At 42.3% G+C, this 139,550-nt stretch overlaps 1 protein-coding gene across 4 annotated transcripts; it reads right to left on the reverse strand.

Annotated features, from left to right (window-relative positions):
• Positions 1–9,609: 9,609 nt before the first annotated feature.
• LOC116950482 (ceramide transfer protein-like) lies at positions 9,610–120,399 on the reverse strand. Of its 4 annotated transcripts, XM_032968321.2 has the most exons (18): positions 120,024–120,399; positions 86,204–86,320; positions 83,176–83,292; positions 82,523–82,630; positions 66,592–66,699; positions 64,211–64,343; positions 59,746–59,838; positions 53,638–53,795; positions 52,076–52,168; positions 39,615–39,701; positions 33,715–33,807; positions 25,418–25,513; positions 23,775–23,907; positions 20,253–20,323; positions 19,149–19,277; positions 18,077–18,206; positions 15,776–15,909; positions 9,610–14,546 (listed from the first exon to the last, which is right to left on the reverse strand). In XM_032968321.2, the coding sequence occupies exons 1-17, from the start codon at positions 120,306–120,308 to the stop codon at positions 15,782–15,784; spliced, it is 2,079 nt and encodes a 692-aa protein (XP_032824212.2). In that variant the 5' UTR covers positions 120,309–120,399; the 3' UTR covers positions 9,610–14,546; positions 15,776–15,781. The 4 variants fall into 4 exon arrangements, with proteins under 4 accessions (XP_032824212.2, XP_032824298.2, XP_032824375.1 ...); XM_032968407.2 differs by lacking the exon at positions 82,523–82,630 and having other exon boundaries at positions 120,024–120,397; XM_032968484.2 differs by lacking the exons at positions 82,523–82,630; positions 83,176–83,292 and having other exon boundaries at positions 120,024–120,394.
• Positions 120,400–139,550: the final 19,151 nt, after the last annotated feature.

A 139,550-nucleotide genomic window follows, 5' to 3' on the forward strand; every position in this document is an offset into this window, starting at 1 on the left:
GGCTTCTATTGTTTCCCTTCTAACGTGGCGACTTTACCGAAAGGACCAAGAATATGAATCCCCGCAGTCACGAAAGCTTTAAATAAAAAAATAATATAGGTGTTGCGATATTCAAAATGGGATTCACAGATATAACTGCTTAATCAAAAATTAATTTAGGTGTTACGATATTTAAAATGGGATTCACAGATATAACTGCTTAATCAAAAATTAATATAGGTGTTACGATATTCAAAATGGGCTTCACAGATATAACTGCTTAATCAAAAATTAATATAGGTGTTACGATATTCAAAATGGGATTCACAGATATAACTGCTTAATCAAAAATTAATATAGGTGTTACGATATTCAAAATGGGATTCACAGATATAACTGCTTAATAAAAAATTAATATAGGTGTTACGATATTCAAAATGTGATTCACAGATATAACTGCTTAATAAAAAATTAATATAGGTGTTACGATATTCAAAATGGGATTCACAGATATAACTGCTTAACCAAACATTAATATAGGTGTTACGATATTCAAAATGGGATTTACAGATATAACTGCTAAATCAAAAATTAATATAGGTGTTACGATATTCAAAATGGGATTCACAGATATAACTGCTTAACCAAAAATTAATATAGGTGTTACGATATTCAAAATGGGATTCACAGATATAACTGCTTAACCAAAAATTAATATAGGTGTCACGATATTCAAAATGGGATTCACAGATATAACTGCTAAATCAAAAATTAATATAGGTGTTACGATATTCAAAATGGGATTCACAGATATAACTGCTTAACCAAAAATTAATATAGGTGTTACGATATTCAAAATGGGATTCACAGATATAACTGCTTAATCAAAAATTAATATAGGTGTTACGATATTCAAAATGGGATTCACAGATATAACTGCTAAATCAAAAATTAATATAGGTGTTACGATATTCAAAATGGGATTGACAGATATAACTGCTTAATCAAAAATTAATATAGGTGTTACGATATTCAAAATGGGATTGACAGATATAACTGCTTAATCAAAAATTAATATAGGTGTTACGATATTCAAAATGGGATTCACAGATATAACTGCTTAATTAAAAATTAATATAGGTGTTACGATATTCAAAATGGTATTGACAGATATAACTGCTTAATAAAAAATTAATATAGGTGTTACGATATTAAAAATGGGATTCACAGATATAACTGCTTAATAAAAAAATAATATAGGTGTTACGATATTCAAAATGTGATTCACAGATATAACTGCTTAACCTGTGCTATTGATGGTTTGGCGTTTGTATCGTTGTATCGTTCTTGTATTGTTCGGCTTTTGGTGGCCTTCGGTCAAGCACTGATGAGACAAAAGCTGTCACTGGTGTAGCCCAATCAGTTTCAAGGACAATGCTTACATTATGAAGCGTGTTTGTTTGCATATTTACCACAAGTATGTGTGGTTGATGCAGCCTTCATGCCTTGTAAGAGGTGTCAATCTTGGTTCTTTCACGCTTCACGGAACGTATGGATTCCTGCAGTCACGAAAGCTTCAAATTCAAGATTGAGGTGTCAATTTGGAGTTTGAACATCTGAAAGCACATGCATTACTGGCAGAAAGGGTAAAGCCTTTTAATTTCATATCATCTTGATTCTGGCAAAAAAAGGGTCCGATAGTCGATTGCACAGTCGGCAGCTAACCTCCAAGATCTGATAATAAAGTATTAAAGCTTTCGTGACTGCATAAAATTACTCGTTGGTTTTCTCCAAGATCTGCTTTCACAGTCTTCCTCTGGCTTCACGTCAGTTGCTGCCCTCATGGTGCTGCCATCAGCATTGCCGATCTGGGTAACCTGTCCTCCTCCATCCATGTTGCTCATCAGAGTTACAATCTTTATTATTTAGACTTGAGGAATCCGATGAGCTCTACGAAGCTTTTTTTTTTCACAGACGTCACTTGCGCCTCCATCAACACAATCTACTCTTCGGATATATTTTTGTATCAACTGAGACGGGATAACGAGGATGGACTGAGTTGACCCTTAACTGTCATTTATAAATGTTTTGAGAGTTGAGCACCCAAACTATAGCAACTCGCGGTTGATGTCGGTCTTATACGGTCAGATCCAATCTAATAATTTGGGAATGGGTGCAGAGTCCTCTGCATTCGACATCATTCTTGGATGAGCGTGGCTGGTGGGATCTTTGATACATGCATGTGTAATGCACTTGCCGGATCGTCATGTGATTATCGTGGATTGGGTCTCCATGCCCACATCTCGCTTACTTCATGAACCATGCCGGTAAAATTTCCACACGTGATAATGCAGCTTTTTTTTATATGAAAGTTACGCGATTCTTTGGCTGTACTTGTAGTATGCGTACTGAACTTCTTTCGCACCGTACGTATCCAGCCATGCTGATCGGAGGAGCGGGGGAAGGACAACAAACGAACCACGAAAAGGAGTTCTAAAGAGATCAGTTTTCAATCTACATTTAAAAGCGCATAGCCCCATCAGCTCTGGCACATTCCACCATGTGGCCTGGCACATTGCAGAATGTGGTCAGCAACTAGAATTGATAACCTCTTATGGATATAACATTGTAAAGTTGCGTCATAAATGTTTAACACATAGGCTTTTACGACTAATATTATCCATAATAGAAGTTTTTGGGTTAGATCGCGTAGATAAAATGTCTTTAAATCTCCCACCAACCGACATAGGCAATCAAGTAAGGTTTGTCACGTAAACAAATCATGCCAATGCATTACTAGTTCAGCACACCGTCAACTTGTCACGAGTTCATCACACCGGTGTGCTGAACTCGTAACGAATTGGCATGTTTTATTGACGTGACAAACCTTACTAATTAATTGGCTGTGTCGGGTAGTGTTGGGTTGAACGACACATTAATATTTACGCAATCTAACGCACAAACCTCTATTGTAGGTCATAACGCCAACGAAACAGGACAAAGTTACCGCTGGAAATCAGGGAGGCAGTCACTCTGGATGTCTGGACACCCTCAACATATTTTTATATGGCTGAGAGAAACGCACGTGATTTTACACCCCTGGTCAGCACACACACATTAATCTCTCTCTCACACACACACATTCACCTATGAAGGCCGGCACGGCACACGAAGTTGTTACACATCGCACCAGGTACTCATTTGAGGCTGAGTCGACCTAGGGGAGGCCCAGGACACTGGTGACGGCCATGAAAGGGGAATCGAACTCGGGTCGCCGGGTTAGTAGCGCAGCGTGGAAACCACTACACTACAGCTCCCCCCACACACACACCACACACACACCACACACACACATTCACAGTCAGTAAACACATTCACCACACACATTCACATTCACCACACACATTCACCACACACACACACCACACACACACCACACACACCACACATTCACAGTCAGTAAACACACACATTCACCATCCACATTCACCACACACACACATTCACAGTCAGTAAACACACACATTCACCACACACATTCAAATTCACCACACACATTCACCACACACACCACACATTCACAGTCAGTAAACACACATTCACCACACACATTCACCACACACACCACACATTCACAGTCAGTAAACACACACATTCACCACACACATTCACCACACACACATTCACCACACACATTCACAGTCCAGTAAACACATTCACCACACATTCACATTCACCACACACATTCACCACACACATTCACAGTCAGTAAACCCACACATTCACCACACACGTTCACCACACACACACATTCACCACACACATTCACAGTCAGTAAACACACATTCACCACACACATTCACCACACACACACACCACACATTCACAGTTAGTAAACACACATTCACCACACATTCACATTCACCACACACATTCACCACACACATTCACAGTCAGTAAACACACACATTCACCACACACATTCACCACACACATTCACAGTCAGTAAACACACACATTCACCACACACATTCACCACATTCACAGTCAGTAAACACACATTCACCACACACATTCACCACACACACACACACACCACACATTCACAGTCAGTAAACACACACATTCACCACACACATTCACCACACACATTCACAGTCAGTAAACACACACATTCACCACACACATTCACCACACACACACATTCACATTCACCACACACATTCACCACACACATTCACAGTCAGTAAACACACACATTCACCACACACATTCACCACACACACACCACACATTCACATTCACCACACACATTCACCACACACATTCACAGTCAGTAAACACACATTCACCACACACACATTCACCACACACATTCACAGTCAGTAAACACACATTCACCACACACATTCACATTCACCACACACATTCACCACACACACACCACACATTCACAGTCAGTAAACACACACATTCACCATCCACATTCACATTCACCACACACATTCACCACACACACCACACACACACACCACACACACACCACACACACCACACATTCACAGTCAGTAAACACACACATTCACCATCCACATTCACCACACACACACATTCACAGTCAGTAAACACACACATTCACCACACACATTCAAATTCACCACACACATTCACCACACACACCACACATTCACAGTCAGTAAACACACATTCACCACACACATTCACCACACACACCACACATTCACAGTCAGTAAACACACACATTCACCACACACATTCACCACACACACATTCACCACACACATTCACAGTCAGTAAACACACATTCACCACACATTCACCACACACATTCACCACACACATTCACAGTCAGTAAACCCACACATTCACCACACACATTCACCACACACACACATTCACCACACACATTCACAGTCAGTAAACACACATTCACCACACACATTCACCACACACACACACCACACATTCACAGTCAGTAAACACACATTCACCACACATTCACATTCACCACACACATTCACCACACACATTCACAGTCAGTAAACACACACATTCACCACACACATTCACCACACACATTCACAGTCAGTAAACACACACATTCACCACATTCACAGTCAGTAAACACACATTCACCACACACATTCACCACACACACACACACCACACATTCACAGTCAGTAAACACACACATTCACCACACACATTCACCACACACACACATTCACATTCACCACACACATTCACCACACACATTCACAGTCAGTAAACACACACATTCACCACACACATTCACCACACACACACCACACATTCACATTCACCACACACATTCACCACACACATTCACAGTCAGTAAACACACATTCACCACACACATTCACCACACACATTCACAGTCAGTAAACACACATTCACCACACACATTCACCACACACACACATTCACCACACACATTCACAGTCAGTAAACACACATTCACCACACACACTCACCACACACACATTCACCACACACATTCACAGATAGAAGCCGCTCTGCACAGGTGGATATATAATTTGCATCTGCACGGTGCACGATGTCCTGGTCACACGCAGCGCGCGCCATTTGGGGCCGTTCATAAATGACGTCACGCACCTGGGGGGGGGGGGTCAGACATTTGTGACGATGTGTGACGAGGGGGGGGGTGTTGAGAAATGTGACGTCACATCAAAATGCGCAACTTTAAATAAATATAGACAACACGTTCTACTTAACTAAATATACTTTTTAATAAATGTTTTCTCCTACAACATCAGAGTGCATCGCCACATTAAATACGCACTACAATGACAATTGTTTAAAGCGACTTGAAGCATGTTTTATCTCTTTTTGGGGGGGGGGGGCAGAGCTTTGTGACGTCATATTTGAGGAGGGGGGGGTCTGACTTTTGTGACGCCGTGTGACGAGGTCAAAAATCGTCCACAATCGCGTGACGTCATTTATGGACGGCCCCGGTGCGAGATGCCCTCTCTGTGGGTGTGCGAGACGTGGCCAGATTTTTTTTGTCAGAATGTAAATAATCGAAACACAAATTAAGCAGGGGCACGTTAAGCACATCTACTTTGTTTTAATCAAAGCTACGTATTTATTAACAGCGAAGGTCACGAACTACTGCTCTAGACAGTGTGATAGCGTCCCCTGGTGGGACCTCTGCACGACTCACTCCCCTATACCGTACCCTTTTGGAAGCCCCAAAGTCACCACACGTGTGTTGCTGTATTCCCTCTCGTGGCCTCTGACTATTTCCCGAGGTTTGTAGTGAGTTCAGCTTCACACATGGGGACCAGTTAAAGAACATGAACAGAGCCTCCATCTCCTCGTCTCGACCTGTTAAACACGTGAATGGGGGATCGCACAAGCAGCGTGATTAACCAAAAACTACCTCGCTTAATTCGTCAATGCAATGCTTTTAAAGAAAACACAACAGGTGGCGTTTTGGGCCAAAGGCCCTTCCTATCGCATTATTTAACTACCTCGCCACGGTGGCGAGATGGTGAACTACCTTGCCGGTCGTGGGTGCGATCTCGACCCCGACGATGCCTGTATATTTGGAGTTTGCGGTGTCTCTCCCCGTGGCTGTGTGGATTTCTTTCGGGGTCCTCCAGTTTTCCCCTCCACATTTAGAAACACGCTTTTAGAGTATTTGGCTGATATAAGTTTCCACACGACAGGACACTTCGTTGAGCTATCATTTGTGGCCATGTCGTTTCTGAAAAATAGCCATATTTTACTCAATGGGCCTTACCTGGTAAAATAAAATAAAGTTTTACTTTAAAACTATAAAAGAAGGGCCATTATCCAAAACGCACCTATATATAAATGTTTCATTTTAAAGCCACAGTGTTATTGACGAAAGTGTTGAGTTTGTTGGGTGAGTTTTTTCCCCACTGTCCATTCAACATCTCTTCCGATGTCTCCATTTGTGTACCGGCCCCAAGATTCTATGTTTAGACGATCAACTCTACATCCCGAGTGGGCGGTACTGCAGATGTGCCACTTAGTGAAAATTTAGCGAAAACCAGTCAACGACAGTGTGTGTGTGTTGCTCCACCTCCTGGTATAGATTTGCAGTGTGAAACGCAGCCCAGTGCAATATGTTTGTGTGTATATACACACACGCTCGTTAAGCGATACACACCTGTACATATATACACACACGTGTCTCGCTTAACGAGCGTTCTATGAGAATCCGCTATAACGAGCACCGTATCTCGCTCGTTAAGCGAGACCTGCATGTAAAGTAATACTCCGATTTACGTCTCCTACTTTTACGTCGTTTCGCATATACGTCGTCCCTTTTTTAAATGCCACTACCCGATTTGCGTCGTCTTATCCCACACTTACGTCGCTGAGAGCACCAGTTCTTTCCTCGCTGACACCACCCTTCGCCACCAGCTACCCTGGGAATTGTTTTGATTTACGTCGTTTAGATATTCGTTGCACATGTCGGGAACGCACAATTCAGTATCACATTCCCGACGTAAACCGGGATATTACTTTAACAGCTGCAGCCTGTGTGTCTCGATTAATCCACCTCCTGGTACATATTTGTAGTGTGAAATATAGCCAGTGAGATGTTTGTATGGATAATACGAGTTCATAAAGCCTGTCTTTGCCAGGCAAAAGTTTTCAATAAATAAAATAATTAACCAGATATGATTGTTTTACTATTTGTATCTACGATCAGACACTAACAACTACTCCAAATATATTTTTTATTTTTCCGGAAAAAAAATAACAAAAATTATTGACGACTTGATTCAACTTGTTATACTTAAAGACGTACCCATCGGAAACTGCTCAATTTAAAGATTCCGTTCTTTTTATTATTATTATAAACAACAAAATTAATGAACGTAATACTCTACGAGGGGAAGCTCCTATCTTTTACAGTTTTCGAATTATTCAGATTTGAACATCATAAAATGCGTATTTTATCGTTCAAAACCACTTGAACCCGAAATATCAAAAAAAAAATCAAAGATAGAACACTGGTTCTCGCTTTAATTTAATTTTCTGTTTAACGTTCTGTCCCAATCCGAGGAGTGGCTCAAAGCCACCCCTCGACGTGGCTGACATTGAAGGACCTACCTCAACGCCTTGGTGGTAATGGCACCATTGCCCAGGCAGCCCTGTGTTTAACATCTCCCTGGGTGATCCATTGGATGAACTGCTGCTGATGACATCTATACCTCCGGGTGGTCGTGTCACTTATTACTCCATGCGACCCTTCAGGACGACCGGATGTCTTGCTGCTAATGTAGGGACCAATGGCCAAGCAACCCACGTGGTCAGCCTCATGATTAACTGTCCAGGTGGTGCCTCGCTGGCATCACCCACGTCACAGGGAATGCAATGTGGCCAGGTAGAAAGGACAGCCCCAATGAGCACTGCGTGATGCACGCTCACTGCAGTTTGCGTCGCAAGCTGCCAATCGGGGAAAACCGTTTTAAATTGTCACGGAATGCAACTTGCCTCCACCAACTGCTGCATTGCACTGAAACCACCATTCAGGACACCAATAGGAAACTCAAGAGGATGTCAGTCACGTGATCAGAGGGCAATAACGATAACTGTAATTCCAATACTTTGTCCACCCATCTTGAAATGCTCATAAAACACTAATGCCGTGTCGGACGCACTCAAACTTACATTTTCATCTGTGCCAAGATGGTCATCATGGTGAAATTAGTTCCATGTGTATCACACCATGACTTATTCCATAAATAAGCCATATTCCCTAAAGTGCAACATCCTCAAATAAATACACCTAATTTCTTATTAAGATAATTGCGATTTTTTTTTTTACTGCGAAGTTGCCGATTTTGTGCAACTGCCCAGACGTGAGGTTCTTTGCCTCCAGAGATTGGGACAATTTAACAACTTTCAGCAAAAACTCAATCATCTGGAACAGCAACCACTCAGAATCAGAATCTTTATCCGATGAGCTATGAAGCTCTTTTTCACGGATGTCCAGTAGGGGCGGGTCAGCGAGTATACAAGGAGTTATTTATACTCGTTTGCAATAACGCAGTCATTGATGCTTGCTACCAAATGAATCAGTTGCACTTGTGCACCGGGACAAGTACAGAGTTCTCACGCGATATCCACGGTTCCTTTAATCCGTGACACACCGCGATAATAACTATTACAATTCGCAAAATAAAAAAAAATCTCAAATTTTCTTCTCAAATTGGCAAAAAATATTCAATTTTAGGAGTCTTGCCTTTTTTGGCTGTCGAGGACAATATCATAAACATATGCACAGGACGTGGCTGCATTCATGTTTAAAATTAGATGTTATAATCATGGTCTTGGAAAGAGTCCAATTTGTTAAGATGATTATACCGTGAAATGTATTCATTTAATGTTGCTTTTAAAAAACGTAATTTTTATGAAATACACAAATTATGACAGCCATATATGATTAAAAGGCAGAAGTATTACAAAAATACAGCACTGAGCCTTTATCACAGCTCACAAATGGACATGAAAAGGATGTCGGACAACTTGCACATGTTGGTATAGCTCACAATTGCTCAGAATGTTTCAACCGGACACAACGCAAACGTTTGAACGGAGAGTTTATTTGAAAATTCTTAGTTATGCAGTATTTAGAATTACGATCGGACCGAAAATCAAAGCAAATGTCTTGGAATCAAAAACAAAATTTTACCAAAAAACAATGTTATCTAAATAAAATAACAAGGCACACAATTAAAAACCTCTTAACAAATGTTTAATTTTGATTTAAAGCTTTCGTGACTGCAGGGATTCATATTCTTAGTTCTTTCGGCAAAGTCACGTAGAAGGGAAACAATAAAATAATTGTTTAATTCTTAAGAAAATTTATATAAACCAAATGTTCATTGTTATCGTAAACAACGAGGCCCAAAGCACCAACAGCTTATTTAAATTCCAAAGGGTGTTAAACAAAACTTTCCAATGTAGGTTTAAGTAAAATCTCTCATTTGAAAATATTTATCGTCATTTATAGATCCCACACCCCCCTCCTTAAAAGCCAGATACATCTCGCAGGAAAGTCACGACCTTAACACAAATTGGAGAAACAATCCGGTCACCAACTCACCCCCAACAAGTGTATTTACATTACTTAGTGCAAGTTGGCATGAGATGTTATTTCTTTCGGCTATGCAGAATGCGTGTATGCGTGACCAGGAAAGCCTGCCACTTAATTAAAGATACTTCTAAAAGCTTCATGTCGATTGGTTGACACCAGCCTAATACGAACCAATTTCAAATTCAATCCACAGGATAAAAAAAATGTTACGTGCGAGATGAAATTCCCATTGCGATCGTCATTTCATCTGGCTACTTTGAGCTTCGTGGAGTTAGTTCTACAGCTGTGCTCTCACCAACAGTACCGTACGCATTTCACTAGTTACTGCAACCTCCGACATTTAGCCCCTTCACAAATCGAAATGGTAAACAGTGCAGACACACTTCCAGTTGTAGTCAGTGTCGCCAGTTTTTACACTGACGTAATTTGAGCGGAGGCACTTGCCTGATGCGACAGGTGGCATGAATATAACAGCAGAGTAAAGGCAGACCACAAGAACTGCATTTTATTCATCACCAAGTATCTTGCTATAAGCCCACCAACTGTGTACACATTGAAAATAAAACAAACCTACAAACGATAGATAATTGCAAACACACATAACATCAAATAACATATTTCATCCCACAGGTAAAAACTAAAACGTACTCAACTCACACATTAACACAAGTAACTTAGGCTTTCAATCATTAACACAATCTACAGGACATTCTACAGGCCACAATACAGCAGAATAAATTTCAAAGATAAATGTTGTATGGGATTTGGAATTCGCGTCTTCTTTATCCATAGATTACGCATCTAATATGCCTCTGCAGATTAAAAAGCAGCAGTGGATTATGACAATTCAAACCCCCAAGAGGTGGCGCTCTGCACAATTTAATGCCGTACTTGCGTGCTTAGAGCAAGGTAGCGTTAACTAGCACAGGTTCGGGTTAAAGGAATATACACCACATGTATGGCGTTCTGTAACAACTGGTACGGTAGTAGTATTAGTAGGGAGACCTAGGGTTGCTTATTCTGATAATTTCAAAGTGGCACTGCAGCACTGACACTCACAACAGACAGCAAATGTGCATTGAAATAAGGGGACTTAAGCTACTTATTAAGAAAGCTATTACAACATTAAACGCAATTTTAAAAGTAATCAACGGTGCGCCTTAAAGTATTACAGATGACGTTCTAAAGTATCTTAAACTTACGACTTTAAAGTTAATCTCTCTATATACTGTACTTCTTCAAATGACAAGTGACTTGCAGCAATTCCAATAATTCTACACAACGCAAACTCCATTTACAGTGCGCACCAGCAAGACACCAACTATACATGTGGGTATAAAAAGCTTCTTATCAGAAAAAGTTGTAAATAAAAGACGAACAAAGAATTTACAGGTACATCTTACACGTATCAGATTCTGTAATAAAATGCCCAATTGTAGCATAATACGTCTTGCAATTTTACATATTATATTTCTTACCAAATGCAATCGTAAAGTCCACACGTTTTACATTTTAAACCTTCATGTACGCGTGTGAAACACTGTACTATGTATGATTAAAAGCAGCGTGGTTGGTGAATACTGAATTTCCGAAAGCTCATATTCAAGTCCTTAATGCCAAATTGTGATTGATCAAGTGTGAAGGGTCGTTTAATATAGGCAAAATCGTCTCCCTCCGCAAATAACGGAACATCACTCATCTCAATTGACAGCCTTGATGACAATGAGGAAATTCGAAATTCCACATTCCCATGGCGGAGGCCATCCTGTTCATACAAAGAACACTTAACTTCCCAGAGAGGTACTCATTTTACTAACGAGGGCTGAAGCCACCCATTGAGTGTAAGTGCACCAGAGGTGGTACAAGCACTCATGGGTAATTTGGTATTCAGGTAATAGACTTGTATGAGATATTGTGCCGTGTATAAACGCAAGTTATCATACGTATAAATGTCTTTACAATTAACAAAAAGCAGGGAGAAAATGTTATATTGGTTTCTTCCAGCTCATATGGTGTAGCAGATTTATACAATCAATGGGAGTTGTTCAATATGGTCAATCATTTGAGGCTGCAAAGGATATTGTAAAAAAAATGAAGTGTTGTGGAAATCTTGTCTACAACTACAAATGTTCCACAAACACTTTACGCATCGTTATTCTTGTCTCATGGCTCTTTACCACCTGAAGCAAGCTGGTACGCATCTCACACACTGCTTGTCGTCATCATCACGATCCATGGGCAGATAGCCCGTACGTAGATGTCCACTGCCCATATCGTCATTGGTCATACAGCCATTGAAGGTACACACACGTCCATCTTCCTTTAAAACGGTATAAATCATATATGGGTGCAATCTTTTTTTTTAAAACTTTTCTACACCAATACTATGCGGGTTTAATTACTACAGTGTTAACTGATGGTGTTTGGGCTAAAAGCTGCTGTTCCTGATATGAAAATAAAACATTGAGTTACAAAAATAAAATGTTTTTAATTGAACTACGCAAAAAGGATGTTATTAGTCAGCTTTACATAACGGTACATTGGTGCAATCTATATAACAACATTAATCTCATATAGATGTACAATGAATGTAGCTCGCTGTAGGGCACATTGTAACAACAGCACAATGCTGCACAACACTCGGCTTACTTAACTTGTGTTCGCTTACATCACCAAACACCCGTAATCACATCTGTGATACATTAAGTATTTCCCACTCTTGCGATTAATGGTTGTAGTGCCACGGAAGTGGTAAACATAACGGAACTTTTAAACTTGTTATTTTCATGTCCTCCTAGGGAAAGCAGCTTTACGTTATCCTAACCCAGCGTTTTGACTGGTATATTGAGATTCGCAATATCCCAGTTCCACCTTTATGCAGAACATTTTGATCTTTTCAACTCAATCTACCTTTTTTCCCTCTAACACACACAAAAAAACCCCAAGAATTACGATTGTTTGTTATTTTATTACAGGGCTAAAGGCAGTCTCCAAGACTTTGCTCTCTACCACTTAGCAAGCCAGCTCCAAGCTAAGGCTGAGAATGTCCCCCGGGGGAGTCGAGGACACCAGGCCACATCCAACGACAGTTTGTGTACAACATGAGTCTCAATTCTCACTGACCAACATATAGGGAGGGCTATAATCATGCAGTATACAGATAAAGGTTCAACAACAAAATTTCACCCAGATATACACATCTCATTATGATATCCATGGTGCTATTCGCATAATATACACCAGGTGCCCGATATGGAATATGTTATTAATTTTCCCCAACAGGTGGAATTAATGCAAAGTGCTTCCTGGCTATTTCATGATGAAATTAGGAAGGATACAGTACGATTTTTTTGTTTTCATATATATTGCGTTTATATATTTTTTTAAATCAGATATATCATTCAACACAAGTGTCATGAAATGCACTGCGTGTGTGAATCATGCCTAGCCATAGGGAGTCGTGACGATGTGCGAGGATGATTGGACTCAAGCCCATCAGGACTCGCAAGAGTTTCTCACTCGAGCCAAGTCACACTGCTGGTTAAGGCAAAAGTAGAAACTGTACAAGGTATGCGAGTTTCAGTAGGAAAAAAAAAACCTTGGCATTTACTATTAAATTTTAAAATGTAATGTTGGACAATGTTATTAAATTGCATCTTTTATACGAGCACTTAAAATATACATTTTAGGCGGGACATGTTTGATTCACAACGCTAAACTGTGCACCGCTAACGTGCAAGAGTCTTGTTTGAATGTGTACGTTGTACTGTGAGCTCTATGTTCAGTCCAAGCTGTTTTCAAGCGCTGTGGATTTGCGTTATCAAATTTCCAATCCGGTGGAAAGCAGCAATATCACCTACTAAAGTTCACCTTACATATACAACCACGTGCCTCAAAGCCTCAAAGCCAACAAAACATGAGCAATTTGGCAACAGCATAGCTTGGTAGCTCATCTACTTAATGCAAAACACAAACCTACATGGATGGCCTATAGCTATAGAAAATGACAAAGACATTTGTAAAAAATAAGATATAAAATCAATGGAATAGTCAATAACCTATTGGTAAGACACCGAGTTTGAACCTTTATAAAATCCCAAAACCTAAAAAAATCCATTAGTTTCCAATGCAATAAAAAAAATATTCTCTGTGAGGTTTGCTGTATCAGCTTCCAAACCGATCACTGGTAAGCACATGGAACAGAAAAGCAATGAGGGGAGATTAACAGGTGTAAGTTGTACTATACAGCACTGTCAGTGTTGTGCAAAAAGTGACAAGGATATGCATGGCTGATGTGACCGGCTGGATGAGATATCCTCAAGAAAGCATGTCCTGCCGTTGAAGGCTTGTACAGACTTCAGCGAGTAAAACACGAACTTCAAGCTCCATATGCAGTGAGGTCATCAGCAGGCCTTCATTAGACCTGCGATCAAAAGTGGAAATAGTCAGCAATTATACTACATTGGGCATGCGACTATTCAGGGATTGATGCTCTTAGTCATAATGCATGCATTGAAACCTGCATTCCAGAACCGTCCATGTTATTTTTAGGCTAAGGAGCAAACAAAACTGTACATTGACTATTAAATGAAAAACAATCTAAATAAAATGGTAAAAATTAGACTATTAATATTTGGCTCTTAATCAAAATGCGATCCTCAATCGTGATAACACAAGGGCTGGGGCCTGGGGCAGGGGAATGTGGTGAATCCTTGCATGCTTCTCCTGATAGCTTAAAACAATAATTCTAATCATAGGCGAAATCAGTGGCAAATTGTGTTATTTTACCAAGTGGGAGCCCACTGAGATTAACTCGAATGATACGACCAGATGAACCCACGTAAATAAGTCTATTGGAAGGGAGGGTTAGTTTGAAACAAAAATACAGTCGTAGAATAATGATTAAGAGAGAAAATAAGTGATCAGGAGCAAAACATGTAGAAAATTAGGTGTTGATTTCATATTCTTTGGGTCTTTCGGTATTACATTTGTATATTTCAAGTAAGGAAAATTTAAAAAAGCGTGCTTTGGTCTGTGACACACCAATGCCTGCTATTGCAAATGATGTGACTGGGTCTTTTAATGTCCACTGTTTGGTAGACAGAATTGTGCAAAAGTAATGGGGGAATGTGAACATGGAATTGTAAATATGAACTCGAAACAATTATAGTGTGCTATTCGAAAGCCAGGAAGAAAATAAACAGATTTATTATGGTGATACCCATACACACCAGCATGATAACGGACAAATGCACACAAGTCACCAGGAGAAACATTGTTTTATTCCACACAAGTACAGCAAGTCCTCACTTAACGTGTTTTCACACAACACGGTTTTGCTATAACACGGTCCTTCTATAAGAGAACACCTTTCGCACAATGCCGAGTGCACTCGTTATAATGCGGTTTTTGAGCGGCCGACGACAAAGTACTTTGAGCGGCACGGCTGAACGGTATGGGATTTCTGGGAATACGCGAGGAATGACACAGCACGAGGCAGCGTACCCTTTTCAACTCCGCATAACGTGGAACTTTTCATAAATGCAACTGTCATGTAAAACGAGGAATTACTGTACAACTATTTACCAGCTTTGAGAATGCAGGGTACCCCCATGCGACGTGCATCAGCCTCATGGATAAGTGCATACTGACCCGCATCTAGAACATGATGCCCTTGTTGGACGTCCTCTCCTTGACATAGGTAGTGAATCTCTTGAGAAATTTGGGGTATTCCCGCTTGGCCACGGCCCTCAGGGCAGCAGCCGGGGCCCAGCCTCCAGGGTTCACTGCCGGTCACGCACACGAGCAAGCAAGCAGCCAGACATAAACAAAATATGTTACGTACAAATATTTCTTGGCATAAAATGTTTCAATGTTATTGCTCCAGTTTTTTTTCTTATATTGCCGTTTTATCATCAGAATTGTGCATTTTAAATTATGAAACGTATATGCATTCTTTCTGAACTTGATGAGTTGCACCTTGCACTTGTATTGTGGGTAGAGGTAACTACAAGTTTAAAATAACTGACATATGTCATGATTAGTTCATTTTGGTGAAATGAGTGGGGGGAAATGGATGGAAGTGATAAAATGACCAGCAATGGGAGGCCTACAATGGCCAGCTGAGCTAAATGAATCTGTCATGAATGATTGGCATCAAACTTTGAATTCTCCAATGGCCATGCTGCTGCATTTTTATTAATTATAAAACTATTGATATGTCATTCCCCTGTTGGGTCATTGGGTTGTTTGACCAGAATGCACCACACTGGTCTTTGTGCGTTGGTGAAGGAGGGAGCCCAGGACTGGTGCAGATATAATTTGCCAACGCTGTTTGCTGTGACCAGAGTGTAGTGCAATCACTGTGCCACCGCTGCACCCGTGAAACAGTAAACTTCGAAGCAATACTACACGTAAGGGAACTATTGTAAAGGGTGTAAGTCAAGAGTGTTTCTCACTCGCCCGCTGCGATCACAAATATACATTTTTACAACAAATCCACGTTTTAGGTCGCAATACTATGTGGCAGATTTTCAGTAGCCAAACAATCGGTTACATGACAGACTATACAATCAAGACTAGGTGCAATTGTATAATAACACACAGAAAGGTTTAAGTCCCCCTCCCCCGCCCACCACACCCACAAATACACAATTCTAATTTGGGTTTAAACAGCGGGAAGCTGTGTACTAAGGTAATGATTGTATGTGAGGAATGTGAAGATTGCAATGGTGTTGAAAGCAGAGGGATTTTAAACCCTGGACCGTATGGGCAATCGAATCGTACGACAAACACCCAGGCTCAATCCATGCCTCAAAATAAATCATTGACATTGCTGTTGCGAGCACCTGCCTTATGCCGATGAATAGCACGAATAGCATGCATGGTTGGTTCTACGGCCCGTTCCATAACCAACTATTAACGCGACGCTTTCTGTCCAGAAAACCTCCGCAACCTAGCAAAGGCCGCAGCAACCGTTGGTTGGACACCATGTAAAAAAAAACGCCTTATTTAATGCTACATTGGAAATGACTTAAAATTAATCGTTTGTAAACAACAATGTGTCCCATGTTGCTAATATATACCATGTATTAACTGTTCCTTGTCTGCTGTTGGGGACAGACAGTCAGGAGGAACAGGGCGAGGCAGCTGAGCAAGGCCTAAAGATGCATCTCTAGGGCTCTTGTGCCTGTGGTCAATGAGCTCCCAGTGCCCACCAAATGAGGCGCGCAGAGCGCTCAGACGTGACCGGAGGTCCGCAGCATCAGCAGCACAGTCTTTCTTCATGGACACAGGAAAGCCTCAAAATAGTTCAACTTGTTGACGTATTTGTTTGTGTAGCTGTAATTATGAGTCGATTAGTGGATTCGTAGCGAGCTGGTGAAACAGACATTTATTATTTGCATCGCGTTGGAAGTTATGGATTCACATGACCCTCGCAGTCACTAGCCTTGGTTTCATTCATTTCGATCAAATAAATTAATCAATCACAGTCATAATTTAATTGTGGCCCTTGATGGTGACAATAGAATCCATGTTAAAAATGGTAAATCGACAGTTTAGGGTGCCATGATGACGAGATGTTAACTACCCCGCCTGGTATTCAGGAGATCGTCAGTTCAATCCCGACCCTGACACCTGTATATTTAGAGTTTGCATGTTCTCCCCGTGGTCACGTGGATATTTCTCTGGGTCCTCCGATTTTTCCCTCCGCATTTATAATAAACGTGCATTTAGTATTTGGCTATAAAATTCCACACCATAAGCCACTTTTTGTTGAGCGATCATTTGTGGCCAGGTCCGCTTCTGAAAAAAAGCTATATGGCTCAATGGACCCTTACCTGGTAATATAGAAATGGTTTAGTTGATAGATTGCAGACTTATCAGTGGTGGAGTGCACGGTCAGCTGATTTTTGGGCTGCCCTGTCAGGTGACGTGAGTGGAAGGCCCTACCGTTGGCCACGTAGGTGATCTTGCAGAGGATGTTGTCTCGCATGATGTCCTGTCCATTTTCCGGTGGACTCACGAACGTCTGGCAGATCATGGCTATGTTGATCTTTACCCGCACGCACTTTCCAGTCACCTGCATGTGGACAGACATGGCAGAAGCCCATCTCGAATATGTGCTGGTGTATATTTTTACGAAGTACAATTTTAGATACTTGTTTTAAATCATGGCCAGGAAAAAATGCGATGCCAATGACTATCTCAATCCACAAGGAATAGAGCAAATCTCAATGATAAAGCCTTAAATATATTCAATTTAATAACACTGCGATTGAAGAAGTTGCTTAAACTACATACAGCATTCGCGTAACATTTATTACTTTAACACTTCTGGGAACCTTATCTAAATTGATGATTACATACCACATGTATGCCTTTTTCCACTGAATGGCATACAAGATCAATGATTGCCTGCAGCAGTCTAGTTAGTGTCCGCCTCATGCCAAGCCATGTATTTAAGTGGTGGTCTCTAAAAGAAAACCCAAAACGTTGTCGTATCAAGTCACGTTAGGGTACGAGTGGAGGAAAACAAAACAAAGCCATGCAGCTTTCCACAGCATTGGTTAAGTGGCTCACTTTATGTCCATCAACCAATGCATAAAGTGCCATGGGCATTGGTCAAATCAATGAGCACAACTTTTTCATGTATTTGTGGTAACCAATCCGAGACCTTAAAACCTGCTGCAACCCAAGGTTCAGAGTCCAGTTTCCTCAGCTGTCTCAGTTTCGGGCTTTAATAACAGAATTATCTCACTCAGGGCTTACAGGATTCTAGGTTTGTCCTTTGCTGTCACTGCTGACATACTGCTTTACTTGCGTAGAGTTTTCCTATATTTGAAGACTTGTGCATAATATATTCATATGATTCTGACGAAGTTTTACGTAAACTCTCGTATCTTATTCGTTGATTAAACTAAGCACGTGGTTTCAGAAAAATTACAGTTGCCTCGATAATTTTGCCTTCATGCAACAAAAGTCTTTCCCTAGGCTCCCGACAAACGTGTAACCCAAAACGTACGGGCACGTCTGCGTGATCAACGGAGAGGTTGCAGACGATCCACGTGTCAGGGTAGTTTTCCTTGGCAGTGGAGACGTTTTTCAGACAGGACAGGTACAGTGCATCTCGCTGCGTGGACGGCCATATCCGCTGCACAGGAAAGACCGATCGATGCATGACACACGCAAGGTCAGCACAAATAAACGCACGCACAAGTGATCGAACTTTCACGTAAACCATAGACATGTCACGTGGAGACAAAAGCACGTGCACGGCACATGGGGACATAGCCCCTGCATCAATCAGCTGATAAAACCACCAAGGACACGCGTGTAGCAATTCCCGTCGGCTGATTGTCCACTTTGCGGATTAATAATCCCTTTAATAAGGGAGATTTTAAAAAGATATATGTATACAGGTTTCCCTCACTTCAAGCGGGTTCGGTTTGTGCGATTTCGCGTGTAACCTTATTTCCACCCTAAATTTGATGCGCTTTGAATTCACTCATGAGGCTACGCGGTTGGACATGGGACAACATTGTGTATGTACTGCATGCGCTACTCGGCAGACAGCTGTCCCGCGCAGTTTCGCTTATTTTTTTGTAACGCAAGTACCCCCCATGAAAGAGGGAAACCTGTATATACCTACAGCTATACAAATCAAAATGCCCCACTCATTGGAGAGCTTAAAATAGAATGCACCGGCTCGTTTTCATATGGAGTGTATCCAACGAATATATTCTGGGAGTCTTCTCTGCCGTCCGTCATATTTGACAAACATGTTCACTGCGCAAACCTTTTTATGCCAAAAGGCAAATTGTGTCCGTCCTACTTTTAAGATACAAATCAGTATATATATACTTATAGGTAACGTAGTTTAGAAACGAAGTAAAAATTGTCTGCAAGCACTGAAACTGAATGCATTCATTCAATTAAACTGCATTCCCCAAGAAGGTAATAATGGTCATCATTTACATGTTTTGGGATGTCATAACAATGTTACAAACGTCTTATCTTGTAAGGAAGGTTTTTTTTTTTTTACCATGCTGCGATGCCCAATATAGCTGTGTGCTGCACATATCTAGAGGCACATAAGCAGAGTGATTTGTATTGTTAATTTTCTTACCTTGTGTGTTTGATATATTATAACGGTGTTGTCTGCCAGTGTTTCCACCACTCTGAAGGATTCAAGGGTTGCTGCAAAAACAAACACAAAAAACATTTATGTACACTGCTATTTTTGTTTGTTTACATTTCTGGGCAACTTGTACCGTGAACACCGTCGTCGTTTTAATCCGATTTTGACTCCGCAATATTGACCATTGCCTTTATAATCTCCATGATGAATAGGAACATATCACCTCCAAACCACTGCGGAATATACGTGGAACTATTCACAAGCCAGGCCAAGTGAATTGTGGGCTGTCTCACACTTATGTACTAAAATGTTGGCGCAAATGTTTGATAGACGTTATAGACGATTAAATATGTTCATGTTGACTAACCTACAATTTACATTTTCAAGGATATTTTAAAAAATACAAATGAATTGATTTACAAACGTACCTTTTAAGAATAAATATACTTTCAAAGTAGAGGGAGTAGACAATAATGATGGCAATCATGCTTCATTTATCCAGGAAAGTCTTAATATGTGTCAATGTTAATTCTCTGGAGTGTTTTTAGCAATAATGAGCATTTGCATACGGTAAGAAACGAACACACCTGCAAAAGTGCGCACATATGCAGACATAATCAAAAATCCATACGGATGGGTAACAAATACATGTTACGTGCTACTATCTCCAAGCAACTCTGCAAACAAAACATCTGCGTTACATATGCTACATTTAATGTTGCAGTGTCTTAACTTTTCTTAAAACTCATTTTTTTTGTCGTGCCATAAACATTTCCCGCAGTGCAATTTAAATGTTTCCAATGCCTCTCAAATGCAAAGTTGCGTACCTACAGAGAACACGACCAGGGTGTTCTCTGTAGGTGGAGCTAAATAGCTGATGCTTCCGAGGCAAGTACATGTGGAACTGGTCCAAGAGCTCATCCCTGTTTCCTCCACCTGCACTGAGACTCAATGCTCATAAACAGCTGAGCGCATTGAACCTCCGAGATATTTAATTAATGATTACTCTGCTCATTCTGAATACACTAAAACCTTCCCACAGTGGGGGTTGCGTTCTTGAAAAAAGCCACAATCGGCAAATTCGCGATGCACAACCTCAAAAGCAAATGGGAAAACAAGCGTTTGTTACCCTACATCAACCCAAGCGTTAAGCGGACAGTATTGTCACTGTAAAATGATTGTTTATTTCAAGTGTCAAATTACCGTAAATATATAGAATGAAAAAAAATGGTACTGTACAAAGATATGCATGTATCCGTATAGAGTACTGTACACTTCAGAATAAAATATCGTGTGTGGCTGAACCTCACTGCCTCACTGGAGGTTGGAAACGTGTGACCTGGGACCCGCGATGGGCCGCTTGGGAGATAAGATGGAGAAACGATGGAGCGTGTGTTCCTGTATGTATGTTGAACCTCTTTCGCACTGTACGTAGCTAACCGTGCTAATCGGAGGTTCTTCGGCGGTATCATCGCGAGTTGTAGGACAGTTACGGTGCATTCAGAAATCTTGCGGTCAACTGTGAATAGTCGAGCTACAGGGGCGTGATCGGCCAAATGTACCTCGGTAAATTTGGTGCAAATGGTCAAATCCACGATGGGAAAACCCGCAATGGGCAACGTTTGGGTGTATTTGGTAAATTTGCGATAGAACTTTTCCAACCAATTAGTGCATTCCTAATTATAGAGTTGGCATCAAATAATGCATTTGGGGTTTGGTAAATTCTTAAGAGTCCTCAGAACGCCTGACAATAGAGTTTTGACTGGTAAATGGCAAACGTGCATTTTTGTCACTCATTGTTCAAAATTGTGGTCTACTAAGACGTCATTAAGACCTTGGATAGGGGACAGAGTCAAAGACCTAGGGCATCACCATGGGTTGTTTGTAGACTTAATATTACGTAGATCACAGACGAAGCATTCAACCTCCCTCTACGTTCAGGAGTCAGCTGCAGGCACCGCACTTATTGAGACTCGAAGGGGAGGAACCATGGAACCTGTGCGCTCTGCACCCCCGAGTTCAACGATTTGTCCGTTTCACAATGTACGTGTGTTACTATGTTTTTTTTTATATACTCATCATCACCATCATCATTATCATCATACAGGATAGCTAGAACTATAGCTTGTCAGGTGTAAGTAATGAGAACTGAACATGCGTCGCTGAAAAAGTACGTTCACGGGAAGAGGTTGAAGATGTGACTCCTGCACTTTTGTACGCAGTGGTTAAGTTCCTGGAGAATACCGTTTTGGGCAAAACCATGTTCGACAAATAATATACCTTATGGGGAATATAGGGTTGCCATTCCTGGCTCTGAAATAATCACCCCCTCTTTGTTTAACTTAAAATTCTACTGAATTTTGCGCCTTGTTATCATGCAAAAAACACACACATAACATACATGGTAAATAAAATAAAATTGGGATGTCAAAAAAGTTTAACTGAACATTTTTATTTTACTTACGATAAATGGGATGATGATGATGATGAAAGTGAAGATGGTGTTGGTGGGTGTGTTGGAGAGGGCTTAGGTGCTCGCTAACAGCACTTGCCCCAACAGTCTGTTAAGGCTATAGGGGGGATCTTTGTCTTTGGGGGCTTACGAGTGCAGTGCGACAGCATGAGAGTGTTGGGGAAATAAGATGGCAACGAGATATTTATTTTCTTTGGTTCTTTCGGTAAAGTCACGTAAAATGAGAATAAAATAATAAATTGCTAAAATAAAATAACACAATAATATTCTCACGACGTTTCGACCACAACACAAGCAGCCTTCATCAGGTGAAGGGACGAGACTGTCTGGTAGGACAGCTGATGAAGGCCGCTTGTGTTGTGGCCGAAACGTCGTGAGAATATTATTGTGTTATTTTATTTTATCAATTTATTATTTTATTTTCATTTTACGTGACTTTACCGAAAGAACCAAAGAAGATGAATCCTTGCAGTCACGAAAGCTTTAAATCGAGAGATATTTATTCGCAGCATCTACTGTACTCTACTGTACAAGCGGACCGTACACTACTTGTCGACGCGGAGATGAGAATCCTAGCAGAGTCAAACCGCGTGTAGCCAAAACATCACCCCCGTGTAAAACATACATCAAAAAGTAAACCGTGTACAGCTGAAACGCATGTTCGATAAAACAGCATTGGGCAAGGTATGAATTTAATTCCATTACCTGACAATGGATGGAAGAACTAGCCATCCTCTATCCATCTAGCCCAGACTGCCAAGGACAGATCTTGTAATTCAGCAGCTAATCTGTATTGCAAGTTGTGTTCGGTAACAGCCTATGCATGTTTTCCATTCGAAAAAAAGCTACGTAAAGTTACATGTGATGAGAAAGATGCGCTTTATCCACATCACCAAATGTTATAAGAACTGAGACTACACTACTTTACCTGAGAGAGCCCAAGCAGCCTAAGTCAAAGTTACATCATTCCCCTCGAAACCAACACTACTGAGAGATTGCTGCTTCCCTCCGCCATCCCGCCAGGTGCATCCACTCACTCTCCCAGTCATTCTTGACGCCGACGTCCCAGAAGTAGTGGCACAGCTCATGGCCGGTGACGCCCTTGACGGTGTGCGTGGCTTTCAGAGGGTCCAGCACGACGCCATTGTCCTCCACCTCCCGCCGGTAAACCTGCAGGCACCGACCACACGCGCGTGCGCACGCACCGACCACACAGCTAACCATGTAAATACAAGGCCCCGCATGCACGAATAACTGTAGGTCATTTGAAATAGTTCAACGCGGGAGGACTCCTCTTATGCATGGTCCGATGACCCCATTATCCGCAGGTAGGGTCCACGAAAACTCCAACTACTCCTGGCTCTCTTAGTTCCAATTATCCGCCATTATCCACGACTCTACTCAAGAGTAAGCACGGAACGGATCTGAATTAACGCAATACAATCTTACGGTATCGTGGAGATGTTCAATATTTCAAAGGAAAATCAGTAATGGCTTCTTTGAGTGGCAAGTATATCATCCTCTGAAATCAATTAGTTATCATGGCATGATGCTGAAAATAGAAGGCACAGGCGTGCTCACACTTGTGTCGAAAAACACTGTTCAAAGAATTTCAGAACGTTTTAACACAGGGATGACCATTGAAATATATGATAATCAAACAGTCAACATTTCATCATGATGTTTCTTATTAAATCATTCCTCACCATCTATTTGATTTTGAGAAAAAATAGCTAGATAAATAATTCCTCGTTAATCGGCATTAAACTAACTTAAAAATGAGCTTTTCTTAAAACGTTTGCTGTTAAATTACCATACCGGCAAAAATGACAAGGGCAATGAATACAGAAATTATGATACAAAGCCACTAACACTGAAAAATCACCTGAGCAATGTTTCAATTAATATTGAGCCAAACGGGCACGTGAGAAATTAATTAATGTGTCCAAGATGACAACTAAGTAGGTAAAGATTGTTCATCCTGCAGTGATTGAATGCATTGTCAGGATTTAGCATTGTGATTTAATACAGGAGGCAATTCTGCCTTGGTTGGTTTGAAGAATCTATGATATGTGCAACTCACCTGTCTACCAAATTCAACCTCTCAAAACAAGCGACGTTGGCTGGAGTAGACGCATCAACTGGCCTAACACAAGCATGCTAACATTATGATTGCAGGTATCCAAACTTTGTTAAACAATGTTCACAGTTGTCACAATATTTCACTTGCATTCTCCAATAACTTTGGGGTGCCTCGGTGGCGAGATGTTAATAACTACCTCGCCTGGATTGCAGGAGTTCGCGGGTTCGATCCCGACCCTGACACCTGTATATTTGGAGTTTGCATGTTCGCCTTGTGGTCACGTGTATTTTTCTCCGAGTCCTCCGGTTTTCCCCTCCACATTTAAAAATATGCGTTTAGAGTATTTGGCTGCTATAAATGCCCACAATTAAATACCTCATGACCAAGTACACATGGGCAACTGTGTCAGTGTCCTGATTTTATTTATATTTCCAACCAAATAGGCACCACCAAATTTCCCTTTCTGAATGTCAGATATCCCTCATGTACAATGCTGTATATCAGTAGGGGAAAACTCGTGATATGAATATCGGAGATTACATGAAGCTGATCTCATTCAGCACAAAAGTCTGACTTTAAAACTGTTCAATACCGTACCTTCATATCGCCCTCCTCCACGATGAGCTGCCAGTTGGCGTCACCTCCAACATCTTGAAGGGAGTACTCCATGTGCTTCTGAATCAGTTCCTCCAACTGCCGCATATAAAGAGCAGGGAAGAGATGGAGCACTACGCTCAGAAACAGCTGTACAGCTCAAAAGCATATCACATTTTCGAGCAAAAGGCAAGGTCGAGAAAATGATAGGCAAAACAGGTGATCACGGCAGATGTGCAGCACAGCGTGCTTTTGTTGAATTATAAAGGCGAGAAGGATTCATTCGATGCAACATGCTTGCCGAATTGCGTACTGAATGAACAAACATCTTGGCACGATGTCACGTTGTTAATAACAATGATAAACAGACAATGGGACATGAACATCAAACCTCCAATTTTAGCTCCACACACTGCAGGGACAGCTACTGCTCATGAGCACCTATTAATGCTGGCAAGGGCACATAAGGGTGTTGTGAAGTCAGGACTATGCCCGTCTAACTTGGTCAACCCAGTGCTAATTTGGCCAATTCCATTCATTAGTGTGGCAAGTGGGAGGAAATCAGCATACCTGGAGAAAACATATGTAGGAAAGTATAACACTCAAAGTGCTGCAGAGGTGGGTTAAAGAATCCAATGCTATAACAGTCATTGCCTGGCCACCTTACAGCTCAAGCCTATAACACCTGGTGCTCCCAACCAAGTAGTAACCGGGATCGAAGCTGTCCAACTACCGAGACCTGACGAGATTGGGTGCATTCAGGGTGTGTCCTGGTCGGAGATAGAAGATGAGTTTCAATATCGTTGGTCTCATGAAGCCAGTGTCACCGATCTCTGGTCATAAGAACTCAACTTTTATTTTACCAGCTAAAGCCCACTGCCATGATATAGCTCTTTTTCAACAAGTTAAACAACTAATGGAACACAATGAGAGACCTTTAACACAGATACAACTTACATTATGCAGTTAATCACAAGCTTGCTTTTAAAACCACACACACACACCGTTGTGCGTGGCGTAGATCAGAATCAGAATCTTTATTTAGACTGGAGGAGGAATCCAGAGCTATAGGGCTCTGTCACCGATGTCCAGTAGGGGCAGGTCAGAAAGTTACAACAACAAGCAATACAAAAACACGATAGAAGTGCAAAGTATCGGAAAGGTAAGCAAATCATTTTAAAAAAGGTCAACTATTTTTATTTTACCAGATAGCTTTTTTTTTCAGAAGCGACCTGGCCACAAATAATCGCTCAATTAAGTGGCTTATTGTGTGGAAAGTTATAGCAGCCGAATCATCTAAACACATGCTGCTTTCTGAAAAGAGCAACCAAAATGACCAACATAGTTCACAATCACTGAAGAAGAACAAGGTATGCATTTCTGCAACACCTATCGGCATGCCACATGGCATCACAAGGGGAATGCATTCCCCACGGCGATCTCTGTATCAAATGATAAAGTTTTCATGAATACTCTTTGGCTTTTTCGGTAAAGTCACGCAGGTAAATAAATAAATAAAAAGAAAACTTAAGTCACGTAGGTAAACAAAATAATGAAAACTAAATTTACCTACGTAATAATAGGGTTTTTCCCCTTTTTTCTGGCAACAAAACTGAAACCTTTTTACAAAGATTCATGTCTGCATTAACCACAATACCTGCAGTCAAAATGCAAACAAAAAACATACTATGATAACATATGCATTGTCCTTGAAACTGATTGGTCCACACCAAAGGACGGCTTTCTTTTGAGCCTCGACCCAATTGGTGCTCGACCAGATGACGCCAAAAGGCTACGTGACTTTACCGAAAAAACCAAAGAGTATGAATCCTTGTAGTCACGAAAGCTTCAAATCTAGAATTTTCATGAATATTCAAGAACAAAGACAAAACTCAACGATACATTCAGTTTTTCCCATTGAATTACGCCGACAGAAATTTAAATTAAACAGTATATTTTCATCAATTTACAGGTAATAATTATACTAATGCTAAAATAGCAAGGTAATAAACAACAAATGTCAGGTTACTCCCTAATTTACAATTAATAAATATTGCCTTCTAAGACAATAGCTCTGATGCTTATTTTTATATATATAAAGGATGAAGCCATTGTAATGCCACATTTGGGGGCCACATTTTTGTGATCATCCCTATTTGGCTGAGGGCCTTGGACTATGAGCATTGCAATAATATTACGCAAAAGGACACCCAGGAGCCAAACAAGGGACTGTCAAAAACACAGGCAGGGAAGGCGATCAGAAAAAAACTGTTTAAAACTGCACTGGCTTGATACCACAGGGGAATGGCCAAGGTACCGGGCCACACCAGACATGCTGCTTTAGATAATAATCTTCTCACGTATGGCGAAACCCAAAAATGTGTTCTCGTCCCAGCTTACCACGAAGGGAAATTTTGTCGTATGTGACAAGAGTGCCTGTCATAGCTACAGCTTGGTTACTGACAACTACACAAAACACACTGAAAATAAACTGCGAATGTCTCGCACATTTACTGTGATCCAGTCGTAAAATAGAAATTTTTAAAATGCATTGCTTAAAAACTTCCAATTTTATTTCAAGTGGGTGGCTCAGGGTTTAGGGTGCTGAGCCTTCACTGCTGAAATCTTGGGTTTGAATCCAGAAAACCTTTCATGATTAAACCAGGTTCTCAACGGTATGTTGAACTTCTTTTGCACAGTACGTAGACAACCGTGATAATCGGATGTGCGGGGAAAGGATAAGTGCAAAGTACCAGTGCCTTCCTCATATCGGAAGGAGTTGATAGCCTCAGCCTCTCGCCCTGGTCAACAACGTAAACAATAGTTAAATTCACTTTTCACTTAGTTTGACTACATTGTATTTCTGAGCATTCCCTCTGCAGCAAGGTGTGTAGGAAGGTTTGATTTGTGACATGTGCTTTTTTTAAGACATGGGGTGAGCACGCGCTACTCTGTGAGAGTTGTGAATGGATCTTTTCGCAGTGGAATGATCCCAAAAATACAACTTGAATCAAATCTTAAAGGCAAAAAAACCTTGAGCTTGCTCTGATATCTGTATAACAATTGCTTTTTCTTTGGTTCTTTCGGTAAAGTCACGTAGAATGAGAATAAAATAATAAATTGATAAAATAAAATAACAATAATAATAAGATGAATCATTGCAGTCACGAAAGCTTTAAATCGAAACAATTGCTTTGTTCTCTAGCTAACGTTAGAGCCACAGTTTTTTCGTAATCAAACTGAGAATAACAAAACCAACATATAGATGCTATTTCCTTATGTCATCAAGTAAAGCATGTGAACAGATGGACATTGGAATCAAAACAAAACAAGGTTTCTCGCCAATTCTATTACAGATACCCATCTAGAGTTACCCGTTCAAAGTTTTGAAATTACAGCACCCATTCAAAAGTCACAATGCCACACCTATCATGCTTTTGAAGGCCATAAAAAAATGTATGACTCAGCAACCGAATTAAAAACAATAATATTTACGTGAATATCACATTTGAAATCAAACCGCATGTCATGGTTAACGCCACTCCGACTTGTCATTATCCCAAGGAATACCCCCTAAAATGTTGAAATGCTTGTTTTTGTTTTTGCACACTGCTTAAGAAGTGCGCGACGGAGACATGATGTAGTTGCTCGCGGTTATACCACACTCACTCCACCTTGGCGCTGTTCACGTCAAATCCTAAGGCTGTAAACAACCGCTGGCTGCAAAGCGAAGTTTTGTTTGGTATTCACACAAATTTTTTTTTCCACAAACAGAAAGGTTGTGATGTTCAAATTACATCATAATTCAAACAATGCTCAAGGTCTAATAACTGATCTACAATAAAAACACAACTACATCAAAAGAAAAGGCATCCGAGGTCAAGTGGCATATTGTTATAAAATAAGTAAAATCAAAGCCAACAGTGAGAGTACTGAGGGTAAACTGAATTCCATCACGGAATGTGGAATTCCCACAACCACCAAAGATGAGTGCTACCGGCGCTTCGATTAAAATATTCCCATAGAATTAAATTTTATATCTCCATATCGAGTTTCACAATGTTACCGAAATACATATATTGTCCAAAAATTTTGTTTAACTCGTGCATTCTCCTCTTACTAACCTACAACAAAGCAGGTGCAAACAGTGGCCTGGAAAGAAATAGCAGGATAAATACAGACAGTGACTTACGGAAAAAATTCAGAGAGACAGAAATATAATCACACGTAAACAGTGACATTGGGACAAAAAAAAATATCCTTTAAATAGATAACATCGAGACATAGTGGTACAAAGAGCCTCAGAGATACAAAGATGCAGATACACAGAAAAAAAGATAGTGAGACAGGAGCAGCCAGAGAGAAGCGGACACAGAGACACAAAGACACACACTTAGACAAAATATAATACAGAGAGATATAGACACGTACAGACATTGAGAAATAGAAATACACTGAGGCACAGATACTGCAACATAGACATACAAACATTGTGCTGGAGTGCTCATCACACACCAATAACAACACCGGCCATTCGCCACTAAGTGACGGTGACGTCACCACAGCGCCTGTGCCAGGCCAAGTGCACTTTGAGGCTACGTGAAGTGTCGAAGGCTCGCTGACAGACACAATGAGACTGACTATGGGGACACAGAAAATTATAGACAGGCCTTGTGACAGGCCCCGGATGGCATGGAAAGGGCACAAAGGTTCACACATTCCGCGCGCATGAGCGTTAATTAGGGGAGTGATGTTCCAACTGATGATGCCTTGTTCTATGAAAGGCCACTCATGCCATCATAATTAGAAATTATATTTCACAACTCCATGCAATAACAAAATGTGCCTAATTAAAGCCAGCCTTCATAAATTGCAATAAGTAAAATCCCTGCCATTTCTTTCGCACTTACACGTACGCTTTGAACATTTCACAAAAAGCAAACAACTCTAATAATAAATTTTGATTTAAAGCTTTATATATTGTATTGTTTCCCTTCAACGTGACTTTACCGAAAGAGCTAAGAATATGAATAACTCTAATAATACTTTAAACGTGCGGTTTCATAGCCAATACGATGATCCATATTGTTTTTGGGTGAGGTTACGCAGTAGCTTTATGCCACAATCTGTCATTAACCCTGAACAACCGCACCAGATTGTCACGTTTATAAAGATATTATTTATACGTGCCAGTGTATCGATCAATTTCTGACCGATAATGCTCCTCACCGGTGGCTTAGGGCTGAATTTAATATCAACATACTAAAGCACACAGGCCCAAACCACAAATAAGTGGAAATGACCCATTCTGTGGCAGTTGGTGACGTCACAGCTGGTACTTAAAGCAGTCCACTGAAGCAGCCTCACTCCATTTCCGAGTTCACTGCCTCATGAAGCTCAAAGTTTGAGCGAAATGTCATTTGTTGATGCTAAATAAATTAATGAAAAAAAAAATCTGAAGCAACCAGTGAGCTGTATTGGTCAGAATTAGCACAACACATTTGGCACCTGCAAGTAATATCTTTGTATACCTGACGACCTTGTCAGGTGGTGAAGGGTTATTGGAAAGATTGTTGGCAACAAACTGTTTATCTAATGGTTAAGTAAATATGCGAGATTGAAAGCCCCATTAAAGGGAAATAAAAGTCAAGAATTGTCACGGCACCTTTGTGTGCTTTCACACGACTTTGATGTCGTGCTGTCGCCATGGCGCTGTGGCACCAGAGCGTCGGACCAGGATTCTCAATTCTATTTGCCATCAACGGACAAGTCGAATCGAGGTAAGGCAGCCAGGGGTATTACACGCTTGGTGGATGTCAACAAGGCAACAGCGATTTGTTTTTCAGATCGCATTCCTCTTTGGCAACTGCCGAGTTTCCTGTTTTCATGATGCAATGTCCTTTGTGCTCTCCCGCCTTTTGGCATTCCCGGATCTAACACTGGTGAGACAAGGCCATGAAGAAGGAAATCTCTGGTGTAGTAGAGGAATTAGTTTCAAAGACAATGCACTTATTACCAGAGCATGTTTGTTTGCATGTTTTGCCACAAGTACTGTGTGTGGTTAACGCAGATTTGATGACTTCAACAGGCATCCATTTGGTGTTTGAACATGTTAACACGGGTTTTATTGCTAGAAAGGGTAAAAACCTGTTCTTATTATCCTGTTTTTGTTTGAAGAGTGCACATGCTTAATTAACATGGCAGCAACATGCAAGCAAGCAAGCATGAATGGATTATTTCTTATCTAGACTTTTTTTGATAGTGAAAGAAGAACCCAAAGTGTCAGCCTTTGTTAAGAAAATGAATAATGAAAGGACAAAGCTCGATCAAAAAACGAGCTCTTTAGTGCGGTAACAACAAGCAAAGACGCCATGAGAGTAATTCACTTCAAAAAAACAACTGACGACACAAAAAAGGTCCTTCTTTAACGAACAGTGGCTTGAGAGTGCAGCAATGAATTAGTGCACAGTACCTGGTGCCATGCAACCGTGTACATGATCAGAGGTCGTTACGAGATCAATGGAAGACATAGAAGACGAGCAACGAATTTGCTTCAACGCAAAACAATTGAGAGAAAGAAATGGGGAAGGAAATAAACGTTCATCGTTACACGCACGAACACAATGTTCATACAGCAGCTGGCAATGCACCTGAAATATGGAATTAACTGGAGTTGTTACCGAGAACACGCGGGACAGAGGCCCAAGGGGAACGAGCTACCACTTGTACCCTCCCCCCTTCAACCACTGCCAAACACAGCGTGTTTTCAAATGGCTCATTTAGTGCCTGCCTGGGAGTTAATGGTGGGTTACAGGGTCCTCTGGATTCATAGTAAATGCGAGCATCTACCGAATACAGCAGCCAGTGAACGGTGGTTCACTCAGTTAGACCCAGTAATGCCCATGCATAGAAGACTAACGTATATTACACAAGCCACTGAAAGAACACACCCAATTACACAGGCATACATGCTGACAGACTCAACACGCACACACATATAAATAATACATATAGGAGCATTATATGTCGCTTCCTTTGGAGTAACTAACACCTTAAGACCAACCTTAAACACTTGCGCTTAACATGAAGCACAGTGATGAACACGCTGCGATTCAAAGCAACACATTTGGGGCCATGTTTTCACAAATGAACAATACACAAACATCAACTGATCTTGCTTTACGTACCAATGATCATCTTTCCAGTTGGGCAACAACCGTTTCTCCTCCGTGCAACTTGAATTCATGAAGTTCTTCTATGGGCTTCCATAGTTCAACATCAGAGCTGTAATAGCGCTCTCATGCTGCCATGGAGGATATCATCTGTGTGGAGCGGCAACGCTGACATGTCGGCCTTAAAAAAGCGTCGCGTGTTGTCAATGGCCGAACGAATGAAACCCCCACCAAATGAAATTTGGGTTTTCCACTTAAAATTGACCGGGCTCCAGCTGGTCCCGGGCCTCCCCTAGGACGCCTCAGCCTCAAATGAGTACCTGGTGCGGTGTGTAATCATTGTCACTGGGGAGACGATGACAGCCGAGCGTGGTGCTGGCCACCCTCTTCCACGTGTGCCGTGCCGGGCTTCATCAGTGCTCGCGAACAACACTTACCCCAAGAGTCTGTTAAGGCTCTAGGGGAGATCTTTCTCTTGCCTCCGGGCGTGACCACTCACAGCCGTGCGCCCATTGTTATGTTGGCAATGGCCACGAGGTTGGGAGACGATGGGGATGTTGCGGCTGGGCGGGCGGGGACCATTGATCAGCGACGGCTACTCCCACGGGTAACGTGGGAGTAGCTGAGCGTCTTGAGATGTTGTTACTTGGACACCCTGCAAGGTGTAGTATTGCAATTTTCACACGATATCATAAAGAAAGTTTTGCTGGCTGGCGTGGGCAGCAAGAGAGCAAGGGCGGTGGTGATGTCATCACGCATACGTATGCGTGATGACATCACCTGTTCCCTCCCGCCCGTGTATCCCTCGCAAATGCGCGGGCAGCGCTAGCAATATATAAAATAGCAATGTTATCAACCTCCACTGGACACATCAAAGTCTATATGAAAAGATGTATAAAAGAGCATGTTGTCCAAATGTCAACATTATGTTTATTTCTGTCTATGCAACAAACGCAATGGGAGTATCACCTTAATTGTAGTTTAGTGTGACAACCACATCAGTTAACTCCGCGCCACTTCACACAAGCAGTCTGAGGGCCTATTGACGAAAGCGTTTGTCTTGGGCGCGTGTTGTTGCCACCACTCGGAGAGACTCCTCCGAGTGCCCGCTACTGCGGCAGTACCGACCTGCTGGGAGAAGCGGTGGTTGCCCACGGACGCGTATGTCTCCGTGGAGGCGATGGAGGTAGGCACGATGCTGCGGGTCCGCTCCACGTGGATCTGCACACAACGCATGTGGGCGTATACAAATGGTGGGGGGGGGGGGGATATGAAATTAAGTCACAGCTGCCTCAGGGCTCTGAGCACTGAGCCAGTACGGCTGAAATTCTTTGGTTCGAAACCGGGCAGCGACTGATTTCTCACATGTAGCAACTTGACTGTCTCAGTCCACCTCGACAACAGATAACACGGGGGGGGGGGGGGAGGGAAACGCATTAATGGGTTTTCACTTAATTTGCCTGAATTTCAGCTCTGAAGAAAATAAAAAATAAAATTAAATGTCCCCCCCAAAAAAACGTGGGGAGATGCATGCTTCGATTTACACTGATAGACAGAGGAATAGGTGGATTAGAGAGCAGGTAAGTTACATTGTTAAAACTGTTATGAGAAAAGCATTTGGGCTTTGGCAAGACACGTTGAAAGATTGGATGATGGACGATGGTCAAGAAGAGTGACAGAGGCATCAGAGAGGACATCCACCAAGGAGATGGAGCAATGAAATAAATGCGTGTGTGGTTGCTCCGTGGATTATTTCATCACAGGATCACGAGAGATGGTGATGGCTTGGGGAATCCTTCATCCACCAGTCGAGTGATCGTGGCCGTCGATGATGAAAGTCAGGTGGACAAAGCTTGTTGAGTTCTGCTGTTGTGCAGTGCAGCGAGCTTGCTGGATGGCAGTGCTAATAGTGTGTGGAATGGCTTGTCAAGCTCTCTCAATTCCGCTGCACAAGAGCACATTTCCAGTCGGAGAAACGTAAAGCAAGAATTGGGAAAAAAATTCCACCTCTCTGTGACCCGATCTCAGCTCCACCGTAACTCCACCCACTATGGACGTTTTGCAATGCGGAATGAAGGCATGGCAGAATGTGATTACTATGCGGGCAGATAATTTTTACTAAATGTAATGGAATGCCTGTATAGTAAACGTATTTGTCATTCCACCAACAAAAGGCTTCATGGAATGCAAAGTAAACAGGGCAATTTGTTAAATTGCAGTCAATTTTCAATCCACTGCTGGATAAAGGCCTCCCCATATCATGTGGTGGCGAGATGTTAACGGCTGTACCTCGCCTGGTATAAGGTCGTAAAAATTCGATCCCAACCCTGACGCCTACACATTTGGAGTTTTCATGCTTGTTCTCCCTGTGGTCATGTGGATTTTTCTCCAGGTCCTTCGGGTTTTCCCTCCGCATTTAGAAATATGCGTTTAGAGTATTTGGCTGCTATACATTTCCACATTATAAGCCACTTCATTGGGCTATCATTTGTGGCCAGATCGCTTTTGAAAAAGAGATATTTATAGCGCAGTGGGCCTGGGCTGCTAAAATAAAAAAAAAATGTTTTGTTGCTGTAGTGTCAGTCAGGGGGTTGTTTGACTGTAAGTCACCATGCTGGTCAATGCGAGCTTCCCAGAGCAGTTCAAGATTTCGCTAGCCACTGACGTCATGCCATGGCTGAGAATCAGGCTCAGGGTTCCCGGATTCAGAGTTCAGTCCCCTAGCCACTGCACCACCGCCGCTCATCTCCAGCGGTCCGTGACAGCTGCGCAATATCACTGGGAATTGTTCCTCGTGACGGGCGAGTGGACAGGAGGTAAACTGCCCACTATGTATCTGCCTCGTCATGTACACATTTGTAGATATAAACATAACAACGTTCTAATTGGTAAAGCACTAAATATGTAAATCATGCTACATTAGGGGTAATGATATTTAAAACGAAAACATTGGAGTTCAGTCTACGAACGCTATATTTTTTACACTCAAAACATTAAAAAAAAAATCATACTTCATATATTATGAGGAAAGATGTGCATGTCATCATGATAACTTGTAGCACTAAAAGGCTATCCGATTCATGGGTGGGAAAGAAGCCAAATTTGCAGTGAGTAGACAATATTTATCCACTTTTCCATCACAAACTAGAGGAACATGCTCTCTTGCTGCTACGTGCAAGAGACTCCGAGTGCTCAGCTGTAAAGGTGAGAGGGAATTAGACCATACATGCCTGCATGCACCAGTTTGATGTTTGTGTACATAAAAGTCTCACTTCACAACCAATTGTAAGTAGACAACAATTCTATAGTTTGCGTATACAGGTTTCCCTCGCTATATGCGGCTTCGGTTTGTGCAATATCGCATATATATACAGCTAACCTATCTCTTCCCAAAATTTAATCAAATGCAGTTTGAATTCACTCATGCGGCTATGCGGTCGGAAGTGGGACAACGTTGTGTGTGTATGGCATGCGCAACTCGGCAGGCAGCTGTCTCGCGTGGCTTCGCATAGAGCGAGGGAAACTTGTATTACAGAAACATACGGAATCTAGAAGTCAACAAAAGAACTAAAATATTTTTGTCCACAGCTTGCTCTTCCACTTCTTCTTCTGGGATCCCTCGTAGTCGAGTATGATTTCCCTCCAGGTGTCACTAGTCTATGTTGCGAGGTGGACCTGGCTGGCCATGGGTCCGGAGATGGCTGAATAGGCCAATCCGTGACCTGCAGATCTTGGCACAGTTGGGGGCACGGGTGGTCCATCTGGGAGCTCCCACTCGTTGTTGTCTCTGGTGTATGTGCTTTGCGGCATGCTCTTTTCCTTGCTATCAACTCTCTTCGCTCGGGCCTCAAAATGCTGAGTTCCATTGTTTATTTTGGGCCTCCATGATGGCCTATCAAGAGCATAGAATTCCCAGTTGTTTGGATCTATGTGGCTTCGCTTGAGGTGCATTTTAAGGTTGTCACAGAAACGCTTCCTTTTACCTCCGGGGGCACGTGATCCATCGCTGAGCTGGGAATAGAAGATTTGCTTCGGAAGCCTCGAGTCATTCATTCTCACGATGTGACCTGCCCATCTGAGTTGATACTTCATAATGATGGCCTCTATGCTGGATGAGTAGGATCGCTCCAGGACACTGATATTAGTTTGTCTTTCTTCCCAGGTGATGTTTAGTATTTTCCTGAGACAGCGTTGCTTAAACATTTCGATATATTTGATGTGTTTACGATAGGCGGTCCAGGTTTCTGCACCGTATAAGAGGGTTGGGAATGATCACAGCGTTATACACAGCCACTTTGGTCTTGGTGGTAATGTCGTGGTCTTCAGAGACCCTGCCAAAGGCAGGACAATTTCGGGCAATCCGATGTTGGATTTCATCATCAACTAAGACAGTGCTAGAGAGATGGCTGCCTAAGTATGGAGCGCTGTCCTACCAGACAGTCTCGTCCCTTCACCTGATGAAGGCCGCTTTTGTTGTGGCCGAAACGTCGTGAGAATATTATTGTGTTATTTTATTTTATCAATTTATTATTTTATTCTCATTCTACGTGACTTTACCGAAAGAACCAAAGAAGATGAATCATTGCAGTCACGAAAGCTTTAAATCGAAATGTAACCGCCTCTACAGGGAGGGATTCCACACATCCTTAAGATCATTCAACAGACTCCGGGATAAGAAGGCTCAACTAATCGAGTCTCTCACCTTTCTGAAGAGATGCCGCGACTCTAAGGCGCTTTGTTCCTCTCACACAGCTTAAAGGCCGTGATCTGAACGTGGCTCTTTCACTCCAGCGCTGTCCTACCAGACAGTCTCGTCCCTTCACCTGATGAAGGCCGCTTGTGTTGTGGCCGAAACGTCGTGAGAATATTATTGTGTTATTTTATTTTATCAATTTATTATTTTATTCTCATTCTACGTGACTTTACCGAAAGAACCAAAGAAGACGTATTCTAGTATTGCATTGTTGGTAATGATTGTAGGGGGTGGTAGGTGTCCTCTTGGAGCTTGTTGAAAAAGGATCTCTGTTTTGCTGGTATTCAATGTTAGACCCATCCTTCTGTAAGCATCTGTAAATATGTTGACGATGACCTGAAGGTCAGCTTCTGAGCAGGCTCTGACTTGGGCATCATCAGCATATTGGAATTCAATAACGGATGTGATTGATGTTTTCGACTTGGCTCTGAAACGGTTGATGTTGAATATGTTCCCGTCTGTCCTATATGTGATAGTTATGCCTCTGGGAAGTCTGTTCTCTGTCAGATGAAGCATTTCCGCCAGGACGATGGAGAAAAGAGTTGGTGCAATAACGCAGCCTTGCTTCACACCGGTCCTTACTTAGATTGGCTCTGAGGTTTCACCATCAGAGAGGACGATAGCCTTCATACCGTCATGTAACAGACGGAGGACGTTAATACATTTTGTTGGGCAGCCATATCTCAGAAGGATCCTCCATAGTGCTTCACGATTAACGGAATCAAAAGCTTTAGTCGGAACAAAGAAAGCCATGTACAATGGTAGTCTCTACTCCTGGCACTTCTCTTGGAGTTGACGGGCTGAGAAGATCATGTCTGAGATTCCCATGCCAGGTCGAAAGTCACTCTGCGATTCAGGAAGGAGCTTGCACAGCACCAGCGACACCATTTACTACAGATGTCAACACAATAGTAGAGAAACTAGTAATGCAGTCATGCCACACTATATAGAAACCTTAAAATCACTCAAGCGAAACAAAACCGGTAGAACGAGCAGTGGTACGAAATCAGAGGGAGAAAAAGCTTTTCAAAGACACCTTCCAGAAGTAAACAAGCCTCCCTTAACATTACAGCAAAAGGCATTTAAAAAATGTGAAGCTTGCCCGGGGACGTGATACGGCTCTGCTCTCCCTGAGAATGCCACAGCCCCTGCTGATGTGCCTCGCCTATGTTTCCAATTTCCACACAAGTTCAACCTGAAATTCCAACTGTCGATGACACTTCATGAAGTCAGCTTATTGTTATTTTTTATTCCGTTGCATTTTCCACACATTACGCGACTGTCATCTTGGTAATGAGCTTAGCTCTCTCCCCACCCCCCCCCCCCCCCCCCTTTTGTGTCCAGAACCCACTCTAGCAGAATGCTGTACTGTTATTATAACACATTATTTGGCGATACTGCATTGGCAGTGGTCCACGAGCAAACATAACAACAACAAAACCCTGACATTTCGACATTAGCCCCTGTGCCCATAACATTCATCATTAACACTGCCTTAAAAGAAAAAGGCTACATGTTGTGCAACGACCCTTCAGCATAGCAGATACCAAAAATACTGCGAGTCTGATTGGGAGCTGTCATCACAGGCATTTGCCCAATATCATTTAAATATTTTAGCTTGTGCAACTACAAGACATTGGCTTCTTCCATATGCTCAGGTGAGTTGGGAGGCTGCGGTCAATATATCTGCCAAGTAAATTGAAAGAGCGAGACATAACTAAAGTGTAAAACCAACTCTTTATAATGCATTGTTATGCAGGCGTTTGGTGCCTGGGCTGAGACCATGAGAATTATTTTGTGGTCAAGAATTCAAACCCAAAATGCTGACAACCCTGGCTCAATGCTGTGACATGGGCATGATTGCCTCACCTGCCCAACCACATTGCAAACCAACGCTGAACATTAAACTCATCTTACCGCATTTAAGTGGTCTGATTTTGATTTAATACAGGTGCTGTCAGATTACTGAATGAGAAAATGACACTCCAAACTTTAACACTCCAAACTACCCGTTTCTTGAAAATGCTTCAAGGAATTTGAAGCCAAAGTGAGAAAAGCTTGGCAATACACACATGCTATGTAAACTATAAACATCAATCAATGACCCTTCAAAGTGTTATTTCATACGAGTACAAACTTGATCATTAAATATTTTCAATTAACCGTTTATGTAATATTCGTTGTTGTTTGATATTCGGTGCAACAACGCGCGTGAAAATGCTACGCATCGTTGAAATAAACACAATTTACTAAAATAACGCTCGCTGTTGCGTACCTGCTCCTCGATCTTGTCTTGCCGGTCCAATGCAGCCTCCACGGCATCGTAGAATTCCTCATCGTTCATTATGCTGTTGGGCCCTTCCTGCACGTGTGCAAAACAAAAGCGACACAAACGAGCGTTTTAAAATCGAGAAAAAAAGATTTCATGAAAAGCAAACGGGGTGTAATTCAACGTATGTTTTTGGCACCTGCACCACCTTCGAGCATGGGGTGTTCACCGCAAAAGGCATCGGTATAAATCTTAGGAAGAAGTGTTTGCACACAGGGTTATGAGGGAGCCCAGAATGGGCGTGGTGACAAGGCAATGCAGGTAGGGGGAGGGACAAAAAGTGGATCTCTTCGTAAACGTAAAAACCGGACAACCAATTGCCAGAATTCTAGATTTGAAGCTTTCGTGACTGCAAGGATTCACACTCTTTGGTGTTTTCGGTAAAGTCACGTAGGTAAAAAAATAAATAAAAGAAAACTAAATGAAATCACGACGTTTCGGGCGCATCACAAGTGTCCTTCTTCAGGTAAGGGACAAAGTAGCGAAAGCACAAACGCTGGACACACTGAGACACACTGAAGCGCTCGTGCTCTCGCTACTTTGTCCCCACCTGAAGAAGGACGCTCGTGTTGCGCCCGAAACGTCGTGATTTCATTTAGTTTTTTCGTTTATTCTTTTATTTTACAGTTTTACCTACGTGACTTCACCGAAAAAAAACAGAGTATGATTGCCAGAATGTCAGGGACCTGGACTGACTGCCCGTCTGGTAGGCAGTGAAGCTCTGCCTCCGTGTTTTCAGCCAAGAAATCTGTGCATCCTGCCAGTACAACAGGTCCCGTGAGTGCCCCGCAATAAAAATTCACTACAAAATTCCGATTGCGCTCTAAATTGAGTAATTCACCTGGAATTACAGAACCCGCAGCAGAGCTCATTCACCAGAGTCATTGTGCTAATCGAACCTCCGATTGGTACCGGTGGGCTACGCATGGTGCGAAAGAAGTTCACCGCACACACATAGCACATCCTGGCTGCGTGTGAGCAAAACACGGTGTGTTTAAAGCACTACACTAACATGAAGATAACTAGATCTGAGTATGATGAAAATACACGAAGAACAATATTAAACGCCATTTGTGACGATGACGATATATGATCACCAATGGAAGGTTAAGGTCTGTTGATGTCACCCACTTGTCTCTTCTGCTAGGCTCCCAAAGCTACTACCAAGTTCACACCCAGAATCCTCCCGCGGCATCCTCCTACCTGTCAGTATTAAGGCTTGCCCTTCGTTGGTGACCTCCAGGTAGCTACTACAATGGTTGTGTTTGTAACCTGCCCTGTCCCTCCTCCTTACGTGCCCCCCCCCCCCATCCATCACAATATCTTCCCGAGTACATTGAGATTCCTTTCCACGTTGAATTTTGCTGTCTTAACCATGACATTGCTCGTGTATTACACGTCCACCAGAAGCTTATATTTGTTTGCTTCAATAAAGTCCAGCTCTGTGACCAATACAGTCACACATTAGTCCTGCCTCAAACACCCACCTCTTAATAATAAACTTGATCTCTATCGCATTCAAAAGTGATTTACGTGGTGTATTATGAAGGTGCCTTGACTACCTACCGCATTAAGCACATCACAATGTATCTACACAAAGTCCTCTCCTAATTTTATAGGTCAACAAGGCCCCCCCCCCCCCGAACCACTGTCATCAACTTCATATTGGAGAGCTCACACAAAGGCTCCAGTGTCTGGCCTCAGCCAAGGCCCTCGCTCAGACTGTTGGGGCAAGTGCTGTTAGCGAGTAGCACCCTATGGAGGTCGGCACGAAACACGAGGGGTGGGTGGCTAGCACCATGCCCAACCGCCTTTGTCCCCCCAATGATGATGTTTACACACACTGGTTGCTCATTTGAGGTCGAGACGACCTAGGGGAGGCCCAGGACCGATTAACAAAAATAATCACTGGTGTTGGCCATGAGCGAGAATCGAACTCGGGTCACCAGGTTCTTAGGGCAGCGCGCCAACCACTGCACCCCTGCTAAAACACATACGCATCACCGACACTCAAAGTCTCCCAGGAACAATACACCCATTTGTGACCGCTGGGTGTTTTGCAGTCTCCATCATCCTGTGCGTAGTGTTAATAACCAGTTAAGTTTGAAATTGAATGGCATATTTATGATAACCTTGGTTGAAAACAAACTTATGTATTATTTATACAAACCCAATCTCCACAAATCATTTACAGAACATACGAAACGAGTATAAATCTACAGAGGTGCGCATGACAACATTTCAACCCACTCTAGCTGCTGACATTTAAAACTATGACTCATTTTTAAAAAGTATAAAAAGAAAAATGTAGTTATGTAACATAAGAAAAATGTTAAAAACACTTTTAAAACATTGTTGTACATAAACATTTTGCAAAACAAATTGCACAAATACAGCACAATGTCGCATATCCAACTTTTCGGGGTTCGAGTATGGGCGAATATGTGAAAAGGTTGGATACGTGAACGTCTAAAGAAAATAAGTTACACAGGTGCGCACAAAAGGTTACAGTACAAAACATAAAGCGTAAGCCGCTTTAACCATAGGGAACATGTTTTACGGAGCTTTAAAAGCAAATGTTTGCAACATTAAGAGCACATTAATGCACGTGAAAAAATAAGTGAGATTCGGTAAAATATTTTTTTTAAATGACACGAACACCACGCACCAATAATGCACTGGGGGTGGCCTTTTAATTGGTCAGGGAGGACACACGGTGAGATTTTTGCACCGTGTTCTCTTTTTGCAGCGCACCTGTCCACAAATTAGGGCAGAGCATCCACAAGGTGAACCCCAAAGGGTTCAAAATATCAGGGGCACCCCTCTACTGAAAAACCATGGGGAAAAAACCCCAAGAAACTGAGAGAGAAACCCAAGAGACTGAGGCACAAAAACATTTAAACTGTCAAGCCAATGAAGTCGAGCCTACTTTTGTAAAGAAAAGGAGGGGTTATTAAATGAGTTTGTGCATCAGCATTAGGCTCATGTCCACCCCCATAACAAATAAAAAAAATACAGTAAAACCTTGGATTGTGAGTAACTTGGTCTGCGAGTGTTTTGCAAGACGAGCAATTTTTATTTATTAATTTGATAAACGAGCGAGGTCTTGCAATACGAGTAGTATGTATACGCTTTGTCTGCCGAGCGTCAGGTGATCACAACTGATATACGAGTGCTTTGACTGGTGTGTGTGTGTGTGTGACCAGGTCTGTGTGTGTGTGTGACCAGGTCTGTGTGAACCCCCTACCTCCTCGCGGTGCCGGACGGGCAACCTTGTCGTGGACAGTGCTGTGCGGGGAGATCCAATTTTGATTGGCTCCTCCCCTCATGGCAAATGTGTCCACCACAGGGGCTAAACGGGGGCTCTGGACGGGTGCGAGGGGCTGGTAACCCCTCCACCTTCAATTAATTACCACGAAACCACGAGTTAAACTGAAATATGTAACTAATAAGCTTGTGCCGGAGGCCCCAGGGGGCCAGGCGTCTATGACGTCTCCTGGCCAAACTCCAATTGGCGGAGCCAGGAGATTGAATATCTACCCTCGGGGCTCCTCCAGAAACAACGAAAAGCCACTACGGGTGGCCACGTGGAATGTTCGAACGCTCACTGCGGAGGAGAGGCTGCCACTCCTCTGTCAGGAGCTGGACCGGTACCGCCTGGATCTCTGTGGCATTCAGGAGGTCCGGTGGACCGGCTCTGGCTCCTGCCACCATGAGGGGTGGACAGTTCTCTACTCGGGGCAGCAGACTGCCAAACAACAGGGTGTGGCTCTTCTTTTGAACAAAAGAATGAAGGGGGCGTGGGAGCGTGGCGGTGAGGTGTGGGAAGCTGTAAGCCCCAGGCTACTTTGGGCTCGCCTTCCCATCAACCGGAGGCGAGGAATGGTGGTCGTGGTTACTTATGCCCCCACCGAAGATGAACATCCGTGGAGGGATGCAGGCAAAGCCGATGAGTCAGATGCCTTCTATGACCTCCTGTCACAGGTGCTGGCTAAAGTGGCCCCTCGGGATAGAGTCATCATGTTGGGTGACTTCAATGCCCGAGTTGGTCATGATACTGGCACCTGGTCTGGAGTAATTGGAGGGCACGGGCAAGATCAGCTCAATAACAACGGTAGGAGGCTGCTAGATTTTTGTGCAGCCCATGGGCTTGTAATTACCAACACGCTGTTCCGGCATCGGCGCATCCACACAACATGGATGCATGCCGGGTCCAAGCAAGAACATCTGCTGGACTACATAGTGACGGACCAGCGGATGCGAGTCCATGTCCTTGACACCAGGACCTACCGTGGAGCTGATCTGCCCTCTGACCATCGACTAGTCATTTGTAAGATGCGCCTGCCATTCTTCCACTCCGGTGGTGGGTGTACACCCAGGACCCCATTCCAACCTAAAGTGGCCTGGTCTCAGTTATCTGATGAAAGTTGCAAGCGAGAATTTAATCATCGCTTGCAGCTGGGATTGGATACACTGACTCACTCACACCATGCCGATGGAGTTGGGGGGGGGGGCGACGGAGCCGGGGGGGGGGGGCCGAAGGAGTCGGGGGGGGGGGCGACGGAGCAAGGGGGGGGCGACGGAGCCGGGGGGGGGGGGGGCGACGGAGCCGGGGGGGCGACGGCGCAAGCAGAGGGAGCCGACACTGACTCACTCACACATCATGCACCGACTCACTCACACATCATACACTGACTCACTCACACACCATACACTGACTCACTCACACATCATACACTGACTCACTCACACATCATACACTGACTCACTCACACCATGCACTGACTCACTCACACCATACACTGACTCACTCACACATCATACACTGACTCACTCACACATCATACACTGACTCACTCACACATCATACACTGACTCACTCACACACCATGCACTGACTCACTCACACATCATACACTGACTCACTCACACATCATACACTGACTCACTCACACACCATACACTGACTCACTCACACATCATACACTGACTCACTCACACATCATGCACTGACTCACTCACACATCATACACTGACTCACTCACACATCATACACTGACTCACTCACACATCATGCACTGACTCACTCACACATCATGCACTGACTCACTCACACATCATACACTGACTCACTCACACATCATGCACTGACTCACTCACACATCATGCACTGACTCACTCACACATCATGCACTGACTCACTCACACATCATACACTGACTCACTCACACATCATGCACTGACTCACTCACACATCATGCACTGACTCACTCACACATCATACACTGACTCACTCACACATCATGCACTGACTCACTCACACATCATGCACTGACTCACTCACACATCATGCACTGACTCACTCACACATCATACACTGACTCACTCACACATCATACACTGGCTCACTCACACATCATACACTGACTCACTCACAACATGCACTGACTCACTCACACATCATACACTGACTCACTCACACATCATACACTGACTCATTCACACATCATACACTGACTCACTCACACATCATACACTGACTCACTCACACATCATACACTGACTCACTCACACCATGCACTGACTCACTCACACATCATACACTGACTCACTCACACATCATGCACTGACTCACTCACACATCATGCACCGACTCACTCACACATCATGCACTGACTCACTCGCACATCATACACTGACTCACTCACACATCATACACTGACTCACTCACACATCATACACTGACTCACTCATCATGCGCTTACTCACTCACACATCATACACTCGCACAACCACTGACCCATTCACTCATCATACACAGGTTCACTCATCGTGTGCTGACTCACTCACTCACATCATACACTCACTCACGCTGCTGCTGACTCACTCACACATCATACACTGGGAGTGTCATGCTGCCAGCTATGGCTGCAGGTTTTTGTCGTACATGTTATGTATATTGTTTATTGTTAAATTTAAAATCACAGTTCCTATTATTACTGTTGTTACATTGTTTTCTTAGCTTTATTTTGGTGATTCGAAAACATATGGTTAATCCAAATTGTCTCATGGTTGTTGTTGTTGGCTTGCACCACATTGATTTTTGCACACAGCGTTATAATACGTTTTTTTGTGTGGAATATTTGCTGGTTTATTCCAGAATGTTTCTGTTACGCATCGTCGCTTTAAGATGTTTCTGTGTTCAAATTTTGTTTGTTGCAGTTGCACCCGACTTAAGAGCCGCATGGCTCACAGGGCTATACCTAATAAATGAAACTTGAAACTTGATATACGAGTGCTTTGGATTACAAACACATTTCCGGAACGAATTATGCTCGCAATCCAAGGTTTTACCGTAATTCGTTTCTCGATGTTTCTTTTATTGAAAGGCTGCGAGTAAAGACTAAACATTTGGAGCAGACCCTGAGACGAGACCTGAGATAACCAGCAACAACAACAAAATGATAATCCATTGCACGTCTGCGAGACACTCAAACACATGAACAACCGTGAGTCTCAAGGACAAATCTTGAGACTTGACTTATGTACGTTGAACTTCTTTCGCACCGTACGTAGCCAACTGTGTGAAATCGGAGGTGCGGGGGAAGGACAACAAACTAAACACAATGTATGCCATGTGAGCAGGTAGCAGCTGGAAGGCCTACATCGATGCAGAGGATGCACTTCCCGTGGTGTCCCGAACGGGCAAGAGAACTCCTGGAGCACTCCGTGAAGTGCTCCTCTGATTTACTCTCCAACATCCCAAAAGCCTTCAATGCATCATGCTGCAAGACAGCCACGTCACAGCCCAGGTGTCATGAGCAGCCCCACGGGCGGCTGACTACGAGCCAAACCTCACAGTACAGCTCAACGTGCTGTGAATCGTCAAGACTTTCAATGCCTTCCTATAAAAGTAATATTTTTTAAAAAAAACTTTTCTTTTAAAACCCACGCTTTAATTAAATGTACCCTGCTAGTAATGGAATACCTCCACGACTCCAAGAAGTGGCCCCAAAGCTTGCCATGATGTAGTTTTTTTAGTTTTTTTTTAGTTTATTTATTTTGGTATAGCCCTGTGAGCCATTCGGCTCTTGAATCGGGTGCAACCACAACAAACTAAAAAACAAAAACACGAACAAGAAAAACATCTTAAAGTGACTATGTGACTGTGCAAACAGAAAATCCATGAAAAAAAACCAGCAAAGTAAGGGACCGTGCTGATTTACAGCCAACGTCAGTTGAGCGTGGACAATAAGACCCAAGCCGAAACAAAACATAAAAAAAGATTGATAAAAAATGTTTTTCTTTTTATGATAGAATATAGTATTGTCATCAGTATGCAATAAGTATACCAAGTTTGCGGTCGATACCACATTGGGAAGCGGGTTAAAATTGAGTTACAAGATTTGAGGATACAACAACAGAGTGAGTTAATATAAATCGTGTAAAATGGCACGGCTACTTCAGTCAACAACAGGTCCCTGCAGGGTGGGCTGGTAGGAACATTGGAATTTTGCGCAATTTTATTTTTACACCCCAACAGCACGAGATTTCACTTCGTTAAAGTATTGAAAGGGGACGGACGGACGGACACATTAATCTATTGCAGGCTGATACACTCAGTTTACAACTTCGTTCCTACCAGTAGAATTGTACCGCTGTCGCTAGGAGTTGTCGCAACAGGGAAATGCGGATTAAAGTACGGTAATTGTTTTTAAAATAATAAAACATTTATTTGAGAATAATTCCGAAAATGTAGGATGTTTAGTTTTTCACGTTGTTTCTTATTTTTACTGTAGATTTTGAAACTTTGTTTTGATTGGCCAAAACAAGGTGAGGGAACATGTGACTCCAGGAAGCATAATTCAGTTGTGTGTGAGTGAGGTGCTTTTGTGCTCTTGGGAAACAACGGGTTGTACAGTTGCTATGATGTTTGCATAATTACTGACGTAAAATACCCTTAAATGCTGTACCTTAACAGGACTGTAAAATATCACAACCTGGAATCAGGGTGACATCATTGCCGTTTAGATGGCTGTAAATGCTACGACGAGAGACTGAGGTCACATGGTGAGAAGATTATCTCTCTCTCTCTCTCTGTGGGTCCAGCAAATACATTTTCTAAACCAGAATCATCACAAAATGGGGAAGTGAACCTGATCCTTTAAGAGATTATTCTCATCCTCACAAACATCGGATATGTTTTTGCAGGACGTATTCCATTTATCTGTTTATACTAAATACCACTGTTAAGCGAGAGCACTGTGATTGGGTGCATTGTAGAGCTTTGATCTCTTACATAACGTAATGACACTCTTTAACAGCATATACTGGCACAAAAAGCAGTGGAGAAAAGGTGCAAGGAAATATTTTGAGTAAGAAGCAGTTGGGTAGCTCTGGAGAGTTCATAGCCGGGCGAGCTAAATATGGCACCGGAAATATCGAGACAAAACGATTAAAACTCAAGCCTCTCACATGAAATAAAACCATGAAATTTAAATGTAAAACTCACAAAAAGCAACGTTGGAGAACAGCCTCCGGAAAGTTATACGGTGGCATATAGTACTTCGAAGCTCCCTTCAAATGCCTCTTCATCCAAACTACGCTCACTGAAATTTCTCACACGCTGTTGCAATGAAGGCAATGTTCATCGCATTGTGGTCAAAATTATATGTTCTTAGTCCTCAGCTGAAAAAGGCTAAATAAAGTGATCAGTCAATTTAAATGATTTTTTTTAGATAGCTGGAAAGCTTACCTAATTCCCTTTCAAGTGCACTGAGCCCATATCAATGGGTACCTCGGTACACATCCACACAACTACCCATTCCTTAAACGTTTAAATGTCACAAGACAATGATGGCAGCCACGTCAAGAACTTACAAAACAAAAGCTGTTATCAAAATTTCGTCTTGCCTTTCATTGAGTAAAGTCTGCTATTGAGATCTCATTAGTCTCAACATGTAACAAAAAACATCAGAAATGTATCTGGGTGGCAAAAGCGCACTGCTGTGGTTGTTGCTGGTACCTTGGAGGAAATTTGTTTTTGAAAGGGGAATGTGAAACAGATGAATGTAAATTTCTTTCTTGCACCTCCATTAAGCATGGTTGGCTACGTATGGCACGAAAGAAGTTCCACAACATACACACATCTTCTTGGTTCTTTCGGTAAAGTCACGTAGAAGGGAAATAATAAAATAATAAAATAATAAAAATTTAACATAATAAAATAACATTTTATTTTATATAAAGAACCAAGAAGATGAATCCCTGCAGTCACGAAAGCTTTAAATCGAAACATACATACAGCCCAAATTTTTAATTATTTCGTGTAACGCATGCTAAAATGTCAAACAGCACAGAAATATACTGCAGTATATCAAATTGTAGGTCGTGGAAGTAATTTAGATTGAATAATAATTTACAACTCTATGCCAATCCACTGTTGGATTAAGGCCTCCGCATGCCATGTCGGTCATTGATGTTTTAAGATATCCAAATGTCATGTATCTTTGATTCTCATCAATGTATTGATAATTCAATTTTATTGAGGGACTGTGTGTTGTCCTGGTGCAGTCTGGGACTGGTTTGCTGCCTGACACAAGCTTGGGAATTGGTGTACTTATACAATTGGAACTGAAATACTTTATGTATTTTATTTATGTGAATTGCTTACCTTTCCTACACTTTGCACTCCTATCGTTTTTTTTGGTATCGTCTGTGGTTGTGACTTACCGATCCATCCCTACTGGACATGTGAAAAAGAGCTTCATAGCTCATCGGACTTCTCCAGGATTAACAAATATTCTGATTCTGACTTCAACCACGCTGGTCAGCGTAGGTTGGTGACCAAGGAAGGGGGGGGGGGGGCAACAGGAACCAAGAGGTCACAAATCCCCCAATCCTTCTCAACGGATGTACATAATCATCATCAGCCATCGTCAATCCACTACTGGATAAAGACCTCCCCAAAGTGGATGCCACTATTTATAAACTATCTTTATTTTACCAGGTAAGGCCCACTAAGCTATATAGCTCTTTTTCAGAAGCGACCTGACCACAAATGATAGCTCAACGAAGTGGCTTATCGCGTGGAAATTTATAGCAGCCAAATACTCTAAACACATTTCTAAATTTCGATTTAAAGCTTTCGTGACTGCAAGGATTCATCTTCTTTGATTCTTTCGGTAAAGTCACGTAGAATGAGAACAAAATAATAAATTGATAAAATAAAATAACAATAATATTCTCACGACGTTTCGGCCACTTGTGTTGTGGCCGAAACGTGTTGTGTTGTGGCCGAAACGTCGTGAGAATATTATTGTTATTTTATTTTATCAATTTATTATTTTATTCTCATTCTACGTGACTTTACCGAAAGAACCAAAGAAGACATTTCTAAATGTCGAGGGAAAACCAGGGGACCCGGAGAAAAATCCATGTGACCACACGGAGAACATGCAAACTCCTAATATACAGGTGTCAGGGTCAGAATCAAACCCACAACCTCCTGTATACCAGGCGAGGTAGTTAACATTTTGCCATAAGGCACCCTGAATCCATAAACTGAATTCATCGCTCCATCTCCTCGGTGGCTACCCTCTCGGACACATTGCATTCTTTAGCTGCCACTCTGTTACGATTGCTGACCATCAACCATCATCTCTTCTAGTGGTGTCTTTCTCACGGTCACTTGATGATCCGGAATGCTTAATTAACCGGCATCTGTCATAGACGGCAAGACAAATCTTCCTTCATGCACCAAGACGTTTTTGACAGCCATCCGGCATCTTGCCGTCTGCTTCTCCATAAGATCTGCTGTTTACGGAAGCTTCAGGACGCTACCAAGTGGTGGTGCTAGTAGAAGGCTGTGTATACTGTATTCTAGACATACAGTAATGTAGTGTATACTGTCTTCTAAGCTGCCCCACTGCTTCTCGACAATCAACTTAGAATGCTCTACAACTGACCAGTGAGTACCTCTGTAAAATAGTATATTAGTTATTATATCATAGTTAAACTGTAGCCTTAGTTTATTTATTGAAAAGTGTTATGTACTTGGAAAATATTGGTGAACCATAAGTATAACTCTCGGATAACCGGAATATTTGATTATCCAGCATTCTCCATTCCTTATGGATGCCGGACAACAGAGGTTTTTCTGTATTCCTCTTTCTGTCTCTCAATGCGGTATTCTGGAGAGTAGTTAATGAGAAGCTTTCAGGTGTAGCAATTAGCTACAAATATGAAAACATATATATGATGTATATAACGCCCAGGGCTGAATACTAAAGAACCAGTTCCACAAAGGGTAGAATTATATAATCTTACGTGCCAATTAGTACAATTTGTTTTAAGGCAGGCAATTTGTTGAACTTTAATTACATTAAAGGGACATTCATGACAATTAATTTAAGTTCAACATGAAGTCAATATCATGAAAAGCCATCAGGTGCATCACCATACTACAAAGCTGCGAACACACAAAACATATATGGAAACTAAGAATAGGTTTTACCCTTTGTGGTAATAAAACAGGTGCTAAGATGTTCATATACCACACAGATGCCTTTCACAAGGCATCAAAAGTCTGCATTAACCACACCTACATGTGGAAAAAACATGCAAACAAACATGTTCTGATAATATATGCATTGTCTTTGAAACTGATTGGCTTACACGAGAGATAGCCTTCCTTATGGCCTAGTCTCACCAGTGTCAGACCAGTGAAAGCCAAAAGACGAACAGTACAAAGACCATGCACGTAGCAGAACTTTATAGCTCGAGGTGAGCAGCTTGGCAATACAACAGGTGTTAAAATGTTCAAACATCACATAGATACCTTTTGCAAGGAATGAAGTCTGCATTAAACATATGTACTTATGGTGAACATGTTCAATACACACAAACACAAGACGCTCAGATAGAACAATTGCTAAGATATTTGTTCACCTGACATAGGCTTTGTTGTTCAGAGCTGACATTTGAAGGTTTTCCAGTTACTTTGCACTATAAATCGTGACATTACATCTGAATAACGCGAATTCCACCAGCTGTAACCACCTTAGAGTCATAGGCTCTCACGTCACACGAGAAATATTTGAAACCAGCACTTGTGAATATGAGACTTGTGGCAAACAAATTAATGGGAAATAAATGTCATCCAGATGGCATTTTAAGCAAAGGGCAACATCTGGAGATTAGATTTGGTACAGCGTCACGGTGAGTCTTATGGCAGAACAGAACATATTGTCATAAAAACACCAATTTGGTTGCTGTCACTGTTGCCAACTCTTGGATCATGTGGCAGAAAGAGGCCAAACCCAGAGGTTGAATGGAGTGATAAAAGCAACCGACCAATTTATCACTGGATTTACACAAAAGCGAAGGAGCTAGAACCTTTCACATACCTCAAAATCCGGGCCTGCCATGTAAGCCTTTGTCGTCAGCTTGTCCATCGCGTATCTGTAAGCGTCCTCCAGGCGTCTCCTTCTGTCCTGCTCCTAATGTCACCGAAAATAAGCGCAAGGTTACAGACAACATCACTGCTAAAGCACTGGCGCCGTTATAGCACGACTGCAAACTCCACCACAAAATGTGTTTCTTTCACATTTACTCGTAAGCAGGGATGGTGGTCAAGCATAATAATGGCGTCTCAGCCAAGGGAATGAAACTCATCCGAGAGGATGTCTACCGAGGAGATAAGAGCGATGTGTGAAGTTGCTGCGTGGATTGTTACATAGCAGGATAGTCAGAGGTCGCACCAGCTCGGGGGTATATAATTGCAACAAGTTTGAAAGGTGCATTTTTATTGATGGATATTGTGAATTATCTTATTTTAATGAGACTACAAACGAGCACTAGTAAAACATATCTGAGTTAAACACCTTAAGTTATTCAAAAAGATCGTCACACTTCTGTGCACAAGGTGATATTTGTTTCCAATCCCATGTGGGGCTCATGCAGGAACTAATCATACCGTTTCATAAATGCACTGACAGGTGATCATAGGCATTTTCATTCGATGCCAAAGGCAAGATATAATCATACATTCTTAACAAGTCATTCAATTCTACAATGTTATGCTCATGTTCAATAAGTATAAGTCAATTTTATTCATGATATTTTTCAAGCACCTGTTTTTACGTGCAGAAGTATAGTTGTGTATTCAGCTTAAAACGAATATCTCAAACTGCTGCCCTTGCCACACTCATGAATCAAGGTTTTGCAATGTACAATCATACTCCTGATATTTAAATAGAAACATATCATAGCCGCTTGCCAATATTAGGAACAAAGCCATTAAAAAAAATGCTTTTTTAATATTGCCGTTATTAACGATAATGGCTTATTATAAAGGTTGGTAAATAGTGGTGTCATTGCTTATTGTCACAATGACTGCAAACTTTTTTTTATAAAACACAACCGTACCGAACGGCACAGAGAGACATTAGAAATGCACAATGTCTGATGTCAAATCCATAAAAATAAACCCGAGAAAGTAGAATCTTAGACATAAAAATAATACAATTCTTTCATGTTTTTCAAACTGAGCCAAATAATCAACGGAAGTTGCTGATATCAACGGAGATCATCAAAAAGTCTTCTGGCAGGCAGTTTCTAAATTGATGTTTTCTACTTTTGAAATGTTCTTGGGAACATTAAAACTGAATTGATAAATAATGGACAATGACACCTGAATATAATGATATCCAATTATTAATGGCAGAGGGTGTTTAATAGTCAGAATGCTTCATAAACATTTAAGGAGTAGTATATCAACATGAAATGAGTGATGAAGAAATCTATATGCATATTTTAAAAAAATAATTAGTGGCCACAAAGATACTGAAAATAATAGGCAAGAGATTGGTGTTGTTGGTACACATTTATTTCCACGTGTCGATCCACAATATGCAACGTCGCTTCGTGCATAAAAGCGTTAGCATTTCTACAGGTGTGGTGGCATCACCTTCTCCAGACGCTTCTGCCAGCCCTCCTCGCATTTCACCATGAGGTCAATGCAGTGTGACAGTGTGGACAGGATTCCAGCAGTGGTGGCCTTAAACGTGATAGCCTCCCCTTTGAAATCCAGCCCATTCATTCCCTTGGGCAAGTGAGGTGGGAACACTGCATGCGCACCGGGCACACACACACACACAGGGTAAACAAAAAACACGATGGTGTACATCAATTGTCCAAAACAAAAAACAGCTCAGAGAAAGGACACGCAGTGTTTGTCAATGACAAACGGCTGATTGTGTTGCTTTAAAAATGTCGAAAGAAATATACATTTTTTTTTACATGGAGGTGAGTATCGTCCAAGTTGGAGATAAATCAAGTCAGTGTCAACGTCCAATATTAAAACAGAAGTTAACTTACTGAGGTTAACTTTTACCGTTTTAATATTTTTTTCTCAAAATGTTTACACTTAAACATGCTTTAATTTCGTAATAGATGGTTTTCAACAACTTTCTGTATATACCAGGCGAGGCAGTTGACATCTCGTGTTTTTTCAATCATGGTTGAGCAAACATGATAATGAAAGCAAATCCACTTGTGTTCCGTGGTGCGTTTGGAAAGCACACAGCAGCATTAAACTTGCGAGCCTCGCAGGGTCTCAAGGCCCCGCCCCTCCGACTATCACGGTGGGCTACGTACGGCGCAAAAGAAGTTCAACATACATACATACAAGGCTTTTTCAGGAGGATCCGACAATAGGGACCGTTTGACCAATACCATTCACGAGTGATTGACACGTGGGAGTAACCTGGAATACCCCGAGAACACACCCGTATACGCGGAGATAAAACATTCAAAGCTCCAGATTCAAGAATCCACAGCTTCACTGCCACCTCCTGGCAACTTCAAAACCAAGTTTCAAACAAAGCCCAAGTGTCCCGAGCTGAATAGTCAAGTTTACGGACAATCATATTTTTATTTAGTATATGCATTCGAAGGTAGAATCCTACATCTTTCGCAATATCCTGCAATGTAGATAAGTGTAAAAAAGGGATAAATTATGTGGGAGACGGTTTGATGCTCTAGGAATTGAACGAAAGTTCAGCGGTGATTGCAGAATCCTCAAACACTGTGTTTAATGACACTCATCGCAATCGACAGTGTCGTAATACTGTCGTTTGAATCGACTCAATTGGCAAACATTCAACCTTACATCTGCCAGTAACATGGAAAAAAATTGCTGCTACTGCATCTGAACGGCACTTGGGGACGTAACCTCACACGCACCAGAATCGACACAAAAAAACCTCTGTACCCAGCACCTGCCAGGTGGAGCTATTTTAGACTAAAATAATCTTGATATTATAAATTAAAAAAAACATTAAACTTTTTGATACTGCCATTAATGAGCAAAAGGAGAGGTCATTCAGTCGAATGTACCAAATAACATGGGCGACTCATACAAAAAAATAGAAAATACAAAATATAACGGCACGATAAAACAAAGCTAGTGTTGCATGTTTAAACAACCATGGATAAGTCTTGAGGCAGAGGTCAGAGGTTCACATTTATTTGGCAGAGAACGCATCTGTAATGAACAACCACTATTAATCTGCACACAATGTGGAGCCCATTAAATTGACGTCAGAAAGATGATGGGTTGGAGCTATTCTTGAACCAGGACTTGAATTCTCAACCTTTGGATTGTGAACTGAGCGATCTGCCACAGTGCAACCCAGCCAGCCATCAAACAGCATGTTCGTCAAGTTCGCACACATATCAAATATGAAATAAAGAGTTTACACATTCTACAATTGCTGCTATGAGGAATGAACACATTTCATTACACTTACTGGATGAGGAGTTTGTGACGCAGGAAATTTATGAAAGGTTATTCACAGATGTCTGGTGCAGCAGATGAGAGGATTAGGGCTTAGGGGATTGGGTAGAATTTTTGTAGCAAGCGGAACTCCCAAAAGCTTTCTCAGCAAATCCTCGAGAACGGATTAGTAACGTGCGGAGGCAACGGTGAGGGTGTTACCCCTGGGCTTGAGAGCGGCTGTGAGTGATCAGCTCCACCTTGCAGAAGTCATCGCAGAGAAGCTGCAGCCACTCATCGAAGGGGACGCGAGTTTTACAATTGGAGAGAAGTGAGTGATGGAGTGGAGAGTATGTGGTGGGGCAGAGGGTATGCCAGTGTAACAGAGATGGACAGCAGTAGGGTTACAGAGGTGTATAAAAGCTGTGCGATCAATCGTGAGGTCAATTCAGAATTGTATTCTGGCAGACATCTTAAGGATCACTCCAGCTGGCAGCTGGGCAATTCTCACGATTGCCCAGCCTGAAATAACGATTAATTTTTTTTTGAAAGGGTGCGATTCCTGACTTGGGAGCCTTTCTAAGTGGAGTTTGCACGTTCTCGCCGCAGTTGTGTGGATTTTTCTCCGTGTCCTCTGGTTTTCCCCTCCACATTTAGAATCAATATGCATTTAGAGTATTTAGCGGCTAGAAATTTCCACATGATCGGCCACTTTGTTGAGCTATCATTTGTTGCCAGGTCACTTCTGAAAAAGAGCTATGTAGCTCAGTGGGGCGTACCTGATAAAATAAAAAATAGTTTAGATTTTAGTTGGCTGCAGGGCGCTGTCCACGCAAGGAGGAAGGGCCCATTGAGTCTGGCCCACCCAAGTGGAATTGCTATTGGACCGTCCAGCCGATTTCTACAAGATGTTTCACTTGTGATTCGGGTCGATACCGAGTTTGATTTCCAGCCACAGGTAACATCAGTGTCAAGTGACATCTGAACCAGTCCTGGTTCCTTCTCATTCTATGATCCCCGCTGATAAGTGATGATGTATGGTCAAACCACCCCCATCACCACCAGAACATTGGCAAGGCTTCGTCCAGCAGTAAATTGAAAAAGGACGATTTATTATTAATGATAAAATCTAATAATAATTTTTGAACTTTTTCTTTGTTTCAAACCAAGATCATTACCTAATATTGGCACTTTTGTAATTCATTAAGATTTGTATATAAACACATTTTTGCATACCTTATGTATTAACACACCTATACCATTAAAGTACATTTCATTTCACAATTATATTTGGCTCAACTATATTTTGTGAGGCTCGTTGATGCAATTAGCCCATATTGGCGTTTGAATAATTGCTGTTATTTTTAACTGTATTTTTTCTGTTCGATATACATTGTTGCAAAATAACCTGCGAGTTTGTTTTGCGTATATTTGTTATTTTCCTTTGGCTCCCGTTACATTTTGAATACGTAGCTCTTGTTCTCAAGGAATATCATTATGGATGGAAAACCTTTCCCCCCCAAGAGATAGTGACTCGTACATCCGAATCCTGAGTGACATTCTCAACTCCCCAAGCTCCATTAAAACTAAAAAAAACCTCAAGTGTGCAAATGTGGTCTAATTAGATTTTTGGAATTAAATAGAGCTTCATTTAGTTATTTATAAAAATGTACATAGGTTTTACCCTCTCTGGCAATAAAACAGGTGTCAAGATGTTCAAACACCTAATAGATACCTTTTGCAGGGCATAAAGTCGATATTAATCACACACACGTGTGGCAAAACATGCAAACAAACATGCTCTGATAATATATGCATTAAATTTCGATTTAAAGCTTTCGTGACTGCAATGATTCATCTTCTTTGGTTCTTTCGGTAAAGTCACGTAGAATGAGAATAAAATAATAAATTGATAAAATTATTGTGTTATTTTATTTTATCAATTTATTATTTTATTCTCATTCTACGTGACTTTACCGAAAGAACCAAAGAAGATGAATATATGCATTGTTTTTTAAACTAATTGGTCTACACCAGACAGCTTTCTTCATGGACTTGTCACACCAGTGTTAGACCACACTGGTGGATACTTGTGTAGTGGGTATACATGGAGAGCGAGGCGTCTCTGGAGGCAACACGTTTATTACAACAATGTACCCTAACACAAAGGGGTAGCTGCCCCTTCCACCAGGTAACCTAGCGAGGTAATCCCTCCAGGCTAACTAGCTAGCCCTAACACAACCGGGGAAGGCTTTTAAGCCGGGACCCCGACTCGAGTCCGGGTCTTGTCTTCAGCTTCTTCTTCAGGAGGACGTCTTCATGTCTTCAGGTGAGCAACAACCAGCGGGACCCGTTCAGGGGTCCGGCTTATATAATCGGTCCCAGGGCTTCCTCCGCCCCTAGGCACGCCTCCCTACTAGAACCTTCCCGAGGCATCTGGCACCGATCCCGGGGTCCCCCCAGCCCCCTCTTTGGGGGCCCCACCCGCGGTACCTCCGGCTACTCGCCCTCCGGGTTCATCCGGAGTGCCATAGCCCCCTGTCACCCCTGTGCCGCTCCAGGCGCTCTCGCCCCCTCGCCTTCAGGGCTGGCCCTGCACACGGAGTGCAATGTCGCACAACTGCCGCGCTGTGGGTGGTGTGAGTAGCGTGTCCCCCCGATTCACACACAGGCCGGTCTTACGTGTCACGCAGTGGCATCCCCCGATGCCACTACACTTGCAGAAAAGGTCCCATAGATGTTAATATTATTAAAGTACGATGAAATTTCTATGAAGAGTACAGTGGGCTGTGCCTAAAAAAAAATCGTGGAAAAGGAGGGTTGTTGTCAAGAGTACCAGTCTTGAGGAGGCGATAGCTGTCGAGTTGTTGAGCCGTTCAGCGCTCCGTCAACAGATCGCGAGGCGTGGGGGTAACCCTGCACTTAATGCCTCAATACACCTGTAACCGACGCCGAGACGCAACTCCTATCGAGAAACTTATACTCGAGAAACTTATACTCATCGGCTCTAACGGCCCTGCGAGTTCAAATCGTGCGCTCGACTCTCATTGGCGGGGAGCTATCACACAAGAGGGGGGAGCCGACATGTAGGGGTGCACAATCTGATTTGAAGGTGGAGGAGCATTCAATCCAGATTGGTCGTCAGGGTAATTCGAAGGAGCCCGGGGAAGAAAGACAAATGCAAAATGAGGGGTCGAATGGGAGACCATTAGGAGACACGAAGTGGATTGGTGGAGAGTCATGGAAAGTAAGAAAAGACGGTGGTAGAGGGGAAAAAGGAGCGGAGAGAAAAGACTCGGGGCGGAGCCTGAACGGAGCAGCTCCCCCGATGTGCTACGCGCTGTGCTGAACACGTGATGGAGTTTCAAGACTTACCCCGGGCTGCATCTCATTCACACATGGTATTAGTAACACAAGGGTGCGCACTCGCTCGTCTCGTCTGTTGCCGGCCATGAGATTAGCGGCGCTGTGGTCCGTAAGGGACCACGACCCCACGACAACGGTGGTCTCGTCCCATCAGTGCTCACACGAGATCGACGTGGTATCACAGCAGCAAGCACTGGCTAATGATCTGTGTCCAATCAGTGGTTCCGATAACATTTATCAATGTCTCATGTCATGGTCACACTCAATAAAGACAGATGTTCCCATCAGTATTAATTTATATTTATAAGGACCAGATCAAGGATCAATTAAGATGATTTGGTAATGGCCTGGGACGTTTCTTTGGGATCGTTCCTAGTAAATATGGCTATAGGTTTGCTCAAAGGGTTCTTAAATGATTTGTGCATAGATTGGATTCGATTGTACAAAAATTCCATCTTGCTTGCTTCGTCTTAGGTAAGGACTTAAAACCTGCCTCTGTTTAAGTGTGTCAGTCGAATGCAGTAACGTTGTCAAGTTCAGTGCAATGATGTTTTAGAAAAAGGGCCATTGTACGTCGCCGTGGAATGGAAAGGCGCCATATATATTTAATTTTATTATTATTAAAATTTAACATTAAATCAGGAAACATGAAATCTGGTTAATTGCTATATTGGTGGAATTGATATAAAGGTATGCATGAACAAAACTGCCCAACAAAAACCCAGCTCGAACAAGCCAGAAGAAGAAGTGCAACCACTATTGCTGCAATATTGCCTAAGGATCCATCAATAAAGGCCAATGCTGCAGTAAACGTCGGTTCAAACGACACATTTAATGAAGACCACTGCCAAGGTGTAAGGTCCAAATTACAGCAGCGAAGTGTGCAAATAGCACACGTACACTTAGCAGAGATGCCAAAGTTCACGATCGTACCTTTGTCCTTACTGCCATTGCTGTTGGGCGGAACCTCTCCATTAGGTCGTGGCGTAGGCAGATCATCGTCATCGACATCCTCCTCCAGCTCCGCTAAAGCGTCACAGCATCATAAGACAAAGACAAAAATCCCCAGCGCAGTCTTTAACAAACTGTTGCGGAAAATTCTGTTAAGCGAGCGCCTATGAAGGCCGGCACGGCACACGAGGGGGTGGGTGGTCAGCACCACGCCCGGCCTCCTTTGTCTCCACAGTGGTGATGTTTACACATTGCACCAGGTACTCATTTGAGGCTGAGTCAACCTAGGGGAGGCCAAGGACCGGTTCAATATATTTACACGAGCGGGAATCAAACTTGGGTCGCCGGGTTTGTAGCGCAGTGTGCTAATTGCTGCACCACCCACTCTCCACTCTTACCCTCTATCCACTCTCACCCACGCTCACCCTCTCTCACTCTCGCATCATGTTTTAACAATACATATGAACTGTAGTATGTTTAAGCGAACGTAAGAATCAACTAACAAAAATCGAAGTAATCTAGTTCACAAAGTCAGAAGAATAGTTTAAAAGATAATGAACTACAGGCTTGTGTTTTTGGCCTGACCTGACATTATGATTTTTAAACAGACACTAAAAGAAAATGAAATACTCTTGAAATTGTTAAACTGGTTATAAAAACAACTCAACAGTGAACCATTATCACAGTCCATAACATTATCATTCAGTGATTAAATTTCAATGGAAATTTCAATGGAAATTTAATTTGTATTATCAGTCATCCTCTCGTATAGCAAGCGTTTTGCACAGGAGTCCGACTTTATGTGAAAATTCCCACTACAGTACTTGTAATCCCAATAAATGCAAAAGCGGAAACAACCCTGATTTATAGTTTGTGTTTGATGGCTTCTGCTCATAAACCACACTAGAGGAAACAATGTGGAGGGGTAATCGCGCTACTCCACTGTGGTGATAATTTAGACATTGACCTCTATTGTGAATGTGGTCCGCGATGAGCTGTTAATAATTATAAGTGTACGGTTTGAGTAAGACTGGACCTTTCCAAAACCACTTCTGCTCTGAATTCTAAATCTGAGCAGTTGCTTTGTCATCTGAAAGTTGGAGTCAAATCATCTGAAAACAATCGACATTCAAACCATTCATGATGTATTCCTTAAGAATTGCCCACTTACCCGACGAACACACATATCCTGCTTGTCTAGTCGATACGCAGCATAAACGCATACAAACTAATTTCTAAAAAAAATATCTTTCATCATAGTGTGCTCTATATAAGTTAAAAACACTGATAGCTTACAGCTATTACTGCTGTTGATGGTAAAAAGCTCTGTTTGGCATGCAATATTTTCATATATATGGATCCTTCTGCCAGTATTAGGAAAGTAAATCACATGTTTTAGAGCATCGAGTCAAACTCGACTTATTATAACAACTACATTTCTAGCATTCACTTCCAATCGTGTTTACTATCACCTTTGTTTAACCTACCATATCCGAGTCCACGAAGCAAGATAACTGCACTAACAATTGCATAAGGAGGTCATTGTAAATGTCTCATTGTCTCTAGGGAATGCTCCCCAAGGCTACAATGCTACAGTGGGTCTGCGCGTAATCTACACACAGTCGCAATGATGAACTTTAAAAACGTTCTTGACATGCCATGGAATTCCAAGAACGTCAATAAAATAGGGTAACATTCGAAGGCTGACTAAAAGTACGAATTAAATCAGATAAAAAAAACCCCAGATCAGTTTGAGCATGTAGAAATAATACATTACTCAGCGAGTTATTTACTTCATTGAAATGTATGCACAAAGAGTAAGTTAAACAATCACTATATTTCAATTCAGTATCTTTAAACGCTAGCAGTGCTTTTCTCTGCACACTGAAACTTTTATAACAATGTTCTTCGTATACATCCAAGTGTTATTTCTGTGTGGTAAATCTGGAATAAGCCAGTGTATTCTCTCTGCATATACCACGTTTCAGACTCGCTGTGAGCTCAACTGTGGCTGCAGTCCAGTCGGTCACCACTGCGACCGCCTGGAACTCGCCAACCACTCCGGTTATCCAATGAGCCATTTGGACACTTTGAAAGGAACACTGCCATTTTAATGTTAACAACTAAATCGTTCTTAATCGGTATTGTGAACCTTCCCAATCAGTTATTAATTTAAATATCGCACCGGGCAACCAAGCAATGTTACATACAATTAGATCATGCAGATTAGGCTCTGGAAAAAAATAAAGCATGTTTATCTTCCGTATGGTTTATGGTTAAGTGCCCGAGGTTATGTTGAAAACTAAAATGAGTTTACTGACTTATAGAGTGAAAAACGTACCTCTCCTGTGTTTTTCAATCGTGACAGTGATTGTGTGTAATGGGCCAACACTTGCTACCGTTACATAATACAAAACAAAGCTCAAAAACAAATGTCAGTATGACAAGTTGGCTGCCGAGTGGCTGTGGACTATTTACGGTGCGAGATGACGTTGAGATTTCTATACTAGGGTTGTTTAATTTGTTCCTGTTAACTTATTAATGAGTAAAACTAACCAACTAAACTTGAGATGGGAATGGCAGAAGAAAACGTGACTGGGTGCACAGATAATCTGGCTAACAGTCTTATTCGAGTCTCCAATCTTGTATTTATTTATAGAAAAAGTGTCAACGCACTGACCTTGAGATACGAACAATGAGTACACTAAAGTATATTTGCAAATACACACGAGAATAACAATGATGTTATGGAATCCAGCGTGATATCATCCTTTCAACGGGTGAGACTGATGAATACAAAAAAATCCATTCTGGAGAATAACAATTCTCCCGCAACCAGGCAATAGGTACTGAAAATAAGTACTTGTGAAAATGTAAAAAAATTGCAATAAGGTAGTTATTAATATATGGATGATACAAACTGATCATTTACAAATTACAATGCAGGTCAGAGTCTCAAGAAAGACAGATTGCCCAGCTGTGCACAGAGCCACATTGTATACTACCATCCCCACCTAAAATGTAATCAGTTATACTCATTCACAGTTTGCTGTAAGTTATAAACATTAATTTTAACAAGAACAAACCGATTGGTCCACACCAGACAGCTTTCTTTAGAGCCGTCTCAAACAGTGTTAAACCAAAATGTTTCTGTTTGGTGTTTTAACATCTTAATGCAAGAAAGGGTAAAACCTAAACTTAGATTTTGATGCTGGCAAGGGAGGTCCCATGATGTAACTGCTCACCCGAGCTCTCAGTGTCCTGATAGTGGCATTGTCTTGGTGCTGTTCGCCTTTTGGCGTCCTCTGGTCTAACACTGTTTAAAACTAGGCTCTAAAGAAAGCTGTCTCTGGTGTGGAACAATCAGTTTAAAAAAAACAATGCATATACTATCAGAGCACGTCTTTTTGTTTGCATGTTCGCCACGGGTATATGTGATTAATGTAGACATGATTTCTTGCAGAAGGTTTCCGTTTGGTGTTGTAACATTTTAACACCTGTTTTATTGCCAAAAAGGGTAAAACTTATTCTTATAGATTGGCAGAGCAGCCAGGACCAGCAACAACTGCCCAAGCTCTGTGGACCTAATTAAATCATGAGTGATTATACACGTGGGAGGAAACACGTGTACCCAGAGAACACCCACGCAGGCCAGGGGGGTAACAACTCTATCTCCGTATAGATTTAATGTGGTATTTCCATACCCTAGCAAGCCAGGAGATGGCGACTTCGCAGCCCCAGTGGGTTTGGCGAGTTCACGCAATTGTGCGATCCACCAACAGGCGTGCCGCTAACAAAACCACAAGAACCGCCAAAGCCAAATACTGTGCAGGGGTTAAACAACCACCTGAGCCAACATGGCACAGGGATGGCCTTATTCAGCAGTAGATTTGCAACAGAGCATTCTTATTTGCATGTCTTTCCACAGGTATGTGTGATTAATTGCAGACTTGATGCCTTGCACAAAAGGTGTCTATTTGGTGATTAAAATTCTGTTTTATTGCCAGGGTAAAACCTATTCTTATTTTTGATCAGATTTACAACATTCTGTAAATTACTCAGTTATGTTTATGTCTAACATAGTCGATAAAACAGATATTTTATTTATTTTATATCCAATTTTAATATTGCCAGGTAAGGCCCACTGAGCTACACAGCTCTTTTTCAGAAGTGACCTTGCCACAAATGACAACTCAACGACATGTCTCATCACGTGGACAGTTATAGCGGCCAAATACTCAAAACGCACGTTTCTGAATGTGGAGGGAAAAACCGGGAGGGCCCTGAGAAAAATCCACATGACCACGGGGCATAAAACGCAAAACAATTTACTTTAATAAGGTACGTCATTCAATAAAATCGGCCGCCGCTTATGAAACTCCATTTTGACGCAACGACGTTAATGCACAATGGCCCCGCGAAGACCATCCTGCCCCAGTTGCCTCACCTGCGTCCCGGTGCAGGTAGTCATTGGAACCCGCGCAGGCGTTGAAGTACTTCTGTAGCGAGTCCACCTGGCGGCACAGGATGTCCCGGAACGTTTCCAGCTCCAACAACTTCTCCCTGAGGCTGCGCCCCTTCTGCAGCGAAATGGGACACAGCCACCGCTTGCCTTTTGCGTCGAGATGCCACGTGGTCGAGGCCGTGCAAAGGCAAGTGGGGGCTTCTGGGTGGGACGCGTCATCAGCGGTTGAGACCAGCGGCCCGAGTGGCAGCCAAAGGAGGAAAACACACGCCTGGAAATACGTTCTTTACGTAGACGGAGCGATGAAATTAGCGCGGGTAGAGGTGTTGGATAGATGGCTACTACGCAGGACTACGAGCACAGATGGCGACGACATGGGGAGGGCCTTTATCCAACAGTGAGATTTTGTGCTCGTGAAATAAAAAGCAATTAGCCATTTAAATAAGTAGTTCCAATACTATTTTGTCGCTCTAAAAGAATAAAAGCAAAAGTATTGCAGAGAATGCACTGCAAGCATATTTCATTGGAAGCAATGAGTGACATTGTACCACACCTAAAAGGGGCATTGTGGGCTCCTGCTAACCAGAAACAACAACTGTTCAAGCAAAGTAACCCATATTTAGAATATAGTTTTGTATTGAACCAAGACTAATATCTGATAAGAGTAGGTGCTTGAAGAATAAACATCTGGCCGTTCACCAGCATTGGTTTAAGCAGGCCTAACTATGCTGATGAGGCACCGATGGTTGAAACCAGTACAGTAAAAGTGTTATTTTCTAATTGCTTATGCCTCAAAAGTATAGAAATACCTATTATTCCCCACAAACTTTTCTTTTGTGACCAGGACTTTATGTAAAGGAATGACAAAAATGCACACCACGTTTTCTCATTGAAATTATGTAATTTTCTAAATATCACTGTCCTGGTCACAAAGGCAAAGTTTGTGGGGAATAATAGCAATTTTCTGTACTTTTGAGGCATAAGAAATTAGAAAATAACACTTACTACCCAGGAATAAAAAATAAAGAAATTTGTTACACAGTGTTATTATTAATGGAGTGGATTATTAACTTTGCATTTGTGTCCTGGTCACAAAAGCAAAGTTTGTGGGGAATAATAGCATAAACAATTGGAAAATGACACAGTACCTAGGAACAATTTTTTTTACACAGTTTAAAAATGAACTGCGAGAAGAATGTGGGATTGATAGGATGTAATAAGACAAATATTTTCATGTATATTTGTATGTAGAGGGGCATGGAAATGAGGCGTACGTATTGTCTGCTCAATGTTGCAGAGTTGGTTTCCCAAGTGTAGGACAAGGGGAGGTCATGGGTGAGGCATGAGCAGCTGATTAATCAGTAACCCACACTGAATGCTGGCATAGAAAACAAAACCTATGAACGTTTAAATATTCAGCCAGATTTTAATCTTCACATAAATGTTGCTCCCTTTTTATACAATCTACATTTTTATGGTCATGCACGAGTATGCAATGGAAACATTTATAGAAATGTCCTGGATATCTCATGCCTAGCCACTCGACTTTGTTTGGAAGGGTAAAAGGTGCTGCCACCCGACTGCTTGCTCATGTGACTACAGTCTACGCACGATGGAGCTCTGTGGAGCCCCCTCGAAAGGGTATTTGGCCTACTCTTCCACTCTGGCCAGATGTGAAGAGGTGGGATTACCCACTCTATCCCACAGCATGCATCCCACTGATCGAACAACTGTGCGCTGTACCCTTTAACACCACTGGGTAGAGAGCAGGGGAAGGTGGGTGGGATGAATTTTAAAAAGTGCCCCATTGTTTCAACTGTGTAGCTGCGAGATTAAATCAAACTGGCGATCCTTGAATTTCAGGTCCAGTGTGCTAATTGCACCAAGGCAGTGGCCTTCTTTCCTTATGCAATGCATCCATAAATATTCTTGGGTTCTTTCGGTAAAGTCACGTAGAAGGGAAACAATAAAGTAATAAAAATATAAAACAATACAATTCTCACGACGTTTCGACTGCAACACAAGCAATCATCATCAGGTGTGAAAACCACAGCAAGAAAAAAGTCGAAACATCGTGAGAATTGTATTGTTTTATATTTTTTATTATTTTATTGTTTCCCTTCTACGTGACTTTACCGAAAGAACCAAGAATACGAATCTCTGCAGTTACGAAAGCTTTAAATCAAAGCATCCATAAATACTTAATTTGCATGAACAAAAACAATTTTAAACACAAAAATGCAGACAATGGAATTGGTGCATTCTGCAATCAATATACTCTCTGAACTTAACCCAAACGTTTGTTTGAACGACCGCCAGCAACTTTGTAGATATCAACGCATTTAAGAGCCCACGTGTGGCACCTTTAAGGAAGAGGTTGAAGTGGCCGAGAAGCTGCTCGTAGCAGAAGTGACTGACAGCATGGAGCCATGGCGGCGCAGATTTGCTTCAGATCCATAGCCAGACTCCGCCTGGAACACAAATATGCCCAACAAACACATGGAAGTTATCGCTTTTCATCACACACAGCTCCCGAACGTTCAGTCAAAAGCCCTCATCACAGCTGAGTAAGTGATGCCACCCCACAGCATCACTGCTTCCTTCTGATATCACACAACTGGTGCGGTCAGATCTTTGGACTTCAAGCCTGAGTCCCATCAGAAAGTTCCCAGAGGCATCTCATCTTACCTGGCATTTCATATCAGTTTGCTTCCAGTGTCATATAGTTCCTTAAAAGTTTAGAAGTCGAAGCTATATGACATAAAAAAAATCTGGTCACTAAAACACCTCCGTACTTTAATAGCAACAATAATTTCCATTGGGAACACTGGTGTCTGCATGTTTATTCTATTTTTAAAAATTACAGCAATGAACATCACTGATATGGAAAAGTAATGTATCCCTCTTGCATTTGGCCAACCAATTAACTTTATTTAAAACAAGAAGAGGCCCCACTGAGATGAACAATTCTCTTCTGCTAATGAATCCTGGAGTAAATACAAGGGGTGAAATTGGGTTATATATTTAGCACAGCAACCAACACGAGGTGAGCATTGAGTACAGTGAGAGGGCTTTTACTACAATTACTTCATGTTGAGCCAACGATCCTAGCGATGGCTAGGAGATGTTAACTACCTCGCCTGGTACACAGGAAGTCGTGGGTTCGAACCTAACCCTCATGCCTATACATATTTGGGGTTTGCATGTTCTCCGTGTGATTTTTCTCCGGGTCCTCCAGTTCTTTCCCTCTATATATAGAAACATGCACTTTGAGTATTTCGCTGCTATAAATTTACACAAGAAAGCAACTTCGTTGAGCCATCATTTGTGGCCAGGTCACTTCTTAAAAATAGCTATATAGCTCAGTGGGCCTTACTTGGTAAAATTTTAATTGTTCAGTAACATTCCTGAGGTCGTGTGCGTGTGTGTGTATGAGGTTGTGTGCGTGCGTGTATTTGAGGTCATGTGTGTGTACAAGGTCGTGTACGTGCGTGTACGAGGCCGTGTACGTTTACGAGGTCGTGTGCGTGTACGGGGTCGTGTGCGCGTACGAGGTCGTGCGCGTGCGTGTATGAACAACTGGCACTAACCAGCACAGGGTGGGGAGGAGGTTAACATGGGGAGTGTATCTGTGTGAGTGCTGCTTCTGTCACAAAGGATGGGTGGGGAAGGGTTTTGCTCATGCTTCTGTAGGTGGCACTAAGGTGGTGCCAAGACAAATGATCAATATTATCTAAACATTTTGTCTTATTTTTCCCAACTTATGCAAAACATGCCAATGGAATTTAGTCATGAGGAGAAGAATCCATTTGTAAATATCACAGAGAAGCCTATCTCGTCTGTCTGAAAATGGCACTCAGAAGTGATTTTTTTTAAGTTATGAAAAAATCCTTCAAGTCACTTTTTATCTTTACACAGCAGGCGGTGTTGCTCTCCCCACACGGCTATGGGATTGAGATTGTTGCATGGCAGTCAACCATTTATATAAATATTGTTTTAATTCTCAGAAATGGAATTTAGTCAAATTAAGTGCAAACCCAAATAAATCGATTATGAGGGGAGTTTTTTTGTGTGCAGTCATTCGTAACCGAGCTGAGCCCATCAACCCGCTACGGTTGAGATCGGGCTTTAAGTCATGGGCAGTTTCCCAACGTCGAACCCTCCCGGCCAAAAACTCATTCGTGCCGCCTCAACGCTCTGACATCTAAACCACCTGGCCACCTGGAAAAATTATTTTGAAGTGGTGCAAAAGCAGGTAGGCAAGTGACTTAAAAGTTTCAAAGCACTGAGGTGGCACCGCTGAGATACCGAGGCTCGAATCTGGGTGGCCCACTGTGATGGAGCCAAGGTTCTCAAGCACTGTGAGAGTTAACAGTGTCAGCCGAGTCATAACAGTGTCAGCCGAGTCATAAACGGCTGTACAAAAAAGGGTGTCAGAGTTGAGCCTTATTAGATTCGGTTCTGCACTCAATTTGGATAAGTTCCAGCTGTGACAATAAATTCTCTTCTGCAAGGACAAAAATAAAACGGTCATTTTCTCTCTCCCAATACAGTTAACAGATAACCGTCCCATTACTTTGTCGCCAAATCAGAAGAGTAAGAATTGGGATTGCTTGCAATATTATCATTTTGAAGTACTGAAAGAATATTACACGAGCAACCTAATCACTATGATGATATTTTTTAAATCAAATTATATGATTATCGTGGACCTTATAGCGTACGATATATTGTAGTATCGCCAAATCACAGCAAACTGAATAACGACACATTGCATTAGTTCATAATCTCCAACAGCCCAGCATAAATGGCTGAATATACAATTCTAACATTATTTTCTATGGCACATAATACATACCGGCACGTTAGCCTTTTCCAACAACGCGGCAACCTTCCTTACTTCAAGCATAACTCTAAAAAATTACGAGCATTGTTGTAGATTATATAAATAATGCAATAAGCGCCGTCTCCTTCACTTTTAATCCATCTCTCCACGTAAAAAAAACATGTCTCCTTCATATTAAAGTGCATAATTTCAGCAGCATTGTTTCAAGATGAGCAAACTCTATGTTTTAAAACACAGTGTCTCATCAGTAGTCAGGGCTGCTTGAACCAATGCAAGTGAACTTCCGATCTTCAAAGGCAAGGACCCTCGCCTTAAAATATGGGGTTCCAGTACTTCAAGCAGCTTTGATCACCATAGAGCTCACGTCATGGTGGAAATTTGTAAGAGACAGGACACTTCCAATGTGTGTGAATCTCATTAGCAAATGAGAAGTAATCTGTGTTTGGTAAAGCACCCACTACCCAGGACTCCACTTTCTGAATATGGAATCCTCTAACTTTCACGGGTATACATTTCCTCAGACCCTTCCACCAGCTCCCAAACAAACATTCCTGCATTAACTATAAGATTGGCCTCACCGACATCAAGATCCTCCACGGACTTGCCCGTAGCCAACTCTGTATGTACGTTGAACTTATTTCGCGCCGTATGCAGCCAACCATGCCAACTCTCTTCTCTGCCTGGTCTCCTCCCCAACACATGTTCTCCGCTCGCGTAATTCAGGCAACCGCTGGAAACTCTCAGACTGCCTCCATTCAATGAGGGGTTATACCCCTCTGCTCCTGCCCATGTTTTGTCTGTAATTACCTTCCCCCAGCAATCTGTGATGCCAACTCCCTGCCCTTGCTGAAGTTTGGGCTCAAGACCTTCCTGTTTCTCTTCCGCTGTCAGTGGTAGCAACTGAGGGCATGGTCTGGGCTCAAGACCTTCCTGTTTCTCTTCCGCTGTCAGTGGTAGCAACTGAGGGCATGGTCTGGGCTCAAGACCTTCCTGTTTCTCTTCCGCTGTCAGTGGTAGCAACTGAGGGCATGGTCTGGGCTCAAGACCTTCCTGTTTCTCTTCCGCTGTCAGTGGTAGCAACTGAGGGCATGGTCTGGGCTCAAGACCTTCCTGTTTCTCTTCCGCTGTCAGTGGTAGCAACTGAGGGCATGGTCTGGGCTCAAGACCTTCCTGTTTCTCTTCCGCTGTCAGTGGTAGCAACTGAGGGCATGGCCGGTTTATTTTTTCATTCCCCTTGCTCCATGCCCCCTGTACCATTCCTGTTCCGTTGTAATGTGCACTGATGCCTACTTTATTGAGGGCGATATTGGCACGTAAAATAAAAAGGTTGGTCGATTGACTGATGTGTCTAATATAGAAATGTATGTATATGTATAAATGCCTATATGTTAGCTATGGTTCCCTGTGATACACATGAATGGCTTTTATACATCCTTTTGAAATGCAGCTGCATTTAGTTGTCATATGAACCCCAAATGTTTTTCTTGATCCAGCTTGAGATATCCTACAAAATAAGAGCGTCCACAAACGCATGGTGGGTGCCAATGGTCTCTCAGTGGCTCATCGGCTTGAAGCAATTTGTATTCCACGCGAGGTGACAAGCCTCTCTAGTGACCACTTTTAAAAACCGATTCATGTTATTGGCCATCTCCTATTACAAGGAAAGCAGGGGTGGGGGGAAGTTTACGAACACTAATGGCCTAATTCACAATAATGTGCATCATGCTCAGTGGGTTACTCAGGAAGGTCAAGTCAACGTTTCGAGTCAGCATTACCAGGATTGACAGATTCCGGTTCATATTCTCAACATCAGAGTTGCCTCATTCCCCAATGTTTGTCCCACTTTTCCGTATTCCTCTTCAAATACTCTATCTCCCTATCCTCTGTGGCCTTGTGACTAATGTGCCCTCATTGGTCAAGATTCCAGTCAAGATCGGTGGAGGTAGGAGAGAGAGGAAGGAGATAAAAACGAAGTAAAACCAGTCATCCAAATTATGTTTCTTTTGTGTTCGACCGTGTAATTAGAATGCGAATATTCAACTATAACCGTCTGTCACCCGACAGAACCAATCAAATCAAGTTTTCACGTGGACAAATATGTCAACTGAAAACCGGAGAAATGTTGAAAAGCCAGAGAAATTGACAATTCTTGTCCAGCAATGGGTATACTGTAGTTGAACATTGGAATTATAACGTCACGGTGATCCAACCCAACAGAAACTCAATCGGAATCTTAATAATGGTCGTGAAAGCCTACATACAAAATTAAGTTTTACCATTGTCTTCAAGACTCTATACATTCATAACCATTTTTACGTCTACATTTCATATCGTTGTGCTCGTCTTTGTGTTTATTATAAGCCAAGTGATTGCAAGAGGCTGTGACACCACTGCCTGGAGTGCTCTGACGTAATTATATAGTCTGGAGTCAGCCCAAAGCAGCCTAGCCACGTTATGCGAAACAACCCGATTGGACTGAGGCCAGCCAGGTCATACTGTCACAGGTCCGCTTCCAAAGTCACAAGAACAAACAAACCTGGATAAGTCACATTACGATACGAGCTCACCTACTACTAGTCACAGAAACACGACACGAACATCCAATAAATACTGGGCCTCCAGCCATATCTCACACATATACTATTATTTTATGACAAAATATAACAATTATATGAATTTGCATTTAACTAAGAACCCATATCGTAAAGAGAGAGTCCTATTCTTTAAGATCAGTTCACCAGCATTGATTCAAGCAAGCATGACACCTTAAGATACTGCATGTCGAAACAGGTCCAGAGTTGGCTTGTCTTGAACTAATGCTGCTGAACTTATGCATCCCAGAAGGCCATGTAGCTTATGGGTTCTATAAGAAATAATTTATATTTCTTACGTGTAAACAAATTATGTTGAGATGTATTGTCTTCTTATATTTATTCTGTTAAAGCACCAAACAAGTGACCCAAGGTTAACTGTCCTGATAAACGCATATTTTAAAAGGAATACATTCATAAAAGGGCAAGTACAAAAGCCAATGACACACTTCACACTAATTTATGGAGATTTAAAAGTGTCATTGTGTTGTACACATATATAAATTAAAGTAACCGATTGGCTGTGCCGACTGCTGGGATTAGAGATATAGTACACCGAGATGGAATAACAAGGCCGTACAGTGACAATCTTGAAAGATAATACTGGTTTAAGAAATGCGTATAAGCATCTTGAAGCTTCTAAGTATCTCATTTGAGCTTCATGGTCGCCCAACCCAAAGAATACCCAGAGACATCATCCATCTCATTCAGTCTTGTACCAACTAATCTGTATTAATGCAAAGAGCGCCTTAAATGTTGCACACAAATGGCTGCTTATTGATTGACAACATTAGCAACAACAAGATAAATAATAGGAAGAAATTTCCGTGAGATTATAAAAATGCCTGCAATGCACACGAATTAATAACTCAGCAATTTAGCTGCATGCACTCTGCAAGGAAACCACTTGCAATGCGGCTCGAACAAAATATGCAAATATCCCAGAAACAAAAATTGAACGAGCCAAAAATTACAAAACGCACAAGCGGGTTTTACCTTTCGGCAGGTCCAGCAGCCAAGGCACGCCATGCTACTACTTGCACCACCGCTTGCCAGTGCTGCAGAGATGGTGCTCGGGGCTCCAACCACCCCCCCCCCCCCCCCCCCCGCGAGATAAATACTTAATGTCTTAAGGGTGTGTGGGGTGCGCCTGCATTTGCTACTGCAGGCAGGCGAACTGGATCGGTGGCTCCTACTGATTTCAGCACAATTCCGCCCCGAAAAGCCTCAAGGCACTGTAGCAGGATCCTCGGCTGTTCACAATAAGCAGGTGTGGCTGCATTCCAGTGAGCAGCGGGGATACTTAACCCATTCACTGTGCGCTAAGACATCTCCGTCCGTCTGTTACGCGGCGCCATCCTGACACGCGTTTGCATTTGTAAGCTGTGCTGAGAGAGATCTCTCGTGTAAGGGGGACATAATAAGTTGCATGAGATGCGAATATTTTATTTTCCGCTTCCTAATTTTGAGTAATGTTTATATGCGACATTACAACTGTTAGAAAGTCCACGATCACTGCAAAACAACTGCATCTTCCCAATTTTAGATTCCATTGACTTAAAACCATTTAAATGAACCGTCCTGTCTTTGACATTTTAGGATCAGCCATGATCCATTCATTGCTATATGAAGGCCTCTCCAAGTCATCGCCATCACTCATGGCCTCGGCATGTAACAATATATCGAGATCCTGCACACGAGCCAATCTCATTGCTCCCGCTCCACGGTGGTCATCCCTCTGGGATGTTTACCCTCCTTTGGCTGCCACTGCATCGGGCGCCTCAAGCCATCATCCCCTCCACTCAAGTGTCATGGCAACGCCCATTTACGTTATTAACAATCGATGTCTCTAATTTGCATATGTTCTCTGATCTGTGCGTGTTCCTCTTCCATATATTTCAATGCGACAAGAAGCACGCATCTCTCCCGTGACACTTTTGGCACAGCTCACATTTATTCCATTTGCTTTGTGCGTCCCTGTTTTTGATCCATGTCACAGCGGATCATATGCAGTGATTTAAAACGTTATTTTATAGGCACACCGCAATGTTGCGTTCGTTACCGACTTCAGTTATCCAAAACTACTCCGCCGTGTCATACAACCTCGGCCTCGTATAGAAACCAGTCGGAAGTGTCTTAGTGGTCAGCATATTTACAAATTAGTCCGTTTGTACTGGGTTAACGTTTCCGTCTCTATAGCCACCCATTAACGTGACAGCATTCATTCATGTAGATTGTTGTGTACCTACATTGAAATGCAAACATAATTTGTGAAAATCTTATGAAATAGATAAATATGAACATGCATCTATTGCTCGATGAAGGCCTCCTTATGCATGGTAGTAATGGAGGGGGTGTTTTGTGATATTTCACACAAGTGTGGGTTGATGAAGAGAAGGGTGCACGGACCTGAAAATTACCATCGTCGAAATGTGAAAAGTAATTCCTTTAGATACATGAGCCATGGCCATGAATGACTGTATATATCCATATTCTATGGTTCTTTCGGTAAAGTCACGTAGATAGAAAAAATTATAATAAAAAATGAACAAAAGTATAAATTAATTTATTTTAAAAAATAAAGTGTATATTTCCACTGATATTTTTTAAACAAAATTAGTGGGTATTTCTTCATCATCTTACTACGACGTGGCTGAAAGTGGCATGTTATAGCGCACTGCCTTGGGATAAGAAGTAACAGGAAAGTTGAAGCCCAACAGCTCAATGGCACATCACACATTCCGAGACAGTGGTGAATAAAGCAATTTACAGTCATTGTTTAACACGTGGTAGGCTTTCACGACCAATATCATCCACAAGAGGTTTTTGGGTTAGATCGCGTAAATATATAGATGTGTCGTTAACACCCGACACCACCCGAAACAGAACATGCCAATTCGTCACTAGTACAGCACACCGGTGTGTTGGAGAGCCAAGCCACAACATTTACAAACGGAGTACGACGTTTCGCCAGTAATTACAACTAGCTTCATCAGGTGACAAATCTGGCGACAAATCTCGCTGTCGCCTGATGAAGCTAGTTGTAATTACTGGCGAAACGTCGTACTCCGTTTTTAAATGTTGTGGCTTGGCTCTCCAACACACCGGTGTGCTGTACTCGTGACGAATTGGCATGTTCTGTTTACGTGACAACCCTTACTAGTTGGCTGTGTCGGGTGGTGGCGGGTTTTAACGACACATTTATTTATTTACGCGATCCAACCCAAAAACCTCTATTACGGAAGTCATTGGATAGTTGGCACAATTTCTTAAAACCTTCAACTGCAATGATAAACTCTGTTCAAACATCTTTACCCAGGACCACTGGCTCACTTATCACACAGTGTCAGACTACAGCAGCTTTGACGGATAAATGTCACAAACTGCAAACCATTCACCTGCCTAAAGCAATTAAATCTAAATGACTTCTGGCTCCATGAATAAATACAAACACCGAAGGACTGATCATTAGGCTCGGATGACAGGAAACACCGATGTGCAATGATTCCTCAATGGAGTACAGCTTAGAATGAGTGCTCTTTTTACGGAGAGGTTACAGCTCATTGTTTTCATCATTTCCCAATTTACACATTATGTTTATAGAAAACTTTTTTTAAAATCAAATAAACCTAGAGTAATGATAACAATAAGATAGCAATCATCATACACAGAGAGGTTATTTAAGAGGCAGATGCAAGCCAAATTGAGACAAAAAGTAGTCTTTATAAAATGGAATCTATAGAAAAGTGGACTCAATTAATTATGTTGTAAAGAAAAAAATATAATTGCGAAATAATTGTTCGAGCTGCAGCGACTTACTAAAAATGTGCAATGGGCTCAGTGTAAATAACCGACTTAAACCAAGGATGCATCAACAAATGGGCACTGGCACTAATTTAAAATAAACAACAGTATATATATTCAACACAAATATATTGTGTCGTAAGGCATGTAAGTGCGGATAAAGCAACAGGAGGATTAAGGTGATTCGTCTCTTACAAAACCTCCAAACTTTTTTTTATCAAACACCTTCAAACATAAATCTGTGCAGACAAATAGTAGAGTGAAACTGTATTAATGCGGGAAGTGCTTTGGCAGTTCCATTCATCCGCGGTTTATTCGCAGGAAGTACTGTAATCAGTTTGGCTATCTGTGGATAAATGCAGTTAATAATTCGGTGGCTAAACACGAATAAAATGTACGTGTGGATAACGGGATTCTCCACTGATCAAATTCGGGAGTGCAAATAACAGGAAGAACAGAAACTTAAGTGATATAGGAGGCATTTCACTGTATATATTTCAAGGATAATGCATTGTGCATAAACCATGCAGAAGCAGCAGCCTTTGAGGTCCCAATAACAGCGAAATCCCTTTAATCAAGAACCCTATTACCTGCAATTCCTCTTGTCCGGGTTCCAGGGTGGGCTCCGGCCAATGAGCATTAGCAGCAAATACAGTTTAACACGTCGGCTTTCGCGACCAATATTATCCATGAGAGTTTCTTTGGGTTAGATCACGTAAAGAAAATGTGTCGTTAAAACCACCACCACCACCACCAGAAACGGCCAATTAGTAAGATATGTCATGTAAACAAAACATGACAATTCGTTACGAGTTCAGTGTTACTAGTTCAGTGTTGGAAAGTAAACCCACAACATTTGCAATTCCGAGTACGACGTTTCGCCGGCGATTACAGCCAGCCTCATCAGGCAACCGCCAGAAATGAAGGATAAAACACAATGCGTGCTGGAAATAGCTTCCTAAGATCCACCATTTTAAATATGAGATGAGCTGTGTGAGGAATCAATTGCCGGTTCACCATTTCCTGCTGATGGCCACAGTAGAGATGTTAATGCTAAAGTGCGGCTTTTCAATAGGGGGGGGGGAAAGAAAATAACTCTCTAAGGTGTGAACACGTGTGCACAACTCCGGGGGAGGGGGGGGGGGGGGTCTACACCGCACGAGTAATGCAGCCACGGCAAACACTGCACTTCTCATTGATGGCTACGATTGGTTATAGAAGGCAGGCATCAAAAAAAGTAGGGAACGCGATTTTCCGGTTATGATATATATTTTTTAACAGATAAGGCGGGAGCCAAATCGTGTTATCCCAGACTTTACCCACAGACATACAGTTCAGGGTCAGTGCTCATGATATTTACAATGGTATAAATACATTCCCAATGTTGAGTACAAATTCTGTACATTGTGTGCAAGCCCATGATTACACTAAAGCACACTTTGTTAAGGAATAGGCAATTAAATATTGTGACAACAAATATGTGTGTTGGCCCTTGTGTGATTTTGCCCATTTATCCACATTTTATGACCACAAATAAGAAATGGATGATAGATGTTCTTGTTATCCAGTTCTTTCAAAGAATAAAGGCAACAGGAGATTGGTCATGTTGTCATGTGACACAGATAATTGTGGATAAGGATTTTTTTTTATTTAACAATACGTAAATTGCTATTCTCCTATACAAGCATGACCCACCTTTGTCCCTACTAGTCTCAGAGAGTAAGTTATACTGGAATGCCACCAAATACGAGGTGTACCGAGCCATAGGTCTCTAGGAGAGATGAGAAGGATGCCCCACTTTGCATTGTATGCACGATGCGCTCATTGCACCAAAATCCAGGATAACTCTAGGCTGAAGGATGGAAAATGTAATACAGCCGAATATTAATGTTGCAATTGTTTTTTTTACTGCCAAGCAATGCGTCTGCAAAACCTTGGTGGATCCATAGATAACAGGAAGCATTACAGGTCCCATGGCCTCCAAGGATATAATTCACAAACTGCAGGGGGGCTGATAAAAGGAATCCTATATTATATCAACATGAGATACCAATGTAATGAACAAACTGTCATGTTGACAATTTCAAACTGGCCTCGCAAATCACAAATAGTCCGACCAAGCAGCTCGGAAGGTTGTGATCTCAAACCCAAGTCACTGTGACTTTTTGAAATGTTTCAGGAACATGAGATGTCTGTTGCGCACAATACAGGTTGGGTTTTTTGTACATTTTGTGCAGATTAAAACCAATCTCTTCTCATATCCACACATTTATTCCAGTTTCCTTCCAGACAATTAAATAACAAAACAATCATCTATCTCACCATTACTCACAGAATGATCGTAAAAATCGGATTCCTCCGTTAAGCTTTCCTGGGTATACGTTTACTCTATTATTCCCTAACACAGTAACACACCCCGAATAAAAGCAAACCATAAATAAACATACGTGAATTACCGTTATAGATATGCAAAAAATTATTCCCAGGCCATAACAAATGTTTAACGCCTTAATTTGTTTGGATAGAGCTGCACAATGAGCTCGGTGAGAGGAGTCGTGCAGCAAAATGAGCACCTGCACTACAGATTGTGATTTCTCAGCATGAGAAGCAGCAGCGCTTTACAGATTAACCTGCCACAGCCGCTCTTTTTAGAAAACGCTATGCGTTCGAACCCAACCCTGACCATGCCTGTATATTTGGACTTGGCGTGTCTCTCTCCCCGCGTGGATTTTTCTCCGAGTTGTCTGGCTTTTTCCTCCACATTAAGAATCAACATCCAGTTAAGAGTATGCCTGCAAATATATTTTCATATATTGAGCCACTTCGTTGAGCTGTCATTTGTGGCCAGGTGGCTTCTGAAAAAGAGCTTTTTCGCTCAGGTGGGCCTTACCTAGTGAAAAAACAAAAAGTTTTGTTTAAAATGCGATTGATGCTGGGCCTCTTCGGCCAAATGAGGTCATCAGGAATGCCGGCCACACTCCGGTCCCCCACATTACCAGGCGCTTGCACAGTGCCGACATCAGTCAATCCCGACTAAAAACCTATCCGTTTAAAAAGCTTTTTCCTCATTATTTACATTCCTCTTCGGCTGTCGTGCTGCAACCCGGTTCTTTCTTTAATGCCTTTCTTCTTTTCAGTCATGGTGCCTTGAGACTTTTTGTGAAAGGTGTAAATTATTATTCCCACAGGACCATCATGATATTTCATGCCATACCCATCTCCCTGTGTGCATGCTGACTCATTCCACTACTGAGTGAGTTACAGCATCGTTCGTAAGAGCCATTACCTGTTTTGGCACACATTTGGCTAATTTATTTATAATAATGGAAAGCCTACTATAGAAATATTACATTTACTCTACAATGGGTTATTGAAAATAAAAAATACAAAAAACAAAGGCGTTCCAAAACAAAGCATACAAAATAAGTATTCACAAGCAGAGGCTAAATGCGTTATTCTTCACGTGAATTTCTAATCTCAAGATCGACACACTGCACCGTGTGTGTAAGAAGAGTTGTTTTTCAATGCGTATGTTGTATGTAATGGGCGATTGCAACCCCCTGCAGCTGCTGGAGGTCACTACATTAAGCAGTGTTGAAACAGAATTGATTTTTTTCAATTGAATCGTGACTGAATTGTGACAATCCATTGATTTGCAGGGAGGATGGGGGTGAATCATGACACTCCTAATGCTGAGATTCTGGTTATACATCCTACAAATTGCATATTGATCCACACGTTGTCTGCTATATTGTCCCCCTATATCACCACAAGGGATTGTCCCTCTGCATCATCAGCACACTGGGTTTGCGCTCTCAGAGGTCGCCAGTTCATTCTCCTGGCCCTGGTGCAAGGTTCTTAAATCTGCCCTGCCTCTGTCCACCTGGCAGCATAAATGAGCTCCCTCTAGTGGAGGCCCTTTCACCGGCAGTGGTGCGATCAATGCATTGCAGGACTGCCCCTTGACCTTTTATATCACCATAGGTGCATTTAATGCGATATATGAAAGGAGTTGGTTAGTAGGTACTATAGAAAATGAGCATTAGGCACAAGCGTTCCGTGTTTGTGGCATGGTTCACCTACTACAGTGCGACGGGTGTGCTATTGTGATCAGCTTTGTTGCTACTGGTTGCTGTAGTGCACGCCAAACAGTGTCGTTGACAGCAGCATCAAACACAATTCAGCGTTAATTAGGCAGCCATGCCAGCAATGACTTCACAGTGTTTGACTGCACATGGTGATTTGAATCCTTGTTCAATGGTGATCTCAAGATAAAATTATCCACATTATTTTGTAATTGACCGGTAGTTTTTTTAATCCTTCTTACAGGATTCTTACATTTAATAAAATCTTATGTCAGACAACAGCTTCCCATCTTTGAGGTTGACAGGGGACCAATATGGTGTACAGATATAAACCTAAGGTTTTAGTGTGTTTTATAGGAAATGTTAAAAACATCACCCTGCACTAAATTAAACATTAGAATTAAAAAAGGTAACAAACAAATATGTTATCATGATTGAACCAAGCTTGGTTTCTGTGCACATTGCCCTTACATTTTGACAATGCGTTTCATGATAATGTGTTTTGTTTCGTTTCATGAGTCAACAGCATTGAAATTCCAACCCTAAGCATGCCGAGCGAAGGCCTGTTTGCAGGTAAGCGAGGGAGCAGACCCCTGCAGCGAGCATGCCTCGCGTGTAATGGGTACTCGGGAGCAAGCTTACCGCCCGTCTGCACAACGTGCTGCACCACAGATGCTAATTAAACATCAGACTACAGACACGTAGGAAAAAAATCGTATCCTTTCACAGGCAACAGTTACAGAATAGCTGTGGTAAGAATATAAAATTCATCCCCCCCCCCTCCCACCCAGATTCTGGGTCTCAATACAGGAATCCTTTTTATTATGATTAGACTGTTTAATAACGTCCTTCCAATGATTGCTCAGTTTGTACACATCTTCTCGGTTGAAAATTAGACTGTTTTTCAGTACTTATGTATGACCCTGAGTGGTTTGTTCTTCAACACCTGCTGTTCTTGACAGCACCAACATATAGCAAGCTATATGGAAAATCATCTGCTGTGTGTGTGTGTGTTCACTACAAACATATTACAATGTCAATCCCGGTTAAAATTTTCAACAATAAAAAGTGACACAAAAATTACCTACATTGCAATCATTGTCTCTTACTGGCAGCCTAATATCCATTGCCTGAGCCAGGCGTTGAGTCACCTTGTGCCACACAGGGGCAGTTGCCAAAAGTGGGATCTGCGTCCTCAAATAATTTCGTTAGCACGCACAGATAGATCTCAATATGAACGCAATTTAATTCACTTAGTTACAATCAACAGTTCACTATGGTTAGGCACTTGTTTTTTTTTATTACTCACGAAAAACCGTGGTGGCTTGTGGGTAGAGAACCCAACAAATTTAATGATGCAAGTATATAAATCCTATTTCAATGGATGAACTCATTCCTCATGAATGAATGGTGGAAGTTCTATGGGAGTCTGGGCACCAGTACAGCAATATAGAATTCCCACCACCGCCTCAGTTCTGTAATTGGGAAGGCTTATTTGAACAGAGGCCAGGGGGGTTTTCCAGTTCGCCTTAATGTCACTTTAATGCAAGCATTAGAACTGTAAAAATGTTAACGCCATTTTTATGTGCGTGTATCAACACCATATGGATGTGCATGAGCATCTGGTGAAGAGTACTCCTCTTCAGAACTGGCCTTCAGGGATTACTCATCAGCAAATATGACTGATTATAGCCTATGCACCCCAAAAAATTGCACACCTTCCTCCAATTTTAGCACTACTTCCCTCACAATTGCCTCTGTATTGAGGTGAAACAGCATGGGAGACAGTGAGGATCATCCCCAAATCACTCCTCCCCCCTAAAGTCCTGCTACAATTCTCCATTTGTAATTCCCATCACTGCTGTCAACCCTATATACAATGACCTGATCAGCTGTCCATCCCTCCAGTCTACTGCATTACCTTCCCCCTATTTACACAACCAAACACTTTCTCAAAGTTGAAAAAACACACCAAACGATCACGTTCTAGACTTCTCTGACTCGTCACTCTCACATCCACATTTTTTTTATGTTCCACGCCCACTTCCGAAGCCAAATTGACCATTACTAATTCTCTGAGCTGGAATCTTCAATTAAATTTTAGTTAGTTATCGAATCAAACACTGAGGTGGTGAGATGTTAACTACCTCACCCGGTATACAGGAGTTCATGGGTTCAATACCGACCCCGACGCCTGTATATTTGGAGTTGGCATGTTCTCCCCATGGTCGTGTGGATCTTTATCCGGGCCCTCTGGTTTTTTCCTCCACAGTTTGAAACATGCATTTAGAGTATTTCGCTGATATAAATTTCCACATGATAAGCCACTTCATTGGGCAATCATTTGTGGCCAGGTCGCTTCTAAAAGAGAGCTATATAATGCTCAGTGGGGGCCTTACCTGCTAAAATAAAAAAAAATAGTTCTTGTTTTTAGAAGTCAAACCAATTGTTTAGCTGTCTTGTCAATGTGGGCACCATGATCATAATTCACTTTTGGAAATGAGAATTCTGGTGAAAAGTATAAAAATAAGATTAGCCAGGAAGGCTTCAAAGGTCAGGGTTTGTAGGGTGGCATTCTGTTGCTAAATGCAGTGCTTCGCTCATGATACACAAGCTGAGGAATGAGCACCTAACGTAAGTACATCACAGCTGGTGTCAATCACAAATCAGGATTATTATAAGGTGTTTATTTGTATGTATTTATGTCAACTTAATTCAAACGGCAAATCTTGGCGAAGCCAATATTAAATGCATTTTCTTACATGGGCTACATGTGTTGTGAGCAGCTACACGGCTGGCGATATGTGAATGTTCTTCACTTCACTGTCGAGTCCCACCTGTCTAGTGGATGATGTTGTGGTGTCTGCCCAGGAACACTATAATCATCACTGTTGGATCCACAGTCGTAGTTCAAACTAATTTTTGCTTTTGTATTGAATAGCAGAAGCAATACGGTGCTGACCCGCACCGATTGGAGCTGTGACAGGCGAACGGGTTGTGTTGTCCAACTGCCTCCGACCTCTTCTCCGTGAGGAGCACAGAAGCCAAGGTCCTTCCTGACGACCGCACCCAGATGCTGCAGATGTTTGGGAGCAGACGAGACAGCGCTTCTCTAGATTGTTCAAACTGCCATGCTCCTCCAGGAACCATGAGGCCTGGGTAAGAGTCACTCCTGGTCCTGGACAAGCCTCGACAAAACCTTTTACATGGTGCCATTAAGATCGCTGAAGACTTTAAAAAAACATAACAGAGAATAAGCCAAACTTGTCGGGCATTCAAAAATAGCCGGAAAAAATGATCTTGGTTTGCACCAATCTGCAACCTAGATAAGGAAAATGAAAACAAGATATCGTAAGAACGATGAACTTTTCCTGAAATGCTCGAAGCCACTCTGCTTAATGGCATGGGTGGAGGGAGGAAAAAGCGATGGCGGTGGTGGGGTCACATAAGAGGGGTGACTCAATTTGCAGAGAAGCTTGCAGATTCTGCCACGGAAACAATGCTAGCCCTAAGAAATATCGGCATTAACACGGGCACCGGCGCTGACCAATAAACGCACACTCGCGCACGGCTTCGGTAATAACATGGTGTATTCGCCAAATATTGTGCACTGTTGTGTACCTTTCTCATATAGGTCTTCTCTTCTCTTGCTTGAAGAGTTAGTTTGGCAGCAGAGAGTACACGTTGTCCCCAAGATGAGAATGTCGTAGTGTATAAAGTTGACTCTCGAAAGATCGACTGAAATGAATAACATTACTGGCACATCATAGCGGCTCCTGTTACTATTGTCGCTCACTAACGTTGACCCAAATAATTGATCGTTGTTGTGTCAGGCGCGTGTTTATGTATACATCACGTCGTAGTGTATAATCTGGCCTTTAGTGTATGACGGACATGGGTTATACTCTGGATATTTGGTAAGAAAGCTGTTTTCATATTGACATTATAATGTACTCAAAATTCTTCACCAATGGAAAATCCATTTCTGCTAAGACAAAGAAGCCCAATCAGATAACTTTTATATTTAAACTCTGATGACAATCAGAACATTTAGGACTAAAATGTTCATACATTTTGTGATCACAATTTGACAATTAAATAGAAATAAGTCCGGGAGATAAATACTTCATGTTTTGTAAAATTCTCCACGGAGCCATAACCCCCCTAACGCATTCACAATGAGGCATCCATAGACAAACACATTCACCATGGCCGATACATCATTGTTAATGTTTTCAAAGCACCAAAGTGCTATATCCACAGTTTCTATGCCATTACATTATGAGCATTTGCCTTAGCATGGCAGGTTTTTGGCTGCCTCAGCAGAATGTCAACACATGAACAAAAGTGCCACCTCTTACCAATGATATGCAAGCATAATTTCGATTGACTACAGAGCCAAATAAAGTAAATGCCAGAGTGCCCAGCTTTAGAAAACAGACCGGATTTATAAAATAACAATGCAATTCATGAAAGAAAAAACATCAAATACCATTGACCCTGATATTTTTCTTATTCAAGTGACATACAACCTCAAAGCATTTAACAACATAACAATACTATAACCTGTTACCACCTAGTAGATGATAAGAGTTTCAAAACAAAAATATACACAGAAATAGATTAATAATAACAGTGTCAACTTTTAATCCACCCAGGATTCGCTCGCTCTCGAAGAGACAGATCGACTCAAGAGGCGGTGCGAGGAACCACACAGGCAGGAAGGCAGGCGATAAGCTGGCGCCAACAATTGCCCAAGTTTTGCAGTTCCCGAAATGTTAAGATTTCATCAACTAATCGATGAGTGCTTACACATGTGGGAGGAAAACAGAGCACTGGGAGAAAACCCACGCATGTGAGGGAGAAACACTGTATCCCATTCAGATGGAACAGATGAAATTTCACACTTTTCTGTACCGCCTTCTTATGGAAAGCCAGGGTATAGGCACCTCGACACCCGTGAGAAGAGCGTTTCACAATATTTATGCGATCCACTAATCCTTGTTTCCTCTGCGGTGCTGCATTACAGGTGTACATAGCCACGAAGGATAAGAGTAAAACAGTATTAATAAAATATGACTCGTGAAATGCCAATGTGATTTAAACACACCAATATAAATATAATTGAAAGTTCTCATGTCGACATGCAGACCATCACAATATCGTAGAACTTAAGTGAAAGGGGCCCTTGAACTAAATTTAGTCCAGATTTGAATTTCTTAAGATAAAAAAACACTGCTTTTCAAAACAAAAGTTGGTGGTGTTCATTAAAAATCGTAGGGCATATTAAGGTAATTTTTTTTAAGGATGATTTTCTATTCTTTTTTATTGTATTTTTCAATCTCGTTGGAATAAGCTTGATGCAAACTGCTGAAGCAACCCCCCAGAATTGTAACTAGATCATTAAGTAGACATCCTTTAGTCTCGTCACATAATAATGTTTCTATCCAACTGTCTGTGCTTTACACACAATTATATTCCAGGGACATTCGTTTAAGCATGCAATCAAGCGGTGGCCTGGTTTCAACATCCTGGCTCTCATCAGCATAAATAGGCTTCTTTAGCAAATACTGCTGGATTGCCAAACGTTTTTGGCAAGAGCACTCCATCTACAAGTCAGGCTCTAGTCAACTTAAAACCTAATCGTGCGTTGCTGTGCAGCATCGGTGGTAACCAAGTTCATAAACAGTACCGTAAATAATCATTTGCATCAATCCCCTACAACCTGTAACTTTAACTGGGTCATGTATGCAGTATCCACGTTGCGTTTTTTGTATCATTTATGAATAAAACAGAGAGACATCTGCAAGCAAACAGGGTAGTGATGTTGATCTTCCAAGTTTACACAGCCCAGCATATATGTCGAATTAATTCATCTGCATAAGGAGAATATGAAATTAATGTGTGAAATATGTTGCTGCTACTTACACCAGCTCATGACCAAGCATCAGTGTTTAATGGACCAAAGGACAAAATCATACTTCCAGTTTACTTGACTCCACGTTAAAATGAGCCACTGGCTGACAGAGCAGGCACAGGCAATACATACAAGGCCAATACGACCACCTGAACACTTATTGAAAGCAGGGATAAGTTACAGCCCAAGCCTAGGTGACACTTAACATGAAAAATTAATCAAATGCAAAAGTAAATGTAGTGGTGGAATCCATTTTGCCCATGAGCAAGCGTCCATGTCTGAACCAGGGTGCACGTGTATCGGTCGCATGTACATACCCCTGCTACATCAACTACAAGGGAAGTTACAAAACCAAGGTCACCAAACGGTATTGTCAGGTCAAATTTCGATGACCTAAACATCTGGAGCTCATACTGACCTAATATTTGGGTGTCAGCCTTCTTCACCGAAGGCAAAGTTGTCCACCAAATTTCTTTAAATTTGGGTTTGGTCAAGTATACTCTTATTCATATTCTTGGTTCTTTCAGTAAAGTCACGTAGAAGGGAAACAATAAAATAATAATAAAATATATATAAAACAATAAAATGTATTGTTTCCCTTCTACGTGACTTTACCGAAAGAACCAAGAATATGAATTCCCTGCAGTCACGAAAGCTTTAAATCAAAAGTATACTCTTGATCGATTTGGTATGCAGTGACCCAGCCGCATGTCTGTGTATAACCAACCGTACCTTGCTCTGTTCCAGGGCCTCGATCCATTGCTGCCGGAGCTCCGGGTGCTCCGTTCTCAGGTACCACACGTTGTCGTTGACGCCGACGTCGAAGCGACACTCGTCAAACTCGTGCGGCTGCAGTCACCAACAACAACAACAAACACACGCTCAGTACGGCGGATGTATGCATGTTGAACTTTTTTTCGCACCGTACGTATCTGTATTTGAATTATTACCAACAAATACATTTAAATTTATTTAAACAGTATCTACAGACCCATGGTTACCCAGCTACATTTCAAAATAGGTCATAAACGTGAAAAGCCTCTTACGTCGTCATAAGTGTTGTCGATTCAGGTGAGACGCATGCGGTGCTCATTTTTGGCAAACCATCGAACAAAGACGGTCACCACATCGTACGCAATTCAGAAGCGCATCTGCAGCCGTCTGCGATGCTCTTCCTTCCGATATTAGGAAGCCACTGGAGCTATGCAGTTTGCCAAGCGGCTACTTTAATATGATGGTTTTGTAGGCAAATACAAAATAAATCAGTCGGAAAAAAAAGCTATAGACTAAGGTCTGCTTTTGACTAACTTTTAAAATTAAGTTTGGTATAAAATATATTTGTTATAAAATCCATTGTCCAACAAGGGGAAAGAAAGTAGTGAAGGCTGTCTGATAGTACATGACCATGTGAGCTCTATGACTAATGCCAATATATACTCTTACATAAGCGCACAACTTTATCTATCTGTGATGAACGCTGCACTTTCCGTCGTTTTCATGCAGGGGGCGCTGCAAACCTACGCACCCCCTGTATGAACGACGGAGGCGCAGGGACAGACGTTCGATTACGTTGGAATCGATCTGCAGACGGCGGTCTTCTCGCACGGCCAGCAGCTCTATGTCGCCTTATCTCGATCCCTCAATCCCAAACGGGTGAAAGTCCGCATCGAACCGAACCCAGCCAGCAAGGCCATCTACTTAACGACGAGAGAAAATTCACACGAAATGTCGTTTTCAATGAAGTCTTCCAAATGTAAAATGATAAGCTTTTAATGAAATTATCTAATTCAAAACATAATTCCAATTTAAAAGATGTTTCATTTTGAAATTTAAAAACGGAGCATCGGGTGCTTTCATGAATGCATCGTTCGTGTGCAATATTTTTCGTGACTCTTCCTGGCCGAAGGCCGTAAATGTTTGTGAGGGGTGCCGCAGGAGCCCCCGAACAACCCCTAGTATTTGTAGATTTATTCATGCGGCAATTCATAGCAAGACGAAAAGCAACGTGGGTACCAAAAGTTACGTAAACAAAGAACACATCGGCAAATATCACGTTTAATTTTTAAAAATATAAGCGTAGCTGCAATATAAACTACAATCAAACTCAATTACACAACAGGATGTGTAATTTCTTGCACATTCCCTGGGCTTGTTTATGTGCGTGATCAAAATTAACCATTTTGTTCAATAGTTTATTGGCAGCTTTGAGTATAGCAATTATGCGACTGCAAGACTTATTCTCAGCATCAGTCGTCAGTGATAAATTACAAAAGCCAATGCAATACAAATAAATTATTATAAGTGTTATGAGCGTGTGAAATTTGTGCACATACGCACGGGGTTTGCGGTCCAACTTTTAATTTAAATAACATTTCGTATGAAAATAGTAAAAAAAAACTAAAACTGTATTACGTCCTTCCAAAAAAATATCCCGTTCAAGGAACGATAAAATTGGTATGGCCTTCTTAATTTGCCAAACAATTGCATTTTATGATGCAGTGAATAAGTTGAAATATGCTCCATACGATAAATTATCTCTTTACAGGCAGGCTGTTACTGTAAAATCAATGTGTAGATCACAACACGTGACACCAGTAGGAAGTGTTAGAAGCAATCAAGTATTTGGAAACAGCAATTTATATTCATTTTATAATTCTGTATGGCAATTTGTATTACAATCCGTTATATTTCTTAATTAACAATGCCAATCTAGTGATGGGTATTTATATTCTTTGGGTCTTTCGGTCTGTACAAGCATCGTGCAGAAGAAATTTCAGATTGAGAACCCAATACCCAACTGCACGTACTTAAAAAAGAAAATCCAACGACTCAAACCAGGAACACAACTTTTTAAAGCACATGGTTGCCACAAAATTCCACGAACGCGGATCGCAAACCCTACAACAGCTGAATTACAGAGCTGCATCATCGAGGACACAAAACCGAACTCCGTAACGACGCCCTCGTTTATTAACACCCATTAGCCGCAATATTTAAGTCTTCCACGGTGACACTTGTAGGCCTTTAAACACAGATTTTTTTTTAGTTTAGTTGATTTATTTGGGTATAGCCCTGTGAGCCATTCGGCTCTTGAATCGGGTGCAACCACAAAAAAAACACGAACAAGAAAACATCTTAAAGTGACTATGTGACTGTGTAAAGAGAAAATCCATGAAAAAAACAGCAAAATATTCCTGAAAAAAAGCACCGTACACCAACGCTGTGTGCAAAAAAATCCCTGTGGGATTCAAGTCAAACAACAACCACAAGACAACTTAGATTAAGGCCATCAGTCTAACTCCGTACTACAACAAAAACATGTCCAAACCAAAAAACATTTTCCAAATCACCAAAAAATCAAGCCATAATTGCAAGGTAACAGTGATCACAGGGACTGTGACCGAATTTTTACAATAAACTACATAAATAGCATGTAACACCAAATCCTAGAGCCTCAAAGTTACGTAACACTCGGAGGTATTTTTTTTAAATCACTGTGACCCTGGCACCTCTCTGTACAACTGCAGTTCTTTGTAAAAACAAAAGCCACCAGATCACTCAACCAGCAAAACCAGTTCACTGTATAGACCAGTGTCAACGTCTGGAATGGTCATACACACAGGTAAAGGATTGGCAGTGCCTGTATATATGTAAGTGATACTGGGTGGTTAGGCAACTTTACAGGCCCGAACTCATTATCCAGCCTGCGGGAACTGCCGAATTGAAAACCCATGTCGGCTCGTCTTCGCCGATGTACTACTGCTGTTGTTGGCATTCCATCAGAGGAAAATGTGCCACCCATAATTGGCTGGGGGAGGCGAAGCGGGAAGGAGAAGACATCCCCCCCCCCCCACCCCTAGCCACATCATTGTCGGTAAAAACAGAAGCCAACTTTTTATTGAAACAAAAATCATTTGTATAAACGCAAGTGAAGCACGCGAATGACGAGCAAATAGGTGCACAGCAGCCTATACTAATGAGTCAAGAATGTGCGCGTCCCGCGCGTGACGTCACAACACATGAGGCCCGCCCCCCCGGTGACGTCACTCCACTCGAGGCCCACCCCCTCTTATTTATATTCATGAGTGGGTGGATTTTGAAACTAACGCAGAGGAAGGTCGAGAGGAATTAAATAATTTATGACGCAAAGTCGCTTCAAATATGACGACGTTTCTTTACAGAAAGTGACGGTAAAAAATAAATATACGCAGCACAGTGCTACACTCGTGCGTGACGTCACTGCACTCCCCCCCCTTCATTAATATTCATGACCGCGTGGAAATTTACACGAACGTACAAGGTCGCGCGCTCCACATGCCGCACCCTCCCCTCATTAATAATCATGAGCGGGTGACGTCACTCCACATGCCGCACCCCTCCACAATAACCATGAGGGGGTGACGTCACTCCTCATGCCGCACCCCTCCCCAATAATTATCGGGTGACGTCACTACACATGGGGTAGTGAGTATTTAATGTGGCGTTGCACTCTGATGTTGTAGGAGAACATATTTAAAAAAAAGTATATTTAATTAAGTAGAACGTGTTGTCTATATTTATTTAATGTTGAACATTTTTACGTGACGTCACATTTCTCAACCCCCCTCCTCGTCACACATGTCTGACCCCCCCCACCCCCCCAGGTGCGTGACGTCATTTATGGACGGCCCCTCAGAGCTGCATTCACCGCGACAAAAAAAGGGTCGACTCTTCAATCAAATCCCAGCAATGCACCAAATCGTCAGGACGGAAAAAATTGTCGCATACCGAGTTTCAACACTGCCTTGCAATAGAGATTAATAAAGTTCCACGACAGACGCCGCTACGTTAACACATAACGAAATTAACACGTAGTCAACCGTAGCAGTGGTAAAAGCATTGGGGAAAATGTGGAACATTCGCTCGCAGGATGTAGGCGCACGGGAAGCTTAAAGCGAAGGCCTCAGGGGAGCAGACTGCAAGCCCATGAAGCATTATTGGCAGGCGAGTTTCTCGGCAGTGAGTCACTTGTCCATTTGGTTTCCAGGTGGAACTGGATGTGTGGGTAAGGGTATCTGCGTCCCTATTGACTGCTTGCAGTGGACACATGAAAGTATGCTTATCTTGGGGCTCCTAGAACGGAGCATTTGAAACGTATATTAAAGTGTATTTATTTCAATTGGCATAAGCCGTCTATTCCATTGGGATGTTCCCGGCTGAGTTTGCAGTGCGCTGTGTAATCGGCTGTTTCCATGCAACCTGTAAATATGGATTAGTTTAGACACAGGCACGTCCCCCCCTGCTGTGGTGCAGAGAAACATGTTCTGAGATTTTTAAGTAGTCTCACGAAATGTGTGTTGTTGTAACGCTAGGTGAAGGTTAAAATCGTTTAAACAAGCTCTGCAAACTGGTTTGGTGACCATTTACATTATGAGACCTCCTTTGCCAGTAACACGAAATAGTAATAGGTTTTACCCTTTTAACTGGCACAGTTATTATTATCAGAGTTGTCTCTTTTGTTTGCATTTTGACTGCTTGTGTTGTGGTTATTGCAAACATGATGCCTTGCATAAAGGTGTCAGTTTTTGTGCCAGTTAAAAGGGTAAAACCTATTACTATGATTTGGTGACGTTTGTTTCCTGTTGCTTTTGGAATTCCCAAAAGGTTAGCCGAGGTTAGAGCTTTGTTCTTAAAGCGCTTCGACTGAGAATCCCAGAGAGGGGCTTAATGTAAACTTTCCTTAGTCGTGGGTGCTTTCACTGTGACTTGAGGGCGAGCCTTTGGCGCATGTGCTGAATCCAAAGGATTTTAAACATAGATTAGTTTGTGTTTTTTTATTCTTGAGCATTTTCGATTGATCATGAATAGTTCAAGTCTCAGCTTCCTCATTGAACCGTAAACTGTAAAAGTGTTATTGACACAATAAAATAACCGCTGGAGAAACAACTTGAAAATAAAGCAGAACACAGTTTTTCCGGAGGCAGATTTGTATCAAAATTATTCAATAAAGAGACGATAACAGCAGGAGAGCGAGAGAGAGCGCATTTAGAACGTTCAACATAATTAAATGGAGCATACAAATGTCTGAAGAAGAGCGTTTTAAATCAATGCGCACTGCGAGCTATTGCATGGGTCACAAACATGGCCACTGGCAATGAAAATAGAATCAAAGCAGAATAGTGCAGAAAGAGGCATGGAGAAATGAATGCTTGGAATTATGCCGAGAAAGGAAATGAACACATGGGTCAGGAAACAAACACAAATCAGGGAATTCACATTGAAAATTAATAACATAAAAGACACGCTTGGGCAGGACATCCCTAAACAAGATGCTGCATGCATGTTGAACTTATTTCGCACCGGTAGCAGCCAACCGTGCTAATCGCAGGTGCTAATGCTGGCCATAGAATGAAACCATACCCCAAATGGCAGCCAAAGGAGAGAACGCATCCAAGAGGACAAACGCTATGGAGATGGAGCGATCAGACCATCTCACATGAAGGAACACAATGGTTGCGTAGCTGCACCGAGCCACAAGAGATGGTGACAATAAGGGGAAGTCATCATTCTGGCCTCGCTGTGTCGTGACGAAGGGCCATTGCCCAAAACGTCACCTATTATTTATCTTCTATGATCGCGCACACGTCTAATGGTCGAACGTGTTGCGCTTTTGTGTAAATCACGATCGTTTTAATACGGCCATATATATTGCGCCACATTTTAATAACCCAGAACCATCAGCTGTTAAGTACAGGGACACAGTGGGAGCACCACACGGTTCCAAGCCCATGAACCGATTTCCCGCACATTCACTATAAGTGCGGGTTGGGGGGGGCTAGAGAAACGAAGCATGAGGAGGCGGCAGTGGGGGGAAAGAGCTGGAAGGAAGGAGGGGACCAATGGATGGTGACTCAAGCCGACGGGACGGTGCAGAGCGCAAATGATGCGACTGGGGGAGTATTAGCGTTGATTGAAGCGGGAAGTCAGTGGTGTGCGTCACATTAAACGAGTGGTGGGATGAGTGCAGAATAATAATAATGTTTAGTAAGTGGCAGGGGCGTGCGTAAGTGCGAGTGGTAAATGTGAGTGATAAGCATGAGTGCTAAATTAATCTGACTTGTTCGAGTAATTAATACAATATAGAATTCAGTGAAAAGAGCATACAAAAAACATCATTAAGGTTTAAAAATAGGGTATTAAATAAAGGTGTGATGCATTATTAAATAATTATTGATGGCAGTTTCAACCACGTCGATATATACAGGCACAAACAAGGTCATGTGAGGATCTTATCGGACACGTTTCATCCCTCTCCACCTCCATGTGGCCGCCATGGTGCTGGCGAGAGAGACAACCCATCAACAGGAAATAGTCTCCCAGGTGTTTGACAACAACTCAGGTGTGATTGTTTCAATTTCTCTTGGTTTTGCATTGGTGAAGTTCGTTCCACACACTTTTTGTTTAAACAACCTAAGCATATAAGGAACATTTCAACCGTGCATTTCAAACTGCTTGCCAATTAAAGTTACCGTACTTATTAATAAGTATTACCCATAATGTACTGACACCATGAATAATCTTGACTTAAAGCTTTCGTGACTGCAGGAATTCACATTCTTTGGTTCTTTCGGTAAAGTCACGTAGATAGAAAAATAATCAAATGATTAAAAAAATCACGATGTTTCGATCGCAACACAATCAATCGTCCTCAGGTGAACAAATACAGCAGGCGGACTGCTTTTCACACAACCATTTGGATATTTCAGCAGACTCCGAGACAAAAGGACTCATCTGATCGAGTCGCTCACTTCTCTGAAGAGATGCCGCGACACCAAGGTAATACCGATCGCCTTATTTTTGTTTTCATTCTGACCACAAGTATTGTGGTTATTACAGACATAATTAGCCGAGGCATTCCTGGCTCTGCGATCATGCATTTACTTCAAGCATTTATAACCTTTGGCTGCAGTAGCTCTCGCTATATTTCTTCCTGCCTCAGCAGTCCGCCTGCTGTATTTGTTCACCTGAGGACGATTGCTTGTGTTGCGATCGAAACGTCGTGATTTTTTAAATCATTTTATTATTTTTCTATCTACGTGACTTTACCGAAAGAACCGAAGAATACCATGAATAAAGCACAGAAGCCATCTTGCATACCATCTTCCTTATCTCATCGCACAGACACCAACATGATAAAAAAAATAGACTATACAGTAAAATATTTGTTTTAAAAAGTGAAACATTTTCGAGTTATATCAATTTGTTAGAAGTAAAACACGTGATAACGATGGTTATCCTGCGTTACCTGCTTCTGAAACAGTTATCACCATTGAGTAATTTAACCTGTTTAATAAGCCGTGAAAACCAAATACATTTTGCCCATCGTTGAGCAACAGCACCGAGGTGACCAGATCTTTAATTCAGCTGATGCTTTAAAAGCTGTAAGATTAATTGCAGGTTATTGACTTGCATGAAAACATTTCATTTTATGTACTGGATATTATTAGTACAGTGTACACAGGGCGACTGCACCGATGGGCTGACTTGCCCCAGCCCAGGATTTTTCACCTGACGCTGGGGGGGGGGGGGCGAAGCCTTCTCGAGCACAGCCCCCCAAAAAAATCTTGAACACAGCCCCCCGCCCGACCGCCTGCCACCAGACATCTGAAACGCACCGAGAGTCTCTCAATTCCGTGGTCCGTGCACGGCACATCTATTGAGACTTGCCTTCTCATAAAGTCAAAACAATTTAAATAAAAACGATCCCTTTACTTTTTAGTTATTTTACTTATTTGTATTTGCCGCTTAACTTCCTCATGCTAGTCGTTGTGCACCGTTGCATTTTTCGCGCGGTTGAAATTTACTCTGCTCAGTCGGTGTTAGCCGCTCAAGTCGTGACGGCTTTCTTTTTTCATTCCGGTTGCCCCATGCCCCCTGTACCGTTCCCGTTCTACTGTTAAATAGGCACCGACGCTTACTTTCTTTGAGGACGATATTGGCACAGAAAATAAAAATTGACCGATCGATTGAGAAGAACAATGTGGCGTCTCTGTAGGTGTTACGCGGGGACAACTCCCACCGATGGCTCAACACCAAGTGGAGGCATCGATTGGGTTTGCCCAATGTGTCAGTGGCACGGGATAGACCAAGCACATAAGTATACTTCATATACACTATTATAAAAAGGTATGTACGCAAGGATACAGTTAATGTGGCAAGTTCATTCATTATTCATGAGGCAGGTCGGTGGCTGACCACAGCTCATGGGTGTCTTCAAACAGGAGTGATTTCAGGTGACGTGCGTCAGGACTTCTCGTCGTTGTATTAGCCAGACTGGGAGAGTGCTTGCTTATACATTATTAATTAGCATGTGCTCATTTGATTATCCACTTTCCGTATATCCAAATGCTTTGTTTTTCGCCACATACAAGTGTGTTGGGAATTGTAAAAAGACACATTAACTCGATCAACCCATTAATGGCAGCAATACAATGTTTAGCACAACATTTACAGCAGTACGCTCTGTGTAGTTGTGTAAATATGACTAAAAGCACATTATTTTCTTATACTTTTTTTTACTTCGTAAAATTATCATGGCCTTGCCCCACCATCTTGCCTCTCTCATCTCCTTCTATGTCCCCCCTTGTCCTCTTCATTCTTCTCTCACAGTGCCGCCTTCTTCTCCTTGTGCCCAATCCCATTTCCGGTCCTTCTCCCTCCTTGCATCCCTCCATTATAATCAATTTCTCCTGCACATTAAGCAGTCCCCCTTCCTTAACCCCCTTCCTTAACCCCCTTCCTTAACCCCCTTCCTTAACCCCCTTCCTTAACCCCCTTCCTTAACCCCCTTCCTTAACCCCCTTCCGTTCCTCTCGTAAAGCTTCACCTCTTCTCTATTGTCCATTCTCTTCCTTTTCGCCCCTCCACTCCTTCCCCTCTCTCTCCCCCCGACCCTTTCGAGATCCCTAATCCTTGTACTCCCCCCTCCCCCGCCATCTAAATCATTCTAGTCTGTCACTGTTTTTCAAACCATGTTAAGCGCCTCGAGCGAAGGTGCTCTATTCATGTAAAATTATATTAGATTAGACAATCATTCATTAAAACGTGTCTAAAGTGTTGTTTTCACTTTCTTCCCCTCACGAACAAGTACGCAGCACTGATGCCGTTCCTGCAATAAAACTCTATACACTCCATCGCCTCTCCTTCGCCATCCACAAATGATATCATCGTGAAGCACTAAGGCAATCCATGATTCTCCAATCCCAATAGCTGCAGATCTCTAAAGACTTGAGCATAATTTATATGCTGAATAGTAATTTTATTGCTAACAACCATGACATTGTAGCCACATGTGAAGTCCTTTTAGTCCAGCATGGCTGCCTCCTGTGTGAATTACATTTCACGGAGTAATCCATGCATTACCAAAAAACAATTACATTAAAAAGTGAGAAAAATAATCTGAACACAATTTAATTATCTTTTGGACACAGCAGCTCCCTTGCATTAAGAAAGATAAGGTGGAATTGCGAAGGCTATGCACCGCAAGCGTTATTGAAATGAGTGATTTCCTGTGGTCACACAAGTGTTGTGTTTATTGCATCACACCGTTTGTCCGAATCTTTTAGGTTAACTTTTGTTTATGTTTGTCCCATTTTAAAATTTGGAAATAAATCAGTTTTCCTCCTTATATTTTGGCCAAGTGCCCATGAGAACATGTGTTTTTGTCTCAATTGTCTGGCATCTTTATAGATTAGTTTGGACATTTTATACGTAATATTCTAGAAAATAACAGAGGTGTTCTGTTTTGATTTAAAGCTTTCGTGACTGCAGGGATTCATATTCTTGGTTCTTTCGGTAAAGTCACGTAGAAAGGAAACAATAAAATAATAAAAATATAAAACAATCAAATTCTCACGACGTTTCGACTGCAACACAAGCAATCATCATCAGGTGTGAAAACCACACCATGAGAGATTCGTTCATGAGGCTATCCACATATACAAACACAGAGACAATTTCAACCGAGAAGATGGATTCTAGCTTAGTAATCATTGGAAGGATTTGATACTGGTAGGAACGAAGTTGTAAACTGAGTGTACCAGCCTGCAATAGATTAATGTGTCCGTCCGTCCGTCCCCTTTCAATACTTTAACGAAGTGAAATCTCGTGCTGTTGGGTGTAAAATCAGCAATAGACAGCGCAGAGACTTGATATGTCTTATTGCACCCAACATTTGGAAGTAACAATGTCATAAAATTGCGCAAAATTCCAATGTTCCTACCAGCCCACCCTGCAGGGACCTGTCAATACCATTTCGGGTTTTAATTGATTGATCACGCTTAAGGTGGCTTTCAGACCGCATCCATTATTTTCGTCTCCCCCCTCCTCTTTTCCGAACATAGATGGACTCGTCCATCTGAACAAACTGTCAAATCGCTCTCCGTGGTGCTAACGTTAAAAAAACGCCACTTTTTTCAAATTTTCTTGCTGTGGTTTTCACACCTGATGATGATTGCTTGTGTTGCAGTCGAAACGTCGTGAGAATTGTATTGTTTTATATCTTTATTATTTTATTGTTTCCCTTCTACGTGAAAGAACCAAGAATAAGAGGTGTTCTGATCAACAACATATTTTAAAGTTAGGGTTCTTTTTCAAATTACTCTCATTCTAGAAATAGCACAGGGTTCTTTTTTTTTTACACGAATGCAACTGATCAAATTTATGGATCGTGCCTTCAACATTTGCCGGACAGCTGAAACAAAACAATTGCTCACGAAAGAAAGTAGCTCAACTTCTAAGTTATCGAGCTAACTAGACGCTAGCTCATGAACAATTTAGGCAGTTTGACTTCTACAGCCTTTTCAATCCACTGCTGAATTTATTCAACTCACAACATTTACCAAATCACGCTTATAGGAAATGTATAGTTGTATACCCTCATGCAAGAATGATCAGAAGAATGATCAGAAAAAACGCCAAAGTTTTCAGTGTAATGTCAAGGAACCGCAAATGTGTGGACGTGACGCACAACAGAGTTAAGTTGCGTAAGGTTGGTTCACAAACTCGGCAGCCATTAGAGAATCTTCACACAGCATTACAGCAAAAAACGTATCCATTTTTCAATACAATAAATGGAATCGTGACAATTCATCAGATGGACGTGGAGAGGGTGGTAAACCATTACACATCGAGTGAATTGGCTCTGGGGAACAACGCTTATGTGAAAGAATTAAAACGAGCATCCATAACATTCAGTATTAAAATCTCAGAAGCAACCACCGATGGTACCTATGTATAGAGAGTTGACAATTTCAACCCAAATACTAATAACTGCACAATTAAGTTGGTTAGTCCAATTCTGAGGTCTCAAGTATAAACACTGTATCTACACCAAGGCATTTTCTATTTGAACTTAGCCACTTCTTAACCAAACCTCCCTCCCATTGCCATTGGTATAACGTGCCCTGTGATTTTATGAAACACGTTATACAAGCTGTAATTATTTTTTATATAGATAAATTTGTTTTTTTATAGACCATGACACACCATCTAGCAATGTGTAATACAGGCCTATTAAAATTGTGTTCTGCTGACTGAAGGAAGAACAGCGCAGTGATCATTGTTATTATTTTACTTTTATTATTTTATTCAGTGGCATGCGACACGCTACATAAAATAGCTTCATAGTTTTCTAAGTTAGGAGAAACATGTTCATATGTAGCATTGATAAGCATGACCTGTTATATTGCACAAAAGTAAACATCACCGTGAAAACCTTTGAATAGATCAAGTATGTTGGACTCCATCTCAACGAACTTGTTTTTTTTACACGCTTTTTTATTAACTCGCTGTCTGTTGTCGTTGTATCCTCAAATCTTGTAACTTAATTTTAACCCACTTCCCAATGTGGTATCGACTGCAAACTTGGTATACTTATGTCATATTGATGACAATACTATATTCTATCATAAAAAATATATATTTTAAAACATTCTTTTTTATATGTTATGTTTCTGCTTGGGTCTAATTGTCCACGCTCAACTGACGTTGGCTGTAAATCAGCACGGCCCCTTACGTTGTGGCAAGCCTCGGGGCCACTTCCTGGAGTCGTGGAGTTCTGCCAATACTCGTACGGTACATTTCGTTAAAGCGTGTTTTTAAAGAAGAAGTTTTTTTTAAAATATTACTTATTTTGCCCATGGGCAACTTAATGTTGCTTTGTCAAGATGCAAAAATCCAACCCGCATTAAAGTATTGATGTAACCAAATTCATCAAGGAAAACTTTTGGGAGATGATCGTCAATTTACACCAAATGTGATACATAGAAATGTTTTGATTAAATAAACTCAATAGAATATACAAATTTTAGTATGTTGCAATATATTTTATTTTTATGAACCCGTCCAATGACGGGTAATTATACAAGTACATTGTAAGGTCGCGTTCATTGCACACAAAGTGCTCGCCACAAATGAACCACAATAAACCTTGCTGATATCGTCAAGAAGCTTAAACCATCACACGAACTCTGGTCATCATCGCAGAGGCTTTTGACTACGAGCCATCGACAAAGATGGTTACTGCATCGCCACACTTTCAGATGTGCTTCTGCGGCCGTCTGGAACGCTCTTCCTTCCGATATTAGGAAGCCACTGGAGCTATGCGCTTTTTAAGCTAGATTGAAAACTCATTTCTTTAGAACTGATTTTGTGTTTAGTATGTTGTCCTTTCCCGCACCTCTGATTAGTACGATTGGCTACGTATGGTGCAAAAGAAGGTCAACGTAAGACAGATAATGATGACGATCATCGTGAAAGACTGCCCGCTAACCAAGCTTAGAGGCGCTATTTAGATGCACTGCCATCTGCGAATGATAAAGCTGCTGCCCGGCTAAGGCACAAATGCACAAGCCATATAAAAATAATACAAAAAAGTTGTTCATTTTAAACCACGTGAGAGAGAGACTATTTAGAATGTACAGATTTTGATTCATGTACAAGTGGAAGGGCTATTTCTGACTATTTTGGGTTTTAAAAGAGAGATAATTATATTACATTAATAACATAAAATACATGGTAATATTATACGATATCTTTAAATGGTGTCATTTATATTGTGAATATTTGCCTTTAGAAATTATTTTTGTTTTCACTTGTGCATAGTCATTTATATTTTTGCTTGTTCCAACCCCGTTTTTTGCTGATATCCCTTGAAAAAAGACAACTGGAGCCCGAGTCAATGAGAGCACAACTGCCAAATTGCTGCTGTGTTAATAGAGCTTCCTATCAGTAACGGTGAAACGACAGCACAAGACAAATAATGGTGTTTGACATAAAGGTACACATGGACCTCAAAGCAGCTGTGTGTGGGGAGCGGCATTGTAGCGGTTAGCGCGCTGCAAACCCGGGGACCCGAGTTCTTTTCCCGCTCACGGCCAACACCAGTGACGGTTATCTGAACAAGTCCTGGGCCTCCCCTAGGTCGACTCAGCCTCAAATGAGTACCTGGTGCAGTGTTTAACCATTGCCACTCGGGAGACAAGGGCGGCCGGGCGTGGTGCTGGCCACCCACCCCGTCGTGTGCCACAGTGCTGGCCTTCATAGGTGCTCGCTATCAGCACTTACCCCAATAGTCTGTTACAGGCTATACGTGGGATTTTGTCTTTTGATTATTGACCACTAACTCAATCTCGTTAATCATATATATTTTTAACCAACACATGAACCCACTTACAATTCATCCTGGGCCTTTCAGCTTGGACATCATAGACGACTGACAAGGATTTGATGGTGCCCTTCCAACCAAGCTCTGTTAAGTGGGGAGCTCTGAATTCATATACGTAAGGTGCCTCATCATACTGCCAAATATCGAGCTACCACATACCTCAAAAGGAGCGGTTTGTCAATCCTCTCCTAAATGAGGGCCTATCCACACTATGCAGGTGAGAGTTATCTGACCATATATCACCACGCTGGTCAGTACGGATTTAGGAGGGCAGGGAGCATAGATGTTGGAGCTTTAGAAGTACAGTAGAACAATGGATTTTGCTATTTGGCGATATAAAAGGGGTGCAAACGGCAGTGGCAAGGGCCAGAATAGCGACTCTCATAATTTGTGGTGAGGGAGAAGGGCCCCAACATTAGTGTGAGCGGTGTTGTACCGTCGTAAAAAAATAACCAAACACATTTACGACTGGCTCCAAACGTGCACGGCTGATGCCAGGCAAGTGGCAGAGAAACAGTGGCCACCTTCCAGTACTAAACAAAGATGAGCAGTGGAACACACAACAAAGAACAAAGCAATAGATTGTTTGAACACAATACAAAATGAGACGGCGGAGGCACACAGCCAGAGACCATGGAGGGCCAGACCAGACATGAGTAGCACCACCTAAGCAAATGGTTTGTAAATTTTGATTTAAAGCTTTCGTGACTGCAGGGATTCATATTCTTGGTTCTTTCGGTAAAGTCACGTAGAAGGGAAACAATAAAATAATTAAAAAAACATTTTTTTGCTGTGGTTTTCACACCTGATGATGATTGCTTGTGTTGCAGTCGAAACGTCGTGAGAATTTTATTGTTTTATATTTTTATTATTTTGTTTCCCTTCTATGTGACTTTACCGAAAGAACCAAGGATATAAATGGTTTATATTTACTAACTTATGTATATCACTAATTAGAGTCAATTACTTGATAACCCAGTCAATTACCAAGGTGTATTACGTAATTTTACTGGCCACATAAAGAAACTAACCACGAAAGGGATGCCACCTCAGGTGGTACCGACAAGTGAAAAATGCCTGTTCTCGGTACATGAACCACTTGTGCTGCTAATGCACCTGGTCTGGGTACATGAACCACTTGTGCTGCTAATGCACCTGGTCTGGGTACATGAACCACTTGTGCTGCTAATGCACCTGGTCTGGGTACATGAACCACTTGTGCTGATAATGCACCTGGTCTCGGTACATGGACCACTTGTGCTGCTAATGCACCTGGTCTGGCCACATGCACCACTTGTGCTGCTAATACACCTGGTCTGGGGCCACATGCACCACTTGTGCTGCTAATGCACCTGGTCTGGAGGCACATGCACCACTTGTGCTGCTAATGCACCTGGTCTGGGTACATGAACCACTTGTGCTGCTAATGCACCTGGTCTGGGTACATGAACCACTTGTGCTGTTAATGCACCTGGTCTGGGTACATGCACCACTTGTGCTGCTAATGCACCTGGTCTGGCCACATGCACCACTTGTGCTGCTAATGCACCTGGTCTGGGGCCACATGCACCACTGGTGCTGCTAATGCACCTGGTCTGGGTACATGCACCACTTGTGCTGCTAATGCACCTGGTCTGGGGCCACATGCACCACTTGTGCTGCTAATGCACCTGGTCTGGGGCCACATGCACCACTTGTGCTGCTAATGCACCTGGTCTGGCCACATGCACCACTTGTGCTGCTAATGCAACGTGGTGTTTGCAATCCTATGTTGCTACAAATGTGCACCGAAGCTGGCGTGAGTAGGCATGCTGGGATACATCTGTCTGTTCAAAGTAGATTCTTATGCTCATAATGCTTGGGCGTTCGTGTGCCCATTAATGCAAATCCTTGCAATATATGTATTAAAACATGCAAGATGCTTGCCGGATACAGCGACATTTGCAAATGTTATTTGTAACTATGATCATTTTGTTGCGGGACTGTGTGTTATCTGGGTGTGGTCTGGGACCGTTCTGTTGTTGCTTTTGCTGCCTTGTCCAAACTTCATAAATCGGACTTAGTTAATAAATAAAATACATATTTATATTTTAGTGACTTGTTTACCTTTTTCTCTATTTTGCACTCCTTACTGACCTGCCCGTACTGCACATCTGTGAAAAAGGTAATCGAATTCCTCCAGTCTCAAGATAGATTCTGATTAAATGATTGCCTTATGTAGAGATGTTTTTGTTATCATCATCATCAGTCGTATGCCAATGACCACATCACCTGGAAGGCACTCGATTTAACCACATCTCAGAAGCGCGGCAAGGTGGATAGTGGACAGTGCTCGGGTGAGTGACCATTTTGTAAACTGCTGCGGGGCTCACGTCAATGGACGGCAGCACAGCAAAAGCTATTGCTGCACAGAGCTAATGCCCCAACGTCTATGCTCACCTCTTTCACCAACTCGTAGTGACCAGTGTGGTGGAAATATGGTCAAAACCACCCACACACGGCTTGGGGAGAGGCCCTCAGCTAGCAGTGGATTACCAAAAGGGATCTAAGGATATAATGCTGTAAGTAATGGGTTGATGTGATCTTTGCAGCCACTAAAATCGATGGTTGAATTTAATAGTGATCCCAAGACATGTAAAGTCATATAATTAAATGGAGAATGAATCATAGGTACTGTAGTCATTTCACCATTCCTCCGTGAGTGGCGAATGTTATTATTTCCTCTCCCTAGTAATACGAATAACTATAAAGAGTTCACTTTGACTAAATAAATTAAGAGACTACATTAAATAGGGCCCTAATGAGATACTTTCAAAGTATGAGGATCTCATCCATTTATAATGTAAATGTTGAAACCACACCACTGTTAACTCGACATTCTGTGCCAAGAAATAAATATTGTCTTTCCAGAAACGTAAAAAATACCCCCGAAAATTTTACGTTTTCCCTGCAAAAACACGGAGCAATTTTTATGCAATAAATTAACATTACAAAGCAATCTAACAGAAAAAAATAATAATTTAGCGAAACATTCCCATGGAGAATGGTTCTGAAAGTTGAGGCTCGACAAGCGATTTATTGATTAATTATACAGGACATAAGCTATGGCAAAAAATATATTTGTTTTTACAAAGTGCGACATTTTATGAAGCACAGCAATTGCCAATTAACCTTATTAAAAAAAATAGGTCATTCGTAAAATATGCAAAGCTTTTATTAATTTATTTCAGAAGATCAAATTCAACGGGATAATGAAAGGCATGTTTAATGTGCAAAGAGACCATTTAGCTCATGTCAGGCTTCTAATCTGCTCTATACAGACCCGGGAGCATCCCTGCTTGTCACAGCTCACTGAGCCGTGAGCAAATGTGCTCTCGCTGCTGGGTGCTGACAGTCTGGTGCATGATCGTATTCAAATGAACCAAAACAACTCTGCCCCCATTTTGCCTAGCACTGAAGATTTGATCTATTACTCCCATAGATATGATCTCAATAGTGCCTGTATATATAAAAGCATGATTGTGGTATAATTTTGCAAAGGTCATATCAATTCAAAGTCACAAAATGCAATGTATTCGGTGCCAGTGATTTGGGGAAAGCATCTAGCTTGTCAGTCTATCTTTAAAAACAGCATTAGAGTGCAGGCTCTGGATAGGCTCAAGACCTTGCGCTTGGCTTTCACCCGCCTGGCCAGAAGGGCTCGCATTCATGAAGCGGGCAAAGGATCGCAACCTACTCATGCTATGAAAACTAAAAGCAATGATCATGAAAATGTAATTTATTTTATTTAATACCTACGTGACTTTACCGAAAGAACTAAAGAGTATGGATCCCTGCAGTCACGAAAACTTCAAATCTGGATTGAATGATCATGAAAACCAAGTAATAACAAAAAGACTAAAACAACTACACACCTACAATGACTGCATCACCCTGGTAGAACATACCGAGCCATTATTATTATTAAATATCTGTATCTATTCGCAGATAAATATTGGATCGTTTGTTTTTATTGCTGTTACGATGCCCTTTAACGGTAATGTCAACCCGACTACTACGTAAACGCCTTATAGGCAATCACAAGTCATGCACAGCATGTCTAAATAAACAAATAAGATAATTTTCACATTTTTCATACACTAGTTCTGTGGGGGAAAAAAAGCTAAATTGCTCATCAGATTCCTCCAATCTAAAAAAAGATTATGTCACAAACCTAAATGAAAAAACTCTACGTCCCCATTGTTACAGCCCATGTTAAAACAAACATTTGAGTTATTCACATACTTAAAACCAATAAACTAAGCAAAAATCTTTATTTAAATCCAGGTAAGAGCAAAATAATTAACATCTTATTCATATGCGCACTTTTCAGGCTTTAGATATATATACCTACGGCACATCCACACTGAGACTGCAGGAAGTCAGCAACAATTTATAAGAAGAGTCAGGCTAAGAGTGACACTCACCATTTCCAACAACGCGACTCAAATTTGTCTGGACAAATAAAAGCATAAAAATGAATGCAGAGAAAGCAATGAACATCTCAGATTTTCTGCCGACAGTCATCATAAAAGCCATTAACACAACCGTCGAGGATGAAAATGATGAAAAAGAGACAAGCGAGGGCCAACTTGGGAGTGTTTCTGTAAAATGTAACTTGAACGTGAAAAGCAACGTACCAATGTGCCTAAAGAGCTGCGTTTTAAACTCGTGCATGTTTCCTCCTGTGACACACGCATTGAAAAGATGGGCACTGACCAAGATCAAGGACTAAAAGCGAAAAAAATATGCAAATGAGGCTCGAGAGGCGCACGCTTGGAATTACACCGAGAGGCAGAGAGAGGGGCAAGAAATGTAAATGATTGACTGAAGTTAAAGCACGTGGGTGGCTTGAGAAGGACGCGTCCACGAGAAGGGACAATGAATGGGCAAATGGACAAGACTTGTGTTAGAACTGGAGTCAGAGGAGCGAACACGTGCAATAGTGCATCCGCACTGGTGATGGAGCAATGAGATAAACTCGTGTGCATGAGTAAGACGGATTGTAGCATTGCAAGGCCTTGAGGGATTGCAAGGCCTTGAGGGGATTGGGATGGCGTGGGGAGGCCTTTGCTCAGCAGTGGAAAGAAAATGGTTGTTGATGAGAGCCCAATTCGACTGAGTCACTTCTTCATAGGATATTGGAGTCAAAAACAATACGCATCACACACCGTAGAAATATTAACCAAAACAGAAAAAAATATCTATTTAATCGGTATAAAGTTTTAAACTATTTTACAGTCTTTCTGGAATACTTCAATGTTTAGGTTCAGCTGGGTTGCCTGGTGCCAATACTGCCCTGTGCTGACCCAAGTATAAAGAAAGCACTTAATGACGAACAACCGTTCAAATAATTGTTTTTAGGAAAATCATGCTTAACAAAGTAAGTTGTAGGACATTTGGAGACTGCAGCAAAGTTACATAAAAAATGATACGAGATTGAACCTTACCTTGTGACTCATTCCGCAATGAAATGCTGCGTTTACAATGGGTCACAACGAGCGATGAACATTCGCTTAGACTCCTTTTCAGTGGCACATGAGGGTGACTCATCTATAAGTAGATTGCAGTATTCCCAGCAACAATCATTAGTACAAATATATAGCAGTCGTATAGTTTATTATGTACCTCAGCGGCAATAAACATATGGGAAAACAGTGACGATAACATAAAGGCTATAGGTATCTTACAGCAGAATTTTTTAGGTGATCATTTTAGTGATAACCCAAGATCATTCTGGCATTGCTATAAAAGCTAGAGTCGCAAAAAATGGAATACTGGTATACCAGACAATATAATGCAGCATGCTATTTTAGATAAAACAAGAAAAAGCGCGTTGTAGGCCTTGCGGTTGTTGTGTTCGCTCAAGAAATAAAAATCTCTTATTTCCCAGTTGTACGAAGCTAACGCAAGTAAAGGCATGTTCCCGACAAGCATTACCACACACTCATTTTAAAAAAGTAATCACACAACACTGTACATCTTCACGTAACAAAAAAATTGTCTTACACAAAACACAGGCCGCAAAAACCTTCTGGGAGTGCGTCACCTCAGTGGTATTGTTTCAAGACGAGAAAACTCTGGACCGTGGTTTCATTAGTCAGGCTTTCTTGAATCAATGCTGGTGAACTGCTGATCCTACAGGCAAGGAACTTCTCTTGAAAACATGAGGTCCGAGGTCGATCCCAAGTAATATAATGGATTACTCAAAACAAATTAATATACTGTATTAGCATTAGTTGCAGAATATCATGTTTGAGAGAGATGTGTTTGTATGTCACTTTAAATGTGTGACGGCGTTTCATGAATAATATTCAACAAGTATAAGTATAGATATTTACTCGGTGCCCATTGGTGGGACCCCCTGGTTGACCCAGGACCGATTGTAATATTTCTTCAGCGTAGAGTGGAAAATATTTACAACATAATGTTGCATGCTTGCTTTTTTTTACATTTTGACACCCATTTGTTACCATGAAACCCTGTGCCTGAATGTATTCCTCGTTTAAAGACAACCTCTCAATCCATTCCTCATGTGTACACCATGATATTGCAATCTCCCCTTTGCCAATAATTTATGATTCACGTGAGCATACATTTTACAGGGATGTTGTGTACGAGTGTACTGTATATTAAGGGTAAAAAGTGTAATGTTTACAGGGTTATATGTACAGCAGAAGGTCCCGTATTACAATAATAATTTTCACATCAGCCCGATACAGTATTGTTCAGATCTATGTCATGTATGAACACCTCTGATTAGCATGGTTGGCTGTGTACGGTGCGAAATAAGTTCATCATCCGTAAATACAATAATTGCCGGCAGCATACCGGGTGGCACAGGGTTCAAATCATTGAGCTGGCACCGTTGAGATGCCGTGTTCAAATCTAGGAAGCTATTGAAGAATTATCCAGATTCCCAAGAGTAACGAGTTGATTTTCTCAGCCCAGTCACTAATTAATTTACAACAATCGGATTACATTTGCATATTCATTTTATTTGAATACATTTCAACTCTGACAAGTGAAATCTCTATATATATTGGGTTGAATGCCGCACGACAAACACATCATCTCTTCAGCATGATGTGTGATAGTCAGCTACCAAAGTGGATAGGTAAAAACAATCCCTGTAAGGGGGACTCAGAAGTAGTTCCATCACGTCTGCTTCTGCAGGCCATTCACTCAATACAGGGGTGTGTACTGCTCTGCAAAAGAATTGATACTTCGTCTCGTGACATGACCCTGATAACAGCACCAACAAATTCAGTAGTATAACTAAAAATAATAAAACCCTGTATGGACAATGACTACTTGAACACACGTGACATGCAAATACGCAATCCCTTACACAGTCAAATGAACACTAACATTGTGATGATGAATCATACAATCTTGCCACACTGCCCACAAGGCCTAAATTAAATCTTCAGAATAAAAAAATTGCACACACTGCAGGAAAATACATTTCAAGGTTGCAGTAGTTACCACCATCACCGTGATTCACATTACGCACCAAGCCTACTCGTAAAGTCAAAGATTTCCCACAAAAACAGCAGCTCCGCGGTGCCTACACGCCTGCAGGTTCATCTAATTTACAGTGCGCGTCAGCGCTTGCCTCACAGATGTGCCGCTCTGCATTATGAATGCGTTTTCCCTCTTTGGTGAAACATTTCTGCCGCCACTTGACACGTCCACTGACATGTTGACAATGTGGGCCACCCCGCCGCCCACAGACTGTCTCGGTGGCCAGTATATCACATGATAGCTGGTGCCCTCGTGAAGACACCAGCCTCAAATATCACCGTGGAATTTCGCGTGACTCAACAGCACAATGCAGACGGCGAAGGCGATGGATTTGGAATGAGCGTCTTGGTGGCACCAGCGGACGACTCGCCCGCGTTGCTTGCCCTTGGGCAACAATCGAGCAGCAGCCCATGCAGAGCGACCAGTTCAGAAAGGGTTTTATTCGCCATGTAAGTTCACACCGACACGGAATTTACTTTGGCAGGATGGTGCATACATTCAACATATAGGAATCTAAAATCTTAAATAAGTTTTAAACAAGTCTTACTATAATAAGGCTTAAAAGTCTAACATTAAGGGGCTGAAGTATATAAAATTAAATAAATATCGAATATAAAATAGCTTTAAGATATAATTTAAAAATACAAATAGGGAAACATAGTTAATATCAGCAACGTGTCGTTATGTAGATCAAATGTTAAAAACAGTGTTAGCCCTTGGCCTTGTTTAACAGGCCAGCAGCAGATGGGAAGAAACTGTTTTTATGGCGTGAGGTTTTGGTCCTGATGGACCGAAGCCTTCTGCCGGAGGGGAGTAGCTGAAACAGAGTGTCCAGGGTGGGAGAAATCGGCCATAATCTTCCTCGCTGCACTATTTGTCACATTTTCTTGGCCTATGAAAGTGCAATCATTTTGTGTCATTACTTTAAACGCGATGTTTTCTAGCAGGTAATATACAGCTGAAAACGGAAGATTACGATGCAATACATTTTCTTTATTCGGTGCAATGTCTTTTCATTGTTCTGAACAATGAATCGGGTAACCGACGCATCAGTGTAATTAATAATACACATTTGTAATTCTATTCGCATGGTCAAGGGGATTCCTCGCTTATTGAAGGATAACAATACATCTGGTATACATGAGAGGTGTAATTGATCATCATAAATCTTGATTTAAAGCGTTCGTGACTGCAGGACTTTTTATCTCCATACAAACGGGGATCGTAGAGTCTTAACCGATTTCCACGAACCCTCCTTCCAAAGACTTATAGACTTGGCTGAAATAAAAAAAAATGTTTTAATCAACCGTGCTGCAGAATAACTTGCCGTGCAATAGGTTGCAGGTTACTTAGTAGAGTGCACTTTTCACACACCCAACACTTGAAACAATCCTGCACTTTAATACAAGAGAGCAGGTTGCATTGGATGCTTGAATTTCATTTTCAGGACATGGCTCTTTCTTGCGGTCTCTCTCCCCAGTGAAATGCACAGGACGGAGCAAGTCAGCAGGCACTAATTGCAACCAAAGACTTTGCCTCCTCATTGTAATTGTGCAGTGCGACCTAGAAATGTCACAACCCAAGTAACACATCCCCATGGGTGCAGTTTAAGACGATCTAAGGGCAACTCTTTATTATTCATTAATTTTCCTACCGGTGACACCAACCCCGACTTCAATGCCGAAAAGATGAGTTTTACAGCACACAGGCATGCTACAGGGCTCATGTTCTAAACAATTGTTCATGAAAAAAGTGTGTAATATCAGGTCCATGACCCATGGACATTTATACGATTGCTTAAGTGCATTGATAAGTAAATGTGTTCAACCCTACTATGAATTCAAAAAATGGTTCCATGAACATAATGTTCTTATGCACATTACATACATTTATAAATCAAACATGAAAGAGGGGAATTATGGGTAGAGGGCCGGTAAGTCAGGTGGCAGGGGCAGGAACTCAATGCACGTTTAAAAAAGCCTACCATGCACATGTTCTGTGAGCATGTGGGAGGAATATGCTGAATGTAAAGAGAAAGGCCTCCTGTGGACGGGGGCATTGATGTCGCAAAATCAAAGATGAGGGTACTTATAAACTGCTTAAAAGATGATAAAAACATGCAGATGTAAAAATTGTTACCAAATGCATGACAAAAGAATATGCATGCTCGATTTGCCACGGTTGATTTTTTTATAGTTGTCTTAATGTTATCAAGTAAAAGCTCATTGCAACAATGTGCCCTGTTTTGAGTTGATGGAATCACCTTTCCAACAATATATGTCGAAGGTAAAAATAAAAATGAATTTAGCTCACGATTTCACCAATTACCAGAAACAGCCAAATTACGATCTACATCTAATTACCCTGCAACACCGAGGTCAGAAGAAGCATTTTATAGTAAAAGCTTACATAACAAAAAAAACACCTTAAAGATGTAATTTTGTTTTAAAATCCTAATTGTATTTTTTCTTAAAAGTGAAAGTGCCATACAGAAGTCCATTTTCGGCAGGAGCTGTCGGGCTCGCACAATCTCTTATCCACTTTTACACGTGCTTTTCTCCCACGGATAAATGGCGTAAATTCACAGACAACCCGATGATAATAGGATCTGCAATATTGTTTCCCTGCAATACTGTAAGTGAGAGGACGTATCCTGTTTTGTATTTTTTCCACAAAGCATTCTGTAGAATTAAAGAAACTTGAATTCACGAGATAAAAATCACAAACACTGAAGAAATCAACACCGTACACTACGCCCATGTAAAATAATTACAAGTTACCAAACAATAGAAAGAATATTCACGTACATGATGCATACAATGTGAAGAACGGTACCTACAGACAATATCATTACTGCCACCAATGTGGATATCCGTGAAATGCACACGTCAGAAAAAAAGCATGCCGATAATTACATTCGTATAATGGCTACAAGTTATGCAACCCTTCATGGACTGGCACTGCTGAAAGTGTAATCTGCGACTTTCCGTAACACTTCTACGCAACTGAAAACAAAACTATATCAGCATACCACAATTCACCCATTTCCACCGTCATTCAATCAAATGTCACTATTCGAGATGTTGATCCGCTTCTGGAATCTTTTTTGTTTTTATGTTTTTTCTTGTGTTATATTCACCAATTTATATAGTTTTGCATAAGTTTAATCATGGTTTTATTACTGACTAAATTTGCCCAAATTTAAATATATAAATAATATATTATTACTCCCAAGAATAGATCTATGTCGTGAGAAAAATAATAATCGATTTCAAAAGAAAAATCTTTACAAACCTTATACAATGCATTTTACATCAAATGGCAGACAATTACTGACAAATAAATATTTTACTTACCCCATAACTGTACAAACATGGGAAGATGTACAGCAGGCATTGTATTTGAAGAAACACTGCAGTATTAGTCGTGTTGTTTTTAACCCACAGTGAATAGTTGACAATGAAACATCGCTGCAAACTTGTAATCGGCTCATTTATCGGGGATTCATTTAGCTGCGAGTCGAGTGCCTGTAATTCCACTGTCATCTGCACATACAGTGAGGGAAAAAAGTATTTGATCCCCTGCTGATTTTGTACGTTTGCCCACTGACGAAGAAATTATCAGTCTATAATTTTAATGGTAGGTTTATTTGAACAGTGAGAGACAGAATAACAACAAAATCCAGAAAAAAACGCATGTAAAAAATGTTATAAATTGATTTGCATTTTAATGAGGGAAATAAGTATTTGACCCCCTCTCAATCAGAAAGATTTCTGGCTCCCAGGTGTCTTTTATACAGGTAACGAGCTGAGATTAGGAGCACACTCTTAAAGGGAGTGCTCCTTATCTCAGCTTGTTACCTGTATAAAAGACACCTGTCCACAGAAGCAATCAATAAATCAGATTCCAAACTCTCCACCATGGCCACGACCAACGAGCTCTCCAAGGATGTCAGGGACACGATTGTGGACCTACACAAGGCTGGAATGAGCTACAAGACCATTGCCAAGCACCTTGGTGAGAAGGTGACAACAGTTGGTGCGATTATTCACAAATGGAAGAAACACAAAATAACTGTCAATCTCCCTCGGCCTGGGGCTCCATACAAGATCTCACCTCGTGGAGTTGCAATGATCATGAGAACGGTGAGGAATCAGCCCAGAACTAGACGGGAGGATCTTGTCAATTATCTCAAGGCAGCTGGGACCATAGTCACCAAGAAAACAATTGGTAACACACTACGCTGTGAAGGACTGAAATCCTGCAGCGCCCGCAAGGTCCCTCTGCTCAAGAAAGCACATATACATGCCCGTCTGAAGTTTGCCAATGAACATCTGAATGATTCAGAGGACAACTGGGTGAAAGTGTTATGGTCAGATGAGACCAAAATGGAGCTCTTTGGCATCAACTCAACTCGCCGTGTTTGGAAGAGGAGGAATGCTGCCTATCACGCCAAGAACACCATCCCCACCGTCAAACATGGAGGTGGAAAAATTCTGCTTTGGGGGTGTTTTTCTGCTAAGGGGACAGGACAACTTCACCGCATCAAAGGGACGATGGACGGGGCCATGTACCGTCAAATATTGGGTGAGAATCTCCTTCCCTCAGCCAGGGAATTGAAAATGGGTCGTGGATGGGTATTCCAGCATGACAATGACCCGAAACACACGGCCAAGGCAACAAAGGAGTGGCTCAAGAAGAAGCACATTAAGGTCCTGGAGTGGCCTAGCCAGTCTCCAGACCTTAATCCCATAGAAAATCTGTGGAGGGAGCTGAAGGTTCGAGTTGCCAAACGTCAGCCTCGAAACCTTAATGACTTGGAGAAGATCTGCAAAGGAGTGGGACAAAATCCCCCCTGAGATGTGTGCAAACCTGGTGGCCAACTACAAGAAACGTCTGACCTCTGTGATTGCCAACAAGGGTTTTGCCACCAAGTACTAAGTCATGTTTTGCAGAGGGGTCAAATACTTATTTCCCTCATTAAAATGCAAATCAATTTCTAACATTATGACATGCGTTTTTCTGGATTTTTTTGTTGTTATTCTGTCTCTCACTGTTCAAATAAACCTACCATTAAAATTATAGACCGATCATTTCTTTGTCAGTGGGCAAACGTACAAAATCAGCAGGGGATCAAATACTTTTTTCCCTCACTGTATATCGCGGATTTATGGAATCGCAACACTAATTTCTCCCGTAATGCGTGGCATACGTCAACGCAAAAACATGTTTGCGAATGACGGGACTAACTAACGGATCTGCGCCATATATCACAGCGGATTATTTGACTCCTGCTGTATATTCTATGTGTGCGTGGTACATATTTTATTGCGCCCATGATAATACTAATACAATAGTTTAATGGGCACGAGCGTATGAAGTAGAACATGTTAAAACAATTAAGAGTAATGATGGTGGCATCGTGATGCCGAAGATGACAATGTTTGTAGCATATATCTTATATACAGTGACCTTTGGATTACTCACGAGTCACATAATAATCGGAAGTTTGTGTTTTATATACGTCTGTCTCGTATTACAATGTTTAACACTTAACGACGCTTCTGGAAGAAATGACAAACCCTCCACACAAAAAACCCATGCAATATCCTGATTCTTTAGTATTGCACAGTTTATGGGTAAAGAGATAATGTTTAACATTTCATTGATTCCTGAGGAGACAATATCGAGACACAAAGTCTATGGCAATGGGTACCAATAGGTCACGTGACTTTTTTGATCACGTGTGTACCGATACGTGACCAGTAAATGGTTAAGAGTGTGACTGACACTAACAGCAGATTGGTGACACTTACCAACTTGCACTTGCTCGTCATTGATTGAATACATTTAGAACGATTAGCAATAACAGTAGTATCGCCAGTATTGCACGGGCCTACCAGCCTTTATTTTATTAAAATATATTCTGTCATTTCAATAAAAAAACGCATTTTAAATACTTGGCAAGGGCATGCCAATGCGAGAGTCTGAGGTTCGCCTTAAGAAATTATTTTTAATATAATACGGATTTGTGCGTGTCTGACGATTACATTCAAACTATATATCCACACACACTTATCTACGCCTGCAGCCACTGTTCACCAAAGCCATGACTTTATTTAGAAAGTACCCTTGAAATACATTACAGGGCCCATTCTAGCAACACTATAGCAAGGTTACACTTGCGACAGCTCAAATCTCTCCCAAACACAGAATGTGAACAAACCTTCAGCAAAACGTCACCAAAAACGTTCAACCAAAGGACAGCCACACATTTACTTCAGGACAAAACTGCTTGGGGATGTGGTCTCAATTTATTTATAAACATTTTCTTAAGAGTACACAGAGTGAGCACGTGCAAGGAAATACACGAACGTTGCAAAAAAGAATAGGCCTGAAATATGCTTGCTGAGCTTTTCCAAAAAGGTACCTTTGCCTGCCCAATTCAACTACAACTGTAACAAGCGCTGTACCTCTTCCACCTGATGACGGTCGCTTGTGTTGCGATCGAAACGTCGTGATTTATTTTATTTTATACCTACGTGCCTTTACCGAAAGAGCCAAAGAGTGAGTGCTCTGCTATATCTACCTACATCTGCCCAAACTTTCAACTGTATCTGTACCTGCCTACTGATGACTCATCTACCAACCTTCGCTTAGCACGGTCGGTTACCTGCGTTGTGAAAGAAGTTCAACATACATAAAACTATCTACCATCTCCCTACCAATGTCTCACCGATATATGTGCATAATAACTCCTCGTTTACCCCTTGCTATACATAGGCCACGGTCCCAAACCTCAGAACAGAGCAGCACACGCAGTAGCAGTCGTACATGTACGATCGTCAATGATTTAATAATCAGCAATTCCCTCTTTCCAGTCCTGATCATAATCACAACCATAGTGATGCCAATGCCTCGTCTACGGTCATAGACCGCTATGAATCCGTTTCACTCCACCATGTATCTTGATTTCAATCGCTCCATCTCGGTTGAGACCCTTCATGTGCATTCCCTTTCAAATGCTGTTCCACTGCCACCATTACACCATTACCGGAGAGCCTTGATACAGAGATGGGTTTCAGTGGCGGCGCGTGGTTCCAGATTGAGGCGCAGACAGACTACACCTCCCTCGGGTTGTCTGTCTCAAGCGATGCATAAGCAGGGCCACTAAACGATAATTGGAGTGTGAAGGCAGCGTGTGATGATGAACCAGTGCTGGAGACTCGGCATGTAATGATACACTCCCCCGCCCCCCTCCACACCTGCCCCCCACCCTTCCCACATCACCCCTCCCCCCTGAGAATTGATGACTTTGGGTGCAAATTAATTTAAGAATAGTAAATGTCTAATTTTTAACACCTCGTTTGCATTTTCTAATTTTTTCTCATTTGTACAGTTTTTTTTCCCCACTTCTCTAGCCTAAAGATATAGAATTATATTGTTCTCATAGAATTTTCATAAACGTAAGTAACCATTTGTTAAATTCACGTCAAAATCAGTTTTCATCATTGAATCATTGCTCAATGCCGACTGAACACCCCCCACACGAGTTCTCCCAGGAAGCTGCGTGGATTGAATGTGCCTGTGATGGAGCATGTACTGATGAGCGGTAGCGTAGCGGTTAGCGTAGCGGTTAGCGCGCTACGCTACAAACATGGTGACCGAGATTCAAATCCTTCTAACAGCCAACACCAGTGACGATCTGAACGGGTCCTGGGCCTCGTCTAGGTAGACTCGGCCTCAAATGAGTACCTGGTGCGGTGTGTTAATATCGCCACGAGGGAGACAAAGGCGGCCAGGCATGGTGCTGGCCACCCACTCCCTCTTGTGCCCTGCCGGGCTTTATAGGTGTTCGCTAACAGCACTTTCCCTAAACATCTGTTAAGGCTATATTCATCTTTTTTTTGCCACTTTCATCGCAGTTCACTCGATCGGTTAATCCTCTTGTCCACTCGAGACTGGAAAACACTCGGTGGGCTCTGTTGCCTGATGAAACTGGGGGCACGTGTCACCACTGGATGGTATAACAATAAAAACACACCTCATCTGCATGCATACAAGTCTCTATAGTGAAATGTCTCCTCGGTGCCGTGAGAAAGGGCAGTTACGAACGCCTCGCTCACAAGTGCAGGAGGAGCATGATTTAATACATCCTTGTCCGATCATCACCACGACCCATGGGCAGATAGCCCGTAGGTGTCCACCACTGCATTTATTTCCACTTTCCTCTGTCTTGTGCCAATATGCTCAAGTAGTGCACATCTTTCTGGCACCAATCTCTTTATGTCGATAAGCCGTTCTCTGTAAGGTCGTCCTCTCTTCCCGGTTCCTTCCATGTGTCCGAGCAAACTTTTGTCCAATACCATGATATGTTCAGCATTTCTCCCCTATCAAGGTGGGCACATCATGTTTCAATGACTTAGTCAAATGGTTGATATAGTATACCCAACAAACAAAAAAACACCACCATTATTCTGACTACCCCATTATTTAAATTGTCTGAAAAGTACGTCCCAAATCGTGGAAACACCCAGTGGAGAAACAACCACAATCCGTTCTCTGCCGCGTACTCGGGCTGTGCCGCATGGTGTTCCGGCCCGAATGTCCGACGTTTCGCCGCATTCGCTAGGAGCTTGAAGACGAGTCCCCAGGACGCAGAAGTAGCACCCATAGACAAGTGCCCAATGAGCACGCAGCTCGGAGGCACAAACGTGAGGGAGGAGAGGGGGGGGTGGACCGCCAGAGGCTGCCGGGCTGTACGATGACATGAGGAAACACGTCGCCGACTTTACAAAGTCACACAGAGAGGCGTTAAAAGATTTGGTTACGTCTGCACACCTCCAGGGCCCAGTTTCCTTGTGAGAAACAAAAAAACCACAGGCACCTCCGATTCACACGGTTGGCTAGGTATTCTGCAAAGAAGTACAACATATAGTACTAACATACGCGTTAAAACAGCGACTAAGTGCTGAAAATTAATTTAACCTTCACATTCATTTAAAACTCCCCCCACCCCACCACCCCTGCTCAGCAGGTACAACGTGCAAAAAAATCACCTGTCTCGGTTTAGTGCCTGCTGCACACTGGCACAAACGCTGCGAACACACATTCAACATGCAGTATTATTATTGCACGGCAATCACGAAATTAATCCGGTTGGTGGGAATCGACCCTCGGCTGCACTGTCACAGAGGAGAGAGCAGTGGGCCACGTGGCACTCACTCTGGCGGTCTCCGTGCCAAATACCCCGTAAGCATGGGCCACCGTTGGGCCATGCTTACTGGGTGCTAATCGCAACCTAACACGTGCACTTAAAATGCGAACGCATCACACAAAACCCCATATTAACATCGCATTTACACACACCTATAACGCGCAGTTGGGATGTGTTTCGGGCTGTTATTACACGCGTTTGAGCCTTCGTTGATGAGAATAAAGACATTCAAGAACAAAAAAAATTGGACGTACGTGTCATTTCAGCTCGCAGATGTCGTTACTGCGTACATGTATGTAGTTGGGCTCAAAGTGGCGTCACGCATGACCGTCGAATTGAAAAGTATTTTTTTCCCTCTCTTAACAAATCTCAAAACAAATGTCCGTCCACACACCCAAAGTGACAACTCTTAAAATAGATATTTAATTCAAGGAAGCTTCGACAAACTTGTATGGGAGGAGGGGAATGTGTGTTCGTACACAATGTGTACGAACACATTGTGTACGAACACGGGAGAGCGGTGGTGGAGCGGTTAGCGCGCTGCGCTACGAACCTGGCGACCCGGGTTCGATTTCAGCTCACGGTCAACACCGGTGACGATTATCTGAACCGTCCTGGGCCTCCCCCTAGGTCGACTCGGCCTCAAATGAGTACCCGGTGCGATGTGTGGACATTGCCACTAGGGAGACAAAGGCGGCCGGGCGTGGTGTTGGCCACCCACCCCACCGTGTGCCGTGCCGGCCTTAATAGGTGCTCGCTAACAGCACTTGCTCCCACAGTCTGTCAAGGCTACACGGGGTACTTTGTGACACTTTGTAAAGAAGGCGCGGTGGCTTTGGGAGGATGGGGTGAGAGTGTTGAGTGTGTGCGTGTTGTCTATTCCTGTAAGGGAGGGTATAATGGTCGTGTGCTGTGTGTGTAAGAGGGAGATAACAGAGTTGGGGGGGGGGGTAGTTCTGGTGAATTGGGAGTACGCACGTAAAAAGGGGGTGGGTGATCATCATAAAAAGGGGGGCACGACGGGGCGGGGGGGGGGGTGAATGTTGTGTACATGTTGTACACGTTCGTTTATTGTTTTGACACTTTTCAAAGAGAGGCTTCGGCTGGGAGGTGAAAGGCTCAGAGGGTAGGGGTGTGTTACCACCGTATGTGGGTACAAGGCGTGGCAATGGTCAGAGTGGCGTGTCTTCGACAAAATTGTCGACATTGTCGGCATCAAATGAGTACCTGGTGCGGGAGACGAAGGCGGCCGGGCGTGGTGCTGGCCACCCACCCCCCTCGTTAACAGCACTTGCCCCAAAAGACAATTCAGGCTATTACGGGGGCTGTGGAGGGGGATCTTTGTATTTGGTTTGTGTGGCAGAGGAGGAGAGGGGGCGTAAGAAAGGGTGGTTCTGAAGGGGTCAATAGTTTATATCAGCCTCTGTGGGGTTGTGGGGGAGCAATGGAAAGGGGCGCTGGGCAGGTGGGACACGAGTGAAGGAAGTGAAAGGGGAAGATGAATGTCCAGGCGTGTGTACCACGTGTGTGGTGTGTTTGAGCACGTGTGTGGTTCACGTGTGGTGTGCTGGAGCACGTGGGTAGTTCACGTGTGGTGTGCTGGAGCACGTGGGTAGTTCACGTGTGGTATGCTGGAGCACGTGGGTAGTTCACGTGTGGTGTGCTGGAGCACGTGGGTAGTTCACGTGTGGTGTGCTGGAGCACGTGTGTAGTTCACGTGTGGTGTGCTGGAGCACGTGGGTAGTTCACGTGTGGTGTGCTTGAGCACGTGTGTGGTTCACGTGTGGTGTGCTGGAGCACGTGGGTAGTTCACGTGTGGTGTGCTGGAGCACGTGGGTAGTTCACGTGTGGTGTGCTGGAGCACGTGGGTAGTTCACGTGTGGTGTGCTGGAGCACGTGTGTAGTTCACGTGTGGTGTGCTGGAGCACGTGGGTAGTTCACGTGTGGTGTGCTGGAGCACGTGGGTAGTTCACGTGTGGTGTGCTGGAGCACGTGGGTAGTTCACGTGTGGTGTGCTTGAGCACGTGTGTGGTTCACGTGTGGTGTGCTGGAGCACGTGGGTAGTTCACGTGTGGTGTGCTGGAGCACGTGGGTAGTGCACGTGTGGTGTGTTGGAGCACGTGTGTAGTTCACGTGTGGTGTGTGCTGGAGCACGTGTGTAGTTCACGTGTGGTGTGTGCTGGAGCACGTGTGTAGTTCACGTGTGGTGTGCGCTGCAGCACGTGTGTAGTTCACGTGTGGTGTGTGCTGGAGCACGTGTGTGGTTCACGTGTGCGCCCATGCGTGCACGTGTGTGGTGTGCAAATACGGCACACGTATAAAGTAATCAGGTGTGGAGCGGTAGTGCAGTGGAAAGTGCGGTGCGCCGCGATGCTGGCGACCCGGGTTCGATTCCAGTGACGACTCTCTGAACCGGTCCTGGGCCTCCCCTAGGCCGACTCAGCCTCAAATGAGTACCTGGTGCGGTGTGTAGTCAACATCGCTACTGGGGAAGACAAAGGCGGCCGGGCGTGGTGGTGCTGGCCACCCACCGGCCTCGTGTGCCACAGTGCCGGCAGCCTTCATAGGCGCTACTCGCTTAAGGCCCCAACAGTCTGTAAAAAGGCTATACGGGGGATCTTGGTATTTTTGGTGTACAACATGTAAGTAGTGTGCGTATGTTGTAAACGTTTGTATAGTCTATGAATGTATTAGGTATGTAGTGTGTGCGATGTATGTACGTAGCCTATGAACGTGGTAAGTCCGTGGTGGGATGCACGTGGTGCGATGTACGTAGCAAGTCCGTGGTGGGATGTCCGTGGTGGGATGTACGTAGCAAGTCAGTGGTGTGATGTGCGTAGTCTCTGAACGTATCAAGTCCTTAGTGCGATGTACGTAGTCTCTGAACGTAGCAAGTCCGTGGTGGGATGTACGAAGTCTCTGAACGTAGCAAGTCCGTGGTGCGATGTACGTGGTGTGATGTACGTAGCAAGTCCGTGGTGGGATGTACGTAGTCTCTGAACGTATCAAGTCCGTGGTGGGATGTACGAAGTCTCTGAACGTGTTTGCGGCGCGAGAGTTTATACCACGACGAGCGCCTTGCTCAGGCAGATGGATCCGCGGCAGCCGTAGGCGGAGTCGTGCTCGCTCTTGTAGTAGCTGAGCGTGCTGTGCCGCAGCTCCAGCCAGCGATCCTGCCACCCGTGCAGGTAGTTAGTCCACTTGCTCAGCGAGCCCACTCGCTCCACGCACGGAGATGCCTCGGACGCCGCGGCCAGCTCGGCACCCCCCTCCCTCTCCTCCTCCTCGCAGTCCTCTTCGTCGTCGCCCCCCTCGTCCGAGGAGTACTCCGGCCTCTGCTGGTCATACATGGCTCGGGTGCGACGAACTCTCCCCAACACCGCCACCACCACCACCACACCACTACCACTCTTTGCTGTTTTGCAACGCCGACGAGTCTCCTGGCTCGCTCAGTCTCTGCCCACCCCCCCACTCTCTCGCTGTCTCTCAGTCTCTGCCCCCCCCCCCCCACTCTCTCGCTGTCTCTCAGTCTCTGCTCCCCACTCTCTCGCTGTCTCTCTCAGTCTCTGCCCCCCAGTCTCTGCCCCCCACTCTCTCGCTGTCTCTCGCTGTCTCTCTGTCTCTGCCCCCACTCTCTCGCTGTCTATCTGTCTCTGCTCCCCACTCTCTCGCTGTCTCTCAGTCGCTGTCTCTCAGTCTCTGCCCCCCAGTCTCTGCCCCCCAGTCTCTGCCCCCCAGTCTCTGCCCCCCAGTCTCTGCCCCCCAGTCTCTGCCCCCCAGTCTCTGCCCCCCAGTCTCGCTACTCGCGCCGCTGTTGCCGCTGCTCCGCTGACGCCGCCACTCTGGGAGGGAGGGAGGGGGGTGGCGTTGTGTGTGCGGGTGGTGACGTCACAAGGGGAGTGGCGTGGGGGTTGAGGGTGGGGGCCGTGGAGTGAGGGGTGAAGGTAGGGGCCGTGAGGGTGGGGGTTATGGTGAGGGCTGTGGGGGTGGGGGCCGTGGGGGTGAGGGTGGGGGGAGGGGTGAGGGTGGGGTGAGGGTGGGGGTTATGGTGAGGGCTGTGGGGGTGGGGTGAAGGTGATGGTGGGGGCCGTGAGGGTGGGGGGAGAAGTGAAGGTGAGGGTGGGGGGAAGGGTGAAGGTGGGGGTAAGGTTAGGAGGAGGGGTGGGGTGAGGGTGGGAGGGGTGGGGGTGAGGGGAGGGGTGGGGTGAAGGTGAGCGTCGTGAAGGGATACTACTGGAGATCTGTGAAAAAGAGCTTTATAGCTCATCGGATTTCTCCACTATGAATACCTCTTCTGATAAGGGTGATGTCGGGGTATATAGAGTGTGAGCGAGTTGGAGGTGAGGCTGGGAGTAAGGGTGAGAGCTGTTCGGGTGAGAGAATAAGCGGGGATAATTATTAAGATCGCACAAATGCCACAATTTTATTCAGCGATATGGCGTTATCTTTTTTTTTCTTTCTCACACCATTGAGGCCCCTATATATGCCGCTGAATCTTGTCTCAAGAGCAACGAGGTTTGATTTTTCTCAGATAAGAGTTTGCTTGTTGTATGTAGCAATGGTCAAATCAAGAAGATGTCACGTTCTTACCCAGTGATTCCTAACACCTACGACTCCAACGCTTACCCTGCCACACTGATATTTGATTTACAAAAAAAAAACTGAGTTTCAAGTCATTGAGAACTGTGACCATACTTCACCACGCTGGTTTGTGTTGAATCTTTTCTCATATGCGATGTGTACCATTTGCGTTCACCTCTCTCCATCCTATCCGAGGCAAACAGAATTCATATTCTAGGATTAGGGGCCGTGTAGAGTTGATGGAAGTTCGTGCTTTACTAGAATCATATCGCATCCAAACAAATAGGGATATAATTGAAAATACGTATGCGGAGTCGTGTAAGGTTCCTGATCTTATAAAATGTGGGTCTGGTTTTCGGGTCTCATTCAAGTGGGTCATGTCAGCATGCGGACCGAATGAAATTGGATTGGGTCAGGTTACGGGTCAGAGGTTATGGGTCAGAGGTTACGGGTCAGGTTTAATCGGGTCAAGTTGGGTTGTGGGCTTAACGAAATCAGGTGAGGTCAAGTCATTGCCGGTCTGGTCAGGTCACAGGTCAAACAACAAGATTAGACCGGCGCAAGACTCGACATCAGATTATGCATTGGGAAGTTATTAAAGGGGACTGGATTTGACACTTTCAAATATGGTGAGAGAGCAATAACAGGTTGGAGTGCCTTTATATAAAACTGAAATTGATAATGAAAAAACACATTCCAATGAGCCTTGAGGAGAACGTTTTTCATCAATGTATATATTATCTGTCATGACATATGATTCAGAAACATGGACATTGACAAATTAAATTAAAGAAAAGCGGAAATGTGTGCCAATGAGCATGGAGTGGTGCATGCTTGCCATTACACCAAGAAACATGAAGAGCAACAAATGGAATTGACAAAACATGCAAGTCAAAGACATCGCAGCGGCTTTTGGTTAACTATCGAACGGTGTGCTTTTCCTTCCGATGTTATGACTTTAAAATTATGTAGATTGAAAACCCATTTTTTGATAACTGCTTTTTCTTTTAAGTTTGTAGTCCTTCCCCCCCACCTCTGATTAACGCGGTTGGCTACGTACGGTGTGAAAGAAGTTCAACATACATACAAATTGTTTAAAAGGAATGATGATGGGTGGTGGTCGAGACTCACTGCTGCAAATGAATAATAAAATCAGCTCATTTGGATTGTGGCATCCACAATACCGCAGATGGCGACAGTGTCGGGATGCCTTCATCCAGCAGTAAATAGAAATGGACGATAATATAATTGTTTCAATCAGCTGTACTAATGCAGGTTATTAAAGTATATAAAATAATCTTTAGATACATTGATGAACAAGGAAACAATCTAAACACGGCAATAGCAATAACATTACACGTTGAAGTTATGCCTTGATTTGCACTTTTAACACTTTGGGATTATTAAAATCTTCTGAATCAGTCGCCCTTTATAAGACACAAAAATTTTACTTACCCTAAATTGCACTTCATTTTCATATAGTTAATCACACCCACTCGTTAATTATACCGAATTGAACTCCACCTCACTTTCAAAATTATTATAACTCTTGTTGATTCAACTGTGGAATATGCGTGCGGCCCTGAATGTAGGATGCTGTATTTTCAGAAGCGTGGCCAAAGCGGTTCCAGACCCTGTCATGCCCTCGTAAACTTCCACAAATGTAATGTAAACATCAGCAGGTGGGCAGAGAGGACGGCCCCAATTAGATGTTGCCGTCATGTGAAGAGGTATTGCAGGCAATAAGGGTCCCACCCAACTCATTACGCTGCGGCTGTTGATTTTAATTCCGCGGAAGCCCTTTTACATTACGTAGTTTAATGTGAATCGATTTAGCATAACACTATTGAACAAGATGGCAAGCCATCGAACAAAGATGGTCACTGCATCGCGCGCTTTCAGATGCGCTTCTGCGGCCGTCTGGAACGCTCTTCCGATATTAGGAGGCCACTGGAGCTATGACCTTTTAAATCTAGAATTAAAACTCATTTCTTTAAAACTGCTTTTTGTGTTTAGTTTGTTGTCCTACCCCAGCACTTTCAATGATCGCGTTTGGTGCGAAAGAAGTTCAACATACATACAAATAGTTTACATCTTACAGCTGGGTTACTATATGCAATTGTATTTATCAGGTAAAATAATGTTAAAAACATTTGCCTAAGTTTAGAAACATGAAATTGGGTTAAGCAGCAGTTAGCACACTCTGTGACACACTTGGCAGCTTCACTTCAATTCCCCGGCATGCCTCACATCATGGACTAATAATAATAATAATTATACATACAAATACTAATAAACTGTACCTTGATATGCATGTAATTATATTAATATACAATATATTTAATCGACATTTGTATGAAGTATCTTTATAATGATTTTATGATGTATTAGGTAAACCTATAATGCATTGTAATAGGTTTTTACCCTTTTATCTGGCACAAAAACTGACACCTTTATACAAGGGATCATGTTTGCAATAACCACAACATTTTGACTGCTTGTGTTGTGGTTATTGAAAACATGATCCCTTGAATAAAGGTGTCAGTTTTTGTGCCAGATAAAAGGGTAAAAACCTATTAATATATCTTGCTGCTGGCAAAGGAGGTCTCAGTGTCTATAATGCATTGTTTTACGTATTTTAGCAGCTGTTGCTTATGTACCGCATAGCATATACGTGTATGTTGAATATATTGCAAATATATTCAAGGTGCAGCCCTGAAATTTCTTGCTCATGCCACTACTCGCAAAAGAGCCCGAACTACAGGCAGCTCTGGAGATCTCCCTTTTAAGGGTATTTGGCCTTTTTATTCCACACTGGTCAGATGTCGTGGATTATTAACAATTTTGTTCCATATGGGTAATATCATTACTCGAGTTAGGCAGTTGAGAAGTAATACTTCCACTTCCTCTTGCCATAGTGACCTCGAAAACTATCGCCCAATGTCAAACCTGAGTACGATTTCACAGGTCGTAGAGCGCCTTTGTCTGAAGCCTTTACTTCCCCACGTAACTGCGACAGGCAGATTCAACCCCTTGCAGTTGGCGTACTGGAAGTTCCACACTACTGAGATGGCTCTACTAAAGATCATTGATAACCTCTGCAAGATCATGGATGACCGGTGCGCCGCAGCGTTGTTTGGCCTCAGTCTCTCAGCCACCTTCGACACCACGGACCACGAGATACACATCGGGTACAGCACTGGGATGTATTGAGTCCATACCTACATCGTCGATCACAGTTCGTTCAGCATGTCTCTCCAATTGCTTGTATGTCATCGCATGACATCAAGTTCCATCAATATGCTGATGATACGTGATTGTACACTGCAGTGAAGTCAGATATGGAGATCCTCGGTAACCTTGAAGATTACTTGTGAGCACTGCACGTGTGGTTTTCACGAAACTCAATGCTGCTTCATCCAGGAAAATCGAAGGTTCTGTTGGTTGGCACTTGGACTCATGTGAAAACATTTGTGGGAGGATTAGGTGTGGTGGTCGCAGACTCCAGGATTTAGTATGCTACTCATCTAAAGAGCCTCGGCACCATACTTGACGTTTGATCACCACGTGCAAAATATAGTCAAAATATAGTCAGTTTTCATATCAGGGCTCTATTACACATTCGACCACAATTCAGTTGTCATATAGCCAACACGGTGGCGTCAGCATCATATCGACAAGGCTGGATTATTGCAACTCACTATTCTGTGGGACGTATGGCAAAAACATTACCAAGCTGCAGCGTGTACAAAGTTCTTTGGCACGTGTCGGGACAGGTTCTGCAAGATCCGACCAGCGCTCGCTCGCTCGCTCGCTGAGCACTCATCACACACAAAGTTCTTGCCACAAATGAACCACAAAACACATTGCTGATCTCATTAAGGAGCATACACCATCACGCAAACTGCGGTCATCCTCGAAGCGACTTTTGGATAACCATCGAACGAAAATGGTCACTACATCGAGCACTTTTTGGAACGCCTGGTACGCTCTTCCAATATCAGGAAGCCGCCGAAGCTATGCACTTTTACATCTTGATTGAAAAACATTTCTTAAGATTAGCTTTTTGTGTTTAGTTTGTAGCCCTTCCCCCGCACTTCTGATGAGCGCGGTTGGCTACGTAAGGTGTAGAAGAAGTTCAACATACATTGTCCAAGTTATTTTTTTGAAATATATAAATAAATAAACACGCCGTTTAAAAATAAATCAATTCAAACCGCCACTTCTTTCAAATGTTTCTTGCCGTTGCTTTTCATACCTGATGATGACCGTTTGTGTTATGGTCGAAACGTCGTGAGAATTTGTATTGTTTTATATATTTTATTATTTTATTGTTTCCCTTCAACGTGACTTTACCGAAAGAGCTAAGAATATTGTCCAAGTTGTGTTGCATGTAATAGGGTCATGTAACCACAATGTAAAAAAAATAACCGATTATTGAATCAAATTGTTACACCCTTACTCCTAGGTACTTGGGACTTGGGAATTTAGTCAAGTTTTGGCTCGGGGTGGGTGGGTGGATGCTGGTGATGCAGACGAGGTTGCAGGTGTCCTTGCATGCTTATTGGCAGAGGAGGATTTGTTTGTTTTTTTAGTGTGGGGGAGGGGGGGTGCAGCTGATTTGCTTAAAAAGTCTCATGACTGGTGGTTCAGAGGTCAAACTTCTGAGCTTTCACTGCCGAGAGGCTGTGGTCGAATCCAGGCAGCTCCCTGTGATTAAACCGGGGGTCATTACAGTAATGAGCTGGTGGCCTTAGCCCAGTCGCTCCAAAAAAGCTCATGAAATAGAAAATTGTTCCGCACATAATTTGACTAACATTGGAAACTTAAAATATCAGATTTTGATTTAAATCTTTCGTTACTGCAGGGATTCATATTCTTGGTTCTTTCGGTAAAGTCACGTAGAGGGGAAATAATAAAAAATATAAAACAATAAAACTCATTATATTTTTATTATTTTATTGTTTCCCTTCTACGTGGCTTTACCGAAAGAACCATTAAAATATCAGTTTACATGTAATGCCATAAACTTTTATCTCTGTAGCAGGGCAGGAAATATAATTCTTACCGTAACTCGATGGACCAGATGTCATTAGAATGGTCTCAGAAGCAGTTTTCTTATGTCTACTTCCATGGACTGTTATCAAATTCGGGAGCTTTTTTTTGTTAGATTTCCTCATGAAATCTTCGTTTCATGACATGGCAAAATTGGGATAAAATTGAGGGGAAAAATCAAAATATAGAAAAGCAAAATATGCGCGATAACCTATATCAGTTGTTCCGAGACTGCCATCATAATCACATTAACTGGAACGCAGAAAGAGATCAGGTTACTGGAGTAATAATATAAAATGTGCATTCATGAAGGCGTTAATGTTTTAATACAGAAGCCAACAATGCCAACTGTCTCCCATCAATTTGTTCAAAGAAGCTGGGCAGCAGTGTTCGTTTGTACTGGCAGCCTTCCGACAATGGCTTAAATTCCAATATGGTAGAGGGGAGTTAATCCATAATAAATCCATAGTTTGCTCCCAAAAAGTGTCATTAATTTGATCAACATTGGGAGGGATGACGGGCTGAATTTTTCTGCCATAAATGCCATCCAGAATACAAAGTTGCAAGTTATTCCAGATTGACAGATACATTTAAAGCAGACATATAAATATGAGAGATCATACTGCACATCAGATAAATATAATTTATATTCATATGCACGACGCAAGAGACAACCATTTGCTAAAAAAAACGTTTAGCGCAGGGCTTAATTTCAGGTGGATCTGGGGCCAGGCTCTAGAACACATCGCTAATTCTGGGGGTACGAGAGGCCCTGAAAGATATGTAATATGGAACAAAGCCCTGATTGCGCCCCAGGAAATGTAAGTATTTAGTTGAACTTCCACTAAGTCCGCTTGCATTCAAGCGTTTGGTGACCACAATGCCTTTCCAATAATTTCTGCAGGGAATTATAAGAGTGCGCCACCTGCCGGACAGGCATAAGGACATCAGTTACTATGTGACGGAGTCGCTCGTGTCTTTCATGCAGCAATACATCATCTCAGGTGTATAGGCTCACATTATACAGACCCGGGCCCTGGGGAAGGGGGAGTGGGCGGTGGGGGATGGAGAGAGCTGAACCCCCAGCCCCCCCCCTATTAAAGGCTAAATCCCCACTTTTAACTTATTAAAATCAAGTCCAGATCCCCCTTCTGGGATTACTCTACTGTCACCATCCTCGAATCTCACCCAGATCCGGAACAACACTGGCGAGACCAAAACCTTGCACCTCCTGGCTTTGACATTCCTCGAAGACGCTGGTTTAACCATCAACCGCATCAGAACGTCGACAACCCGATGCGCACATGCCCAAACGACCTCTTGAAGCCCTCACTTCGTGGCTGGAAGACCTCTAAATTGACATTTAGCTCCGGAACATATTGCCATCGTTGCGCAAGAATAGAATAAGTGAAACAATATTGGCACAGCCTTTTCCCACATGCATAGGGAGTGGGCAGACACAAGCGGGAAATTTTAATTGTTCATTCAGTTCGACATTTGTTTTAAAGTTTGTTCGGCATTGACTTTGCGCGCGTGTATACCCAGCGTTAGGCAAGGTCCACGACACGACAGGGTTTGTCAGACTCCAGGCCCATTCAGGAGGGGCCCTGTAAATAATAGCCACACGAGCGTTGATAATCTGCACGCATTGTGTTGAATGGATGTCACCGAGATGCACGCACTTCTCACTTGTTTTGGGGGGGGAGGGAGGGGGCATTCCCGTAGAGTATTGTTAAAGCGCATGCAAATCACATGCTACCTCCACATGCAAGTGTTTAACTCCGTGGACCAGATGTCATGTGTTGCAAACACTTATATGCGAAGGTGTAAGCGTGTAAAAGTCACAGTAAACCAACTCGCGATAACCCTAGTTGTCCAACTGTGTCGTGTCCACACGACCGAGGACGCATTGTGTGTACAATCGAGCATTTTCCGTCACGGAAGTCCCGTGGGGCAAACAATATAATAACGTAACACACAAAGGGCCCCTTTCACCACTTTCACACACGGACTATTTGTTGAGCCGCAGCCCTCGTTTAATCCGGGCAAACTGCACACTCGCCGCGGCTGAGTTATGACCGGCGGGAGCCCTCTTATCCAGTTCAACGTTCTGCTGTGTTGCCAATTAAAATTAGAGAGAGATATATACAGAACCAAAGAGTACAGATTCAAATATTTTCGCTCTCATTTTTTCCATCATCATCATCAACTACACAGATTCAATATATTCTCAATCACACCGCATTAAAGCGGACCAAAGAACGGAGAACGGAGAACAAACTATATTTCGCAACGTTTAGAGTAATGACCCAACTTCAAAGCGCATAGTGAGGCCAGAGTGACGGAGTGAATACTATTTGATGACTCCACTATATAACCAAAATAATATCTCCAGATGAGCAGTATTACATTTTAACATGAGTGTCGGGTTGTGCCACGCATTACTCGTCATGATGTCCGACGTTTTGCTTCACTTGCTGGGAGCATCTTCAGGAACTGAATTCACCTTGTTGTGGGTGTGAAACATGTGTTTCCGATAAACATTATAGATATAAACCGTGTCTATATGAAGCTTAAGGGAATTAAATACATCAAAGATAGTTTTCACAGAGGCTTTGAAAGTTGTTTTCATTAACACATGAAGGGTTGCAATGCCAACGGTTGCTGTAAGTTTCAGTGTTGCCACTGGACATCTGTAAAAAAAGAGCTTTGTAGCTCATCGGATTCCTCCAGTGTGTATAAATATTCCGATTCTGAAACATGGGACATCACGCGGATCAGAGCACCCAGTTGAACCCGAAAGCATATTGAACAGTTGTACACGCATGAGATGTGCTGTTTGGTTTGTATTGCAGCAACCGATATTTGCCACATGCAGTGTTTTTTTTTCAAACCGGTTCAGCGTGCAGGGCTAAAGGCACAATAGCAGCCCGTACTGGGCGTGGCTGAATGATTTTGATGTGATCTGTAAGTTTGTAACCACGCCACCATACCTCCGTGACCTAGGAACCAAGCTCCAATAACTGGAACTCAGAATTGAGACGCTATATATCTTCATGTTATCCTTGCAACAGGAATTTGCGAATGCCATTTAAATAACATAAAACATCCAGTGGCAATTAAAAGACATGTAACAATACTGTACATCGCTTTCAATAAAGAAAAACGATTCATGCCCGTATCAATCGTGCTTTAAATAATTATATGACATTTGCATGCTGTTAACTTTAGGTTAAGGGAGTAAACAAAACTGTACACACGAGGCAGATAAATAAAACAAATCCGTATTGGTTTTTTTTTACAAAAAAGACATGTTTTCTTGAATGGAATAATGATCCCAAATACTGCCATTTTGGGTGGAATCGTTACACATGTCGAGTAACAATATTACAGCGTACAGTATATTACAAGGGTGTACATATTTGTTCGAACGGGACATGGTCAAGCTGAGTCTGATCAGACCCTTAATTAAATCAGAATCTTTATTTATTGTTAAATCTTGAGGTTATGGTTTCCATGCACGTGTTTTTGATATCATTGCCAAGTGGCGTCTGCTTGGCATGGAGCCACCTGCATAGCGAAAGGAGAATTTCGCCAGATACACGAATCCGACCCTACATGTTTACAATGTACACATCGTGTGCACTTTGTTATTAACGTGTAGCTAAATTGTGACTTATCATTTCATAGCCTCCTGTCAGAATTTAACACAATTGCGTATTTGCAAAGACTGTATAAAGATAACAAAACGCCAATTAATCATGGCAAATGACCACACCTCAGAGGCGTACAAAAAAACATTCATTGGTACTATAAGTGAAATAATTTTCACGCGATGTTTTTTGGTTATTTTCAATAACGAGGGTGAAGCTTTATTCATTATGGAAATAATAAAGAGGTAAGTACTCTTGGGAGTTTAAGAACACAGTAGAGCCTTTGTATAGGTTACTATTGAAAGGGCCACTTTACACACAGAAATGAAATTCCATGCTTAACCACAAAGTATTGGCAAGCAAGCCTGTATTTATTTAAGACGAGGCCCTGGCAAACAGTAATGCTATGGTATCAACGGTGGCTTCATTTGGGATTAAGGCATGTACTAAGAGGTTGCAAATCATATTCTTCAAGTCATTGCTCATGTGTGTTCGTTTATAATTAGCAATATAGATAAACTGCTGCAATGATGCTCATCTAAGACGAGTGTGTAATTGTGCAATGCTCAATACAAGTGCGCGCCAGTAAAAAAAATTTGTAAGTGAGATGGAATGTCAAGTTTTCTGGAACATGCTGTACAGTATACGACTGTGAAAGAAAACAAAAATAGTTGTATGATTTAAACACAACTCGTCACCATTGTTCATTCGTTTTCAAGCTTATTTATTGATGAGATCAATTCAGATATTTCATCTCCTTTGTTCGGTAAATATAGCTGCCACAGAATAAGGTTTTTTTAAATGTCAAATTATTAAGAGGTATTTAACACATTTAGACTATAACACAATCGTCCACAGGCCACTTTACACCTGGCAGTGTGTTTCTACATCTCTTAAATTCCACTATGCAGCTGATGGTGCACTTTAGGCAATTCCCCAAGGTAATTGCCTAAAGTTGACTGGTAATGGAACTGTCAGCCCTGTGCCAACTTGCTCAGTGCTTGGTGGATTTACCACAACACATGACGTATGGCCGCACAAGGATGACTAAAATAAAGTTGAAATTAAACATGAGAAAAAATTCAAGAAGGTGTGGGTTTGTTAAATCGACCACTGAATCATGTATGCCACTATGCAGGAGTTAGATGGATTGTGGCATTGCAGGGTTTGTTAAATCGACCACTGAATCATGTATGCCACTATGCAGGAGTTAGATGGATTGTGGCATTGCAGGACCATGACGGATGGTGTCAGCATTGGGTAGCCTTCATCCAGCAGTTGACAGATCATGGCCGACCACGATGGATGAAGAAAAATGTGAATATTCTTGGTTCTTTCGGTGAAGTCACGTAGAAGGGAAACAATAAAATAATAAAAATATAAAACAATAAAATTCTCGCGACGTTTCGACTGCAACACAAGCAATCATTATCAGGTGTGAAACCCACAACAAGAACATTTGAAAAAAGTGGCGGTTTTTTAACGTTAGCACCATGCAGAGCGATTTGACAGTTTATTCAGATGGACGAGTCCATCTATATTCTTAGTTTTTTCGGTAAAGTCACGTTGAAGAGAAACAACAAAATAACAAAATATATATAATATATTTTGTTGTTTCTCTTCAACGTGACTTTACCGAAAAAACTAAGAATATGAATTACTGCAGTCACGAAAGCTTTAAATCAAAAGAGTCCATCTATGTTCGGAAAAGAGGAGGGGGGAGACGAAAATAATGGATGCGTTCTGAAAGCCACCTTAAGCGTGATCAATCAATTAAGACCCAAAATGGTTTATCAAATCCTTCCAATGATTGCTAAGCCAGAATCCATCTTCTCGGTTGAAATTGTCTCTGTGTTTGTATATGTGGATAGCCTCATGAACGAATCTCTCATGGTAGCCAGATGGCTTGCAAAGAACCTCTGTCTTGGAGAAGTCAATGTCACGTGAGCCTACTGAATTATAACAGTGATCTGCCACGGCCGAGGTGTTGGTCCTACCGTGTTTCAGGTCTGCTTTGTGTTCACGAATGCGGTCCGAGACATGTCGTTTGGTCTCTCCAATGTAACTACTACCACAGATGTGAATGTGAGATAGTCGTTTAAACAACAAAAGGACTGCACAGTGCATATTTAACAGGGGCTATGTGGAATCGCAACTCTTTTCTAAAACTGTCGTGCCAAGCATGTAGATTACATTGGTCATGAAATCATACGTATGTTATTCATACGAGCCAGAGCATGTTGATGACGTGAACACATGCGTCGACTAGGGATTTGCACTGAACCTGATGTGTATGTCTGCAAAGGCGCCAGCTGCAATAAGGCCGTGTAGCTCGTTGGTTCCAAGTGTCAAAGTCACTATTAGCTATGCCTGCCCAGTAAACATTGAAGCACAGAGTTAGCCTGATAACTTTCGTCTAAATTGTCTTATGGTTGTTATCGTTTGATTTGCATCCCACTGAGATTTTTTTTCACACACCGTTGATATACGGTGTTTTTTTTTCTGGAAGACTGCTGTTTTTTCCTGGATTTTTCTGTTGCGCGTAGTCACTTTAAGATTTAAATTTCGATTTAAAGCTTTCGTGACTGCAATGATTCATCTTCTTTGGTTCTTTCGTAAAGTCACGTAGAATGAGAATAAAATAATAAATTGATAAAATAATTATTATTGTGTTATTTTATTTTATCAATTTATTATTTTATTCTCATTCTACGTGACTTTACCGAAAGAACCAAAGAAGATGAATCACTTTAAGATGTTCTTTGTTCATGTTTTGGCTTGTTGCGGTTCACCCGAGTCAAGAGCAGGGCTATACCTAATACATGAAACTGAAAACTGACACATGCAATGTTGGGCCAGCGTTGTTTAATGGTTGTGATAAAATTAATTGTTGAAGTTAGACAACACACCACCTAGGGTCGAGTCGGAGTGGTTGTGTCTTGTGGATATACAATATACAGTGACTGGTTTTGTGAGTTCGACATTGATAACATGTCTCCAGGTGTTCCCTGAATCTGTCCGCCACCTTCCCCGAGTTCCACCACTATACAGGGCAGACCCTTATCACTTGAAAATGTGAACGCATTTTGAAAGCTAAAATATTTCATCACCAATTGATCCAGAAATAAATGCAATCGTATCAGTAAACGTGTGTTTTGTTGTTGCAAATTTCCTCACATACACGTATTTTTTCTACAACATATTTTTACATTTCACACAAATGTCCAGGCATTAAAGCTTTCTGATACCTTTTTCACAAATACATGGCCTGTGTTGTGGTTATTGCAAACATGATCCCTTGTATAAAGGTGTCAGTTTTGGTGCCAGATAAAAGGGTAAAAAACATATTAATATATCTTGCTACTGGCAAAGGAGCTCTCAATACTCTGATAGGGTGCTGTTTTTGAGTTGTATTCCTTTTGGCGTCATCTGGTCCAACACCAGTGGAGACTAGGCTCTAAGAAAAGCCGTCTCGGGTGTGGACCAATCAATTTCAAGGACAGTGCATATCATTATCAGAGTTGTCTCTTTTTGTTTGCATTTTGACTGCTTGTGTTGTGGTTATTGCAAACATGATCCCTTGTATAAAGGCGTCAGTTTTGGTGCCAGATAAAAGGGTAAAAACATATTACTACTAAGTAGAACGTGTTGTCTATATTTATTTAAAGTTGCGCATTTTGATATTTTTATGTGACGTCACATTTCTCACCCCCCCCCCCCCACCTCGTCACACATCGTCACAAATGTCTGACCCCCCCCCCCAGGTGCGTGACGTCATCTATGGACGGCCCCTGATGCAAAAAAAGGAGACAATAGTTGAGGTTCCAAACACCTCCTCCACCACCACCATCACAGCAATGCCAAGTCAACCAAGCACAAAAAATCCAGTGTGTTTATCTGCCCAAATGTGCCAAGACATCTTTAGCATTATAATTCTTTCAAGAGATTAAATTATATTGGATAAACGCCAAGACATATGAGTATAAAATAAATGTTGAGAGGCCAAGAATGAGCAATGTTAATTATTTTAATCAAGCCAAATTCAAGCCTTTTAGCCAACTAAGATTTCACATTGATTCAATTTCAGCGGAGCATTTTCCCAGTCAGGAAACATTCAAGGAAAGGTTCCAGTTTCCACTGTAGTGGTTCAACGCGCGCATATTCGATAACGACTGCATGTCCGCGCTCGGCAGCCAGAAGAGGCGGTTGGTGAGCATCATCATCGTGGGAACGTCGAGAGCAGCCAGGGTCAGGGTGACCGTTGGGGTAATTCCGTTGGTGTAAACAAGGGGGGAGGTGCACCAGAGTACAAAAGACCGGTATCTGCCAATCATAGAGGGATCTTCTGGAGAATGTTCTGGAGAATGTTCTGGAGAATGTTCTGGAAGGGGTCGCGAGGGATATGTAAGATGGGCAAAACGAGCCCGAGGGGCAGTATGATGAAGACAAAATGCAAGAGAAGCTGAAGCCGCACCGCCAAGCTAGTTGGAGTATTCATGGGCGAGAGTAGTCCTGTGTGGACCTGGGTAGGCTAGGATTGGGTCGCTAGGGGCAAGCGCAGTCCGTACGTCGGCACGCTGAACGCCGCGGCTGCCGTGTCTCGCTGTCTCAGCGGGTTGACACCACGCCGAGTGGGGTGAGAAAAGGAGAGTATAGGATAGGGACGCGGCGAGTGAGGGAGCGAATGAGCGACGGACGGCGGATCCTCGGCATAACTAAAACAAGCGTTATAAAAACAGAGTGTAATAAAGTGGTCCGGGCAGAAGACAAGTAGTCGTCCGACCTTTATTTACAACACTGCACCACAATAAAGAATGAGGAAGTGCACTTCAGAGTTCCCATGATGTCCCAAAATGACCACCTCAAGAAAATAAGCAAAATTGCTGACCAAAATATGCCCCAATCTAGCAAATTTATTAGGCTCATAGACATCATTCTAGGTGGTGATGGTGGTGATAAGCTGACAACATTCTTGAGCTATTGAATGAGCACAATCTTAAAGTGGGCGTTCAGTACATTGTCCATCTCATCATTGTCAGATTAGATTGCGTATCTTGAGGCATCCGGTCCAATATTTGAATTGTAGTCTTGCCAGTCTCTGACAGTCTCTGACACTGGCATGTCTTTGCTATGTTGCTTATAGCACCCTTGGCCATGTACGGTGCAAAAGAAGTTCAATATACCTACATTATTTTTTTTACAAATGAGATCACCTGCTTCTTAACATTTAAAACTGTCCAATATATACTTCAGCAGAAAATAAGAACAGATTTACATTCCTGATACTTTGATACGCCATGACCAAATTGATAAAGAGGGTTAAAAGGAATTATATATCTAAAAATTCCAATCTATAGAATGCAATAAAACATTTTAATAGTATATAACATATGATGAGGGGTATTGAACTGTGGCAGATATTTCTGGCGACGAAGACGATCCACCAAACAAATTCTTCTCAAATTCCTGATCAGAATGTTTTAATGTTTTGCTTGAGCATCGTGGTGGATTCCATTACGCTTTGTGGATAAGCGGCAAAATCCAATGCAGATGGGGGTGGGATAATTTATACGGACCATAAAGGTGTCATCCCACCCACAGACAGAGCCAACCGACCAGGCCCTGGTTCATCTACTTTAGACGTTACATAACACATCAATCATTCTTAAGGAATTTTTAAAATCAGTTTTTCATTACAACAGCATCACATAACTTTTTAGGTGAGACCAGGTGCTAATCACAAACCCAATTGCGTAGGTCACATGCAAGGCTATGACTGCAATCCTTCCTATCTTAATGAGTTTATAATAGTCTCATGCAAATTTCTTCGTGAGCTGATGTGCCTGACCCAGCTCAGTGCACAGAAGTCACTGATGATCGAAACTCGCAAGATAGTGACACATTCATCAGCCATCAGTGGTCATTACTGTTAAGAAGCAGAGCTGTGCAGAGTTTCATAAGAGGCTGTCAGCACGGTTTTGGATTTCGAATTAGCAACTCGCCGTCGCCACCATCCATCACAGCTCCCAATCCCTGCCCAATTTAGCGGAGAGTATCGCTTAGAATGTTCTTAACCCTTTCACACTCCAATCTCCCGCAAGAACGTATATAGAGGCAACAGCAGCTGCTGCACTGCAGGAGTGCAATCATTACCTATCGCACCTCATGCACGAGTTAAAGCAAAGAAGGTCGTGTGGACCCAAATTGCTCGGGTAATCTCCACGACTGAAATTTAAATGGGCCATTGCTTTACATAAAAAAAAATACCGTGCTCTTTGCTGAACATCCTCAATTAAAAGTGATGATGGCAGCAAGAGATGTTTTTGCAAGGGGATTTGGAATAATGTTAGTTTGGCTCGTGATCACGATGCTGATTACAAATGCATACAATTGTATACAAATGTATCACCTATATTATACATATTGTTTGTGGGCTATCTTTCTTCACAAACCTTCCACTGCAAAAGTTATTTACTTCCTACCAAACATACAAAAAAATAAACGGCCTATCACTATGTATCACTAACTCATACTACGCTCTGCAAGTGAGAAGTTTCACTGTGGCTGACAGGACCACAGGGAGCGCGATCTGTAATGTGTTTCTCACATTTCGTATGCCAGGTGTTGCCATCCTGGACCCATGGTGGAAATGAAAATTGCGTTCATTTTGAAGAGCTGTATTGATGTGGTCCCAACTGATATGGGAACTTGGAACTGATATGGCGAAACTTGGAAACTCGTATGTTTCTGCACTACATCCATTCTCTACGGATGACTTAAGTAATACAATAACGGCCTACTTTTCAGTTTTGAATATGGCTATTTCCAACACAATTCTAAAACATAAAAAGAACGTTCATTGAAATCAGTGATTTTTAACTTTCAGTTGATATCAGAATTTTTTTTTATCCAAGAGGAGTCTCGGTTTTTGGGACCCTTAGACGGAAGCTATGTAAATACAAAAAATGAATATCATGGTAAAGTAATTCGACAAAAAAACATTTAAATACTTAAAACAAGAGCTCATAATAGCTACAATCGTTTTCAATAAATATGCATATAGCGATTTCACCTCCTCTCCAAATTTGATGCTTGTCAGGCTTCAGCGGTTCCAATCTGATGAATACATCAATGTTTTACTTGCTATTGCGGTCAATATAGAACCACTAGGGATGCACGTAAAAAGAAGCCCTATTTATAACCCTATGTAAATCCACTGCTGGATGAAGGCCTCCCCTCACCTTGTCAGTCAGTTGTTTTGACTATACTTCACCATGCTTGTCAGTGCGGGTTGGTGGGGAGCCCAGGGCTGGTTCTGAGATCACGCACCAGAGGTGTTAGCTGTGACTGCGAACCCACACTCAGGTTCTGGGCTCATAGCACAATGCGTTTATCAATGTGCCACCACTCCACCTTGTGTCGTTTACAGGAACAAATTACAATACAACGTATTCAAATTAAATGCAATAAACGTCCACCAATACGATCGTGTACAGTATCTTGACAGTGAGCATTGCATTTGCTCTATGAATCGACGCATTACTGTATTACATTGCCCATTATTAATACACTTTGACCACTGTGTCCTAAACGCGTGTTCGCCAGGATATCGTGAGACCAATGTGTAAACACCACCGTAATCTGTAGCGCAGTTACATTTTACAACACTCGCCTCCCATAAGTCAGCAGTGCGACTCATTGCAAACTGCTTCTGCCAGAGACAGAAACTCAATTGCATGGGAACAGGCACAGGAAGTTTTTTTTTTATTATGCCAAGGGCTGCCTCCAGGATATGTAAAGCAGTGGTGGGGTTTCTACCACAAGTTGACGAGACACACCCAACAGGTCAGCCACCACGGAGATGGACAGATGAGATTAACTCGTGTGCAGGAGCCTGACATTCCATGACATTGTAAGACCCTGAGAAATGGTCAAGACATTGCGGGGGGGGGGGGGGGTGCCTTAGTCCAGCATTGAATCCATGAATCCATATTAATGATGATGGTGATGATGTTCTATGGAAGATAAAGCCTTCTGCAGCCAGACTCCCCTTCCTCGGTCGGTGAGTGATTCTGAGTTTCACTTTTAAAAGCAAGTCTTAAAAGTCACCCATTGGTACAGGCTTTCCCTCGTCACTTAATATTTTAAAAAAACTATTTAAGAGTCTGATTGGATTTACTCTGTATTTATTATTCGCTTTAGTCATAATTCTTCATTTTATTGGAACTTCGAAAGGAGGCATTGATATTGTTATTATAAGCTTCATTTTACGCTTAGATTTCATCTATACTTGTGAGTGGTGTTATTTGTATGTACGGCAGTTTGAGATACTTCAGTATGAAAGGCGCTTTATAAAATAGAGGTTCCTATAAATCGAATTTAGCCTCCTGATTTGAATGGAGCAGACATGTTGCCCACGCCTTTGCCAGACCTTTCGACTACACCAACTCCAGCTGGCAGAAATGCAAACATGAGTTATGGAAACATTTTGCAGCTTAATTAATCTAAACATAGCATCTCCATAGCCCCACCCAATGCTAGTCATCTATCGCATACGAAAAATGTATATTCCGGTGAGCAAAAATAATGTATTAAATAACAGGGAAAGTTCTGATTAATTTCTACTACTTTTCCACCCACTGGAACGCATATGCTTATTTTTTTTAAATTCCTTTGTCTTATCTGAACATTTTCCATGCACCCCTAAATTCAGCAGAAATGTTTCAACCAATTCATGAATTTGGCCCCTAGATGTAACTAAATGTTACCATGGCTAAGCTAATGGAATTTAATTGGATTATTAAAGGTGCAGTATAAGATGATTAAAGCTGCGTGATAACAATTGTAGGCTAATCAGAGCTCAAATAAAAATCTTCGCTGAGGAGACATGATGTATATGCCGCCATGTAAAGTGAGTTCAAGTTAAACTAAACTAAACCATTTTTATTTTACCAGATAAGGCCCACTGAGCTATATAGCTATTTTTTTCAGAAACGAGCTGGCCACAAATGATAGCTTAACGAAGTGGCTAATCATGTGGAAATTTATGTCCGCCAAATACTCTACACGCAGTCACGAAAGCTTCAAATCAAGATTGGATCACTCATGTTGTGAAACGCCCTTCCCGTGGACGTCGAGGTGCCATACCCTGGCTTGCCAGAAGGAGGTGGTACAAAAAACGTGAACTCCATTTGTATGGGATAGAGTGTTTCCCCCTTGCACGCTTGCTCCGGTTTTCTCCCACATGTAATCACTCATTGATCGTCTATTAAAACCTTAATATATAGAGGACCACACCGCTTG

This window comes from Petromyzon marinus, chromosome 1, assembly GCF_048934315.1.
Source record: "Petromyzon marinus isolate PM22_M1 ecotype Great Lakes invasive population chromosome 1, UKy_Petmar_22M1.pri1.0, whole genome shotgun sequence".
NCBI lineage: Eukaryota > Metazoa > Chordata > Hyperoartia > Petromyzontiformes > Petromyzontidae > Petromyzon > Petromyzon marinus.

Excerpts from the sequence above, each read along its gene's own strand:
- LOC116950482 (XM_032968321.2), bottom strand. The coding sequence starts at position 120,308 with ATGTATGACCAGCAGAGGCCGGAGTACTCCTCGGACGAGGGGGGCGAC. Across the intron at positions 86,321-120,023 it reads TGAGCAAGGCGCTCGTCGTG|CCGCACGAGTTTGACGAGTG; the intron begins GTATAAACTCTC and ends TGGTGACTGCAG. Across the intron at positions 19,278-20,252 it reads TAATATATCAAACACACAAG|CGGATATGGCCGTCCACGCA; the intron begins GTAAGAAAATTA and ends TTTCCTGTGCAG.